This window comes from Podarcis pityusensis (assembly GCF_964106645.2).
Source record: "Podarcis pityusensis genome assembly, chromosome: 11".
NCBI classification, from domain to species: Eukaryota; Metazoa; Chordata; class Lepidosauria; order Squamata; family Lacertidae; genus Podarcis; species Podarcis pityusensis.
In genome coordinates, this window is record NC_138036.1 from 15,337,291 (window position 1) to 15,451,358 (window position 114,068).

At 44.1% G+C, this 114,068-nt stretch overlaps 3 protein-coding genes and 1 pseudogene across 9 annotated transcripts; all 4 read right to left on the reverse strand.

The window, feature by feature from the left end:
* Positions 1-7,876: 7,876 nt before the first annotated feature.
* On the reverse strand, positions 7,877-19,633 carry RAX (retina and anterior neural fold homeobox). Of its 3 annotated transcripts, none has more exons than XM_080973641.1 (3): positions 18,816-19,633; positions 15,547-15,764; positions 7,877-8,755 (listed from the first exon to the last, which is right to left on the reverse strand). In XM_080973641.1, exons 1-3 carry the CDS (start codon positions 19,111-19,113, stop codon positions 8,303-8,305), a joined length of 969 nt encoding a protein of 322 aa, XP_080829767.1. In that variant the 5' UTR covers positions 19,114-19,633; the 3' UTR covers positions 7,877-8,302. The 3 variants fall into 3 exon arrangements, with proteins under 3 accessions (XP_080829767.1, XP_080829766.1, XP_080829765.1); XM_080973640.1 differs by having other exon boundaries at positions 15,559-15,788; XM_080973639.1 differs by having other exon boundaries at positions 15,547-15,788.
* Positions 19,634-34,692: 15,059 nt separating this feature from the next.
* On the reverse strand, positions 34,693-62,994 carry CPLX4 (complexin 4). Of its 2 annotated transcripts, XM_080973693.1 has the most exons (4): positions 62,029-62,994; positions 56,523-56,610; positions 37,824-37,952; positions 34,693-35,323 (listed from the first exon to the last, which is right to left on the reverse strand). In XM_080973693.1, the coding sequence occupies exons 1-4, from the start codon at positions 62,193-62,195 to the stop codon at positions 35,096-35,098; spliced, it is 612 nt and encodes a 203-aa protein (XP_080829819.1). In that variant the 5' UTR covers positions 62,196-62,994; the 3' UTR covers positions 34,693-35,095. The 2 variants fall into 2 exon arrangements, with proteins under 2 accessions (XP_080829819.1, XP_080829820.1); XM_080973694.1 differs by lacking the exon at positions 37,824-37,952.
* A 5,373-nt stretch (positions 62,995-68,367) lies between these two features.
* On the reverse strand, positions 68,368-91,110 carry LMAN1 (lectin, mannose binding 1). 3 transcript variants are annotated; one of them, XM_080973543.1, is made up of 14 exons: positions 90,849-91,110; positions 86,382-86,536; positions 86,192-86,299; positions 84,298-84,359; positions 83,114-83,213; positions 82,076-82,199; positions 81,267-81,325; positions 80,161-80,293; positions 79,271-79,464; positions 79,100-79,170; positions 74,763-74,916; positions 73,323-73,444; positions 71,102-71,159; positions 68,368-68,681 (listed from the first exon to the last, which is right to left on the reverse strand). In XM_080973543.1, exons 1-13 carry the CDS (start codon positions 91,075-91,077, stop codon positions 71,123-71,125), a joined length of 1,548 nt encoding a protein of 515 aa, XP_080829669.1. In that variant the 5' UTR covers positions 91,078-91,110; the 3' UTR covers positions 68,368-68,681; positions 71,102-71,122. The 3 variants fall into 3 exon arrangements, with proteins under 3 accessions (XP_080829669.1, XP_080829668.1, XP_080829667.1); XM_080973542.1 differs by having other exon boundaries at positions 68,368-69,307; XM_080973541.1 differs by having other exon boundaries at positions 68,368-71,159.
* Positions 91,111-96,870: 5,760 nt separating this feature from the next.
* Positions 96,871-97,496, reverse strand: LOC308457904 (large ribosomal subunit protein eL22 pseudogene; annotated as a pseudogene). The gene is made up of 2 exons: positions 97,380-97,496; positions 96,871-97,309 (listed from the first exon to the last, which is right to left on the reverse strand). The product of its transcript is annotated as a large ribosomal subunit protein eL22 pseudogene (transcript).
* Positions 97,497-114,068: the final 16,572 nt, after the last annotated feature.

Here is a 114,068-nt window from a genome sequence, read left to right on the forward strand (position 1 = left end):
TTATAATGCGGATCTACGGTACTTAATTTTCACCTTCGGAAACAGTTGGGCAAACCGAAACGCGACTATCCTTCAAAATGTGCACTTCTCTGGGTTTTGTGACATAGTTTCCCAGCCAAATAATGTGTAAATAAATATGTAAATTAGGGGGAACTGCGAAGAAAAATTTGTGTAGCATTGTTGTTCGTTGGTGGCAACAATTTCAGTCTGTGGTGACCACCAGGGTGTGAGGTTGAGGCTTATATCTGATGCCAGCACTGACAGGCATTGAGGCTGTGCAGTAACAAGCATGTTATGATTCTGTAGTTGGGAGCGAGTAGGCGAAGCTAGTTTTATGTGCACACAATCCAAGGCCAAGGACCTGCTGTCATATAAAAGTAGTCTCCTCTCACGTGAAAGATGGGAGAGAAGTATTAGGTGGTCCAGTAGCAGGGATGCACAGAATGGAAGGGCCATGGGGTGTCGAATTTTGGCCTCCACTGAAATTTGAATGACCAAAGTTCACCCCTGGAGTGCACAATCCCATTCAGAGATGGGGAGAACATCTTGCATGCCTAGGAGGTCCTGCAGTCCTTTGTATGTGGGTTGCAATATTGTTGAGTACCAATGACAAGCTCAACTCCTGATAAATAACCAAGCAGCACTGGGAATCCCAGAGCCTAGGGCTCGCTGATCAGAAGGTTGGCGATTCGAATCCCCGCGACGGGGTGAGCTCCCATTGCTCGGTCCCTGCTCCTGCCAACCTAGCAGTTCGAAAACACATCAAAGTGCAAGTAGATAAATAGGTACCGCTCTGGCGGGAAGGTAAACGGCGTTTCCGTGCGCTGCTCTGGTTCGCCAGAAGCGGCTTAATCATGCTGGCCACATGACCTGGAAGCTGTATCCTGGCTCCCTCGGCCAGTAAAGCGAGATGAGCGCCGCAACCCCAGAGTCGTCCACGACTGGACCTAATGGTCAGGGGTCCCTTTACCCTTTACCTATATATGACCAACATTTGAGAGGAAGCTGGGGTGGTGGGTTGTAGCATAAATCTCATCTCTCCAGTATCTCCAAATGTTGGTTTATTTATATATTAGGCCAAGGGAGGGACAATGTTTATGCTGAAACCCATCGTCCCTTAAAGACCAGATCCTGCATTCAGGAGTGGCTCCCCTGAGTGCTTCTTGGTTATGCCGCAAGCCATCCAAACACGTTTGTTGTTTGCCGGCTGCTCCGGGCTTCTCCACTTGGTTACAAGAGAATGGAGAAGGCCGAAGGGCTCAGGAGGAGGAGGAAGGAGGAGGAGGAGAGAGGCTGTTTTCAAAATACAGTGATTCCCATTCTTCCCTGAGAAAGAAGGCTCTCAAGTCGGCAAATGGGAGCGCCATTGTGGGACCCCGGCCCTCCCCGCCAGCGAGGGATGTTGAGAAATAGCGGAGGTTAAAAAGCTCCCTGAAACGAGGCTGAACAAAAGATGACGAGCTTGTTTCTGACAGGCCCCTTAAAGATACGCACAGATTGTGAAAATATAATTAGAGGCCTTGCTTTGTCTGCCCACAATGAGTGGGAAATGTTGAAAGAAGCGGCCTCCTCACTCTTTATTGAACCATCCCCCCGCAGGAGACAATGAGGGGGCTTGTGAGCTTGCTCCTTCTCCTAATGAGAAACGTTAATTGCCACAATTTCCAGAGTGTGTAAAGCACCCTGTGCCCAAGGAAGCGGGTTGAGGGGGCGGGGGGGAGTCGAGAGGAGGGAGGGCCCCGGGAGGGGGTGTTTTATTTAAAAGCTTCTCAGCCCCATTAAATGTGGTAACAGAGATAATGGAAAATAAAATCGCTGTGTTTTCAAATTCTGCAGCTCCGACAATAGGAAAGAGTTAGCTGCAGATGTGCGATTGTCGGCCGATTCTCATCCTCAGAGCAAGTCGCCCTGGGAGGTGCCTCACATTTCTCCACTGTGGCTCTGCGCTTGCTTGCAAGATGGACAGCGGCTAAGAGGACTTCCTAAATTAAAGAAGTGGGAATGTGGTTTGTTTTAATTTTGTGGTAATTTTTAAAGGATCCTCACAGACCAAATGTAAACGTCCAACACTGATTTCCACCCCCCCCTCCCTGTACAGCATAAGAAGAGAACTCGTTTGGTTCAGACTAACTAGAAGCCCAAATACAGGGCATGAGCAATACTGGAGGTAGGATGCAGATGTCTTGGCTCCTAGCCATGGGGAATTTTTATTCAGTTCACATTTAAAGGTGACCTACCTGACTCACATGTTTGGTTAAAGCGTGCATAAAAATGGACATGTTCATGAAAGTAACTCCCAAAGTCGCATTACACCAGGGGAAAATGTGTATATTGCAAAAATGTGTATATTAGGCAGGACCGCATATGTTGTTGCTTCAGTTTTTTGCACACCGCTTGGTGGTATCCTTAATACATTAAACGATATAGAAATTACATAATCATACAAAAATACAATTTTTACATACAAAAAATAGGAAAAATCATACAGACACACACACCACAAACTTATGTAGAAATTTGGAGGACTGGACGTAAGATTGAAAAAATGAGAAATTGAGAGAAACAGAGATTTGCCCATATCTATCCTCCATGAGTTTGTCAAATGCCCTTTAAATGTGGCCAGTTATGAGGGGCATCCTTACCACTGCACAGAGTGAGGCCCTGGCCATTCATCATGAGACCACTCGCCATTCCCCCTTCTCGGGGGGCAAACCTGTATGTGCCGCAAGTACCGCTGCATGTGGTGGTGTGGCCGCCATTTTGAATCTTCTGCAAAGCCCTGGAACAGACAATGTTCTGGGGCATTGTAAGTGGGGAATGGCAATGCCTAGGGTTGGGAAATAGAGAGACAGGTAATATGTTGGGAGAATTCTGCAGAGTGGCCTTTATTTTCTGAGGAGGGAGGGTGTGTGTGAGAAAAATAAAAATCTCAGACACCTGGCTCAGCTCCACTTAGGCTCACAGGTTGTGGGCAACCTGGAATCTTGCCAACTCTTCTGGATCCCTCTTTGTTCTCGATTTATGTTCCTGGGAATAGGAGGAAGGAATGGAGACAACCATTGGGTCGCAGCGCAGTTGGAGTAAGCAGGCTGTGTGCACCAAGATGGTCTCTCCCACTAGGCAGAGTGAGGCAGCCTCCTTTTTGCGGCAGATTTAGGGAAAAGAAAGGAACGAACTGGCTGTTTCAAAGTTCTCTCTTTTCCATTTCTCAGCTGCCTCAAGCGAGAGAGATAAAGGCTGTGGAACCTTCTAATATTCCATGGTACCTCCACAAAGTATATTTTACTCTTGGAACCATCTGTTCATAGAAACATGGAGTTGCAAGAGACCCCAAGTGGCCTAGGACCCACGTACCTAGGGGACTGCCTCTCCTGGTATGCCCTGCGGAGGACCTTAAGGTCCACAAATAATAACATTGTGGAGGTCCCAGGTTGCAAGGTGGTTAGATTGGTCTCAGCTAAGGCCAGGGCCTTTTCAGTACTGGCCCCAACTTGGTGGAACGCTCTGTCACAAGAGACTAGGGCCCTGTGGGACTTGACATCTTTCCGCAGGGCCTGCAAGACAGAGCTGTTCCGCCTGGCCTTTGGTTTGGACTCAGTCTGACCCTTATGTTTCCCTCCCTTTATGGTCTTGATTTATCGGCTGCTTTTAAAATGAGGCTGCATTTTAAATTGCATTTTAACCTGTATTTTAAATTGGTCCCCCCCCCATCATGTTTTTTACTGTGATTTTATTGGTGTTAGCCGCCCTGAGCCTGGGTCTGGCTGGGAAGGGCGGGGTATAAATAAAATTTATTATTATTATTATTATTATTATTATTATTATTTAGTACAACCCCTACAATGCAGGAATTTCAACACGCACGCACACACACACACACACACACACACACATGCAGTTGGAAGGGATCCTGACGATCACCTAATCCAGGCATGGACAAACTTGGCCCTCCAGATGTTTTGGGACTACGATTCCCATCACCCCTGACCACTGGTCCTTCTAGCTAGGGATCATGAAAGTTGTAGTCCCAAAACATCTGGAGGGCCATGTTTGGCCATGCCTGACCTAATCCAAACCTCAGCTATGCAGGAATATGCAGCTGTCCCTTACTGGGAGCGCACCTGCAACCTTGGTGTTATCAGCACCATGCTCCAAACAGCTAAGCTACTATCCAGGCTGGTTCCCCATCCAATTTGAAACCACCCTGGACCCTGCTTAGCTTTGCAAACGTGCTAGCAGTTTTACTGCTGCCTCAATTGTCTTCAACACAAAGTTCCAGGTGCATTGTATATAGAAGAGATATTTTATTAAAATGCAAACGCCCGTGTATATATATATATATATATATATATATATATATACAATGTCCGTCAGCTGAACGGAACCTTCTTTAACTGAACAAGCTAATGGACAGCCTGGCTTTTAAGGTTCTATTCATCTTAAAGACACAGTAACATATCTCAGCATGGGTGGGTGGGTACCAAGGAAGCTGAAGAACAGGAGGAGGAGGAGGCATGAAAACTGATCTGTGTGCAAGGAAGAGTTGGGAAAAGTAAGGAGGGTGGAGGGAAAAGGAGAGTGGAATGGGTGCACCATGAGGTGCAAGAAAGAGGGTGCAGTGGAGGGTATGGGAATGGGCTTGAAGATGAAAGCAGCAGCATGAAAGGGCCTGAAAAATAGGAGCAGGGGGTGGCTTCATAACTGGACAGAAGTGGGAAAGGGTGCTTAGCAGTTGCAATGTGTGCAAAGAGGAGGATACAGGATGTTTTCATGGGGTGCTTTGTGTGCAAAGTGGGGGGAAGATGCAGAAAAGGAGGGAGAGGAGGCCTGGGCCTGGAGGTGAAGATGAAAACAGGGGTGCAAAGTGGAGCTGCAGAGATATAGAAGAAAGAAGTGGCTTCAGAAATGGGGTTGGGAAGGTGAAAAGTGAGTTTATTAGTTGCATGGGGTGGGAAGGAGAAGATCTTGGAGGTTTGTTAGAGGTGGGAGCAGGTGAGCAGGGGCACAGCCCCTAGCTCAGTGTTTCTCAACCTGTGGGTCCCCAGATGTTGTTGGACTACAACTCCCATCATGCCTAGCTAGCATGACCAGCGGTCAGGGATGATGGGAGTTGTAGTCCAACAACATCTGGGGACCCACAGGTTGAGAACCGCTGCTAGCTGGTGAACAAAATGGCAGATTAATGCGGAAACGAGGCAGAATGGACTTTTGAACATGGGAGGATGCGGGATTTTTTCTAGGGCAGGAGTAAAATACTGAAAATGGGGAAATGGCAGCTAGACTGGTGACTGGGAGCGGCCGCCGAGACCATATAACACCAGTCTTGAAAGACCTACACTGGCTCCCAGTACGTTTCCGAGCACAATTCAAAGTGTTGGTGCTGACCTTTAAAGCCCTAAACAGCCTCGGCCCAGTATACCTGAAGGAGCGTCTCCACCTCCATCGCTCTGCCCGGACACTGAGATCCAGCACTGAGGGCCTTCTGGCGGTTCCCTCACTGCGAGAAGCAAAGCTACAGGGAACCAGGCAGAGCGCCTTCTCGGTAGTGGCACCCACCCTGTGGAACAGCCTGCTACCAGATGTCAAATGAAAAATAACTACCAAACTTTTAGAAGACATCTGAAGGCAGCCCTGTTTAGGGAAGCTTTAATGTTTAATAGGTTATTGTATTTTAGTGTTCACACACAAAAATAAGATGCACAGTGTATTGTACACAGTGGGTGGAATTTAATGTCACACTATTAGAAATATGCCATCTGCTCAAGCATATCAGCTTGCTAGACAGAATTATTCTCCTCTCCTCCACATGTTCTGGGGTTTCTCTCAGCAACCCCGGAGCCAATTTGGGGGAGGCACAGGGGGCACTGAGGTGGAGGAGAGAAAGGAAAAGCTCTTTGCCCAAGCGGAAGCATGCACAGGGCTGTCAACGCCCATGCTTTTGAGGGAACACATGTGGCAGTGACATAGACAAAAACAAACTGCTTCATTCAACCCTAACTACCGTTCAATAATCCGGCACATGCTTCACTTGCAAGAGGTCTTCGGTACAGCCCTGGATGACTCCAGTTGACAGGAGCAGCTGATGGGAAGAACGTCTGCCTGAGATCTTGGAGAGCCAGTCAGAATACATAGTGCTGGGCTAGGCAGAAAACTGCTTAACCTGGGAGTCCCCCAAAAAGGGGCCGTCTTATACACTGGGGCATGTTATACAAGGAAAAATACGGTATCACAAACCACCTGCAGATGTCTCTTGATCCTGGCAATGAAATTAAGATGATTCTTCAGACAACAAATGCCTGGTAAAATATTACCTTCGTTAAAGATCAAAATAACTCCTTTGCATCAAGTCTCCCATGGCAGCTACGAAGGACCAGCTATTTCTTCAAGAATGACTGGTAGCATGTGCTGCCTAGGGCCCTGGCTTTACCAGCTGAGTCTTGGAGGAGTCCATTGGTGAGTTACTTGACAGTGCACTTCCCAGAACATGCTCCTTGGTTGAGGCCAGGTAGTGTTCTTTGCATACTGGGCGTGTGGCCTAGCGTGTGCCCCAGAATCCTTTGCAGTGCCCCAGAATCCTGCCATGACAAGGGTCAACTTGGGAAGTGTTTCCTGAATGCAAGGAGCATGAAAACTATGGATCCAAGTCCATGTCATGGTATCTCATGCTATAAACATAGACTAGGAACAAGCTAACAGAAAATCAGTACTCTAGCAGAACCATTGAGGTGGTCTAAGCACATGAGCCAAACCTCATGATCAAGGCAGAAACCAATGTCCCCTTCTCCCAGATGCAAGTCAACTTTGCCCTGTGGGAGAGGGACAAAATCCATCCAGACCTCAAGTAGCAATTATCTGCTCATCTTCAAGGTGCACTCATTCATCCAGTTTCCCAAAGAGAACATGCCTTTGGCCCTTTAGCGCAAGGGTGGGAAACAGAGTGCCTTCCATAGGGTATTGGACTACAGCTCCCATCATTCTTGACCATTGGCTGGGGGCAGATGGGAGTTAGAGCCCAGCAGCATTGGCAGGGCGCAGGGTTAGTTAAGTACAAATGCATCACATGCAACATCCCTTATGCGACCACCGAGCCAAGGAAATAAGTAACTATACAAACTTTGGAAGACATCTGAAGGCAGCCCTGTACTGTATAGGGATTTTTTTTTTTTTTTAAAGTTTAATTATATTTTTATATATGTTGGAAGCCGCCCAGAGTTGCTGGGGCAACCCAGTCAGATGGGTGGAGTATTATTATTATTGACATTTTAAAGTGAGGTTGATCAGAACAAATATTCACAGGTTATTTCCTTGTACCCAGGAACAGGTGAAACGAGCCACCATTGGCAGAACTGCAGCAGATACGCTCTATGCTTGTGATAACGTACTCTCTTGTTAATTATTCTGCTTTAAATGTGCATTTTATATTTGACTTCCTTTAGTAGTGTCTTCTTTTGAAATGTTTTAAGATTTTTTTTTGTTAACTTTGCTGCATTAAATGTGCACTCTGTAGCGGACCTCCTTCGCAATGGTTTATTTTGAAATCTTTCATATAACATTTTAGTTTCCTGCTAATGTTGCTTTGGGTGTATACTTTATATTTGACTTTATTCAGTCACGTTTTCTCCTGCATGGTTTTATTTGGTGTTTTAGTGTGCTGTAAACCGCTTTGAGTCCCCCCCCCTTTAAATATAAAACAGTATAGAAATGGAATGAATAATAATAATATGTGATGATCTGCTTACTGATTTAGCTTACAAAACCAAACTTTGATGGTCCAGAGGGATGCCGCAAACCACAGTCAACAGATTTAGAATTAACAAACCATAAGTAATAGATACAGAATTAACAACCCCAGCGTCCTGTCTGAAAATATGTGTGCTTTAATGTTACAAAACGTCCCTAGGAAGGATACAACATTTTCCTGCTTCTTCGTCACCTCTACTGTAATCCAGCCAATGAGTCGGGGATATTGGATGATTAGATCATTAAAAAAAGAAGAAATACAACAATCAAAGCAAAGCTAGAACCAAGCCCTAAATCTTGTGCCAAAGGTGGGGAAGAACACAAAGATTGCAGTGGCTAAATTGGAGGATTAAGGGGTTGGTTGGTCGGTAGGTAGGTAGGTGCAGAACGATTTTTGTTTAATGCTCAGGTCCTTTCTACACACAGAATGTGGGGGCACTCTTAACAGCAATAGTCTTTGCTTATCTGTCCAGAACACAAGATCTAAGGGATGAGACCACTTTCCAAAGGTGGAGCAAGGGGAGCCTTTCTCACAAACCACGCGAGCCAGAGATCTCCCTCCTCATATTGTCTGCCATGGTTTCCCAATGGACTGGATGTGCTCCTTCGCCTTCATCCTCAGCGCAGCAATACTGGTGTTGCGGGGGTCCACCTCTTCCAGTGGGAATTTGTCCACAAAGTTTGTCCCGCACTGGTAAGGCGGTGGAGGCCCCATGGCTCCTAGGGGTTGCAAGGTGTGTCCCATGGGGGGAGAGTTTAGGAAAGGGGGAGGGGTGTAGCTGCTGGGGAGGCTCTGTGGGGAAGCCACGAATCCTGGCAACGTCTGCAGGGGGCTGGTGTTGGGCATGGGTGGGTTCAGCCACGAGTCCAGGGGCAAGTTGCTGCCGATGGTCCCGATGGCAGAGGGCTGAGGTGAGCGGTTGAAGGAGAGGATGGGCGAATCCTGCAACTTCATGGATGTCACCTCCAGCTTCTCTTGACGACGCCACTTGGCTCTCCGGTTCTGAAACCAAACCTAAAGGGAAAAGGAAAAACCACATAAATACAAAGCAGGTACATACCCTCCAACATTTCTCAGATGAAAATAGAGACATCCTATTCTACATAAAAGAAGATCAAACCTCTCCATTCTTAAGGAAATCAGCCCTAAGTGTTCACTGGAAAGACACATCCTGAAGCTGAGGCTCCAGTACTTTGGCCACCTCGTGAGAAGAGAAGACTCCCTGGAAAAGACCCTGATGTTGGGAAAGATGGAGGGCACAAGGAGAAGGGGACGACAGAGGACGAGATGGTTGGGCAGTGTTCTCGAAGCTACCAGCATGAGTTTGACCAAACTGCGGGAGGCAGTGGAAGATAGGAGTGCCTGGCGTGCTCTGGTCCATGGGGTCACGAAGAGTCGGACACAACTAAACGACTAAACAACAGCATTCTACATAAGGAAGCTGCCCCTGCTTTTGATCTCCCTCACACAAAGACATCATACACACACCTTGAGCCAGTGACAATGTGTTCAAAATATGAGAATGCAAAGGAAAACACGGTTTTGCGTAAAATCCACATGTGCTAATTTATAGGCATAGATGCAGATTTGGAAACAATAAGCAAGGAATCACCCAAGGAGTCCCATCAGTGCAAACCTGGTGCAAGAACCTCTGCTTGTGCAATGGGGTTTTCTCTCTCTCCTCCCTCTCACCCCCCTGAATTTGTCTCTGGGGGGAATGGGGAGAACCCCAGAACAGGACACGGGGTGAGGACAGGAGGGGATCATTTCATCTGGCAAGCTGCAATGCTCATAGGATGCTCACCATAACAAATTACAACCCCTGTAATTTAAGTAGAAATACAATGCAGCTCAGGGACGTGGGTGGCGCTGTGGGTTAAACCACAGAGCCTAGGACTTGCCAATCAGAAGGTCGGCGGTTCGAATCCCCACGCCGGGGTGAGCTCCCGTTGCTCGGTCCCTGCTCCTGCCAACCTAGCAGTTCGAAAGCACGTCAAAGTGCAAGTAGATAAATAGGTACTGCTCTGGCAGGAAGGTAAACTGCGTTTCCGTGTGCTGCTCTGGTTTGCCAGAAGAGGCTTAGTCATGCTGGCCACATGACCCGAAAGCTGTACGCCGGCTCCCTCGGCCAATAAAGCGAGATGAGCGCCACAACCCAGAGTCGGCCATGACTGGACCTAATGGTCAGGGGTCCCTTTACCTATAAGGTAAAGCTCAGGGATACGGCTCAGGAAAGGCTGCGATGTGGTGAGCTGTGAGCCTATTCAGTCAACCATGCAGGTGCTAAACTGTTGATGAGCCCCATCTGCTCTCCCTCCTGCTGGTTCGTTAACCTGGACTTGGACCAGGCAGCCCTTGCAATAGAGGGGTCCTTCAGTGGGCAGCGAGGAGGTTCAGGCAGAGGAAACCAAAATTTATGAGGCAAAAATCCTGGCTATGTTCCCCAGTGGGGTCTGGGGAGCTCACTGCATCCCGCTGTGCCGCTCAAGCCCGTGTCTGCCAACTTGAAAGGCAGAGGGGTGTGTGAACTGGGAGTGTGTCCCTGCCATGGATGATCCTCCGTCTCCAGCATGATTTGTGGTTTGTTCCTCCATAATTCGGACACTTGGCATTAATCAAGAGGTGCTCTTGGACCGACATATGCTAATAGGCTGCAATCAGTCAGCTGCCAAAAGGACAGGGCTTGGCTTTTTGAAGGTATCCGAATGTTTTCTTTGAAGCTTGAGAATTCTTTCAACGGCTGGGAAAAGAAGGTGGAGTATAAGGTGATTTGTGCTTTCTTATGCTTTCTTATGGTTTTCAAATGGTCTCCTTTTTCCTGTCCTCCCCTATATAATGAAAAGGATGTGTGTAGCTCAGGAACAGGGAAACTCGGCCCTCCAGATGTTTTGGGGCTACAATTCCCATCATCCCTGACCACTGGTCCTGTTAGCTAGGGATGGTGGGAGTTGTAGTCCCAAAACATCTGGAGGGCCAAGTTTGCCTATGCCTGGTGTAGCTGAGGCTATGTTATTCTGTTTGTTACTTCGGAAAGAGGAACAATGGAAGATAGTAATTAACTCTCCCAGCACACCAGGTCCGGAACAACAATGCATATTGTGAAATGGATTGTTTATTTATAAGATGTAACCGAGGTGCTGTTTGTAAGGTGAAAAAAGTGGCCAGCTGGAAGAATGGTTTAACGGCAAGTGAAGGATGTAAACTGGACTCTAAATAAGAAATGATGCGGCTATGTTAGGAAATGGTGATGATCATATGTTTGGAACAGCAGTGGGAAACTTGATTTTAAGAAAATGTATTAAATTAATATAAATTGGTTTGATTTGTAATAATCTGGAAAATTAATTTTAAAAAATTGAAAAGTGTATATATAAACTTGGCCACCGCAGAGTCGGGTGTAGATGAAAATGCACATTCCATGCAATTTTCAATCATGAGTTTTCAGATATGTGAAAATATATCTCTTGTACAGTGGTACCTCAATTTACAGACACTTCAGGTTACAGACGCTTCAGGTTACAGACTCCGCTAACCCAGAAATAGTACCTCGGGGTAAGAACTTTGCTTCAGGATGAGAACAGAAATTGTGCTCCGGCGGTGTGGCGGCAGCGGGAGGCCCCATTAGCTAAAGTGGTGCTTCAGGTTAAGAACGGTTTCAGGGTAAGAATGAACCTCCGGAACGAATTAAGTTCTTAACTAGAGGTACCACTGTATATTAAATGAGACTTGTGAAACTGGCCTAGCTCATAAGTAAACAGCCAAATCACAGTTATTTGCCTTGAAGCCTAAATAATCACAAGGTGTTGCAGGACCCTGTTTTCATTTAAGTAAATGAGATCCCAAGGGTGCTTTAATAGTAGAATTTTGCCTTCCAACTGCCTTTCACTGAAAGTCAACCAGCACTATTTGATTGCCCAAAGAAAAAGAGCTTCTCTCTTGTATACTTTCTGAGTTTAGATGCCGGCCAAAATCCTTTAAAACCCATACCAAGCCCTGAGCTCCCTTAGTTAATTCAAAATTGATGGGTTAAAAAAGAAACCCCCTGCAGGCAATTTTGTCTCATGCTCCCCATCAAATAATTCCCCTTAGTCCATAAACCCAAATCTGCTCTCATTACCCACTAGAAGGGATAAAATTAAGTGCTGGTTTTTGGAGGCTGCTTTTTCCAAACACACACACTTTTGGAAGCCCTCCCAGATTTTTTCCTTCTTCTTTTTACAGATGACTAGTAAATATTTCAGGCTTCTCAAACATTTTCGTGATCCAGGGATTACAGATCATTCAGCTTTCATTAAGCCTGCGAAAAACCTCCCACTTACAATTAAGCAGGTGGGGTGGGGGAGAAATCTCCAACTTTCTTCTTTTCGGTGGGAACTGACGTTTCTGAGAAGCCGCGAAGGTGGAAACTCACAGATGCATGAGAACGCACCTCTTTGCAACAAACTCTACAACTGGTGGGATCCAGCTAAGGTTAAGTGCCGTACTTTTAAGTCCTTGATGGAAAAAAACATATCTCCATATGTATCCACCCACAATAGGATCTCGATGCGATAAGGAGGTAAATATTGCTACTTGACACTTCCCCTCAATTTCTGTGAAGTGGGTGTATCGAGGGGCTCTTGCTTTCTTCCGCAAAGTTCTTCAGCAATCATTCATAACCTCCTCTAAACAAATTAGGCTCTCACAATGCAATTCATTTAGCGAAAAACACGGGTACCGTAAAGAGCTTAGCTGGTTGCTGCACCGCAAATATATATGCTTTTGCTCCGCATTAACTTGCGCAGGACCCTGCCAGATTTAGAACTCTGGGAGATCAGGGTTCTAAATCTCACTGGGGGGATGTGAGGTGGGAGTTTGCTCAAGTACAGCAAACTCCCCTTCTCCAGAACTTCAGCCCCCAACATGTGGGAGGCTGCGCCAATGAGAACGTGGGGGAGCAGGCAAGGGGCTCCTCCCTTCTCCCCCCGCCCCGCAGAGCAGCTCCTTATGCATCACCACAAGAGAGGGGAAAAGATCTGCATAAAAGGTGCACGTGCTGCTCTAGATGCATTTAGAAATAATTGCTGGAATTTCAATAGAAGTATACAATGCATCTCACCGTAGTGCGGAAGCGACCGGTGCCTGCTCTGTCTGCTGTCTGGGGACTAACTATTGATGGGCAACTTCAAGGCCTTTCTTGGTCTCCCTTCTGAAAGATTTTCAAACTGAGCTTGGACTGAACAGCACTTCGGAGAAAAGGCTGCACAGTTGGACACATGGGACAGGATTCAACTCAATGGTTGCATGCACGGAATAAGGTCTGCTTGCTTGCACAAGTGGACATCCTGCTCTTCTGCTGTTATGTGTCCTCTTGCATGCTCCCTAAATCTGCTCCAGAGGGTTGGGATGGGGGGAACCCAGAACAGTATGTGGGGCTAGAAGTCTCAGTGCTCAAGCAGACCTTGTTCCATGCACACATGCCCCGCTTAGCACTGTGTTGAATAAAGAAGGGTCAGGAAGGAAGAATACACGAGAGTCCTATAGGCACCACAACGCATACATGGTGTTAAGGCATGTAGATGGGGCCGAACCAACTATTAGGTAGACTGAAGCGACTTTTTTGGATGACAAATGCTAAGAGGTGGAGAGGGACCACAAGATGTTGAAAGGCAGAGCTGTGTGTGACGCAGTGTTGTTGACATCCATCTGTCTCAGGAGATAATGGAGTGCGCTTCCAGGGGTGAAGTCAAACTGCTGCGTTAGCAGCACTGAAGTGGCCTGTTCAGGGCGCAAGGTTGGGCAGTGTGTATGGAGGTCCTGGGCTGCCCAGAAGTCAGAGCTCTCCTCTCAGCCTCACTGATGGGGTCCAAATGAAAGCAGAGCAATATGTTGGGCACAAGCTTGGCTGCAGGAGTTGCTGGAAGTGTGCCCCTATTATTATTATTATTATTATTATTATTATTATTATTATTATATTTGTAGACCACCTCTCATCTGTAGATCTCAGGGCAATTCATGACATGGGGCTCCTGCTTAGAAATGTGCTGCGAAGGACATTCTCTTGTCTACAGTGTTGCAGGAAAATTCAACCGCTGATCCAGTTAGCTTCTAGACATGTCAGGAAGGGGAGTACTGCCCTTTGTGTTTGAGCCAGGACAGAGTGAGTAGCTCCATGTGCACAAAAGGATGGGTTCACATCAGTTCTACCTCCACTTCAGCCAATGGGGTGGCCGAATGGGCTTCAGTTTACACCAAAGCCCTGATGAAACACTGACACCTCTTACCCCAGACGCTGGCCACCTGCCTTTAAGTCTATCATGAAACGGGAAAGGAGGCAGCTGTAGACCTTCTCACCCGCTAGCTTCCCAGTTCTGTTGCCTTCCCCCTTCCTTAGCTGCTGTGGCAAGCAGGTCTCCAGGTGCAGTGCCCGATTAAACCCTGAGGAGAGCCCCTAGGCAGTCGAAATCTCGGGGTGGGATAACATTCAACTAAGAAAGCTTGGTTCTAATTTTCTTTGAAGATCAAATCAATGTTGTTTCGATCTGTTTGTCACGGGGCCCTTAAAAGTTGCGGGGCTGATGGGCCAGTAGCTACTCTGCCTCTTTGGTAATCCAGCACTGTCCAGGTGTGCCGTTCAGCAGGTGAAGTAGTGGGACAAACAGACACAGACACACACCAGGACTGGGGACCAAGTGAGCTGACATCTACAGCTGCATTGGGAAATTTAAAGGGTTGTGTGACTTTAAATGGGAGGCAATCCTGCACTCCCATCCACAGCTTATCACCGAAAAGGGGAAGCAGGTAATAAAAGAAACCCTGCTCTCAGTTTTGCAGTGCTGCTAGAGGCTAGATGGAGCAATAAATTCAAATTCGGAAGCAAGAAAATGAACAAAAAGAGCTTGAAAAACCTGCCTGTCTGTGGGCATTGCTAGATGCTAAGGTGCCGATTACATAGGCTGTATTTCAAATGACATAATATTATTCCATATCCCTGGCCAGTGGTGGACCTACATTTTTGGAGGTCTTGAAGCTTGAACTGTTATGGGGAACCCTTTGCAACCAGCAACAAGGTCTGGGTAACCATTGTTACCTTCTTCAGTGGGGCTGTTCCATGACAGATCACCACTATTGACTTTGGGATTCACTCAAACATTGCAGGAAAGCTGGTTCTTGTTTAATGAATCCCTAACTTTCATGCAGAAGGTTGTAGCAGGAAGAACATGGAAAGAGGTGCCAATTGCACATGCTATTTCTGGAGCATTCAAAGAATTTGAAAATTAAGCCTAATTGTCACATACTTGGGAAACTAAAACTAACCTAAGGTGCTTATTTATTTATTTTTTTACTATAGTTTCTCCTTTCCTTTTCTGTCTCCCCCTCTCTTACCCCCAAATCTATGGTACCCTATAAATAAATAGGGAACTTCCAATATGTTTTAAAACACATACATCAATGTAAATGATATTTCAAATTGCACGAACTACCAAAACGACGACAAACCAACCAACACCTTTCTCCTGTGCTGGACATTGCATGATTAGGAGAATTCTTAGCCAGAGTATCTGAAACTAAACACTCATAATTAGAGAGAGATTGTGGTCTGAAGTGTTAAAAAAAGGCAGATTAAGGAAAATCCTTTACTACGTATGCAAAGTCTGAAATTATATCCGGGGTGGGGGAGACTTTTACTGGATTAGCAGGGAAAGGCTGCTTTTGACTGAGGTCTTCTAATGAAGATGAGAACCTGAGGATTAACTGTCCAAGATTTCACCATGTGGCTAGATGGAGAAGGAGGAGGAGGAAGAGAAGACCACCTGCCATTTTACCTGGACTCTGACTTCAGGTAGGTTGACCTTCATAGCCAGCTCCTCTCGGCTATAGACATCGGGATAGTGGGATTTCTCGAAGGCTCGCTCAAGTTCGTGCAGCTGGTAGGTGGTGAAGGTTGTCCGGTTCCTCCGGTGTTTCTTCTTGGGCTGGTCTTCATCGGACAGTTTGCCGTCGCTGTTGTTGCAAGTGGCCAGCTCTGGACTCAAGCACTCCTCTGAGCGTTTGGAGCAGTAGGGGTCTGGGGGGGGGGGAGAAGAAGGAGAGGTGAGGCAACCCACCAACAAATGGAGTCAGAGCTCATGGATTTAAGGCTGTAACCTTGTACACACTTACCGGGGAGTAAGTCCCATTGAAATCAGTAGAACTTACTTCTGAGTAGGCATGCAAAGGATTGGGCAGCCAAGCTGATTCACACCAGCATGTCTACCTGATGCTAAGCACATTTGAGTGAACGTAAGTATACCACTGATTTCAACACCATTTGCTTCCAAATTTAATAAATCCAGACTTCTTGTCTTGATTTGTTTTAAAATTTTGAGCTGGTTTCACAGAGAACTAATAGAGATAGATGATAGATAGATGATAGATAGATAGATTGATGATAGATAGATAGATCTCCTTTATCTTTTAAAAGACTTCAAGTGTTTTACAAGAAAGAAAATGTGTATTTCTATTAATCAGCACCATATAATCACATTACTTAATTAGTGATCTTGCTGTATCCTTCTGTGTGTTCCTCCTTTCTGTTGCCTTCAGTTTTGACTTTATTTCAAAATAAAATCCAGTGTTAAAAGCAACATCGATATTGCTACTGTTTCTGCCTTTTGCAGCCTTACCCTGGATCCTAAAACCTATTACCTATACGCAAATGCCATTGATTTCATTGCTTTGAAGTCTGTTAGCTCTGATCTGGACTGCAGCAATCCTGTGCAGGGCTGCTCAGAATTATGCTGAACTCAGCAGCTCTGTGCCCAGCCAAGGATACATGGTCTTGGTCATTTATATATTATTATGAGTTAATAATATTCTATCAAAATCTAAATGAATGGAAGCTGATCCACTCAACTGCTCTGCACAGCTTGAAGCTTCCCTTCCCCTTCGTCCCAGCACTGTACTATTCCCCTGGTAAAACAGAGGCCATTCCGAACCATTCTCTAATGGCTGTTTTTGGACCATCACTCATCTGCTTTGGAAAGGTCTGAGATTGCATCTTGCTGGCTTAGAGCAAAGTCTGCCTAAGCCAGCTTTCCCACCGCTTCCCATGGTGCTGAGCCAGATGCTCACAAGTGGGGCGTGATTCACATGACACAAGTGCAATGTAGCCTGGGGGAAGCAATTTGAATTTGATGTGCTGGTGGGACCAGAAAACGATGAGACCTACACTTCATCCAGTCTAGCGTCCTGTTCTCACAGCAGCCAACCAGATGCCTACGAGAAGCTTGCAAGTAAGGCAGGAGTGCAACAGCACTCTCCCCACTTGTGATTCCCAGGCAATTCAAAGGTATATAATCTCTGACTGTGGAGGAAAAACATAGCCGACAAGGCAAGTAGCCTTGTCCTCCCTAAATTTGTCCAGTCCCCTTTAAAGTCATGCAGGTTGGTGGACTTCGCTGCATCTTTTGGAAGTGCAACCTTAACTAGGCACTGAGTGAAGAAGAACTTTTAATGTTCCAAGATTTAGCTTCATTGGGTGTCCCCAAGTTCTAAGTAGAAAAACATCTCTGCGTCCACTTTCTTCATAACCTGCACAATTTTGCACACCTTTATCATGCCCCAACTCTTTGTCATAAAGGGAGTTGCTCCAGCCCCTGTGATCATTTTGCTTTGCCCCATGTCTGACTCTTTCCCAGCTCTACGAAACTCTTCTTGAGGTGTGGGGATCAGGACGGGACACAGTATTCTAAGGGTGGCCACACCGGCTAAGCTCTTCCTAACGTGAGCAGAGGTGGCAGCCCTCAGAGAGAGGAACTCCTGGATAAAATGGGCAGCTCAGAAGAGTATTGGTCCATTGGTTCTGTGCCATTTAATGGATCCATTTGGGAATAAGCTGGACAAGCGTGGCAACCCCAGATGAGATAAGAAAACAAGCTCGAAGAACTGGACAAGACCATGTTTCTCTGTCTCCTAAGCTCCAAAGCTATTCCCCCCCAAATGGAAACAGCACCCTTAGCACAGAAGCAACTCCCACTGAAATAATCTGAGCACTTGCCTTCAAGATGATGAGTTTAGGGTGAGAATCCCTCCCTGGGAAATCTGGTCCCCAACATACGTTGTTGTTTAGTCGTTTCCGACTCTTCGTGACCCCATGGACCAGAACATGCCAGGCACTCCTGTCTTCCACTGCCTCCCGCAACTTGGCCAAAATCATGTTCGTAGCAACATACGTACTTCAGTATAAAATGTCATTGTAATGGATGGCGCCTCAGCCGCATTAACAGCCCATGCAGGAAGCCTCACTAAGTTCAGTGGGACATGCGAATGTGTCCAGTGTCAGTGCGCTTGTCTTAATTTGCCATGCTGTGCTCTGGGAAATGTTCTCTTTCCTTCCTTGCATGCCAGAGTGCTTTTTCTAAAGTTGTACAATTTACAGAACACCCGGGGCACTGTTTGCTCAAGCAGCCAAAGACACACTCAGTAGGTTGCTCCTTTGAAAAGCATCACCATCCCCTGGCATCTGCAGGCAGAGCTGGGAGATCTGGAAGAAACGCCTCTCGGAAGCCCTGGAGAGTGGCTGCCAGTCAGTGTAGACAGACTGAGCTAGATGGGACCCATAGTCTGACTCTGTGTAAGGCAGCTCCCTGTGTCTGGGATTTTTAAAGAGTGGGGGTTTTTATTATTGTGTCTGAGGCGTCTCACAAAGATGCCTGATCTTTAAAACACTTTCCTCCTCTTCTTCCTCAGATATCCCCTCCAACACTTAACTGATTTTAAAGGCGCCCATTTTAAAAATGCGCCCCTCTCTTAATAATAATTTTATTATTTATACCCCACCCATCTGGCTGGGTTTCCCCAGCCACTCTGGGTGGCTTCCAGCACATAATACATCAGACATAATAAGACGTCAGTCATTAAATACTTCCCAAAATAATAATAATAATAATGAAGTTATTCGAACTTGCTTCTAAAGGGGGTTAATGGGGGTCTCCTTCAAATTGAAGCAAAGGAACCACACACTTTCACTGGTCCCAGAAGCTACAGGAGGACTGGGTTCCTCCAGTAAGTGGGAGACTATGACCTGACACCCCCCCCCAACCCCTCGCCTTACCTCCGAAGTGTTCTTCCGCGGGCCCTTCCTGGCCCTGGGCAGGCTGCTCAGCTGGCATTTTGGAGAAGCAATCCCTGGGGCTGCGCTTCTCTGCCTCCTTCATGGGCCTGCCTCCGCCACTGGCATCGTGGGCTTGGAAGGCACCCAAAAGAGGGTCCTCTTTGGTAAATCCCAGGATCGCTTCGATGCTGTGGAGCCTCGACGGGTTCCCTCCTCCGCTGGGGCTCCTCACCAAGTGCCCAGTCAGGGAGAAGCCGCCGTCGGTCATGTTCAGAAGGGAACCTTGCTGCAGGTGCATGGAGCTCTCCTGGCGGCAGGGCAGGGGGCTGGTGTGGGGAGGGGGGAGGGCGAGGAGGACAGCCCTCGATCCTCCCCTTCCAAAGACCTCCGGGGGCTCCCCTACGCCATGCGCGCTCCTTCCTTGCTCAGCCGTCCAACAAGAGCACGACGGAGATACCCTGCTTCTCCTTCTTCTTCTTCTCCTCCTTCCGACGGCTGGAAGGATTTGAGAGGCTCCTCAGGCGACCAACTCCCGTCGGGATCTGCTCGTGTCAGAGGGCAGCAGCGGGAGAAGGCGGCTTGCGAGTCCTCGCTGAGCCTAAGCGGCTCTCGGCCCCAGCCGCCCTTCCCGTCTCCTTCCAAGCTGACGGGGCCGGGTCGTCCTCGGACGGCCGAGGATCAGCGGCCAGGATTGGAGTGACCTTTCTCCGGGCAGAACAAGGAGCTCGCCCGCGCAGCGACGCCACCAGCCCTGCCTCGGAGAGGCGCAGCAGAGGTGCGTCCCGTCGGAGTCCCGCGGGCGCTGCTGCCTGCCTGCTCCCGTGCGCTCCGTCTCCCGGGGGCTTTGTGCGACTTGGGGGCCGGAGGCACCTGAATTAACGGGGGTGGGGGCTCTCCTTCGCCTCAGGCTCCTCCCCTCGACGGGAAGGGCGGCCCTTCGAGGAAACTGACCAGCGGGGAGGAAGCAGCCAGAGAGAAACGGTCGCCGTCGAGGGAGGCTGAGGAGTGGATGCGGTTTTGTTTTGGTTTTTTTGCTAGGGTTTCGGGGAGGTCTCGACTTCCGACGGGCTAACTCCGGTTGAAGAGAGAAAGAGGTTTTATTTTTGCTTTTAAAAAGGGCAGAAAACTTGTTTCAGAAGGTCCAGGCGGCTGCAGAGGGAGGGAGGAGCAGGGCAAAGTTTCCAGGAGGCATTTTGGAGCTCACGTAGGCACGTCTTAAAAACAAGTGGGTTTTAAAAGAGGGACAAATTCGCGGAGAGGAGCAGCGAAGGCTACTAGCCACGCTGACTATGCCCTGTTCCACAAACACACTTTTAGAAAATCTCCTCCTGCGAACGGGAACAAGAGGATTTCTTTGTCAAAGGAGGAGCTATCTGGGGCCTAGGGAATCTAGTCTGGGAGTCTTGTCAGATTAGGATCTGAATGTGCGGCGGGGGGAGGAGGAATCGTGGAAGGGGCGCAGCTTCTTCCTAATCTTGAAAGACTTTCCAAGAAGCCCACCCTTGAAATCCGTGGAGTTTAACGAAAGAATGGAGGTCGTTTTGCCAGAAAGGCGCTTGATGGTTTCACTGGTTTCTCTCTCTCTCTTCCCTCGCAGGCTGTTAATTAATTAAAGGCAATCAAAATTAGTTAATTGAAATAAATTGGGCAAGTCTCAGGAAGGGCTATCGGACAAAGACAGCGATTTAAGGAGCCGTCCAGGTCAGGGCTGTGGGGTTTTAATTCGATTTCACCCCGTTGGCTTCGGCGGAGTGTTTTTGGCTCCTGGGTGTGGGTCTAAAGGACGAGGAGTCGCTTGTTCTTTCTTTTTTGCAAGGACCTCGTTCCCAGCGCAGCATTGAAAGATGTTATGCAGAGAGGACTCAGGGATATGATATCGTTCCGGGGGGAAAACTCCGCTTAAAATCCTATTTAAAATCTAACCGCTTAATCCGCAGTTAAGGCATTAATCGATTTGCCGCGCCTATTAACCACTCGTTTTTCCTTCCCGGCTTTAAATAAATGAAATAAACTTATTTTCTTGCGACTGCCCAACCAGCTGGATTTTGTGTCTGTTGTTCTGTCCCGTTTCTGGCCCTACATTTCTAGCGCTGATCCGATGTGCTTAAAAAAAGTTCTGCAAACGGATCTGTTTCTGCGGTGGGCGCTGCCGTCGGTGAGTCTGAATGGCAGGATTCTGGACGCAGAAATACCATTTGATCGGAGTCAACCCGCTCTTACAACAAGTGCGGAATCAAGAAGGCAGCCACAGCCGCTGACTCTCCTGGGATTTATCAGCTGGGAGGGGAAAGGCACTCTGCACATGCTCAGAAACACGCACGCCTTTATTACTGATGGTCCATTTCCTGATCTTTTGTTGTCGTCGTCGTTATTGTTAGGCTTAAACTCACAAGTGTGTGCTTTTGGTTGAAATTAAGGATAAGGGCTGCCAACACGGATCTGAGTCGCTTCCTTCAGTTTCCTTCAGAATGAACCGCCACCCCTATTCCTATTCTCTTTACTCAGTATTTCCAAAATACAAAACCGTTGCAAATCAAGCATTTGGTCGCAGAAACTTCATTGCAGGTAGAAAACAGAGAACAAATAACAAGGACAATAAGAATATAACACACACACACACACTATATATATATATATATATGTATATATATATAGGATAAAATAATAAAATAAAATCGCACAACTGGAATAAGTAAGCAGATAAACCCACAATTTATTTATCACATATTAATATAACAAATGCAAACTGTTATGTTTCGAAGGATCTGTTCACGGAAACAAAGATATGCAGCAGCTTCAGAAAGATGTTAAATTGTGCGAAGGTATGTGTTTGAATATCAACATATGGGGATGAATTTAGATTTTACTTTTTGGGGGGGAATCAACGTGTGGAACAAGGGGAAGAGCAAATCTTAAAGAAAGAGACACTTAAAGTTTAGAATCTGGCCAATGTTAGCTCTGAAACCACTTTCTGCTATTACTACTGCTACTGCTACCAGCATGGCTACTAGTAGTCATAATACCACCCTGCAATACTGAAGCTCAGTCTGTAAACAAATGTTAAAAGCACAGACAGCTATCTGCCCTGAGGAGTCTACAGTTTAAATTTTGCCTCTAAGGCGGGGATTGAAGACCTTAGAAACATGGGCATAGCCAGGATTTTTGTTAGGAAGGTGGCAGCTTTTTTCAGGAAATCAAAATTGTTGAGCTTTTCTTGGGAAATCACGGGTAAAAAACACCCCGTAAATAGGACATTGCGGGTGGCAGGCTTCTGCTGGAGGGCGGGCAGAAACTCAGATAACTGAGTACTTTCAATGCTTTTCGATAATATTTGTGGATCGAGGGGGGGCAGCTGCCCCCTGTCCCACTTGGCTACTTAAAAATGAAGTTGACAGTGGGTGAAGCATAGGGATTAAGGGACAGACGTAGGCAAACACATACTTCCGTTTCCACTCCGTTTTGAGATTGGAGACTGGGATCTTTAAAAAGGCTTTAGGGGAAAGTGGGCTTCTAAGGAGGAAAGGTATTTTGAAGATAAGTAGTGGAGGTACTTGGAGTGGTAAGATTCAGGGTCTCTCTTTCTCTCTGTGTGTATTATTTAGGCAGTGTCTTCCTGTTGTAACAATTGATCAGCACATTGGTAGGCTGTTGTTCCAGAGGCCAAACGCTGTCCTGTGAAACTGCAATGCCCAGAAGTTGCTGGTACCTCACTGATGATGATGATGATGATGATGATAATGATAATAATAATAATAATAATAATAATAATAATAATAATAATAATAATTTATTTATACCCCGCCCATCTGGCTGGGTTTCCCCAGCCACTCTGGGCAGCTTCCAACATAATATTAAAATACAGTAATCTATTAAACATTAAAAGCTTCCCTAAACAAGGCTGCCTTCAGATGTCTTCTAAAAGTCTGGTAGTTGTTTTTCTCTTTGACATCTGGTGGGAGGACGTTCCACAGGGCGGGTGCCACTACCGAGAAGGCCCTCTGCCTGGTTCCCTTTAACTTGGTTTCTTGCGACGAGGGAACCACCAGAAGGCCCTCAGCGCTGGACCTCAGTGTCCGGGCAGAACGATGGGGGTGGAGACACTCCTTCGGGTATACTGGACCGACAGCCACTGTATCATTTTATCATCTTGCACAGTGTCTTAAGGAAACATAGCAGCCTGGATTGAGCTTGCAGCATCCAGAACAAACAGCTTCAGGCAGGAGCCAGCACCAGGTTCTTTGAGTTGCTGAGTTCTGAAGCTGCTGAGAAAATAATGGCAGCTCTGATTTGGTTTAAGGCAGCCTCCTATGTTCTCCTTTGAGAACAACACAAGAAGATCTGCATAAGGACTCAACTACACACCTATTTCACTCTGGGCTCATCCCTTGATGAATTCTACATGTGAAGAAGCCATCACAGATCAGATGGCTACTACATGTTACATTAAACACACATTTTGAAAAGTGTGTGTGGAATGGGTTATTTGCCGTCAAAGATGGTTTTTCAAAGGATGAACAAATGAAGAGCCATTATACAATGTACAATTTTATAACAAGGTATAAGTTTTAAAACATCACACATTACACAGTCATACCTCGGGTTACAGACGCTTCAGGTTGCATGTTTTTGGGCTGTGCACTGTGCCAAACCCGGAAGTACTGGAACAGGTTAATTTCGGGTTTCGGTGCTCGCGCATGCGCAGAAGCACTAAATCATGCTTTGCGCATGTGCAGAAGCACCAAATCGTGACCCACGCATGCGCAGATGCGGCGCTGCAGGTTGTGAACGCTGCGGGTTGCGAAAGTTCCTCTCACACGGATCACGTTAGCAATCTGAGCGTCCACTGTACTATTTGTTCAACTAGCCATGTCTACACTGACTGCCAGCAGGTATTTCTCACCACCTGCCACCTAAGTGAGACAGGGCCTTTTTAATTGTGGCACCTTAATTCCAGTCAGGAGAAGCCTAGGGCTTTGGGAGTTGGTGTTATCTTGTATGCTCAGGGAGTAGCACAGGTGGGATGCCTGTTAAAACGCCCCAGTCCAAATGACAAGGCATTAGGAACATTGCACCACTGTCACTAACAGAGTTCCTTGGGAAGACACATGCAATTTTAAGTGGCGCAATGACTCCCCTGCTGACTGCTTCGAGTGTGTTCTCTGCTGCCTCCACGATGCTGCTAACTTGTCTCCTTCCTCTTTCACCCAGTTCCCTTCTGTTTTGCCATCCCATAAACACACACACACAAAATGGGCTCGGTAAAAGGGTAACCTTCCCTGGCAGCATTAGGGAGTGCAGGGCAACGGGTAAAAAGAATTAACTCTGGGAAAACAAAAGACTATAAGCCCCTTAGCAGCATGCAGGCAAAAGCTTAGAGGAAACACAGCCAATCGTGGTTTGCCCTGCCTCTCTGGTCTGGGTCGCAGGTTGGTCTGCCTAGCTGCCTGCCACCAGCAACAGCCAAAGGAGCTGTCTTGCATCAGACCATCTAGGTCCATCTAATAGTCCATTATTCTGTTTGGCCAGGCAGATGCCAGTGGAGAGCTTATTTTGAAAGCCTTTCCTTGTTCTTTGTCCCAGATATACTGCCTCTGGACAGAGAAGTCCCATTGGCAAGAATGGTTACAGTCAGGTAGATTGAGGGCCACACTAATGCTGATGGAGAGGTTGTGAACCTGCCTGCCCTGCTTAAATATAAAATGGAGGACGGGGAGCAAAAGAGGATGGAGGAGACACACACATCACCTTCCTTTGCTGTGCTGTACAGTGGTACCTCAGGTTAAGAACTTAATTCGTTCCAGAGGTCCGTTCTTAACCTGAAACTGTTCTTAACCTGAGGTACCACTTTAGCTAATGAGGCCTCCTGCTGCTGCCACGCCGCCGGAGCACGATTTCTGTTCTCATCCTGAAGCAGAGTTCTTAATCCGAGGTACTATTTCTGGGTTAGCGGAGTTTGTAACATGAAGCGTATGTAACCTGAGGTACCACTGTATGCAGAAAGCAGGGTTGAAAGTGAGTTTAATGAACTCTATGGTTATCATTTTCTGTTTGTGTAATTTTGTACCAAAACCAATAAAATATAAATAACCATTAAAAAAACCCCCAAACTAGAACCTGAAGGCACTTTGGGATGAATAATAATAATATTTATATGCTGCCCATCTGACTGGATTGCCTCTGCAACTCTGAAGAGCTTCCAGCAAAATCTAAAACCACAATAAAACACCAAACATTAAAAACTTCCCAATACAGGGCTGTCTTCAGATGTCTTCTAAAAGTCATATCACTGTTTATTTCCTTAACATCTGATGGGAGGGTGTTCCACAGCGCTGGTGCCACTACCAAGAAGGCCCTCTGCCTGGTTCCCTGTAACCTCACTTCTCACAATGAGGGAACTGCCAGAATGATGGAGGTGGAGATGCTCCTTCAGGTATAAAGGGTCAAAGCCATTTAGAGCTTCCAAGGTCAGCACCAACACTTTGAATTGAGTTTGGAAATGTACTGGAAGCCAATGTAGATCTCTTAGGACCAGTGTTATATGGTCTCAGTGGCATTTCCCAATCACCAGTCCAGATGCCACATTCTGGATTAGTTGTAGTTTCTGAGTCACCCTCAAGGGCAGTCCCATGTAGAGTGCATTGCAGTAATCCAAGCGGGCGATAACCAGAGCATGTACCACTCTGGTGAGACAGTGTGCAGGCAGGTAGGGGTTCAGCCAATGTACCAGATGGAGCCCTGGACACAGAACTGACCTGCGCCTCCATGGACAGTTATGAGTCAAAAATGACTCCCAGGCTGCGCACCTGGTCCTTCAGAGGCACAGTTGCCCCATTCAGGATCAGGGATGAAGCTCAAAGAGATGGGGAGGGGGCTGGGAGGGCTAGTATCCAGGGCAAAGTGGGGCAGAGCCCTTTCCATGCTTTTACTACTGCTTTACTTAGGTGTTCACGGCATCTATGCAAGGGATGAGGATTGGAAGAAGACCAGAAGAAATTGACCAGAAGAAAGAGACCTCCTTGGCTCCTCCACCAAACCCCATCTTACCAGCCACCACTGTGAGAGGACTGCCCATGTTAATAAATGCACAGGAGCCCAGAAAGGAGGAAGAGTGTGAGGCTGCCAAGCCAACCTCTGTCTTTCGTGAACGAACCACCACAACTTATTTGTCAAATGCACTTGTCTCCTCTCCCCACCTGCTTCACTTCTCCCATGAGGGTGGGGTTTTTGAGTTTCACACAGTAAAGCTACATTAATGCAATCCTTCTTTACTTGTTTTCCAATTAGCCTAATTGAATTCAGATTGCTTAAAAGTGGGCACCCGAGACGTTTATCTTGATGGGATGACGGCTCTGAGCTCTAGCGATCCTATTAGCGGTAAGAAGAATGAAAATCCGGGGTTGTGTTGTTGTTCCTTTGGCAGTGGCAGCCGGCAGCTCCCATGTGATGGAACACCAGTAAGACCACCTTCTTCTTCTTCTTCTTCTTCTTCTTCTTCTTCTTCTTCTTCTTCTTCGCTCTGCTTGCTTCCTTTGATATGGCAGCCATCCCTGGCAGAGATACACCCGTGTGCACATATTACATATCATTGTGTGCAATAAAAGCCATGGCATTTTTCAGAGGGGCAAGTGGGGGCTAGGCCAGCACAGACTCTTCTGGATGCTATGCACTGCTGCTCTTCAGCTTTTGTGTGTGTGTGTGTGTGTGTGTGTGTGTGTGTGTTTGTAGAGGAACAAAATATCTACCTAAAATTTTGGACCCTATCTAAGGGAGTGGTTATGGGGGACCCAACACTTCAAAATGTACATCTATAACCCTTCTCTCATACACTACGAAAACCAAACCTTTATAACAAAGCATTGCAACCTTGGCTTTAGTCTTTTGCATTTGAAGGCAGTGTTCTAAGTGTATTGTACTTTGTAAACTTTTTTTTTTAAAAAAGACACCTCCAAAATAAATAAGGGAGAGTCTGAGAGAAACAAAAGTGGGCTTGCCAATTTTACAGCTGGCCATTGTAGCTGTGTAGCTGCTTGAGCTGCAGATGTCAGCAGCCGGTTGTGTTTATTCCACAGCTCCCTTAAAAAGCAGCTTGACATGCATGACTCAAGTAGGGGAAGGTTTCCCCATAGCTCAGGCACAGGCAAACTCGGCCCTCCAGATGTTTTGGGACTACAACTCCCATCATCCCTAGCTAACAGGACCAGTGGTCAGGGATGATGGGAATTGTAGTCTCAAAACATCTGGAGGGCCAAGTTTGCCTATGCCTGCCATAGCTTCAATTCCATGTCAAGAAACACTTTACTGGGTTTTCTGGAATTCTAGGTAAAGTCAGCTGTTAAAGGCACAGAAGCAGCTCCTGTTTGATTTCTACTAAGCTGGCGCTTGACTGTTTCGCAGTGACTTTTATGACGTGGCCCCCAATGCATGCCGATGACCATTCCCATGCTTGGGCCATGGACGTGTCACTCACTGAGTTCCTTGTCTGAGCAGAGATAGGAATGTGAGGTCCTTGTCTCCATTAGCACATTCTTCGTAATGGGGGGGGGGGGGGAGTTGCACAGGTTGAATTTCAGCCGGTCACATAGTATTCGGAGGAAGAGTGCCTTCCATAAAAACAATGAGGTCCTGTTTAGCACATCTTCATCAGTAAGGAGTGGGGCTATATAGCTAAAATATGACTTGGTGAGTTTCATTATGATGGAGCAACATGGTTTAGACTGACCCTGTTGATATATTGATGATGAGACACTGAACAACAGTTCTCTCTCTCTCTCTCTCTCTCTCTCTCTCTCTCTCTCCTCCCCTCTCCTCTCCTCTCCTCTCCTCTCCTCTCCTCTCCTCTCCTCTTGTAATGGTCCCTATAATTATATTTCAAACCTGTTAACTCCTATCAGCCTTAAATTTGATGGAATCTCATTAACCACTTGTTTGGTAATTCTGATTGTACTTTCTCCTTTGACCCCTTAAACCAGGAAAATGCTGATCCTATATGTGCTGACGAATTTAATTAGCTCCTCTAAACCACCAGATGCTTTCAATAAGATTTTCGAGATGTTCCTGTCACATTTTAATTCAAAGGTCAAGAGCTTTAGGTTTGTTTAGTGCCGTGTTTTTAGGTAAGGTACTTTGCTCAGTAAAGTACCGTAATGCAAAAGGTTGGAGATCCATCGCCAATGGCCAGCTTGCAGTCAAAGTCTGTGTGTGTTTGTTTAAAGGAATATAGAGCGATCGTCTCAGACCAGAGCTAAGAATAATTCTGTGTCTGTAAAGAATCATACTGAGTCTGCTTTGGTATATTGATTCTCTCCTTCTCATAAACAGAACTTTAATATTTCTTAATTAAGGAAAAGTAATTAAGGGTTTATAGCAGGGTGAAAAAGAAGACAGGGTTCTGCCCTTTAGTAGTTGTATAGAGAAGGGAGTATTAGCAATGGTAGCTTGCCGGTGAGTTACACAAATGATGCTTGTCGAATTATTCACTTCCTTAAAGGTGTAGGAATCATGTGTGCTTTTCAATCTAGTTTGCAGAGTTTAGAACAGCTCTGAAGTGTTTAGAACAATGCCCAACCCAAGTATCCTTCAGATTCTTGTTTGTTTTATTTTGCAAGGTACTTGTTGGTATTTTGTAGGACATCAGCAAACCAGTGCAATAAGAGTACAAGGAAGAAATGATGATAAAAAAAGAGAAACCATGTAGAGTGGATTATTGTACATCTCATTACATGCCGATACAATTGGTGGGAGGACCTGCTAGCAATCTCACAAGGTGGCACTCCTGCAGGTGCCCCCACAACCCTGCCACCACAGCAGCTGCACAACCCTGGTAAGCAAGACTTGGGCAGCAGGTGGCAAAATGGGCTGGGCCGCCACGAGGTGGCCCTGGTTATTTGGGGTAAGGATGTGGAACCTGTGGTTGATAGCCAATGGCAATGGAACATAGAACCTTATAATATTACAAATTGCCCATCCCTGATGTCATAGGAATAATCGAATTGTACAGTTGGATGGGGTCATGTGGCTCATTTAGCTCAACCCCTGTAGTGCAGGAATCTTTCACCTATGCGGGATTCGAACCCTCGACCCTGAGATTAAGAGTCTCCTACTCTATGGAGGTGTACCTGTTTTGCATGTAGAAGGTATCCAGTTCAATTTTCCTGGGACTAAGGAGGAGGAAGGTTGCAGGAGGTGGCAGCCCCTCGACTGGTTGCAGGCAGGTAGGGTCTACCTGAGGGCAGATTGAGATTGGCATTGCCATTGGCCCTAATAGATCAACTTTCACTGGGCATAATGCACTCTCTTATGTTCAAGATGACCTAAAACGACAGGGCAGCCTTTGCCAACCTGGTGCCCCCAGGAGCCGACTCCCAGTGCCCATGGGGGCTTTGGCCCCTGCAATAAAATATTTGAGGGGGCTGGGTCCCTGCAAAGTTGATGTGCATTGCCATTACAATGGTGTGCATGCACTGTGTCGTGTGATCGATTATGCACAGCAGGGCTCACCTGGGCTCACCTGCAATATTTCATTCAAGTTGGCACTTCTGCTGGTGCCCTTCAAGTCTTCAAGGAGACAGCTCTTGTCAGACCCACCCAGCATTGGCATGCTGCCCCCTAGAAGATTGCCTTGCAAGGAATGTGGCCCTCTGGAAAAAGCTTCTCCACTTGCGCTGTTATGGTATTGTTGAAAAAGAAGGTTTTTCCCCTATGTGCTCTCTCTGTTTCCCTCTCTCTGCAAAAGGTCCATACCCACAACTTCATTTTCATGGGAAAATATTGCCGGTGCTGCCATGAGGTGAATGATAAGATTTGTAAGGGATTAGTAAGGATTAGTCGATAATCAGAAACTCTTCCAGGCACCTTGTAGATTAGCAGGTCCTGCTTCTTTAATAAAAGAGTTTCAGGGATAATTATAGCATGATGCTACCTATTATAATAAATCTACTTGGCTGTGTGCACAACGGGGGGAAAACCCCTGCCGAATGCGGACAGGAATCAAATGGCGTTGGTTTCTCATGTGTCTTTCAGACATGTACCCAATGGCATAGTTGAGCAGGGATGAAGTTCCACCACTCTGTTCACAGAAGGGACGACGTCATCATCTCTAGGGGGTGCTATTTGCCAGTACTCTTGCATGCCAAACAAATAAGCTTTTATCAAAGAGAAACTCACCAGATAAGCTCAGCAAAGAAAGAGTTAAACTGCTAAGGGTTAAACTGCATGGAAGATGGAGCAAGCTTGTCTTCTCCTGCTCTGGAGGCTAGGACCCAAACCGATGACTTCAAGTTACAAGAAAGGACATTATGACTAAACATCAGCAAGAACTTTCTGACAGTAAGAGCTGTCCAACAGTGGAATGGACTCCTTTTCCAGGTTGTGGATTCCCTTCCTTGGATGTTTTTCAGCATCTGTCCTGGATGCTTTAGATGAGATTTCTGCATTTCAGGGGACCAGATGACCCCCAAGGTGCCTTCAAACTCTACAATTCTATAATTCACCACTCAAGTACAAAGATTCTGAGTTGGCCACCATGGCAAATAGGATTCTGTACAGTGGTACCTCGGGTTACATACGCTTCAGGTTACATACGCTTCAGGGTACACACTCCACTAAGCCAGAAATAGTGCTTCAGGTTAAGAACTTTGCTTCAGGATGAGAACAGAAATTGTGCGGCACGGCGGCAGCAGGAGGCCCCATTAGCTAAAGTGGTGCTTCAGGTTAAGAACAGTTTCAGGTTAAGAACGGACCTCCGGAATGAATTATGTACTTAACCCGAGGTACCACTGTACTGGATGTCTCCTGAGTCTGATCTAGGAGGGTTTTTATGTTCTGAAGCAGGTCACTTGTCCTTCCTTCCACCAGACTAGAAAGGCTTGAAGGTCTTCTGAAAGAGGCTTATGTCTGAACCGCGCTGGATTTGTGAAATAAACTTACCCCTTCCTTCCCACACGTGTCCATGCAGCCTCCACCTGATTTGGAGGACCAGCCATTTTCAACTTTTGCAAGTTGTTTTCTTTAAAAGCTGAGTAGCAGCATGTGGAAGGAACTGGACTTGTCACTATTTTGCAGGAGGGATTCAGCCCAAACTTTCCCTAGTGACTTGAGAATACAGAGTATATTGTTATGTCTTTGTGGGTGCTAGGCCCCTCTAATCCCTGGGTCCAACAGCTGTTAAAACCTAATCAAGCCTTCTGATCCCTGGATCCTGCAAGTGTTAAAATACAAGCCAGGCTAGTTTCATGATGAGGTAGTCACCTGGGTGTTGGGCCATAAAGAGAACAAAGGAAAGGGAGTTCTGTGTGAGATGGCAAATGGGTGGGGCCCCTCACACAACTTGCAGATAGTGAGAAGGACAATAGCCAGAGTTTAGAGCTGAAAGTGGGCGTGATGTGACCTAGAAGAAAAGCGCCAAGCAGGGAGGGAGAGTGTCAGGCTTCAGGGAATCTGATTCTCCTCACAGCTGGCAGCCAGAAATGGGAATTGGGAAAACAAGATGTTCTTACCATGGTATTTTATTCAATATTCACAGAGACGGAGGATGCCGCCTCTTAGATAATGGTGTCGCTCCGATTAAAGTCCCACCCCCTCTGTCCCTCCTATTACGGTATACACCATCCCTGTGTCAGCTGATTTGTGCTTTCTGCCTTTGAGCTTTCTGTTCTACTACTCTCAATGCACGCCTGGCCCGGGGGTGGTGGTCAGGAATTCTTTCTAAAGACACTGAGTCCGTCAGCTGTCTCTGCCTTGCTTCTCCCTGCTGCTCTCCCGATATTTCCCAGCTTCTCCCCTCTGCAGCCTCTGAACTATGACCTTCTGCAAACAACTGTTCTCCTCTTCTTGGGATGGTTCAGGAAGAGGGGGCGGGGGCGGTGCTATGTCAGACCTCTGATCAACCCCAAGGCTGCAGCTAAGGGAGAAACAAGATCCTTTTGGGGTGTTGATGTTGCGAACCCCTCCATTGCAAACTCAGGTTGTAGATATGTGCAAATAAACCATATACAGTGGTGCCTCGCAAGACGAAATTAATCCGTTCTGCGAGTCTCTTCGTCTTGCGGTTTTTTCGTCTTGTGAAGCACGGCTATTAGCGGCTTAGCGGCTATTAGCGGCTTAGTGGCTTAGCGGCTATTAACGGCTTAGAGGCTTAGCGGCTATTAACGGCTTAGCGGCTTTAAGAAAAAGGAAACAAACTCGCAAGAACTCGCAAGACGTTTCGTCTTGCAAACAAGCCCATAGGGAAATTTGTCTTGCGGAACGACTCAAAAAACGGAAAACTCTTTCGTCTTGCGTGTTTTTCGTCTTGCGAGGCATTCGTCTTGCGAGGTACCACTGTATCATAAAGACACCACAGTCTCTGCTGTGCCTCATTTCCAAAAGGAAACACGAATCCTGGGTAAGCGCACCAGTCGGAGACTGAGGTGGCATGCAATACAGTGGTACCTCGCAAGACGAATGCCTCGCAAGACGAAAAACGCGCAAGACGAAAGAGTTTTCCGTTTTTTGAGTCGTTCCGCAAGACAAATTTCCCTATGGGCTTGCTTCGCAAGACGAAACGTCTTGCGAGTTCTTGCGAGTTTGTTTCCTTTTTCTTAAAGCCGCTAAGCCGTTAATAGCCGCTAAGCCGCTAAGCCGTTAATAGCTGCTAAGCCGCTAATAGCTGCTAATAGCCGTGCTTCGCAAGACGAAAAAACCGCAAGACGAAGAGACTCGCGGAACGGATTAATTTCGTCTTGCGAGACACCACTGTACTATAATTGCATTAGGGAAACAGTGTACATTTAATCAATAATAACAACAAAATGCCCCAAAGCAGCTGGTAGGAGGAAGAAGTTTAATAACTACATTTCCCCCTCCCATACCCAGTATAAGGAATATCAGAAATATTATTCTGGCATAAGAGATACAGTATGGAAAATCTGCACATGGGTCAAATGTAGAAGTATATTTTCCCTGTACTTAGAAACAAGTAATCTCTGTGCCTGGAGTTGCAATATGAAAAAGAGCCACAGAGCTTTTTGCCCATACAGAGGCTGCTTTCAGATGGGAGTTACCCTGCCCCCACACTCTTAATACTGGTGCAGCCAGCAAAACTAAGTCCAAAATCTGAGGAAACATATTAGAAGGAAGAGGTGGCTAGGAATGGGGGAGAGATTCGGCTCAGTTCACATTTAAATGCGACATTCCTAATTTGCATTTTCCAAAACGATATGCACAACCAAAGCAAGGCATCCTTGGGAATTTGCACTTCCCTGAATTTTCCAGTGCAAGTAACGTGAACAAACATGCGTATGAGTCTGGCCATGCCATTTATTGAGAGGCAGTGTGAATCCAGTGGTTAGATCCGCCTTCCCCCAGCCTAGTGCCATCTTGTTGCTTTGGACTGCAATGGCCATGCTTGCTGGGGCTGATGGGAGTTGTAGTTCAAAACAAACTAGATTGTGGAAGGCTAGGTTAGAGTGCTGGATTATGGCGGTGGCGGAGACCCAAGTTCAAATCTCCACTCAGCTGCAAATTTCCCTGTAAGGTCTTGGGCCAATCACTATTCAGAAAGCGCTCCTGGAAATTTGGATGCGGCCTTAATATTTCATTTTGTATGCTAACACTTGACATATTTCTATTAAGCCTTCTGGGTACGTGTAAACATTCATGCAAGAAGTGGAAACCTCAATATTTGGGGGAACTCCAAAGTTGGAGAACTCATTCAGCAATACAGCAGCTCCGTTATGGTTTAAACTTTTTTATTATTAAGAGTAATCGATGAGAAAACCTTCTCTGCACTGGGCTGCTCTTAAAAGCACAGGGGGTGGAAAGAAAAAGATAGCAGCCACAGAATAAGCCTTAGCGAAGTTATAGTCATTTGGCTGAAAGTTGTAGGTGTCAGAAAAACCTTTAGTAGTTCTGTGATTTGATGCATTCTGAGTTGGTTAAATAATATGTCCTGTATTAAAGTGGCAGTGATAAAAGAGTTAATGTTCTGAAAAAACAACAACACTGGAGACTTTTTTCTTTTCTTTTTTAAAGAAAGGTTCTCTGCTTTCAAGCAAATATAAAATCTACATTATAAATAGGGTGAGAGGAGGTTTGGAAGGTGTAAGTAGGTTTTATCTTAAACATATTCTGCTTTTACTCTACTTTTACAGACATGTCCGGGATTCCAAGGGTGAAATCACCATCCGGGGAGACTTTTTTAAAAATCGGCAAAATGTATGGGTTTTTGCAAGCAGAACCAGGAAGTGTGTGTGCGAGTATCACGCTTTACTTTTCCCGATCTCTATGGACACACCTGCTCTCTGTAAAAAGACTTGCTTTGCAAGCAAAGCCAAGGAGTGTGCATGCGAGGATCACTCTTTACCTTTTCCTGTCTCTATGGTGTACCCACATGGTGCATGCTGGGATGGGGCAGATGGAACAGCAACCCTACTCTATGACATCACTGCCCCCACTGGAATACAATAGGAATATCTTCTGCTCAGCAAAGTCCTCATGTAGAATAGAAACACCCCAACTCTAATATTTTTTTATCTAGGAAAGTCTGCTCTAATAACCCAAGGTGTGAACTACCGCACTTCTCTTCAATCCTGCAAAGCAAAATAATTTTAAGCAGTTGAGAATACTTCCATTCACAAGTGACTCTTGCCACGTAATTCAGAACCTGACACCATGATGGGCGTTGGCAGGGACCTATATGAGCAAGTGTATTTGCAATTGCAAATACTAAAATCTAAAGAGAGGAGACTCTTGAGAGTCCCATGGACTGCAAGAAGATCAAACCTCTCCATTCTTAAGGAAATCAGCCCTGAGTGCTCACTGGAAGGACAGATCCTGAAGCTGAGGTTCCAATACTTTCGCCACCTCATGAGAAGGGAAGACTCCCTGGAAAAGACCCCGATGTTGGGAAAGATGGAGGGCACAAGGAGAAGGGGACGACAGAGGACAAGATGGTTGGATAGTGTTCTCGAAGCTACCAGCATGAGTTTGACCAAACTGTGGGAGGCAGTGGAAGACAGGAGTGCCTGGCGTGCTCTGGTCCAGGGGGTCACAAAGAGTCGGACACGACTAAACAACAACATTTGCAATTGCTGCTTTAGGTTTGGATATTTACCTGTGATGTTGGGGTCCTTCTGCCTCCACCATCATATGTCAGCACACATACCCTTATTATTTACCAGATTTTTTCTTTTTGGGGACACACACACACACATCTTTCCTCGTGGACGGGTAGAGAGTGAGTGGCAGCCACAGCCTTCCATTTCTATGGGGTATTTGTATACAGATCTTGCAAATGTCTCTATTTACATTACAGAACACTTCTCCCCAGCTGCCTGTTTAATATCAGTGAAGGTGGCTTGGGCCTTTTCTTTGATTTGATCCATGTCCATGTTCTGGATGTTCTGAAGTTGCCCGAGTATAGAATCCTTGTCTTCTTCCTCTACTTGATCTTCCGCCACCATTTTCTGGAGGTCTTCCGGCAAGCCCACGTCGTCCCCAGCCATCTGGATCTGATTCTCATCTAATTCACTCTGAGCAAGGAGGGAAAGGGAACAGGAAAGGAATATATGGTAAGTAAAAGAAGTGATGAGCATGTTCTGCAGGGAGAACTTAAATTTAAATTATCCCATCGAGTCAAATCTAAATCGTGCGCCAATAAAAACTTCCTGTAATGCTTGTAAGTTCAGACGGGGGAAAAAATAGCAATTGCTATAACTCTTTTATCTCCTGTTTTCTCATTGTGTCTGGTTCTGTGTTCAAATCCCTTGCAGATGACCACAGTGCCTGGAGACAAATAGTCTGGCTGCGTATCTACAGCAGGGACCAGAGGAGGAATGACAGCAAACCTGGACTCCTTCATCTGCCCCAGCTGCAATAAAACATGTCTCTCTTACACTGGTTTCCACAGCCGCGGCAGGCGCTGTAGCTCTCCAGTGGTTGGACCAGTGGAGAGACCTTTCCATTGTGTCTTGAGACAGACAGATGCCATCAAGGAAGAAGGACAAGGATTTTTGGATTCTTATATTTCACAAAAACATTGTAATATTTCTATGCCCAGTTAGCAATGCAGCCATTGCTGCAGTTGCAAAAACAAATATTCAGCCCCGTTCAGGGTGAGCAGGACTTCCCTCGCATACCTGTCAACTTTCAGATTTGAAAATAAGGGATCAGCAGCCTCAAAAATAAGGGATTAGCAGCCTCACCTGTCCCAGGGACAGTCTACGGGATATCTAACAACCTGGGATAGCAGTGGGAAGCATCAGGAAACGGTGCTGGAATAAGGGAATTTCCCACCAAAAAAGGGAAGGTTGACAGCTATGTTCCCCTGCCCTGTCGTGCAACTCTTTTTTCTGCACAATAAATTTGCTAATTCTGCTGTCGGGGCAGGGTAGGGTTTGGGGGCAGAAGTCCAGTGTCCCTGTCATTATAATCATAGGAGCCAACTTCTAGGGGCTGAGGTCCCTTCAGCCCCCCCATAAAATATTTGATGGGGATTACCATTCAAACGACATGCATGCCCCATGTATTGTGATCATAATACAGGGTGGGGCTCCCCCCATATTTTATTCAAGTTGGCATCCCTGATCAGAATGACTGAGAGCACCCTCTGGTGTAGCCATGTTAGCTTACCACATTTTCAAGTAATAAAAATAACAGGAGGGGGATCTAGAATATAAAAAATTTCAGCTGCAGCCCTGGGCAATTCATCTTCGGTCAGTTGCCTCTTTCCTTCCCATCCCAAAGCACTCCATGCATTAGAAGGCTTAAGTCTGTAAAATCCTTGCTCAAGCTATGGCAAAGGGTCTCTCTAACGGCCGTGAGGGAAAGAGGTGGAAGAAAACCCCTCTTCTCTCTCTCCTAGTTCCGGCACCTCTCCGGTGGCTGCCATTGCCATTCTAAGAGAACAAGGGAGGTGTTCATGGTGAGTTCCGGCACCTCTTTTTCTATGAAAAAAATAGCACTGGTAAACAAATGGTACTACAAATACTCTTCAACACACACACAGAAATGGCACAAACAAAATGAAAAAGAGCAATAAGAAAAAACGGCATGAAAATAAAACTGATTTGTTGGTAATAAAAATGGAAAGTGATGGGAGCCTGTGAGAAAAGGGACACCGCCTGGTTCACCATAAGTTTCCAAGCAGCCATGCTCCAGAGAGACAGAACTTACTAGAGAGCAACAAGCAGACACGAAGCAAAATGTTTTTCCATCAAGGTCCCTCCCCTAATGCACAGTGATTGGAGAGCCCTGGCAAAATAATTCCCTCTGATTAAAAGCTAAGAGCTATCCATCTTCCTGCCCTGCTCTCTCTCTCTCTCTCCCCCGCTCCTCACTTAAACAGCAACAGGCCATTCCCCTTATGGTCAGCTTAGTTTTGCTTTTAGATAGATAGATACACTGGTACTTCGGTTCTTGAACGTCTCCGTTGACAAACATTTCGGAACCCAAATGCTAAAAACCTGGAAGTAAATGCTTCTGTTTTCGAACGCGCCTCAGAAGTCGGACAGCTTTCTCTGTGTGTTTTTCAATTTTCTCAATTGAATTTTCAGGTACCCCTTTGCGCCTTGGTTTTCGAATGTTTCGGAACTTGAATAGTCTTCCAGAACGGATTACCTTCAAGAACCGAGGTACCACCGCAGATGATAGATTAGATAGATAGATAGATAGATAGATAGATAGATAGAGATAGATAGATGATAGATAGATGATAAATAGATACCGGTAGATATATAGATAGATAGAGGATAAGAAACACCTCTGCAGCATTTCATGTGTGCAAACGAGGCTTTGGAGGCCGAGAGGATGTTGCTACTCTTGACCTGGGACACCTTGCTAACATCCTGATTCAACCTTGGCATTCAAAACAATGACACCTCAAGGCACCCTGATTTGACTTGTGACTTGGATTGCATGCAGAGCCGCTGCACACTGTTACATTTAACTTACAGATATAAACAAGACCTTCAGGATAAGGATTTGTAGTGAGTCAACCACTGGCAGAAATGGGTGAAGGGAGAAATCCGTCACATGTGGCATGAACTGAGCCAGGATTTCCTGGCAGCAAAGCCTTGCGTCCTGACTGTTACAGGAACACCGATTAGCCATAAGGACCCTGAGACATGGAGTTGCTCTTTTCAGCCATTTGCCAAGTGAAAGCTGAAAGTGGGGGGAGATATAGTTTAATTGGCACTGAAATGTCTTCCCCCCTTGAGCTCCAGGTCTAACGAATGGTGGTAAGATGGCAGTGGCTCGTTCTGAACTCAGCCGCTTTTAAGTCCTACCAAGCCGCCAGCTTCACGGTGCTAAATTAGAAGCACCATGAGTCACTTTTTCTGACCAACTCTTTCATTCCAAGTCAGCCTTTACTATCCATTCATACATATTTTTTTCCACTACATCATATTCATGCCAGACTACATGCTTTTTTGTTACAGTCAGAAGGGTGAAATAATGAACAATAAAATTACCCAGAAATGTAAAATCTGGCCTACTCAATTGCCTTTTATTGTGTGTGCCAAAAGTGAACCTGTTCTCTCTTAAGAAAGCTAACAGGCATGGGTCATCTCCCTTTTCATTTGACAGATTCGTTGTTTCACCACCTGCTCGATAGGAACATACTTTCACACTATATAAACGAGGTTATATTCTCATAAGACACAGTTAATCATGGCAGTTACTCCAAACGCCCCAAGAAAGTCACAAACAGAGCACAGTTGGTATTGTGAATCCTTCCACCCTAATCACACCAAACTTGGAAAAGTGTCAGTTGCTGAGCAGGAAACTCCATCTACTCTCATGGGTTGGTTGGTTTGCTTCTTTTATAACAGGACGCGGGTGGCGCTGTGGGTTAAACCACAGAACCTAGGACTTGCCGATCAGAAGGTTGGCGGTTTGAATCCCCGTGACGGGGTGAGCTCCCGTTGCTCAGTCCCTGCTCCTGCCAACCTAGCAGTTTGAAAGCACAAAGTGCAAGTAGATAAATAGGCACTGCTCCAGTGGGAAGGTAAAAGGCGTTTCTGTGCGCTGCTCTGGTTCGCCAGAAGCGGCTTAGTCATGCTGGCCACATGACCCGGAAGCTATACGCCGGCTCCCTCGGCCAATAAAGCGAGATGAGCGGCGCAACCCCAGAGTCGGCCACGACTGGACCTAATGATCAGGGTCCCTTTACCTTTACCACTTTTCATCAAGCCAGTCCACAGTGATAGAAAACAAATCATTAATAGCAATACAGGCCCTCCAAGTGTCCCTATTTTCCAGGGACAGTCCTGGACTTACAGACGCCATCCCAGGTTCTGATTTGATCCTGGAATGTCCCACTTTTCCTTCAGATGCCCTTCTTTTCATTGGAGAAATATTGGAGGGTATGGAGTTATGTGACCTCCTAACCAAGGAGATAAGTAACTATACAACCTGTAGAAGACATCTGAAGGCAATGCTGTATGGGGATTTTGTTAATTTTTAATGCTTAATTATGTTTTCATTATGTTGGAAGCTGCCCAGAGTAGCTGGGGCAGGATGGGCAGGATGTAAATAGTCTTCTTCTTCTTCTTCTTCTTCTTCTTCTTCTTCTTCTTCTTCTCCTTCTTCTCCTTCTCCTCCTCCTCCTCCTCCTCCTCCTCCTCCTCCTCCTCCTTCCTAGACCCAGATGTGGATTCAGATGTATACCTTGTTACAATTCTCTGATCCATCTATTGTATGAAGCAATTAGCTATGCCGTTGCCTATACATATACACTTTCCTCATTTATTTCAGTGCAAACACCATAGTATCAGGTGACACGCTCGTTCCTGAATATTGTGGTTCGCAAATGCTAAAGCAGAACAATGCGCTGGACTTCTGTCTACCAAGAATAAATATGTGAGTAAATAACTGGTTAAGTAGCTGGCCAATCCATTCTGCTCCTGAAGGGTTGTGCCTATTCATGCACTGTGTGCACACTCATTCATTCATTCATTCATTTGCTCCTACTTTTATTCAGATGCACGATCCCATCTTACATTCTGAAACACCTCCTGCTGACAGCATTGATGCTTATTCCTGTTGGCCTTTAGCTGCTGTCAGCGTTCGTTCTGGAGATTTAATGAAGCATTAATGCTTATCTTTGATGGGTGAACTGTGTGTGTGTGTTTTTGTTTTTTTTTTAAAAACACACACAAATCCTGTACATAGAAAGCCTGGGTCCATCACAGCAAAAATCTAAACAAAATGGCCATTGTCTGAAGAAAGGACTGGTCCCATCAAGAAGGCATTACAGTAGATATATAGGAAACAATGCCATAGGAAACACAGCAAGTCCTATGCAAACTTACTTTAGAGTTAGCCCATTGAGACAAACTTCTGAATTAGCCTGCATAGGAATGGGTTGCATCTAGGGATGGGCAGATCTGTCAATTCCAGTTTCTCCCAGTCTGTCATTTTTCCACTCTTGAGTTCAGTTTTTTACATTTCCACATCAATTTCCTTTTTTCCTTTTTTAAAAAAGAGTTATTATGAAAATTCATCAGCATTTAACTGCGAATTTCTCCTAATATGAACATTTTTGCATGCAATTTTGTCCAAGATACAATTTTGTCCAAGTAAAGCACTTCCCCCTGAAAAATGCGTCCTTATATGTCATTTTCACTAACATATGCATTTCAATGCACAATTTGCTCTTGTTTATGCATTTTTGTACACATCATTTGGCACTGCAAAATTCAGAAACGTAAGAATTTAAGGGATGGCTGCGCTTCAGTTTGCATATTGTTCCATAAATTGGAAATTAGGTAGATTCACCTTTAAATATGAACCGAATCAAATTTCTCCCCACCCCACTCCCCTAGCTACCTGGCATCCTATTTTGAATGTCTTTCGGTGACTGAACTTCACTATTACCTGTCCTCTTTCTGTAACAATATGTTTTTTAAAAGAACAGTTGTCAGAACATATTGACCGGCCTGTGCTGCCTTCTCAGCACAAGGAATGTGGTTTGGGCCTTCAGTTAAAGATGTATCTTTTTCAGCAGGCAGTTAGAGGAGGAAGGACCCGGTTACTGTTGTTGTTGCTGCTGCTGTCAGTAATTATTTAGTGGTTTGTTACGTGTTTCTAATGAATTGTGTTACTTTAGGGGGCTTATCAATATAACTAAACAAACAAACCAAAACAGATGAGGATAAAAGAATGTCAGTTCCCCTTCCTTGAGCAAGTTTCCATTGGAAGATGATCCATAAATAATACAAACTAACAAGTAGCAATTCACTCATCCAAACAAATGTAAATGGCTGTTGTTCAGACCTTTTCAGCAAAAGATTTTTCTACACAATTATGGGTGGGAAATAAACTATCCTCCACCACCAGGTGGCACTGCAGGTACTGAACTGCTTTTCTTGCCTAACCATTCATTATGCTGGCCTGGCTAACACATATAGGTCAATTAAACAGATTCAGTAAGAAATAAAATCCTCTTGGGCCTGTATAAAGTCTCATATCTCTTTTCCGAAGAGCCCTAAGTAGACCCACATCCAGTTATTTCACCCCTGGCCTTCACCAAAAGGGAAATCTGTGATCCCCTCAGTCAGGGGTTCTGAAACCTCCTATCCCCAGAGCCCACGAGATGACTGGAAATTACTTGGGTTCACCAGTCACAAAATGGTGACAGAAGGAGGCAGAGTCTGGCATAATCAGCTGACAGTTACATCCTTCTCTATCTCTACCAATACCTAACCCACCTGTGGAAATTGCTAAGTTCTTTGCCAGAGGATTTTGCATGTGGCAAGGAGTCCCATAGCTCCGTTTTCCTTGTGCTAAAGAGGTATTGTGATTCCGCCTCCCCATTTTATTTGATGCTGCCAATTTTTTTTACTGACCCTGATGCTCTAAGTCAGGCATAGGCAGACTTGGCCCTCCAGATGTTTTGAGACTACAATTCCCATCATCCCTGACCACTGGTCCTGTTAGCTAGGGATGATTGGAGTTGTAGTCCCAAAACATCTGCATGGCCGAGTTTGTCTATGCCTGCTCTAAGTGAAGAAGACTTTCTCCTTCCTTACACCTACATGCCTTTCAAAGTACTAATACCCATCTCCTGCATTTTCTTATCCCATTCTCACTCAGCTTGTACACTACTCCCAACACCAATACCACAACCACTGCCCTTTTCTTTTACATTCGCTTCTTTGTCTTATAACACTTCCCCCTCCTTCTATCCCATTTCCTTCAGCACCTCCTTTGCCCCTTTCCCCTCAGAGGAGGGAGAACTTCCTTCCTCCCTCAGCCTTGAGACATTGGTGCCTCCCAACCACATTGGTCTAACCAATGCCTATAACAAGGCCTAGGGCTTGGTCAAGCAGGTGAGGGGTCACTGGTCAGAATGTGGTACTAAGACCCATCTGAAAATGGCCCAAGGCCCACAGATGAGTCCTGGCCCTCTGTTCAAGGAACATTGCCCTCATGTTTTTCAGGTTGCCAGGGGCCTTCCTCACCACATAGAACTGTAGAGGTGGGAGAGCCAACCCCTTGCAATGCAGGAATCTCTGAACCACGGCGCCGGATATGCTTAAGATGGCCCTGAGTAATAGTCCCACTCTATTCTGACTTGGGCTCCACAATTTAAGAAGGATATTGACAAGTTGGGATGCGGGCAGAAGAGGGTGACCTCTTCTGGAATCCTAGCCTTACGAAGAACGTTTGAAGAAGCTGGGTATGATTAGCCTGGGAAAGAGGACACTGAGAGGAGATATCATCAAATAGCTCAAGGGCTGTCACACAGAAGAGGGAACAAGCTTGTTTTCTCCTGCCAGTGTGATGTAGTGGTTAAGAGCGGTGGACTCGTAATCTGGTAATCGCTTCCCCGCTCCTCCACATGCAGCTGCTGGGTGACCTTGGGCTAGTCACACTTCTTTGAAGTCTCTCAGCCCCACTCACCTCACAGAGTGTTTGTTGTGGGGGAGGAAGGGAAGAAGAAGAAGAAGAAGAAGAAGAAGAAGAAGAAGAGTAGTTTGGATTTGATATCCCGCTTTATTACTACCCTAGGGAGTCTCAAAGCGGCTAACAATCTCCTTTTCCCTTCCTCCCCCAACAAACACTCTGTGAGGTGAGTGGGGCTGAGAGACTTCAGAGAAGTGTGACTGGCCCAAGGTCACCCAGCAGCTGCATGTGGAGGAGCGGGGAACCGAACCCGGTTCACCAGATTACGAGTCCACTGCTCTTAACCACTACACCACACTGGGAAAGGAGATTGTTAGCCGCTTTGAGACTCCTTAGGGTAGTGATAAAGCGGGATATCAAAACCAAACTCTTCTTCTTCTCTTCTTCTGCTCTGGAGGGTCAGACTTGAACCAAGGTATTCAAGTTACCCAGCCCCAGCCCACCTTCTGATGCAGCAGCAGAGGCAGTCTTGGGCATAAAAAGGTAAAGGGACCCCTGACCATTAAGTCCAGACGCGGACAACTCTGGGGTTGCGCTGCTCATCTCACTTTACTGGCCGAGGGAGCTGGCATTTGTCATGTGGCCAGCATGACTAAGCTGCTTCTGGTGAACCAGAGCAGCGCACGGAAACGCCGTTTACCTTCCCACCGGAGTGGTACCTATTTAGCTACTTGCACTTTGACGTGCTTTTGAACTGCTAGGTTGGTGGGAGCTGGGACCGAGCAACGGGAGCTCACCCCGTTGCGGGGATTCAAACCGCTAACCTTCTTGGGCATAGCTATGGGCAAACTGAGCAGATAGATGATTTTTCCTCCCTGTTTTATAATGAAGCTGAATGTTGACTGATTCAAGTCTGGCAATAGTAAGTACTTCTTCGCACAGTGCATAGACTATGGAATTTGCTCCAGCAAGAGGTAGTGATTGCCACCGTCTTGGATGACTTTAAAATAGGATTAGATAAATTCGTAGGGGATACAGAGATTGATAGCTGCTAGTCATTACAGACACTGTTCATTGACTGCAGAGGTTGGACATACACCTGATGTACACACATTTGCTTGCAAAATAGCCATGTAAACCCGGGAGGACATTTAGTGGGGAGAGTCCCTATATATATCAAATCCTGCACTAAGTGACTTTCTGTGCCCCTTTAGCATTCCAGCAATAGAGTTCCACTTATGAGCAAGCCATAGGACTCATGGATGAAAACATCTTTTCAATGACAAATCTACCCTGACAATCCTATTAATAGGATTAAGGTTCATTAAGGACATGTTTTGTCATATAAGTCTGCCCCAAATACCCTGGAGGTTTAAGTCTTGCATCGGAACCTGGGGCCTCTTACAGACTAAAATCTAAAGTACATCTTCTGAGAGCTACCTACATTTTTAAAAAACACCAGACATCACTTTAACCAGAGAGTACTATATCAGATTTATACCAGACTGCCCATCAAAATATATATTTTACATTTACATTCCTGCCCGTCTTCAAAGAAATTCAAGGAAGTGTAATGGGGGCTATTCCATTTTATCCCCCCAAAAAACTCTGAGAGGTAGGTTAGGCTGAGAGAGTTTCACAGCAAAACCGAAACTTGAACCCAGGTTTCCCTGGAATCAAATGGATTCTGGTGCCAGATTCTTCTGTAGCCCAGTTCTATTCGATTTGCTGCAGAATCAGTGGCAGCAAGGTCATTACCCTTGAGCTGAATGTTTGCCAGTTTAAGTAATAGTTGGTATTCCTCTCTCTTGCAAGCTGAGGCATGGCAAATGAGTAGAGGATTTCTGATTCTGCCTGGATGAAGCAAGCAAGTTGAGGTGAACCAGATTTCCTCCATATTTTTCTACATATTTTTTTAAAGTGCACGTTCACTACATTCACAGAACTAATGTCACTTCTAATTTGGCCCTGAGTCGCAAAGTCTGACACACAGTGAAGCAATCGCACTATTTCTTCACCATAGTTCTGTTTTTGCACATAGTTAACACACATGTTGTCAGGAGCTCAAATCTGCAACAGGACTGAAAGTGGTGTTTGGGGCTGTGTTTGTTTAGGCCAAGCCAAGAGGCGCCAGCTTGTAAGGATGACGGGGTGCACATGATGTCAGGATCTTGGGAGGAGCCAGTTCACCTCCACGCTTTTTGGACATTGGGGGGCCTGGCCCCCAGGGAGGGGGGCGTGGTGGCGGTGGGCCGCCCCGGGTGTCACCACTGAGAGGGGTGACAAAATGCCAGGTGGCACTCACCACGGGGCCTGCAGCACGACCGAGCCACACATCTCTCCTGGGAGTGACGCGGTGGCTTGGACGCCCGCAGGCTCGTGCGCACTGCCCCAAACGGTCCACCTGCCGCCTCCCCCTCAGCTGTAGGGTGGCTGAGTGGGAGGAGGCAGGAAGAATCCTTGGAGGCCCCGCAGAGTGTCCTGCCCCGGCTGGCCCTACCCCTGGGCACAGGGCACCCTAGGCGCCCAATCAGCTTGCTCCGCTGCTGCTGTCCCCCACCCCAAAAATGTTCGGGGGCAGCCTCAGCCCCCAGGAGTTGACACCCCTGCCCTCCAAGCTGGTACCCTCCAGATGTTTTTGACTACAGCTTCCATCAAAAGCCTGCCGGCCGGGGAAGCCTGGTTTAGGCAACAAGAAAAGACCAATCTTGTATTCTCAGATACAGTGGTACCTCGGGTTAAGAACTTAATTCGTTCTGGAGGTCCGTTCTTAACCTTAAACTGTTCTTAACCTGAGGTACCACTTTAGCTAATGGGGCCTCCCGCTGCCGCTGCGTGATTTCTGTTCTCATCCTGAAGCAAAGGTCTTAACCCTAGGTACTATTTCTAGTTTAGCGGAGTCTGTAACCTGAAGCGTCTGTAACCCGAGGTACCACTGTTGTCCATTTGCATCAACTGCAAAGTAGGGTCTTGATTTAACATTTTATTCTAAAGATTTGCAAGTTTCCGCTTTAAAAACAGTGTATAAAGAATTTTTTTTAAAGCACCTAGCAACAATCAATATACACTTTTAAAAAGCACAAAAGAAACTTTGATCAGAGAAACATGCCAAGCGCTAAAAAGGGGGGCAGGGAGGAGGAGAAAATGAATGAAGCTGGCAGCCTGCATGAAGTGTGGCAGGAGGGTCAAAGAGGAAGAAGAAAATATCTGGATTTGATCCTCACACTGCTGATTTTGTTACTAGGCTCCGTTGAAAGTGTCCCTTCCTAACTTGGGACCAGTTTACCTGAAGGATATGGCCACTTCAGTCTGTGGAACTTGCACTTGTAGAAGTCCCATGTAATGTTGGTTCCACATTTTCCATGATTCAGTCTTCCTCCTATGCTCTGAAACTCCCTGCTAATTGATCTGCCCTGAGTGCTTTAATAATAATAATATAATTTCATTTATATCCTGCCCTCCCCAGCCAAAGCCAGGCTCAGAGCAGCTAACAACAATAAAAACAGCACAGTTTACATAAAATCACAGTCAATTAATTGAAATACATTCTAAAATCAATTCAGAATCAAATTAATGGCAACCACTGGGCTAGAGTTCTATAAAGATTACAGAAGGAGAGAGGGGGTCAGACTGTGCCTTGGCCAAAGGCCTGGTGGAACAGCTCTGTCTTGCAGGCCCTGCAGAAAGATGTCAAGTCCCGCAGCGCCCTAGTCTCTTGTGACAGAGCGTTCCACCAGATCGGGGCCACGGCCGAAAAAGCCCTGGCACTGGTTGAGGCCAGCTTAACCTCCTGTGGCCCGGGATCTCCAAGATGTTTTTATTTGAAGACCGTAAGGTCCTCCGTGGGACATACCAGGAGAGGTTAGAGACTCTTGCATTGCAGGACTTTGACTAGATGCTCCTTGGTGTCTATTCTATGACATAGGTATATCAATATGCACCCCAATACATATATTTTCTCCTTAATACCAATTGCTGCAACCATTTTCTCCTGGTGGGACTCTATGACGGGAAATAAACCAGTTTGAATCCAGCCTACGCCACCTTGCCCTGCTGTACAGTAAATCTGCAGTCCTGCTAAGCTGTATCCTAATGATGCTGACCCAGAGGCCACATGAAAAAATTGAAGGAAAAGAGAGGGAGCAAACTATAGGTGCTCTCATGGGATCAGAGGCAACAAGGGAAAGTGAGAGAAGATGCTTTTAAAAAGCAGCAGGCTCTGGGTGGTTGTGTTGAACAAATCAAGATTACAGGTGACAATCCTGGGGAGATTCAGTTCATTTCACCTTTTAATGTAATTTGCACTTCTTCAAACAATACGCAGCCAAAATGCAGCCGTAGTTCAAAATCTGCCCTTCTTCAAATTCTGTTTATTTGTACAAATGCACGTACGCAAGGGGGAGTGTGCATTACAGTGCATACAATAATATGCAGTAATGCATTCTATTAAGGGAAACGGATGCAAACTTGAGCTTGAGATTGGAAAAAACGAGGAACCGAGAGAAACCAACATTGGCAAATGTGTCCATCCCTACTTACAGACAGGGGGATGTATCGAAAAATGGGGGGCACATCACCACACAATCTGTAAGCTTGTCCTTTGTCCTCATCAAGCACATCCACATAAAAGCAGAATTCATTGTGTCGGTGGGTTTGAAGAAATGTGCACCGGTCTTGTTTTGCATCCTACTTGTCCGTTACTTTATTTTAGCCTATAGAGCATGATTTGCGGTGGAAGTCGGATGCCAAAAGACTTCTCCGCCTCCATGCGCCCTGAGAAAAATGGTTCCCAACCCCCAAGGTCTGGCAAAGTGAACATTACGAGACCTGACAGCTCCTGCGAAGATTTTTTTCTTAACTTTTCTTTAAGTTGCGCCTTAACAAGGTGCCTGCGCATGGGCCCAAGTTTAACGCTTTCCCCCTGCTGTTCCATAGCCTCGGTGATTGTAACCCTAAGCAATTATGAATGAAGGACCCCGAGGATTCAATAATTGGTTACCTGAGGACATTTCTGAATGTGTCAGATTCCCTGTGGATTGTTAATGTCATTACCAAAGCTTAATTTATACAGAAACCAAAAGGCTGCAGAGAAAACTTCCGAGCACTTAATTGGGCCATCGCTTCAGATAAATACTTAATTCAATTATTATTATTTTTAAAAACCAAAACATGGTGCAGGAAAAATATCAGTACCAACATTTAACACTGCTATCCTGACATTGTAAAAGCTTGTTTCATTGATTATTTGGACAAGTGCATCTTGAACTGGATTTTGGCTTGATGCTGTTGGTCACTAAGGCAGGAAACAAGGGGGGGGGGGAGTAGACTGACAAGGGTTCAGCGTTATAATCTGGAACCAGAACATTGGTGCTACGACATGTTACAGGGTTTCAGCAAGACGTTGCAGGACATGTACTGATTGGAAGCTAAGCAGTATGACTGCCCTGAAAGTTTTCAGGCACAAATAGTATTAAAAGCAGGATCGCCAAATCATCTGCAGATGATTTGGTAATTACAGTACAGTGGTACCTCGGGTTAAGTACTTAATTCGTTCTGGAGGTCCGTTCTTAACCTGAAACTGTTCTTAACCTGAAGCATCACTTTAGCTAATGGGGCCTCCTGCTGCCGCTGCGCCACCAGAGCACGATTTCTGTTCTCATCCTGAAGCAAAGTTCTTAACCCGAGGTACTATTTCTGGGTTAGCGGAGTCTGTAACCTGAAGTGTATGTAACCTGAAGCGTATGTAACCCGAGGTAGCACTGTAAAAGTAAAGGGACGCCTGACCATTAGGTCCAGTCGTGACCGACTCTGGGGTTGCAGCTCTCATCTCGCTTTACTGGCCGAGGGAGCTGGCGTACAGCTTCCGGGTCATGTGGCCAGCATGACTAAGCCGCTTCTGGCGAACCAGAGCAGTGCATGGAAATGCCGTTTACCTTCCCGCCGGAGCAGTACCTATTTATCTACTTGCACTTTGACGTACTTTCGAATTGCTAGGTTGGCAGGAGCAGGGACCGAGCAACGGAAGCTCACCCCGTCGCGGGGATTCGAACCGCGACCTTCTGATCGGCAAGTCCTAGGCTCTGTGGTTTAACCCACAACACCACCCTCTCCCTAAACCCAATAGTATGGACAAGTGGCAGGGTTTAAATTGAATAAAAACAAAAGTAAATTATTAGTCAAAAATCTTAGAGAATCAGAAAAGATGGAACTCTCCCAGAGTTTGGATATAGAAAGCCACAAAAAAGTAAAGTATTTAGGAATATGGTTAACAAACAGGAATCTCAATATCTATAAAGAAAGGATGACTTTTCCTTTTTCGGAAGAATTGCAGCAATTAAAATGAATGCATTGCAAAAAATGTTGTTCCTCTTTCAAACAATACCGATAAAAAGTAATAGCATCTGCTTCAAAAAATGGCAAAAAGATATTTCAAAATTTATTTGGAGGGGGGAAAACCAAGAATAAAACATAAAATACTTACAGATATAAAAGAAAGAGGGGGCTTTTCTCCCTTCCAGATTTCAGAATTTATTATGAAGCAGCATGCCTTACTTGGATTCGGGATTGGATCAAATTGGAGAAAGAGGCGGCAATAGAACTGGAGGGACATGATAACAGATTTGGCAGGCATACATATTTGTGGTATGGAAAAACCAAAGTGCATAAAAAATTTCACAATCATATAATAAGAAAATCTTTAATAAAAGTTTGGGGAAAATATAAAGAGTTATTAGAAGAAAAAACTCCATGGTGGTTATCACCTATTGAAGTACTATCATTTAAAATGACAACAAAGAAAGAAATATGGCCAACATATAGAGATCTATTAATTGAACAGGAAGGAAAGCTAAAATTGAAGGATTATGAGGAGTTGAAGGAATACCTTCAAAGCTGGCTACAACATAGACAGATAAATGAAATCTTTAAGGAAGATAATAAGAAAGGATTTAGTTATACAATTTCTAGATTCCAAAGAGAGATAATAGATGACAATTTCAAATTACGTAATGTTTTTTAAGAAAGCTCAAAGTCTGTTATTGGAATGGGAAACGAAGGAGGAAGAAGTTAAGTCAGTAATGATTAAGTGGGCACAAGATGTGGGCATAATATACAAATTGAAGAGTGGGAAAAACTTTGGAAAGTAAATATGAAATTCACAGGTTGTATTTTATTGAAAGAGAATTACATGAAAATGATGTATAGATGGCATATAACACCAATTAAGCTGGCCAAAATGTATAGAACAGAATCAAATAACTGTTGGAGATGTAAAAATAAGGAGGGTACCTTTTATCATATGTGGTGGGAATGTAGTATCATCAAAAAAATTTGGGAGATGATATATAATGAACTGAAAAAAAATGTTTAAAATGACGTTTGTTAAAAAAAACAGAAGCATTTTTAATAGGTATTTCTGATCAAGGATGCTGAAAGAGAAATGGAAAATATTCATGTACGCAACAACAGCAGCAAGAATCCTAATAGCACGAAACTGGAAGACTGGAGAAATACCTTCGAAAGCACAGTGGCAGGAAAAATCGAAGAACTATGCAGAATTAGCTAGCGGATAAGCTACATGAAAAAGACAATAGTGATTTTTAAAAAGAATGGGAACCTTTCATCAACTATCTGCAGAAACAACTGAAAGAAATGGACTCGGTTGCAGGATTTGAATAAACATTCACAACTTTATTTAACAAAATGCATGAAGAATAACATTGTAATAACATTTTGACATTTATAAGGAATAGCAGATTTTATCATCTAATGTAACAAACCAGAGGGGTAACTGAAGGAAGTTAACGGGAAGGGGGGGGGGAACGTAGAATGTATGTTTGGAAATGATTTTGATATTTGTTGTTAGAAAAGAAAACTAATAAAAATTATATACAAAAGAAAAGAAAAGAAGTGGGATCGCATGTAACTGCCCCAATACCATCATGAGCACAAGCTGTCATGAATGCACAATAAACAAGATGTCTGGAGACGCTTCTTTTAGCTTTGGTGGCAGCGATGGTTGGGCTTATCTTGGAGGTCCAGGGCCACAGAGAAGTTAGGCTGGCCTCAACCAGAGCCAGGGCTTTTTCAGCTGTGGCTCCGATCTGGTGGAACACTCTGTCACAAGAGACCAGGGCCCTGCGGGACTTGACATCTTTCCGCAGGGCCTGCAAGACAGAGCTGTTCCGCCAGGCCTTTGGCCAGGGCACAGCCTGACTCCCTCCTTTGGCAATCCTCACGGAACTCTAGCCCAATGGTTGCCATTAATCTGATTTGAACTGATTTTAGAATGTTGTATCATTTTACTGTTGTTAGCTGCTCTGAGCCTGGCTTCGACTGGGTAGGGCGGGATATAAATAAAAATTTATTATTATCATTATCTGTGTTCGTTTCTTGGACTTCATTGTAACTCTAGCAATGCCACAAACGCATGACAAATGGGGATCTGCTCTTTCTGGTCTGCATATCTGGAAGACCAACCCCTTTTGATGCCTATCAGGTATAGAACATCGAGCTGCGCAGAGAGATACAAGTGATGAACAAAATCATCATGGGGTCTTAGCAGTGGTGGACATCCATTTTGGGGGGCCCTGAAGCTTGAATTGTTATGGGGACCCTCCGCAACCACTGACGAGCTCTGAGTAACCACTGTTATCTTCTTTAATGGGATTGTTTACAACATCTGTGCTACTGACTCTCAAAATTTAGGGTTGCTGAAATATATACAACAACAAAAAAAATCAATTTGAGTTGTGCGACTCAAATTGGGTCTACTACACCCATTTCCCCCCCAAAGCAATGTAGACTAAAGTCAGGGGACTGTAGCCCCGTGAAGTGCCGAGCAATTTCTGATCCAGATTCCTCTTGCCCCTCAGAGAAGTATAATTCCCAGAGTTCCCTAAGCCAGTTTGAGCCTGCAGTGTGGATATGCACGTTCACTGCGGTCAGAAGTAGGAAGATGAATTTGGTTTAATCCCCAATTAAACTAATGTATCCGTCCCCCTGATTCAAATGGCTCTGAATTTTGCTTGCATTACCACTGGATTAAACGGGAGCATTACAATGGGAAAGGGAATTTCAAAGTGCACCACACTCATTTGGCTGAGTGGTTTGAGGAACGGAGCATTTTAAACATTTGAAGAATGCCATGTTTTATATATGAAGCGTTTACTTTTCCATTTCCTTCACCTAAGGACAGCCCCAGTTTTCTTGCCCCAGGTAAATCAATTCCCTCTTTTGGCAATGCCTTAAGCAGGGGTAGGGAACATGCGGCTTTCCAGATGTTGATGAACTGCTACATCTCTCATCATTGGCCATGCAAGGCTGATGGCAATTGGAGTCCAGCATCTGGGGAGCCAGGGGTTCCCCATCCCTGCCTTAAAATGTTCAGGATGCCCAAGCGTTCCTGCCACTATTCATATCAGTTAGTAAACTGATCATAAGGACGGAATTATGATGTTCCATTTGCTCAAGTCCAAAATACACATGAGGCTAAATCTACGTTTGCCAAGCTAGAATCTCTCCAGATCTTTTGGCCTACAACGTCCATCAGCCCCAGTTGTGTGCACACTTGGTTTTCAGTTCTTTCCCACTCCCTCTCAACAGTCTGCCTGCTTTCTGCCTTAGTCCTCTCTGGGATGTATTTGGAAGTTTCCCACTTAGATTCCCCCCACTACACACACACACACACACACACACACACACACACACACACCGTATATGGAAGTGAGAGCTGGACCATAAAGAAGGCTGATCGCCGAAGAATTTATGCTTTTGAATTATGGTGCTGGAGGAGATTCTTGAGAGTCCCATGGACTGCAAGAAGATCAAACCTATCCATTCTTAAGGAAATCAGCCCTGAGTGCTCACTGGAAGGACAGATCGTGAAGCTGAGGCTCCAATACTTTGGCCACCTCATGAGAAGAGAAGACTCCCTGGAAAAGACCCTGATGCTGGGAAAGATGGAGGGCACAAGGAGAAGGGGACGACAGAGGACGAGATGGTTGGACAGTGTTCTCGAAGCTACCAGCATGAGTTTAACCAAGCTGCAGGAGGCAGGGGAAGACAGGAGTGCCTGGCGTGCTCTGGTCCATGGGGTCACGAAGGGTTGGAAACGACTAAACGACTAAACAACAACAAAATGTTGTGCTTCTGCAAACCTTGGGGTTACCCTGGATCAACCAGTGCCTCCCTGTTGCACACAAGTCTTGACAATCTGGCTCTATTTATTTCATTTTATTATTACATTTATGTCCCACCTTTTCCTCCAAGGAACCTAGGGTGGTGTACCTAGGGTGGTTCTCACCCACCCCATTATCCTCATGCAACAACCCTGTGAGGTAGGCTGTTCTGAGAGACAGTGGCTGGCCCAAGGCTGCCCAGTGATCTTTATGGCTGAGTGCAGATTCAAACCCAGGTCTCCCAAGTCCTGGTCCAACACTAACCGTTACACCACAATGATATGCCACTGTGCAATTCTTGACTTAATTCATGGCTCTTGCGCTTTCTCAACCCCTCTTTGCTCCTTTTGGTCTGTAAACAAAAGGATAGGGAACTGTAGCACTACGGCCATTGAACCAGCCCCACTGGCTTTCAAGCCTTCAGCAGGATATCTGGAAAGGAGAGGTTATGGGTGGGGTTCAAGTAGTGAGTGCCATCAGCAGAAGCCCTTTACCCCCATCTCTTCCCCTATGCCCCACCAAAATTGTCTTGGGCTGAGTCAGAGAATGTTTGGAACAGTGCACAGAGGGAGGAAAGGGCCATCGTTTTGTCTGGCAAACTGAAATGCTTGACCTGACGGAATGATGACCTTAGCACAGCATTGAATTCCTACTTGTGTGCGTACAATTCTATGCGCCTGGGCTCTCCATATTGACCACACAAGGCTGCCACTCCTGTGGATCTGCAGCTTTTGGAGTTAGTCCTAAAGAACATGCCCACCTGGAACAACATCATTATGAGAGTGTGGCTGGGCTGGACCCCACCACACACATACACACAATTGATGGTTTGGTCTGATCCTGACCAGGCATATCCTGTGCCAACCAGTGGCAAAGTGATACATGCTGAAGTGCAGATGCCCTTCATGACCGCTCCCATAGACGCACCTCCTTAACCATGCCCCTTCTAAGACGGCACAGCAAAAGTGAGCTTTTGACTAACGCAGACAATAAACAATGTTTCAATACCAAGCTACCGTTTTTCTCACCCCACTTTTCCCAATATGAACCCATCCAGACCCTTTGCTCTTCCTCTCAGGTTATCCTCCAGGTGCCCTCCCCACCAGGAAGTTTGAAGGATGGTGACAAGGTGAGGGCCTTTTCGGTTGTGGCTCCCCACTTGTTGAATGCTCTTCCCAGCAAGGTCTGCCTGGCGCCATCATTATCATCCTTTTCGCAACACTCTTCTCCCCAGGCATTTGATGGATTGTGGTTATTTTTCTGTCTATCGGTGGTAAGTTTTAGCTGCTGAAGTTTTGCTGCTGCTTTACAGGGCCTGTTTTATTGATTAGTGCATGACTTTTATTGCAATACATTTATGCTTTGTGCTCTTAGTTGTAAGTCAAGCATGAGACTCGTAATCTTAGGGTAATGGGTTCGAGTCCCAAATCGGGTGAAAGATTCCCGCATTGCAGGACTAGATGATCCTTGTGGTCGCTTCCAACTCTAGGATTCAAACTTCAAATTTAAGGCTTGTAGGCTCCTTATGTGGCAAGAGAAACCTTAGAGTAAAAACTGAAACCCATCAAATCTCACTGCTTGAATTGGAGCATGTGTAACAATACTCTCAAAATGTGAGCTGAACTACTAACACAGGATTTTTCTTGTAGCTTTATACTGCTGAACAGTAAACAAAATACAGGCAGAAAGTCACACAGCCTCTCTCTCTCTATACTTAGAAACTAAGTCCAGCTGTTAAAACCTAATAACCAAGATTTAGCCACCATGTCATTCGATTGCAGACTGTAGTCACGCAATGTTCTGGCCTGGTGATGAAAAACACTTCAGACTTATATAAAGCTTTAAACTTCCCGTTGAAAAGGCATTAGGCTCCCCAGGTAGCTTTGCCATTCACCTTACCTGCTTCCACTAATGTTCAGATACACACCTTTTAAGACATTCCCGTTTGTATGTTAGTGGGTGGCAGAACGTTAAATCTGCGTTAGACTTGGTTCAGGGTGTTATGGCACCCTGGCTGCGGAACTCCCTTCCACTGCAGACAGTTGTGTCATGTCGTCCCCCCCCCCCCCCCCCGGCTCCAATAACAGCCTTTCAGTGTCAGGTTAATACCTATTCTTTCCCTCGGGCCTCTGGAGGCGGCTGATGTATGGAACTGGTGTTTCTGCTGCTGAATTGTTGCTGTTTTTCAGGTGTGGTTTTATGGGTTTGGTCTGTTTTCTTTGAGATGTTGCATTTTAACGAAAGGTTGGATATACTGTGGATTTGGGGGGAGGCAAAGGGGGAGGCAAAGGCAAGTGGAAGGCTATTTGCAGTTGCTCTCCCCTCCCTTCACCCCCAAGGCATCAGCAGCACTGAAGATCTCAGTTTATATACATTGCCAAGAAAGAGGACAAAAGTGGGGCAGGGAATTCGCATTCAATTCGCATAGGCATCTTTAAATGTATACACATGCAAATGGAGAAGTAATTTAAATAGCACTATAGTGGAAAAGACTAGTGGGAAATACAGTGAGTGTGTTATCTGTGTGCCTGTACAACATGCTGCCAGGGTGCTCACTGCTAATGGGCAACTTAGGGGCCTCACCTGCTCTCCCTAAATAATGGTTCTTTATCTTTAAACCAGGCCTGGACTGAGCAGCCCTCCATCTTTGAACAGAGGACTGCCCTCTGAAAACTAGCCCTCTCTCCCTAAAAGGTGTCACTCGCTTTGTTTTTATATCCCAGGGTGCTGCTTAATGTACAGGAGAAGGGACACCGAAAAAGAAATCTTCAACCTGTTGCTGAAAACAGTCAGAGGGTTTCTGGTAAATCAGGTTGAAGAGGACAACAATTCTATCGTACTTTTCCACATATGTGTGTGTGTGTGTGTTATATAGGTATATATAATAATAATTTATTATTTATACCCCACCCATCTGGCTGGGTTTCCCCAGCCACTCTGTGCGGCTTCCAACAAAGATAAAAAATACATTAAAATGTCACACATTAAAAACATCCCTTCAGATGTCATGTATATGTATATGTATATGTATATGTATTTTCTCTCTCTCTCTCTCCACACAGATAAGTAGGCAAGAACACACACACATATATATCTTTAGGTTAATAGTTAAACAATCTATGTTGTTCCCTCTTGTACTGATTGCAACCCCAACAAGGGACATTTTACATTTTGTTTAAAAATGATGGGCTACTGCAGGGGTCAGCAAACTTTTTTATGAGGGGGCCGGTTCACCGTCCCTCAGACCTTGTGGTGGGCCGGACTGCACACACTGCGCGGCCATGGAAGAAGAGGCTGGCGGGCAGGTGGTGAGTCTGGGCCGCGCCTCAGCGCACAGGCGGCGAGGCTTCGGATTGGCTGGCACCAATCAAAGCCCAGCTCCCTTCCCCTGCAGGGCGGGGAGAAGCCAAGAAGAGGGAGGGAGGAGGTGGCGTCACAGTGTGTGTGAAGGGGTGGGGAATGGCAAAAAATGGTGCCTGAAAAAAATTGCAAAAAAAAATATGGCGCAGCACAAACGATCATGCTGACCCAAGCGGTGATTCCAGGACCATCCACGGGCCGGATCCAGAGGGCAATTAGGCCTGATCCGGCCCACAGACCTTAGTTTGCCAGCTCCTGGGCTACTGAGTCAGAGGGCAGAGGGAAAACATTAAAACAAAAGTTTGCTTTAAAAAACCCAAACCCCAAACACATCTGATCTTACCTTTGGGAGTCTGTACTTCTCTCGCAAATGGACCCTCAGGACGGCTCTCTCGGCCTTTTTTGTTGCAAAGGCTGCATCTCTTTCCATCCTGGAAACAGATATGGGAGGTTTTGTCATCATGGATGGCTAAGAAATTGGCAAGGAAGGCCGCACCACAGAAGAAGACATTGCGGAAAACCACACAAGCGCAAGATAAATATTCTAATAACATAATGAAGGAAATGATTACATGCACACCATGCACTTAAAGCACACCCCCCCCCCAAATCCCAAAGAATATTGTGAACTGTACTTTACTCCCAGCAACCAGCTCTCAACAATGAGTCCTCCGTCTTAGTCTTGGGCTGCATTACACACTAACCCATTTCTAGCCTTAACCATTTGGGCCCAGGGTACCTCAAGGACTGCCTAATCCCATATATCCCAGCCCAGTTACTGAGATCATAGAATCATAGAGTTGGAAACATGAGGGTCATCTAGTCCAACCCTCCTGCAATGCAGATAATCTTTTGCCTGACTTGGGGCTCGAACCCACAACCCTGAGATTAAGAGTCTCATGCCAACTGAGCTGTCTCAGACCTGGTCTTTGGAGGAGCCACTGTTACTGGTCTCCCATGGCTTGGATCCACCAGAAGCCATGTGTTTAGTACTGGGAGCCCAGTTTTGTAGAACTCCCATCCAGAGGAGGTCCAACATATCATCTATCTATCTATCTCACCCAGCAGGCATTTTAACTGAAGTTTGATTTCATAGTTTTAACTGATTTTTATTCTTTTTTGTACAGTGGTACCTCGGGTTACAGACCTTCAGGTTACAGACTCCGCTAACCCAGAAACAGTACTTCGGGTTAAGAACATTGCTTCAGGATAAGAACAGAAATCGCACAGCAGTGGCGTGGCAGCAGCGGGAGGCCCCATTAGCTAAACTGGTACCTCAGGTTAAGAACAGTTTCAGGTTAAGAATGGACCTCAAGGTTTCAAAGTACTGCAATTTTGAGACTATTTCATATAAATTGTAAAAATAAATAAGCAAGAACATAAGTGGAGCCCTTCCAGGTCAGACCAGGGGTATCCTGTTCTCACAGTGGCCAACTAGATGCCTCTGGGAAGTCCAGCAGCAGAGCGTGAAGGCAATAGCTCCCTCCAGCAACTAGTATTCAGTGAAATGAACATACATCAGCTATACTAGTAGTAGAAGAAGAAGAGTTTGGATCTGATATCCCACTTTATCACTACCCGAAGGAGTCTCAAAGCGGCTAACATTCTCCTTTCCCTTCCTCCCCCACAACAAACACTCTGTGAGGTGAGTGGGGCTGAGAGACTTCAGAGAAGTGTGACTAGCCCAAGGTCACCCAGCAGCTGCATGTGGAGGAGCGGAGATGCAAACCCGGTTCCCCAGATTACGAGTCTACCGCTCTTAACCACTACACCACACTAGTAGTTGGGCAGCATCTAAAGAGCTGTGCTGGACCAGACATTAGTTCCATCTACTGCAGCATCCTGCTTCCAGGACTGGCTTTAAGGAAGCCCCTAAGATAGGCAAGATGAAGAATGGTATTCTTAGCACCTACTGTCTCTGAACATGGATGTTCATAGGGACATGTGCATTGCTTTGGGCCTCTAGGAAGCACTTAGCTTAAAGCCATGCTTCTGAAACTGGGAATTGAAGGCCTTTGGATGGGTGTGGAAGGAAGGCAAAGTTCAAGGGGAGGTTGGAATGGTGCCTTCCTCAATCACCAGTCAAGGGGTGGCTTTTAGCAGAAGACTTCTACTGGATATGTAGCACCATACTGCATGATCATCCTGGAGAGATATGCAAAGATGGGAGTTCAGAAGGAAGCTGCTTCTTTGCAAATATGGCCTAATAGGCTTTACTGAAACCTGGTGGGGGAGACTCATAGCTGGAATGTAGAAATCGAGGGGCATAACCTATTAAAAAGGAATAGACCAGACAGAAAGAGAGGAGTAGTAGCATTATATGTAAAGGGTGTGTAGACATGTGAAGAGAACCATGACCTGGAGCATGGAAGGCTGATGGAGAGTATATGGGTAAAAATTGTAAGAGAGAGAAACAGCTGCGACCTTTCAGTGTGTCTGCTATAAACCTCTAAGCCAAACTGGATATTTGGAAGATGCTTTCCTACAGCAGATTGCCAAACATTCAAAAAGGAGAGATATAGTAGTCATGGGAGACTTCAACTACCCCAGTATCTGTTGGGGTATCTCTGCCAAGAATGTAAGGTCCAACAAATTCCTCTATTGCCTCGCTGACTATTTCATTTCCCAGAAAGTGGGAGGAGCAACAAGGGGATCTATCTTAGACCTGGTCCTCACCAACAGGAAGGAGCTGATCAATAAAGTAGAAGTACAGGGAACCTTGGGAGGAAGTGATTGTGTCCTCTTGGGTTTCATTATACAGAGGCGAGGGAAGGTTAAGCGTAGTTCAACATGCATTCTGAATTTTAAGAAAGCCGTTTTCAAAATGCTTAAAGAACTACCAAATGATCTCCCATGGTCAGAAATACTCAAAGAGAAGAGAATCCAAGATAGATGAAAGTTTCTTAAAGGTGAAGTACTGAAAGCACAAATCCAGACCATTCCCACAAGGAAGAAAAGTGGTAGGCCTCTAAGAAACCAGTGTGGCTGCATAAAGAGCTTACAGATGAACTGAGATTTAAGAAGGGCATGTATAAGAAATGGAAGAAAGGGGAAATGGCAAAGGAAGAGTATAGTCGTGTAGTCAACAGCTGTATGGACAAGGTCAGGCAGACCAAAGCTCAGAAGCTTACTGACAAGCTGGAACATGTGTGGAGGAGGGCGACAAAGATGATCAAGGGTCTAGGAAACGAGACATGTGAGGAACTGTTGAGGGAGTTGGGTATGTTTAGCATTGATAAGAGAAGACTGAGAGGAGATATGAAGGAGATTTTCAAATATCTAAAGGGCTATCCCATGGAGCAAGCTTGTTTTTTCCTAATTCAAAGGGTAGGATCCAAACCAATGGCTTACAAGTTACAAGAAAGGAGATTCCGACTAAACATCAGAAAGAACTTTCTGACAGTAGGAGCTGCTCAACAGTGAAACAGACTCCCTCGGAAGCTGGTGGACTCTCCTTCCTTAAGCGGAGATTGGACGGCCACCTGTCATGGACGCTTTAGTTGAGATTCCTGCATTGCAGGGGATTGGACTTGATGACCCTCAGGGTCACTTCAAACTCTACAATTCTCTACAAAACTCTACAATTCTATGATTCCCTCAAAGAATCCTGGAAACTATAGTTTTTTGAGGATGCTGGGAATTATAGCTCTGTATGGGGCTAAACTATAATTCCCATGATTCTTGGGGGATGGGGTGGAGCTATGTGTTTTCAAGGTATGGTGTAGATCAGGCTTCCTCAACCTTGGCCCTCCAGATGTTTTGAGACTACAATTCCCAGCATCCTTGACCACTGGTCCTGCTAGCTAGGGATCATGGGAGTTGTAGGCCAAAAACATCTGGATGGCCAAGGAAGCCTGGTGTAGATCATCAGTTTGATTCCCTGTCCCCAGTGCTGTCACTTTCATGGCTGAATAACGTCCATGGTTATTTGGTTGTGGGCTTTATCTCACATTTGTCCTTTGCAGACTTCTAGAATTTACAGTTTGGCAGCACTGCTGCATTCTGAGAGTCTGACGAAGTCGCAAATACAGGGAAACAGGGAAAACCGGAGAGGGAAAACCGTAGGGTCACAAGGCATTTAATCCAGCCTGATCCACTGATTCAGTGTGTGACCTTTGGCAAGTCATTTAACCTCTGTGAACTTCGGTCTATTCAGCTGTAAAACTGAGATATTACAAGGGGGGGGGGAACGTTGCGCCCATTACCAAGTTCTCTTGATGAGTAGGGCCTCTTCCAGATGACCTGGTTATTGAGCACTCATCCTGATTTGCTTGCACAAGGTTTGCGGGCGATGATGTCAGCTGCTTATTGAGCATTCATTCCGATTTGTTTGCGGGGAGGTTATACCATGTTGGATCAAGCAGGCGTCATCCCACACTTTGCTGGGCGTATCCCCATCACTTTGCTTACCCCAAAAAGTCTGATTGGTGGGGATGGTGGACGGGTTTGTTGCGCAAGAGCTCCAAAACAACTTCAATGGCACTACCTGAATTTGCTGGTATGTTATTGAATGCCACCTGGAAATGGTGACAGTCCAGAAGTGACCTTAATCACCCATTTCCATAGTGGCAGCTTCCCCCCCTTCTCTGTGTAAAAAGTTTCATTCCAGTCCTGAAATACGTGCAAATTTTGTTCTCGACCAAGAAACACCTTTGATGCAATTTTGCTTAAAAAGCAGTATTGAAAGGCGTCTTTCACCTATGCAAAGATTGTATTTGTTCCAGGTGTTAAAGGAGGGAAGGAGGTTGACCGCTCCCTGATGTACACTTTTTTTTTGCTAAGAACTGTCCAGCATAAAGAAGTTGCATTTCAGATTCCATACGTTTAGAAGTCCACCTCACAAAAATGGCAACTTCTAAATATAACCTGGTCTGCCTTAAATTCCATAGATCATTAACCTTTCACCCTTAATCATCTTAGATGTGGGATTTAGACAACCATTATGTAATTGATCATTAGCGAAATGATGCACTAGGGATTTGAAATTCAATTGTTTTTGGAGTTGCAATTGTGCTTGGCTTTAATGCTTTTATTACTGAAGCCCTTTCATTTTCCTTCACGTGAGCGTACAGGCAGATTATTGATATCACTGGTATATTTGACCGTGTTAACATTTCAAAGAGCTTTTCTACAACTTTAAAAATACCCAGCTTCATTTTAACAAGTCAAAACAGTTCCTTGTGTGTGCTGTATATTTGAAAGTTTGGGCAGAGGAAGGACAAATAAAAAGGCTTATGATTTTAAAATCAGTAGATTCTCCTCTAGGTAAAGAGAATTAAATTACAACAGACTATACTTTTCAATTTTTTTGCATAATTGTAATGACTCATCGCAGGAAAAAAAGCCAGGGATTATTTTAAGCACATTATATAGCACTTTCAGAGGAAGGCTCACATAACACTGAGCATTAATTCCCCCTGTCTTCATTTATTTTTAGGTGTGGGGGGGAATACAACTTCCCCTCCCATTCATTTAGTCTACAGAAATAAAATCAAAACTAACCAACCGAATGAGGCATTCTGTTGAACTGGTCAAAATGTTTCAGTGGATTGAGGGACATTGTGACGCACTAACCACAAAAAATATGGTTCTGTTCATAAAGCTATCATTATATGGGACGTCTCAAGATGTTTCTCTTTCCCCCTCTCTTAGTAATCTGGAGGAAGGGAATTAAAATGCCCTGGTCTAATTCTCAAGGAGACAGTGACATGAAAAATCAACAGAACTTCTTGAGAGTAAGTAGCAGAAAGACTTTACCCATATACGTCCCCTGTGGTTTTATTATCTTGTGCACAGACCGAGACAGAGTGGATCAGTTACAAGCTGATAATACAGGAATCTATACTCACTTTTCTTCTATCACTTGCTTTTGATATTCCTCATATTCTTCCCGGGTCATCCCTGCGGCTGCAGCTGGGTCAGCGGGGGCTGCCTCTTCCTTGGCTTCGTCACCCCCTCCACCAAGTCCCAAATTTTTCACTTGGTTGCTCAACATGCTTTTCATTAGGAAAGCCATGTTCTTCTTTTCTTTCGCCCCAAAACCGGCTCCCTTCCGAAATTTGAAAAACCAGCCAAGAGCAGAGAGACGCAACCTCGAAAGAAAAAAAGAGTAAACTATTCGGCAAATGGAATTTCTACAGCCTTGCACACAGATCTTGAAGGGCACGGAGCTACAGAAAACTCTACGCCGAAAACAGTTTGTCAGCCATAATCTGGATTAGCGCAGTGAACTCCTTAGTATCCAGAGGCAGATGGTTCAGATTACTCGGAGGAAAAAATCATTAGATGCAGCCACCTACTTTTTATATTAATACCTTAAGCCAATTGTCATTTTAGAAAAGAAAAAACACCCAAAAATTTGCCGACATTGAGACAATGGGAAGATGCCCGTTGTTTCAAGACCTTTGAGCGCAAAAGATGCCTGCGATTGATGGGAGATGCTTAGTTTAAATGGCGGAACCTGGTTGATTGCATGAGCATCCTGCGATACAGGTCAGCAAACCATGGACCAGAGAGATTTGTAGGGAAGGAGGGAGGGGGGAATAGGATTCGTCATTAAACGAGAATCAATCCTTTTATCCATTAATATTGTTTTATCCCATTGGGCACTGGATTTCAGCCTGGTCTGCTCTTTCAGATTCCTAAGTGGTTTGTGGTCCGCCATTGGAACATTGTGCCAAACTTCTATGGAAATCTTTCTCTGCCTGCCAGTCATTCATACTCCGGCATGTAGAATCAAGTATATAAGGAGGGAAATTAATGACACATATAATTAGATGTGAGTTATATTATTAGATGTCTATTATGTTTTATAGTTGCATCTGAGAGAAGTGGGTAGTAGATTACGAACATATTTAGACGGGCAGAGGAGTTTATTGCTGGGATGCCGGTATTGTGTACACAGTGGTACCTCGGGTTAAGTACTTAATCCGTTCCGGAGGTCCGGAAACTGTTCTTAACCTGAAGCACCACATTAGCTAATGGGGCCTCCTGCTGCCAGAGCACGATTTCTGTTCTCATCCTGAAGCAAAGTTCTTAACCCGAGGTACTATTTCTGGGTTAGCGGAGTCTGTAACCTGAAGCGTATGTAACCCGAAGTACCACTGTACTTTGACATTGTAGCTTAGTATAGAACCATAGAATCACAGAATTTCAGAGCTGGAAGGGACCCGAGGGTCATCTAGTCCAACCCCCTGCAATGAAGGAATCTCAGCTCAAGCATCCATGACTGATGGCCACCCAACCTCTGCTTACAAACCTCCAAGGAAGGAGAACCCACAACCTCCCGAGGGAGACTACTCCACTGTCAAGCAGCTCTTACTGTCAGAAAGTTATTCCTGATGTTTTCATTATGCATTATGTACTAGTGTGTAGTATGGTAATGTTACCTCTTTTTTTACTGCCTGTGGCAGCCATTTTGTCCTAACACTCACAGTATTTTTTTATCAAGATACCAGTACCAACACTTCATATATTTTTTACCAGAAAAAGAGCAAAGAATGAGAGAACTGTATATAACAACTGTTTTACTTTTTCGTATTGTCTGGCTATTGGGTTATGCCTTGAAATACTGTATATTATATTTATTAAGTTCTATGTTGTAAATTGCCCAGTGGTCTTTGGACGAAGGGTGGTACAAGCATATATAATTTTATTTCTACGCCACCTTTCCACAGTTCAAACCATACTTAAGACAGCATACAACATGAAAAAACACATAACCGCAACCTAACAAAAGTAGTTATAAACATCATAAAATACACAACCAAACCTAACAATTTCCAATCAGAAGATCTAAAATGAAGACACACAAAAAAACAACTCCCCCAACAACTTTTGTAGCTGGAGTCAGTCAGGGCTCTGCCCTCTCAGGCCTGGTGGAAATGGCCTGCAAGGCAGGGGTGGCGATATATAAATGTTGACAATAAATAATAAAATAAAACAATATGTAGAGATTAGCAAGTGTATATCACTGAGATGGTAAACCTCTGAGCTCCACTAATTTCAGACTATGATTTGCAGCTCATGTGACTGGGCCCTAATTTTTAAAATCACAAAATCCTGCCCAGAACACAGACAACGGGATGTCACAGAGGAGCAAATGTTATTTATGTGGAGTATTCAGTCTTTCATTCAAGGACTCCCTCTTTATAGTCTGAAGTAAAAAAATGTAAAAAAAGGTAGTCTGAAGTGGTATAGTCCAGACACAACTTTATCCCTTCAGCCAGAACTAAGCCTCTCTCAAATTTATACTCAAATATACATAACTAGCTGGAGAGCCAAAGTCACGCAGAAGCTGCAAATAGTTTAGCATTTACCTGGATTAGTGTCACAAGGAGGGTTCGGTAGACTGTCCTTGCATCCTATTTTTAGGCACCAATGTCTTTGATGGAGCACTTCTGAATCGAGCAAATGACGGTAACTTAATGGTGTTTGGAAACGCTTTGGAGCATTGGAGCCTAATTCACAGCAAATTTGTGTGTGGTGTGTAATAATAAAATTTAAGGTCTTATATATATATATAATAAATGTTCATAAATGTACCAACCAAGCACGTACATAGATCAGCAGAGGAAGACCAACCTGAAACCATTTTGACTCCCAAACTGACCAAATGTTTTCTCTGCAAGGAGGGAGGGAACCTTCCCATTGTCTCGGGAATTGGGAAATCACCATCTCAAAGGGTGACAGACTACCAGGAAAGGCAATCAGATAAGGCATTATCAGATAACCTGGCAGACAGGAAAAACAACAACATTCACATTTCTGTTGTAGACCGCCTTTTCTGTGATGTAGATATGATGTATCTGGGGGGTGGTCTTCAGCTCCAGGGCAGGGAATTTAAAATGTCTATATAAGGGCAGGCACACCTTGGCTCTGGGTCCTCCTCCTTTCCTGCATGTGAGGGGAGCACCCTGTTGCAACAGATCAATAAAGATCAGGCTTACTAGCTGCTTTGCTTCTCAATATTCTCTAGTTGGCCTCTGTTATTTTCTCCTACCAATAGGGAACTCACGTAAGGACTTTATACGGGCTCTTGGATACCCCATAAGGAAAAAAGGGCAGATTTTGTTTACAACAGGTGCATGGGGCAAATAGGCAAAAATAAATAGCAGAGTTTTGTTGAGAACAAATCAACTGGCAAATCAACCCAGTGTCTCTCCCTCCCCTGAGGCCATGACAGTTGCTGGTCACCAGAAGACCCAGATTTGTGCACTGACAACAGGTTGGTGGTGCGAAAGGAAAAGGGCAAGCTGCGAAGGAAACCTTTTTGATAATGCAGAATGAAAGAAACGAGGAAGAAGTGAAATTGTATAAGACAGGGATGGGAAGAGGCTGCGCGACTCCAACTACCATCAGCCACAACCAGCATGGCCAGCGATCAGGGATTATGAGAGATGTAGTAAGCAACATCTGGATGACCTCTGGTTCCCTATCCCTGATATAAAAGAGAGAAGCCGACCAAATAAAGAGATTAGGAAGCACTGGAAGTAGTTACCATATTGGCCAGAATATAAGCGACACATTTAAAAGTCAAGGGGACTCCTGGCTGCATGCTGGATTTTTGTAAGGTTGTGAATATAAGCCACACTTTAACTTTTCACAGATGGTCAGAATTGGGGGGGGGGGGGGCGGCTTTTATTCGGGCCAATACGGTAATACTACTACTATGCTCATAACACTGCTTCTTTCAATCTGTACCTCTTTAAGGGGGTGGATACCCATGATTTGAGTTACATTTTAATGCATGTCTAACAGGGATTTCTCTTAAAGGTTTTGCAGCACAGTCCACATAGTTTGGAGGAGTAGCGTGGCTTTGCTGTAACATGCTCTTTTTGAGGAGCACTACAGAACTGTGTCAACCGTTTCTGGGTATAGCTTTAATAACTGTTTGCGTTATTTCCATGTGAATGGGCCTCCGAACAGAGCCACCCATTTCGTTGGACATATGGGAGGAGTCATTCTTGGCTAATCCCTTAATCCACCTTAGTACCTTTCTAATTAAAGGACACCCTACTCCTTAAAAATAGTACAGGATGTTCAGTAAGCCAAGCTTATCACTTGTTAATCAGCAGACATGAACTTTCCTTTTGAAATAAGATAGCATCTTGGGCAAGGTTGTCCAAGATGGTTTTGATTTGCTTTATAGGAAATTTAAAAAGACTGATATGGCTTTCAGTCTTTCAAAAAAACCAACCCACTAGCCCAATAAGCTTTGCCTGGAGAGGTTGGCATGTAGAATAATACTGAGCTAGACACACTAGCCCAAAGCAACTTTAAATGTATATTATTTTTTCCACGTTTATAGCTCATTGCAGCTCTGAATGCTGCCACAGAGGAAGGGCACCGTGAATTTGCCAATCATTATTTTGAAAAAGACTGGAATATCACCTCCTGGAAAACCATGATGGGCAGGGCTGAAAGCAGATGTGAGCAGATGAATAGGTTTATCTTTAAGCACTAGGCCACATCCCAGACAGGAGAAAGGCAGTTTTCTGTGCTCTCTCTCACACACAGAATCATACAATCATGGAATTGGAAGGGATCCCAAGGGTCCAGTCAAAGTCCTACAATGCAAAAACCTCAACTAAAGCATCCATGACAGACGGCCATCCAACCTCTGCTAAAAAAACCTCAAAGGAAGGATAGTCCACAACTTCCTGAGGGAGTCCATTCCACTGTCAAACAGCTCTTCCTGTCAGAAAGTGCTTCCTACTGCAGAGTCAAAATCTCCTTTCTTGTAACTCGAAACCTTTGCTACAGGTCCAGAGCAGGCTTGCTCCATCTTCCATGGGACAGCCCTTAAGATATTTGAAGATGGCTATCGTATCTCCTCTCATGCACCACAACGTCTCTCCACGCAGGCAAGAGACATTGGCTTTGTACACATTAGTGGCTTAGAAATGCACTGAAGTCAAAAATGATGTGTGGTTGGTATCTAACAGAGTAAAATTGCGAAACTGTATAAAACTAGTTCGAATCTGTGTTGGAAACGCAAAGGGAAGGATACTTTTTAACCACATGTGGTGGACTTGTGCACAGGTAAAAGCTTTCTGGGAAATGATATATAATGAATTAAAGAAAATGTTTAAAAACAAAAAAGCCAGAAGCTTTTCTGTTAGGTATAATAGGTGAAGAGATATCAAAAGAGGACAAGAGACTTTTTATGTATGTAATGTCAGCAGCAAGAATGCTACTAGCCCAGAGATGGAAGGAAGAAAGAAGTACCAACAAGAGAAGAATGGCGGACAAAACTGATAGCGAACACAGAGACGGCGAAACTGATGGGGAAGATCAGAAACCCGGAAGATTAAGTATTTTTAAAAGACTGGAGTAAATTCTTAAAAGACCACTGTAAACAGTTAAAATCATTGGCAGGGATGTAATCACTTGTAATGTGGAATTATTTATGGCAACAATAGATACATAACAGATGACTAAAGGAAAAAGATGCAGAAAATTTCATATTAAATATGGAACCCATGGAGGGAGGGAAGGGGGAAGACACATCAAAATGCAGTACAGTGGTACCTCTGGTTGCGAACGGGATCCGTTCCAGAGGCCCGTTCACAACATGAAAAGCCCGCAACCTGAAGCACCGTATCTGCGCAGCATGATTTGGCGCTTGTGCGCATGTGCGAAGCGCAATTTAGCGTTACTGTGCATGCGTGAGCAGCGAAACCCGGAAGTAACCCTTTCCGGTACTTCCGGGTCGCCACGGGACGCAACCTGAAAAAATGTAACATGAAGCAAACGTAACATGAGGTATGACTGTACTTCATAAGAAAAGGATGGATATGGATTGGGGCTAATGCTGTGTGCACATCGCTTCTCAAACCAGTGGTGGGTGCAGACTAAATGGGAGAATGGACACAGCTGTGGTCAAGATTCTAAGGGCATCCCAGCCACGCAGAAGCAGTCAAGGCCAGGCAGTGAGAAGCAGGGCCTGGGAAGAGTTGCTAGGATATAAAAGGTATGGAGGCTGCATTCAGTCCGAAGGCTGAAGACTGCCATCCCCACCCACCCGGACTGAGTAATACTGGGGGGAAACTTGGGATATTTTACTTTGTATACAGATAAGTCTTCATATTATAGGTTGAATCACTTTAAAACAATCACCTTAAGCATCTTGTTCCTCCTTCCCGCTACCAGCGCAGCTTTGACAAATTACAAATGTCAACAAATCATTGCTAAAAATAGGTACTTTTATTCAAATTCATTTCCAATTTCCTTTAAGTGCTTGGATTTTGAGGACAACAGGACAGCTTTTTCTTTTAAGCATACAGGAGTTGACGATACAAAGTTATCTTCAGCAGTGTTTTTCCATTAAACAGTAGGTTTCACCCATAGAAGGTGGTCTGTACATAGTTAAGGACATTCTGCACTTGCTCGTTTGAATTTTATCCATCATCAGCACGATCATGTGTACCAGTGAACAACACAGCACCGGTTTGATGCAAAGTGCTTCTAAAACTGGATTCGTACGTTGTTCTCTTGCAGTCTAAAGGAATAGTATTTACACCAATTAGAAATGCTAACACAAGTAGCCTTTTGGAAAATGTGCTTACATTTGACCGCATACCAGAACAGAGAGTATAGCTGAGAATTATGAAAAAGTGGGAGTAGCTCGGTTTAGAATGTGTAGAATTGGCAGGGATCACATAGCAAATCTCTTCTTTTTGCTAGCACCAAGTCAAGATGCACCAGTTTGGAACACCACCTTTGAAAAGGGGTGTGTTTTGGCAGCCTTCTACTCCCATTCAAGACATAGGTCAAAATGCTGCAGTTTTCAGAAAAGCATTGCTCTGGTATTACTTCCCAGGCTACAGGTTACTTCAAGACCCAGTTTTATCCCACCCGGACACAAGATAACAATACCACTGGTTGCTTCAATATTTTAATTCTCAAACTGAATGCATCACAGCTGGGAAGTTTCACATTTTGTTGAAAGAAGATAAGAGATGTCGTCTACAAGCAGATTCTCGTTTCTCCAACGGTATTTCAGAAAGAAACATCTCACTGAAATCAGTTCTTTCAGCATAAAAAGCACTGAAAAGTCTTTCTGCAGTAGAAGACGTATCTTTCTTTGGTGCTGGTGGGAGCAAAACTTGAGCAGATGTTCCTTTTCTAATTAAAAAAAGAACAGTAGCTTTTACGTATTTCATTTAGTCCAAGGCACCTGTAAAAATACTTGCTGGTGTGAGTCTGAGCAAGTTAATTTGCCCTCTTGTATGATTTTGGTTATTTAAAAATGCTGCTGCTGCTGTTTTATTTGTCCTTATTTGCATATTATGAATTGAAGTTTTGAGCAGCAGGTCCTTCAACAAACAGTAAATAAAAGCCTGATGAGAAACATCTATAATTCAGCACATAATGTTACTGAAGTCATGGCAGGGAGGGAAGGGGGGAGACCACATTTGAGAAGGAGAAAACTATTGCATAGATTTGTTCAGTTTTTCCAAGCTGACAAGGGCAATATGCCTTTAACGTACGTAATACTGAACGTGGTAGACTGTTGCTGCCTTTTGAAAAATGTTCAGGGTGGATTCCAATACTGTCCTTCCGTTTGCAGAACTCCTGTGAACAGAAGTGAGTTTTTGCTGATTGTGTACTTCCTCTGCAATCCCCATTGCCTCTCCCCAGCCCCGCTCCAGATGGTTGTCAAATCCTCCAGCAAAGTCAGAGATGGTGTGAAGGGAAGGGGCATTTGGCAAAACTCACTCCCCTCACTCCTCCATTCACAGGGTCAAAAACCTTTCCACAAGCAAAAGAACAGCACTGGATACAATTCTTAAAGTCAAACATTGTTAGAAATCCTGATTTAAATTCTATTAAAGGCCTACAATTTCCACGGCCATTTGAATACAATTTGGAAGGCAACAAGAGCGAATTGTAAGATGTAAACAAGGCAAGAGTAAATCTGTATTTTCAGCTGGGGCGTGGGAATTCCCATGTAATGTGTTTACATGATAAGGCGGCGAGGCACCAAAAACTTTAAGCGGATTATAAACAACACCTGTACAGCAAAAGCAGGGATGATCAACAATGGGCCAGTTTGTAAGAAAACGGTTGATGTGCACTCACAATGTTCCCAGGTGAAGGTATTCAACGTTTTGGAGAACATTCTAAAGAGTTCACTGCAGGATCGGCATGGTTTTCAACACTGCTCAGTGATTTTTTTTTTTTAAAAGAAGACCACCACTATATCATATACTCTGAACTCAGATTAATTTTAAAAAGTCATGCAAGCTAAGGTCTCTTCCTTGAAGAGAGGTTAAAGAACACTTTTACAAAAGTATGGTCAGTTTCAGAAGAACTATACCAAAACATGCTTGAAAGGACTACAGTATTTGGCAGACTTGTTTTCTTCCGTTGTCGCCACACAAGAAAATTCCACCTTGTGTTGGTCCACTGAATCGTTGCTCTAAAGACCTTTTGATTAAATGTCTCTGCTGATCACTGTTATTGTGAATATTTTTGAAGGTGGGCTTGCAACATACCAGACTGAACTTGCCCAAGATATGAATGCTAGTTTTGCAACCTCTTTCCATAAAACAGAAGGGGAATGCAATTTTAAGGTTTCCCAACCCCAAATAAATCTGATATGTAACAAATGTTTTACAGCAGTTCTTCCTGCCCACCCAAAATCAGATAATGTAATAATCAGTGCGAGCAGGACCACAGTCCCAGTTCTCTGCCTGGGAAGTATCTTGACAGTAGAATTAAGGGGCATATTCCAACATCTCCTGGAAACGCAAGGACAGAACTGGTCTCATTTCTTCCTCAGCGTCATTGTCAATTTTACATTTTATCTGAAATTCAGCGTATTCAGTAAACACTCAATAATTTAAAATATTGAAGCATTTTAAACACTAAAGTTTCCCTCATCTGCAACTCCTGTAACGTTCTGCATTCACACACCAGATGCACACAGGCTGGCCATCAAAAGAACTTCTTGGCTGCAGCTTCTTGCTGAGTCCTGCACGCAAACAAAAAGGGGAGAGCAATTAGCAAAACCAAACGCAGGAAGCCTTTTGCTCATTTCAGCAAGGCAGTACCTCTTTCAGATCTAGGAACTTCAGATCTAGAATTCAGAGCAAGGGTGCAAACATCAGCCAGAGTGGTACAAGCACTAGTCTGGGCTCCCTTTCTTATGGGCTAAGACTAGAAGCAGAACGGGCATGAACCACCCCCCCAGCTGAATGTGAACCAACTGAGTCAACTCTTCAGACATGCAGGCCGAAGTGTGGTTAGGGCTGAGTTTTCAAAATTGTTTCAGGTTCTTTCAAATAATAATAAAAAAGCTTTGTGAAAGTGTGGCCATTTTAACCTACTTTATTTTGCACTAACTTTTTGGTCCTTTTAGGGACAAACTACCTACACCTGTATGTAGTGACTCTGTTGGAGAAGATCCTTGAAAGTAGGAACTTTGAAGCAAAGAAGGGATGTGTGGGTGGGTGGGTGGGGGAAGAGAATGGCGTTTAACTCTTCCTGTGCAAATCATTTCCCTCCTGAAACTCTCTGTCCTCCACCAGTTTGGAACTGTGGGTGGCTGGAGAAGTGGCTCCCAAAAGTTGCTCTTCTGCATTTCAAAGCAACTATTCCCCAAGGGCATGCTGCACAAATAGAGGAGACAACAAGACTATTGCCGTGCAGTGTGTTGTTTAGCCTGCAAAATCTTGTCCACTTCTGTTCTACAGAACTTGGCACTTCTAGCAAACATAATCTCTGTCACTTGTCCCCAGAATCAGGCCCGCAAAGCCATTTGAAGTGGCTTGCCAGCCTCCTCTCCATTGCTACAGCCAGCCAGGAGGAGTGTCTCTTTTTTTTCTCCTTATCCAAATTAGCAGAGAGATCACGCTTGCCATTAATTTGCATGGGGAGCAGAGGGAGCCCTACATCACTGCTGCCATGCAGTATGGTGAATGCAATACTCAAGCTGGGGGGCAGGGGAAGCCAGCCCTGCCCTAGGGCAAGAAAAAGGTGTAGGCAGTGCTAATCTTAAAAGCTGACATAAGAGAAAGGGCGATGCAATTGCTTCTTTGTCCCGCGGAAGTGTACTTTGAACTTTTGGGAACCCTTGATTAGAGAGGTATGTTATTGGGAGTTGCCAGGCTTCAGTTGCTAATGAGATGCTTAACCTAACAGCCTCAATACTGGACACGGGTGCATAGCTTTCCTACTGCAGAATTTAAGGTGGGGTGGCACAATTATCTTAGTTCATGCTAAACAACTACCAGACTTTTAGAAGACATCTGAGGGCAGCTCTGTTTAGGGAAGCTTTTAATGTTTAAGATTGTATTTTAATATTCTGTTGGAAGCCGCCCAGAGTGGCTGGGGAAACCCAGCCAGATGGGTGGGGTATAGATAATATATTATTAATTATTATTATTATTATTATTATTATTATTATTATTATTATGCTTTAGGATGCAGACTGGCTGAGGAAAAATAGCCCAGACTCCTGAAATATGGAAGACAATATAATGAAGTGGTTAAGATCCTGGAAATGATGGTCACAAGAGAGATGGAGGATCTATGCACAAACAAAGAAGAGACTCTTTCTCAGGAGTCCCACTCAGATTTCATCTCTGCAGAAAATTTCTAAGTATTTGTGTGCGATTCTGAGAACTGGAACTGGTTAAGAAAAACTGTTTTAAGTCAGAAATCCACCAGAGTGTGCCTTTAAACTCAAGCTCTGGAGAAGAACTGGGTACTTCACAGTGAGCTTCAGAGTTCTGAAAAGCAGCCAGAGATATCTCACTTTCAGAGTTTCACTGAGGCTCAACACAGCTTCAGGGTGGTTCTTACTGAGCTCAGAACTGGGAGGACAAGAGAGGGTGGCTCCCTGCGGTTGGGCAGGGGACCTGAGAAATTCCAAGCACCTCTGAAACTCTGACACTGCAAGCAAGACCTTGGGAGGGCAGGGTGGAAAGGGAGTTTTGGCTAGCTACCAAGTCACCCTGGCACCAATGACAGGGCAAAGCCTACCATTTATTTCATCTTGTTCAGACAAGGGAAGGTTTTTATACCTCCCTCTCTGCAGTTACTGATGCCTGCTTAGGAGAGACTGTTTTGCACTTTTGAGCCACTGAATCAATTCTATTCTGGCACGATGCATGCAAAACGCATTCCAACTTACCTATACATGATGTAACCGATGAACAGTAAAGTCTGGACTGCCACAAATATAAAGAAGTGTGTTGTTGATAAACATGATGGGAACTGTGGCAACTCTGGACATTTAGGTTTTTCATTTGATGGCTAGAAAGCAAGAGGGAAGAGAACAATTTCTCAGCAAATGCAATATGCAGTAGGGAAGGTTTCCCTTGTTCTTCCGTGTAAGAGAGTGCAAGGAATACTTGTGAATGTACCAGAGTGTTGGTATATTCACAGGAGGTAACCAAGCCTACCGACAGGCAGAGATTTTGGGCATCACTCTAGAACTTCAGGTTCCGGAGGGCCCTTTGGCAAGACCATTTTCTCACCACCTCTTCATGGCTATTGCTCCCAATGTTGCTGCTTTCCCTTCATCACCGTTACGCCATTGCTGGCCACAAAAGAGACCCAATAGTCAAGTGAGCAGGTGGGTGATTGATAATCCTCCTGCTCATTGCTGCTGTCAGTTCCCTCTGGGCCAGGGAGAAAGGGGAAAAAAGCAGGCAGAGAGGCAACCACGAGCAGCAGCAGCAGGGGCCAGGGCTTCTTGGCAGTGGGTCTCCTGTAGAGGAGTGAGCCTTGGTAGATGAGCTATCATGCCAACTCCATCCAAAAGAGTGGCAATACAGTGGTACCTCGGGTTAAGTACTTAATTCATTCTGGAGGTCCAATCTTAACCTGAAACTGTTCTTAATCTGAAGCACCACTTTAGCTAATGGGCCCTCCCATTGCCGCTGCTGCGCGATTTCTGTTCTCATCCTGAAGCAAAGTTCTTAACCCAAGGTACTATTTCTGGGTTAGTGGAGTCTGTAACCTGAAGCATCTGTAACCTGAGGTACCACTGTATAGGTTTTTACAGGCAAATGTTGACATTTGGATTTTAGTCTTTAATCTCAAAATGACTCAAGACAGCCCTACTATCAGAAAACAATAAATACCTCAAAATTACTTCAGAATAAAAGTTTAGCAATAAAACCAGTGACGCCTCAAGTCTCTCATGCTATGCATATTCTCTCTCTCTCTCTCTCTCTCTCTCTCACACACACACACACAGACACAGATCCACCCAAGAAGCATGCAAAAATGACTGGACAGGCAACAGGTGAAAAAAAGCAAATCCGCATCACCATCCCAAGCATGCTTACTTGGAAACCTAACTGAATGTCAATGGGAAGGAAGTGTGTGCAGAATTTCACATGCACAACCCTGGTCTGACAGCCTCCTCTGGAGCCTTGGGGGGCTTCTGAGCGGCTCTGAAGCTTTGGGGCCAATCAGCATTGTCACAGACAATCTAGGATCCAAGCACCTATGAGGTAGTGATCCTTGCCCAAGTCAAATGCCCAACCCTGGCACCTTGCCAGGCCTTAAAACACTCCCTTGGTAGCATGCAAGCAGACACAGTGCAGCAAAGAGACTGCAGTACCATGTTCCTCTGGACTAGATGTTCGATGTCCCTCTTTACTACATGGAGATGCTCCTTGATGTCATTGAAGTGCTGGGTTGTTTCATAGATTCCACCAGCAGAGGCAGCATGTTGACTGCCACTGACTAGCCTCAGTGTTTCTCCCACAGAGTTCCTGGAAAGAGACAAAAAAACCCAATCGTGATATTTCCCCTCCCAAACACAGGTTCGCCCTCCTTCCCAAAGGAAGTAACCAGCCGTAAGAGAGGACCAAAAGCTTCTCTAGCCTCCTTACAGCTGCAAAGCTAACAGAGGCAAACAACTCTCTTAGCACAGTTTGTTTGGTCCACTACTTGCGAGGGCCAAGGAAAAGAGAGACAAGCTAAGAGCAAGCACTCTATTCAAACAGTCCCTTTGTGTATCTCTGCTGCTTATTCCCATATATGGAACCAAGATACAGCAGATGGGAGTGAGCAGCCAAGGGTGAGATTCTACCACGACCATTGCTGCTGCCCAGTCCAAGGAAGGTGGGGTTAAAGCTCCCTTTTGATTGGGCTGTGTTTCAGGTAAGACAGCACAACTCACTGGCTGCTCAAGATTTCCCAAGTCAAGCTGCAGGTTTGAGTGTTTGCTGCTGTCCAGAGGTGCACACCTAGCTAGCCTTGTGTGTTGTCTGGGTGTGGAGAGCCAATCAGACACATGCCCCAAATCAAGGCATTTTAGAATAGGCGTCAGGAAAGCCCTTACACTAGCCCAACAGTTATATGCATTTCATAAGGGGTGGAGATTCTGTACGTATCCAGATGTTGTTTAGAGTCCAAGTCTGGCTCCCTGCACCCCAATTTTATTTGGAAATTATATCTACTCTCCTCAGGTGTAGTCCTATACACATCTGCCCAGAATTAGGTCCCACTGAGTTAAATGGCACTTACTCCCAGGTAAGTAGATTACAGCATTGATCAGCAGCACAGTTGACTGGATGGTATAAAAGTGCCCAAGTAAAGTAGAAGTAAAGTGAAATAAAAAATTTTAAAAGGAAAAATAAAGTAAGAAAACCCACCATTCTTTAGTAATGAATTCTAAAAAAAATTCTATTATTCTACTCTGCAGATGATGATGCAGCTTTGCAGTGTTTCAGTGTCAGACTTCAGCAATCTAGCTGTGTGCAATAAAATATTTTGTGGCTGTCGCAAGGCTTACAACTTTGTTCCAAAGACTGGTCTGAATCCAAGTCTCCCAAAGCTTTAAATGATGTCAAAACTCTAAGGAAGCTAAAATCTGTTTCAAGCAGCAGAATATGCTTTAGGGATAAGCAAAGATTTAAAGACATGGCCCGTGATTACCTTTTATACGACAAATTTCATTTCCCGCGTGCATCAATGCAATACACAGAATTATCTTGGAATAAATTCATTTTCTGCTCTTACAGAAAAGAAAATTAAAGCCACAAAAAGTGCAGATGCTGTAACTGGTGATATTAGACATCTAAACTGATTGGATAAGGGAGGCAGGCCTGTTTCTTAATCAATATGTTCATATAAGTTTCTTGTTGTGATGCCTCTTTCCAGTTGCAAAGAGGATTAGCATCTACAGCGACATATCATCATATGAATGATAATCCCTTTCATTGTTAACAGAATAATCAAAGTCTATGCCCCAAATTTGGTTCTATTAATTTACTTGAAACTTTACATTTGCTTGGACAAAAGATGATTTCACAGCAACTCTTTGTTCAGAGACTTACCCTGTAGCCTTTAGTAAAGCTCTTTATTCAGCCATATAATAACAGTGATTGCAACTTTACTTAAAAGAACCGATTCAAATCACTGCTTCGTGTAAATATTCAAACACATTGGAAAGCTCATCTTCATTTAAGTGTTGCTAAGCATAAACGCTTCATGTTTTAAGCAGGCATTGTTAAGATGCAACATTCACAGATATGAATGATTCATTGGTTACCAGTTGCATATGATTTAAATTTGCAAAACATGGAGCTGAACTGCCTCCTGGATCCCAGAACCTTGTTTAAGACAGGAGTTGGGAACTGGCCCATCAGATGTTGCCGGAATCACAATTCCTATTAGCCCCAGACAACATAGTCAAGGGCCAAAGGTTCCTCAACATTGGTTCAGGATTAGAATACTGTTTTAGGAGACCAAGGCTCAAAGCCATCAAAGTCACTGGATGAAACGTATCTCTTGGCCTCATTTACCCCCAACAACTGTTTAAAAGAAAACTGTTTACGTGCCACATGTGTATATTGTTCCAGAAAAATATAGACCGTTACATGTTTAGCAGGGAATTCCCAGGCTTAAGTAAGGTTTTTTGTTGTTGTTTTTAAAATAGATTATAATCAAGTAACTCATCTACTTGTCAAGTTACCAGAAATGCAAATGTTATGGATAAAAAATCCCAGTATACACTCGACACAGCGCACTTTATTTCAACAAGGCTCTGGTCAAAAAGGGAAGCGGACCAATTTCTTCTACATAAGCTAGAAGTCTTTTCTAATGAAGCGATTAGGAAACATACAAATCTTGACATGAAAATTACAAGGACAGTAAGTCTTTCCCCCTCTGGCGATGGCCACAAAGGCCAGGAAGCTGGGGGTTGGGGATACTGATTTGTTTTTGTTTTGTATCCGCAAGACATTCTTTAATCTCAAGCTGAAAATATTAAGATGATGTTACGCAAAAGCTTTCTTAATAAGTAGTCACTAAAAGGGCAGGCTTCTGATGTTAACAAGGAAATCTAATTTACTTGTCCGGCATAAAGATTTGCCAAGAATATTAAAATAAAAGCCGTCCCCAAGAAACAAGGGTGAAAATGGAAGTACATTCTATAATCTTTATTCTATAAAAGCTGACCTACTTAGGCACACTGAAGGAGCAGTCCTTGAACCATTAACAGTGATCAACGTTAACGGTTCAAAGCCGTTGCGCGAAGATTGCAAGAACATCTCCTACAAGGTATAGCCCTCTCTTGTTTTCAAACTGAACACAGGGGCGACACAAGCTCACAGGCATTCTGATGGGCAGAGCCCAGTAATGCAATTGTGAGGAAACAACTGTTTGGGCGGGTGCTTACTCTGTGTACAAGAACATGTGTTGACACTTGGTACATCTCCCTCTGGGAGTGAGAGGCAAGTGCCCGCTTCCTGGCAAAAGCTTTAGAAGAGGGGTAGCCAATGGGGAGTCCTCTAGGGTGTTCTAAACTACTAACTCCCATCATCCTTGACCATTAGCCATGCTACCGCTGCTTTAGAGTGCTCCATAGGTGGGACTTCATAGAGGGCACAAAGGCCACACTTTGTCCTGCACTCATTCACACGGTCCTCTCAACTATCAGCCCTAAAGCTCTCCTCTCGCGCCAATGAACCTTGCCACACAGCTACTCAAAACTCCACTGCCAGAACTGTTGGTTTTGCAGGCCTACCACCTGGAACCCTCTCCCATTTCATCATCATAAAGCAACCTCAGTTTACCCAAACACATGCTATTTTAGAGGGAAACTCTACAACCTTACTGAAACATATTTGCTCACATTTCAGAGTCCCCTAGAAGTCTGTAAATACATTGGGTGCTGCACAGTGTAAAATGCTTAAGCAGTGAACAGAGAGAAAAATGAATAGAAAGGAGCCCTACACAAATAAACAGAAGGTAACGAGGCTTCCTATTAGGCAGCTTGCCCAGTATAGTGCCCTCCAGATGATGTTAAACTACAACTCCCATCAGCCCCAGTCAGCATGGCCAATGGCCAGGGGTGATGGGAGCTGTAGCCCACAAAACATCTGGAGGGCATCAGGTTGGCTGCTACTCCTTTAAATAAATAAAAAATGAAGCCTAGAAAAACATTCTAAACCCTCTAAGAGAATGCAGTGGTTTTATAGAAGATGTTTATATTGCCTTGCTTTTCTGCAATTGGTTCAAAATTTCTCAATTCAGCTGGGGGGTGGGGACACAAGCAGGTCTGAATGGCAGAAATTCTTTTTTCTGTTGGCTTCTTGCAATAATGTGTCAATAATGTGTCAAAATAATATTGCAATAATGGATCGGTGGAGGTAGGGTTTGCCTTGGTGGCTTCTAATTTTCTACCTTCTCGGTAGTGTGATAAGTAAGTTAAACTATTATTGCGCACATTTCGTTTTGTTGTAATTAGTAATTTTCTTTGTTCTGCTATCATTCATGGTTGCAATGATAAAGGCTAAGTGAGCAAAGATAACACTTTTCTCAAGCGCATTATAAAGAGGAAGGAAATCCCAAGTCCCAACACTTCTGTATATGCACCAGGCAACATGAAACACAACTCAGAAACAAAGTGGGGGTGGGTTACGTCCTCTTTTGTGCATGCACTCTTACTTCATTTCGATGACTTGTCTCAGGACCTCCTCTTGAGTTCTTACAACATTATCAAGCTCCTGTTGGGGGACCTTAAGGAAACACAGAAAGAGACACAAACCCAATACAGTTAGTGAAGAACGGCAAAGAAGGGGACCTGAGATACATGCATGAACTGCGTGTTTTGCTTGCCTGGCCTGGCTGTGCTGGGCCACCACTTCCTCTTTTGGAAATCTCTTCTGCCACTGTAGAGACGTATCTCCTCTGCTCATCCAGAATCATGTCCAACTGCCTGTTGAGCTGCTTTATTTCAAGATGAATTCGATTCTGGCCTTCAAAGATTTGCCTAAGCTCACGATCACTCACAGTCTCGTAGAGATCATCCGCTTAAAAAACAAATAAGAAACAAACTGAAAGGACATTCTAGGTATACGTTATCAATGTTAGAATTCCTGCTCCGTGATTGCAGTCATGGGATTGTTGGCTTTCACATGAAGGTGTATGTTTTGACTCCACAAAGTGGGAAGTGATGGAGACAGGATGTTTGTGTTACTGTGTTCCGTGAAGTGGGACTATTGTCCTTTGTTCCTTTTCTCTTTGCTGTCTGATGCTAGAGAGAGAGAGAGGGAGCCATGTTGCAGTGCTCCGTGTGTGTTTATATGTAAATAATGTCAATGAAATGAATGTCAATGAAATCATGCCAGGAAATGAGCCTCATTTAGCTTGATTTGTCCAAACCCGGCTCATGGTTTGCTTCCCTCCAAACCATCAGCAGAACGCAAAGTTTGTTCTTGGTTTCCACTCGTTTTTGGCTTGGAGAGAAGGAAGTCATGAACCCAGGTTTGAATGACTGAAGCTACACTTGCTTGTTTCCTGGCAGAAGCACTGTGCAAATGAAGCAACCATTAGTGTAGCAGGGTGCACAACCATACCGCTCAATCATTAAAAATCATAGCTTATTTTTATTATGGTTTAAGATGTTACCATAGCAGATGTCTAACAGCAAATCAAGATGAATGCATCACAAGAAGGCAAATATTTGAAACCGAGTCATCCCTCTTCCCAGTTACCTGGCCACTTACTAGGCTGCCCTTGCATGTCAGGGTGCTCCTTCTGAAATTCCTCCTTCTTTTTGTCCAGCTCTTGCTGGAAATGCTGAAACTCTTCTTGATATTTCTCTTTGTCCTTTTCAGGAATTTCTGTATCAGGGGGAGGCTATAAAACCAATTTTAAGAGAAATTTGTTTAGGAGGCTATTCTGAATGTCTCCAGCAAATATCTTTGGTATTCTGCATCCAGACCTACCCCTACCATTAGCAGCCAGAAAAGTTAGCATTTGTTCACATGACTTTCTCCTAATGAACTAACAAATCGCTAATATACCACTTCCCTCTGGCCTGTTCTCACACACTAACAATCAAGCATGGACCAATATTTTTTAGATCATGTTGACCATGTTGACAGATGGTACAATAAGAAGACCACACCCCTCTAACCTGCATCCAATCAGTTCAAAGCAACAGCCACATCCAGTTCTGCATTGCATTCTCACCCACATTGCTCTGGGCAAGCAATTTCATCCCAACCACACAGGACCTTGTACATGCATTACAGCTGCTGAATTCAAGCAATCGTGGTTTTCCGACATCCCAATGTGTGTTTTTGGCTAGGCTTAATCAAGACACTGCAAAGTTTAAGGAAAGGACTTCATAACCAGCGTGCCATCACCTACTACCTGGAGCCCATCAAATTCATGAATGCAATATTCAAATATTGATGTCAATGACAGTTCCTCAATCATTAAGGCTTCAGGGCGTTCACCTTAAAGAACCTATGTGGAAGCAACGTTCAGCTAAATAACTCTACAGCAATTCTTTTCTCCTTATCCAAAGGCTAGGAATCATTGACTCAAAGTACAATTTAAGGTAATATATTAGAACTGAAGCACAAATTGACAGATAGCTTGCAGATGGGTGATGGCTGCCAAAACACCATTATATATAAAAAGAAGGAAGTTCCCCCAGTTGCAAGCCAAACATTCAACTTTTGTTTCATTTAAACACTCTTCAAACTGTGAGAGTGAAGTATTATCCAGTGCTGACATGAACAGGGGAAATCTCTTTTCTCACAAAGCCCCTGTCACACAAATACATCGAGGGAAGTAATTTTTATTGCCCAAGGATGCCTACCACGACTTTGCTAGGCTCCGTCAACTGGAAAGTCAGGAAAGACAAGACATCGTGGTCATCTGGGTAAAAAAAAAAATCCCAAACACAGCAAGTGATTAGCTCTGATTGTTCCAACACAGTAGAATGACATCCGTATAAAAGAAAGTTCGCCTCTGCACCTGGTCTACTGCGTGACCAGCAGTACCACACAGTAAGATTGCTGAGATGCATTGACAGATATGCATTGCAAGGCTGACCGTCAGCATCTGGGGCCCCAGAGAGCTGACTGTCGCAGACTCAAGCATCACGGCACTAAGAGACTTTGGGCCTCTATTTCCTCAAACAACAATCTCCCTGCTCCCAAAGCTCTTGGTGGTGAGGATCTTAAAGGACATCAGATTGAGCCTCCATGAAGTTAAAACCAGCACCCTCCTAGACTGGGCACAGTGCTATACAGAAGCGTTCTTACTGGAGCCAATGCTCTTGACTCTATCCCTCTCCATCAGGAAGAGAAACTCATAAAGGAGTCTCTGCCCAACCCCACCCACCAATAGCACTGGTATGTACAAGTGCCGTGAACCAGAAGCGATTTAACCAAAAGGAACGCATCTAGGGCAACGACTTGAACTTCTACATCCTTGTCTAATTCCTTTCTTCTGCAGACTTCCACAAAGCACATTAGCATCAGGTGCCAGTCATGGTTGCCGATTCTCTTGTTACTAAGCTGGCAGACATTTCACAATTTAGCAGTTATTAATTTACCCAAGGGAGAGGGGAAGTCTTTGCTAAAAAGGAAGGAGAGAAGGTATGTCTTGAGTACTAAAAATCACCTGCAAGGCCACCAGTTGCTGCAGAGATCCCAAAGTATCCATTTGAAGGAAGCACCATGTTTTCCACTTTGGCACAAAACTCATAGTCTTCTTTGTCTGGAGTAAATCCATTGTTGATCAATATCTTTTAAAGAGAGAGAGATGTAAAGATAGGAAGTTGCCTTATACAGTGTTTGGCCAATTCCCTGTCTAGCCCATATAGGTCTACTTCAACTAGCAGAGGCATTCTGAGGGTTTCTCACCATTCTGCCACCTGAGATTTCGTAGAGATGCTAAATGTATGTCAATTACAGTGGAATTCCTCTGTACCCACCCTCAAACATATGGTGAGGAACTCATTGTGATGCCCAAGGCCAACTAGCTTGCTCCTACATCTTAATCTGTGTAAATAATAATAATAATAATAATAATAATAATAATAATAAATTTTATTTATACCCCGCCCTTCCCAGCCAAGGCCGGGCTCAGGGTGGCTAACAACCAATAATAAAAACAAGTTGAATGAATACAACTTAAAAACAAGATTAAAATACAACATTAAAACATTAAAATGCAGCCTTAATCTGTGTAAATTATGCGATAAAATTGTAATTTAAAACACTATTTAACTTTCCATTAAGGGGCACCATCAAATGTGTTACTTCAAGCCTGTATTGCAGCCTATTTATTGAGAATTCCATTCTTTATACCTAAAGGCACAATGAATGATAATAATCCCTAGTTACCCTGCAGTCCTTACTATGAATGCAATCAATACAGTGCCACGTTTTTCCTATGCTGCACCCAACTTCTGTTTAGCTTTGAGAGGGGGGAAATGTTGTTCTGCAAGATGCAATAGGCCAAACTAGAAACAAATGGAATACAAACTCTGATTGTACAAACTACCTGGCCTCTCCTAACAAAGACACACACATCTTGCTTTCATTAATAATCTTTCCCAGCTTTTAAATCCCTAAGGAAGTATGCCTGCTCAGAGACTGCAACATTATAATATGCACACATAATGAGAGGAATATAATAAGAATTAAGAGTACATACAGTTAGCATCTTTTGGTAGTATGTGATCTTTGCTCGAACAGGGTAAGGTTTGTTACGAAAGTCTCTTTGACACGACGCCAGTGCTTGTGTGGAACCATCACTTTAAGAGGGAACAGACAAACTTTAAAACCAGAAATATGGTACAGTGGTACCTCGCAAGACGAATGCCTCGCAAGACGGAAAACTCGCAAAACGAAAGGGTTTTTGGTTTTTTTAGCTGCTTCGCAAGACGATTTTCCCTATGGGCTTGCTTCGCAAGACGGAAACGTCTTGCAAGTTTGTTTCCTTTTTCTTAACACCGTTAATACAGTTGCGACTTGACTTCGAGGAGCAACTCATAGCACGCGGTGTGGTAGCCTTTTTTGAGGTTTTTGAGGACTTTGGTGATTTTTGAAGCTTTTCCAAAGCTTTTCCGACACCGTGCTTCGCAAGACGAAAAAAACTGCAAGACGAAAAAACTCGCGGAACGAATTAATTTCGTCTTGCGAGGCACCACTGTAGAATACACACAGGTGTGCAGAGTTGACACCATGACTAGAATAAAGTTCAAGCAATCTAATCAAGAAATTAAATACCGGTACTTATCATAATTTCCATTAACGTACACTCTAAAGAAGAAACCACATGCAGCAAAAAACCCCTCTTTGCCAGGAACTGCAAGTAGTTTAAAAAACCACTTGCAGTTCCTGGCAAAGACTCAGAGAAGCCTAACTACTGTTAGCCATGATATGAAACCTGGCATCATCTTGATCTGTTTTTAAGGCATGAGGTTAAAAAAATAGTTCTATTCACCAATGCCTTTGGAGCTCAACTCTGCATATTTTTAGTGGGGTGGAGTTGAATTCGATTTGCTCCTTTATTATTATCATTGTCTTTTAGGTTGTTTTTACCCTTGCTTTCATATCTGTGTCTCAGTTGCTTTGAGTTCATTTTTCCTACTCATTAATAGTAATAATAAAAAACGACGATATCTGCATCAGCGCACATGCAACACTAAAACGCTTACAAAGAAACAACTGTATTTGGGGAATCCCAAATATACACCCAGCTTTCGCTCATTTTAGAACATGATGCAACCCTCTGTCATTGCACAGGATGAAATCAAAATGAAAGCAAACAAACATAATTTACTTCAAGAATTTTCATTTATAAGCCTTCCAAATATCTTTCCACAGAGAACTTACTTTTGATGGTCATAATGGAGCTTGCCATTGTTGCCAACAACAATCACCGCTGGGTTGTTTTTCTGAGGGGGAAACACATATCAAGATAAAAGTCTCTCTCAAAAGTGGTTTTTAAGACTAATCTAGAACTCATCTAACATGAAAGGTGAAGCTGCTTAGCAATGTATAGTAAAAAAACCTAGTACAATGCTTCTGTGAAGTTTGTGGTCCTGAATCACGCACTGGTCGTAATCTGAGGCATTATCAGAGTTTAAGAACACATTGTAGCCAGGAAAAAAAGCACTTGGGTTGTGAAGCAGGGCCAGTGAGGGGCCTATGAAGTGTTCAGAGAGCCAGTTAACACAACTTTTCAACTGTGTGGAGGAGGGTATTGTTTTCGTTTGTTATTATTGTATGTATTTTTGTGTTTTTAGACTGTAAACTGCCCCATGCTCTTCATATAATACAGAAATTTATTAAATAATAACACTTGATACAGACTATTCATATCTTATCAGAGAATAAACAACGCCAACTTGAAGCATTAGTATTCACGAATAAGAAGATTAACAGTAAAAGGCATTGTTCAGAAGTATGCAAAGAGCTAAGTAAAGCTAGACAGCTTAACACACAACAGGAAAAATCAAAGCCAAGGACTTTTAAGACTTGGTGCGATACCACTATCTCTAACAAAATAACTGAGAAGCAGTCAAAAAACCCCAACAAAGCCTACCAATGAAATAGCTCTTTATATTGGGCCACACCTGTTCAGCAAGACTTGCCAACATGAATAACTTTGGGTGGCTGAATGAGGCCCTTAAACTTTTAAGAAAAAGCAACTGATTTTTACACAAAAGTCTCTAGACTTCATGCAAAAGGAGCGCTAATTCAGAGATTAAGAGAAGCTGCTCTTCCTTCTCTACCCCCCACCATTAGTTACAGTTAGGTTTGATTTTTTTTTTTTGCCAACAACTTCAGTGTTATTGCATTTTCACATAAGACATGGAAGGGAAGAAGTCAAACTCATGAAGAACAGGTCTAAGCAACATAATCTAGCTTGTCATGAGGGCTACATGGAACCTCTGTATTTCAAAGGCAGCATACCTCTGAGTATCAGTTCCTGAAAAGCAACAGTGAAAGAAAGCTACTGCCTTTTCCCCATCTATGGGCTTATCAGAACTATCTGGTGACAAAGCCAGACGAGACAGACCCTTTTGCCTAATTCAGAAGGCACTTGCATCCATTCTAGCTCAACAGAGAATATGTACGAATGCATTCTCTTCCAATGTGTTCAAATGCAGAGCTACCCTTACATTATCCTGAAAGCATCTTGCACATACCCACTCGATCTGCATAGATGGGTGGGCATTATGCACTATAACAGTTTCCCCAGTGAACAAGTTTCCACTTTGGAAAGGGTCAAGGTTTTGGAAACGAAAGGGTCAAGGTTTTGTTTTAAAAACACAACAATGCAATTACAAAATAAATAAATAAATAAATCATTTTTTGTTTGCCCCAACATGCTATCCACTCTAACAATATATGATGGGATACCATGTAAATAGTTAAATGATCTTCAAGGAACCCAAGCATTTATTACCTCCCAATCCTTTGAACAACTGACCTGATACAGATGTTCATAGGATCCTGTGCTAAGATTCTACTACTGGCAACAAGAGACAGTTTATGAACCTGCTCTGCAAAATATATTTTAGGTGGCAATTCTATGGCAAGTCATTAAATTCAGTAGGATGTGCTTCCAAGTGCAAACTGGCTGTAAATTCACATGTTCTGCATCAACTATCTTAAGAAATGGGCATCTAGAGTCTACAGAACCTCATACAAAATAGGGCTACTACACACACTATTAGAGAACTTTATTTGCTGTGCATATTCTGTATGGCTTTCCACTAACCTTTGCATCGTTGTCAAATGAGTCAAAGAAGATGCCAACTCCATTCCAGTTATCTGCTGCTCCGAAAACAGGACCGTCTAAGCCTTGTTCTTCTGTAAACCAGACTGCCTATTTAGAGAAATTCAAATCTAAATTTTAGGCCTCGGGTTCATACAACCGATGTGTCTGCAAATGCAACCATTCTACCTACCAGTCCATCAGCTCCTACTCGTCCTCTCCCTGTCACTCGGAAAGTCACTTCAATTTCCCAGTATTCAAATATAGATTTGCTTTTTGTCCATACTGATCCCCTCTGACTTTTTAATGATGGAGTTATTCTTATCTGATCAGCGCTGGGTATAGCATCTGAAAGGAAAGTAAGAAACAGATTTTTAAAATCAAGTGTTTCAAAGAACAACTGCTGCAGAAAAACACACACCATTGGCTCCATTTGCAGAATTTATTTTTGACAACCGAAAATTACATGTGTTTTACCCCAGCCATATTCCAAAGAGCGAAGGGCAGCCTACATTGTGCACCACCAGTGCCCATAGTTTAGCCTCACAACCACCTGGTTAGACTGAGATGACTATGACCAAGCCAAGATTGAAATGGAGAACTATGACACTGATAATATTTAATGGTGAATGATCAAGTCAACACTACAGTGTTGCAGTGGAACGAGAAAATGAATCCTTAAACATGGTGCTCCCTCAACACAATGCCAATCTCAAAGTGTAAACTCAGTTGATGCTTGTAGTGGTGAATAAACTAAAGAACTGTGATTCTCATGGATGCGGTCTTCACATGTTGCAAATTTAAGATGTGGAAGGTTTTACTCTTGTCAGAAAATCTGAGAACACCTAGTTTGAAGTCAGGCACACATACTGCAAGACTCTGGCCTCAATATCCAGAATCTGGGCCATATGTGAAAATGTAGGATATTGGGCAAGTTTTAGAATTATGTAGTAGGAATGAAGTGGAATTACAAGTTAGGTTGGCTGATGAAGATAAGCTTGTGCGTAAGCCATGCACATCCACATGTAAATAGAAAAGTGAGATTTTTTTTTTAGGGAGGAGGGAATAGGAGTCACATATTTGTTTGCCCTAATAACCCTTCAACCTCTATGCTACACCATTGACTAAGAACATTTAGAAAACCTCATAAAACAGCATAACACTGTGACAGAGCAAATGATTTCTACAGAACTTAAAAAAGAGCAGGTTCATTTCTTATCTGTCACTGAGGCAACATCTGGCAGACAAAAGGAACATGGCCAGTTTACTTACACTGTGGAGACCCATCGTTTTGTTTCAATACTTGTGGCCCAAAGTCAAGGGAATCTAGACCCCAATGCAAAGCAAACTAGAAAGGTTTCAGCATGTGGTGAATCAGAACAGTGCTGTGAAGATCCTAAATGAGGGCATTTGGGGCACTGAGTATTGAAAAATAAAACAAAACCACAGCACACATGATCACAGTCCTGCTCTGTAAAAATACAACATGCACAAACATCCCTCCCCATTCCAATATTATATTCCACTATAGAAATAAGTACTTTGCAAAATATATTGCAATACACTAAGCAGCTCGTATTAGCTGTAGAACCATGTCCCGTTCTGCCCAAGAAGGTTTCAAGAAAACAGTGTGCAGATATTTTGTTTGTTTTCCCCAATTCATTAGTAACAAGGCTATTGTGTTAAGTGTGAGGGTTTCTTTATTGCTTATTCAATCAAATGATTGCAGTATCAGAAGTTATTTGCTTCGTGTTTCAAGTGCTGGTTTAATCAATGACAGAGCAGTCAACATTAGAACAAACTGCAGGCAGTGAGGCTGGTACATTAGAAATAAAGACAAAAAGAAGTCGCAGTATAATACATGGATTAAGACCAAATTAATCAAAACTCTTATCAGACTAAAGTTTTTGTTTTAATATATTTTATTAAAATGAAATAACTGTCAGAGGGGGTCAGAGAAACAGATGCTGCTGGACACAGAAAAAATTATAAGCAGGCCTCTCATTTCTGTCACTTGTGACACATCACCATAACTATACAATGGTTTCCCATATGGCATTTCTATAAATGCTTTGACTAAAACATAGAAAGCAGGAAACCACATGCAAAATTTCAGTTTAAAGTAATTTCACATGTTCAATAACATGTTCAATAAAAAGAACATGTTCATTCTTAAAGAGTATATTTAGACTATCCTTATGGCACCTGCATCATGTACTGAGTTAGCAAACTAATGACAAGTCACACATTGCAATCTGAATTTACAACCTCAAGACCAAACACGTTAGCTACGGAAAGTCCCTGAGTGGGATCAGGTTGCTAAAGCAGGCCGCTGACAGCAGGATCCCAAGATCCTAATATGTTAATTAGGACCTAGTAAGGAATAGCTGCCGCCCTCCAATCAGTAGTCACTATTACCAGCATGAGTAAAAATTATTTCTGTCCATTAGACACACTTATATGAGAAAAATCATTTAAACTGTAGGTATCTCACTGCAATAAAGTGGCACAGGGGGTAATGACATGAACAAACAAGCAACAGAAAGAGCACTGTGCTTGTCAGAACACATTTAAAGAAACCTATTACAGAGACATCTTTGTGGCTTACCTAAGCACCATATGGTGTGGTTTACCTCATGGGAATGAAAGATGCTACTAATCACCTACCGTGGAAAAGCACCACGACAGTGTAAACACTTCTGTAAAAAGAAATACGCTGCTCCATCAGCAAGCTATATATGCTAAAGTTTTTTAAGTAGAATGAACACATACAGTAATAGCATTCAGGGACAATAAAGTATTACAACTTGTGCCTACATGCTATAAAATTGGGACAGAGGTTAATAAAATAATGTCACAGTATGAAGGAGTGCAGGAAATAAAGGCTTGTGCTTTTCTTGAGGAAAATTAGAATAGATTTTCTGCTCAAGTCACATTCAACAAGTCTTTACTCTTGGTTACAAAGGATTGGGGGAAGGGGTGAGGAAAGGCCTGTACCAATAAGCCAATAATATAAAACAAAATGAGTAGGTGACAGGTATTCACCAACTGAAAGATGAGGTGGCAATGGTGTGTCTGTGCTAATAAAGCCACGACTCCCTGTCCAAACCTTGTAATTCCTTTAAAGAGAAGCCAAATCACAGTAGTGTTGCTATATAAATGATCAATAGCAATAGCAGCAGGCAGAAGCGTGTGCATGGTGCAGGAAGGAGAAAAGGCATGCATCTAGAGTGAATACTACTATGTAAGGCAGGAGTGAGGAAGCTGCAGCCAGATGTTGCTGGATCTCAACTAACTTTCCTGACCATTGGCCATGCTGCCTGAAGATGGAAAGAGTTGTAGTCCAACAACATCTGGAGGGCCACAGGTTCCCTGCATCCACTCCAATATGCAACAGGTTTGAAAACAGTGGCGCCAGACCTTTTATCCTCATTGCATTCACATCACAGAAGACCTGGTGCATGTCAAAAGTTTATGAAATTAGCCATGGCATGGGGAAAGCTTGACAGAGGTTTTTCCCCCTCATTCTCACATGGCACAAGAACTTTTAGAAACCCACTGAACGTGAATGTTGGAAGACTCAGGACAGGTTAAAAAAATGTATTTCTTCACGCGATGCATAGTTGGAACTATTGAACTTTTTCCTACAGGAGACAGCAATGGGCACCAACTTAGCTAGCTGCAAAAGACAGCTGGAAACACAGAGGATAACACTATCAATGGCTAGAGTCATGGTGGGTATGATCTGACTCCAGAGCAACTGATGTTTAGGGGCATCATTGTTTCTGGAGTCCCACTTCTGTCAGCACTTAACAGGCTACTATATATATATTTTGGATGGGCATAATTACAAGACCCACATAGAAGGCCAATAAATATCACCATCACTCTGAGCAGCGAGCATTGCTTTCGTTATAAGCTCTACAGAAGGAGTGTGTGTGCATACAGCAAGACTTAACCAAGCACTTAGGAGAACTCAGCTAAGGCTTCACAAGTTATTTGTGTTTCCCCCCTATTTTCTCCCAAATATGCGCTCCTGCGAAGTAGTGCCTTGGCCGAACAGACTACGTTTTCATTTAGCTTTCAGCATTTTGTACAACTATCTCAGCACCAAAGGTAGAGGACCACCGTCAACCTTTGGCCCACTTTACCTACTTCTGATAAGGAAGCAGCAGCAACACAAGGGAAAACCCCAAAATACCTGAGATGAAGGGAGAACAACACACAGCCTCCAGCCATATGCCTTGCTTTTCCCATCCTGCGCATGTGGAAGCTTCTCCTACCTGTACTATTAAGGGCGAGGGGAGAAAGTCCAGAAGGGCCACGTGGCAGACCTGACAGATAAGGAGGTCAGGAAGCAGACCTCAACGCCAGGGAGGCCTTTCTAGGTTTGCAGCTTCCCCCCGCCGGGGTCGTCGTAATATGTACATTTTTATTTTTCGTGAGGGCGGAGAATCTGCTGGACCTGCGAACCCCAGGCGCGCGTAGACAAACCGCGCATGTTCAGGCAGCCGCACTCTGCACAGGCTCAGGGGCACCCTCGCCTTTGCTGTTTGCTTGCGGCGCTTCCCTGAGCCGAAGCCCCGGGCCTGACGTGAAGCCGTCGGACCCCTGGCGCTCCCTCCCCTCCACCCGCGGAGCCCTGCCCGCCGGTACTTACTGCCCGTGTGCACCCAGAAAGGCACCGACCCGTCCCCCTGCACCAAGTGCGGCCCCTTGAAACTGTATTTGTACTCGAACCGCCGGTGAGGCGGCGCGGGGCCGGCAGCTCCGGCGTCTATCTGGCCGGAGGCGTCTGTGGCGGAGAAGAGGCTGCCGACGAGGCAGAACACGGCTGCTACAAGAAACCTCCCAGCCAGGCTCCCCTTCTGCACCCACACCGCCGCCATCTTGGCCCCAGCTGCGCGCAGACCCGGCTCGGCCAACAGGGCGCTACCTGATTGGCCGAGGCTCCCGGGGGGCGGGCGGGGCCAGAGCGCGCCCAGCGAGACGAAGAGCGCCGCGGCAGGGTGGGCGGGGCCCCGTTTTATCGCCCCGCCCCCTCCTGCGTAGTAACCAAGCCAGCCCCGCCCATAAGGCGAGGAGAGGGGTGCGAGGGCTTTGTGGACCCACGTGGTTTGAGCAGAGTCACCGCCCACTCGCTACCCTCGCTTTAAAAGCCCAAATAAAAAAATTCCTTCCTGTAGCACCTTAAAGACCAACTAAGTTAGTTCTTGGTATAAGCTTTCGTGTGCATGCACACTTCTTCAGATACCAAGTGTGCATGCAGACGAAAGCTTATACCAAGAACTAACTTAGTTGGTCTTTAAGGTGCTACAGGAAGGAATTTTTTTATTTCGACTATGGCAGACCAACACGGCTACCCATCTGTAACTTTAAAAGCCCAGCAACCGCCTCGTTATTTTCTGGCGCGCGCTTTTCGCTTACGTGGGTCTTCTTGTCTCTCCGCCGCCCCCTCAAATATCTGTGACGTCTCCTATTTGTGGCAGAAGCAACTTAAGGAAGGGTCTAACCCTAATCCTAACATAACATAATCATTCTATACATGGCAGTCAATTGCCTTTCACTTTTTCAGGATGCCTTAGAATCGATCCTAAATAAAAAGAAATTAAGGGGTGAGCAGTTAACACAAGCAAGGGTGGTGCTGTGGGTTAAACCATAGAGCCTAGGACTTGCTGATCAGAAGGTTGGCATTTCGAATCCCCGCGACAGGGTGAGCTCCTGTTGCTCGGTCCCTGCTCCTGCCAACCTAGCAGTTCGAAAGCATGTCAAAGTGCAAGTAGATAAATAGGTACCACTCCGGCGGGAAGGTAAACGGCGTTTCCGTGCGCTGCTCTGGTTCGCCAGAAGCGGCTTAGTCATGCTGGCCACACGACCCGGAAGCTGTATGCCGGCTCCCTCAGCCAGTAAAGCGAGATGAGTGCTGCAACCCCAGAGTCGGCCACGACTGGACCTAATGGTCAGGGGTCCCTTTAACTTTACCTAGTTAACGCAAGCAACACAGCGTTTTGCTACCCGAATTATTGACGTGAGGAGTTCATAGTGAAGCGCGTATAAATTGATTTTAAAATGACACGTCGATTGTCTGCAAAATCTATGTGGTTCATATTTTGCTTCCCGCCCCCCGGACCCAAATTAAAATTCTCTCCAAAATTCTCGCCAAGGCCTATAAAAACCTCCAGATTTGGAGACACCCCCCCCCCCCCCTGAATCTGATAACACTACTGGGCTCCGCTGCACTCACTCTCAGGGGTGGAATATTTTCCCTACCTGTGAAGTTAATTCTTTCAACTTTCTCAGGAGCTCAGCCACCCAATTCCATGTCTCATCCTGCTATGGCTCACCTTTGCAAAAGAAAGAAAGAAAAAGATTTCAACACCAAAGGAATGAACGTTTCCCTCCACATTAGGAATAACGAGTGTGATCTGCAGCAAAAGGTTGCAGTGTGGAGTGCAGCATTGCTTGTCAGAGTTCCAGCCAGCCCTAACCCACCACTCCTTTTTAGGATGTTTTCATCTCAATATCTTTTTTATACTTCTGCAAACCTTGGGAGTTTTCCCAAGCCTGGAAATACCTCCCTCTTGTGCATGGATCTTGCCATTTTGGCTACACAAGGATAAGCACTCAGAAAATGAGTGATATTAGCATATCATTTTAGGAAATGTTTGAAGAAATATTGGTTGAAAGGGTCATTGGCAACACGAAATCTAAATTCACCCAGGTATAAGGGCAAGGAGAGAAAAGTATCTAACAGGGCAATCCTATACCTGTTTACTTAGTAGTAAGCTGCCTGGAGTCCTATCAGGATAAAACGTGGGGTATTTTTATTATTATTATTATTATTATTATTATTATTATTATTATCATCCAGTTATGTGGGTATAGGATTGCAGCATTAAGCTCATCATCACACTTTGTCTATTGTGCTATTGTCCACCACAATGTTCTCGTTCTCTGCCCTCCCACAATCTGTTATAGAATTAAGATTTCTTGAAAAATGGGACATATTCACAGAAATAAAAACTTCCTGTTCTGAACCTGAAGGTCATCTCTGTGGCTGCTGGCTCCAATTCTAGAAAATAAATCCCAGACTTTCTTTCAGGAATTGTTTTAATCCTGATCAAGTAGGTTTTAATCAAGGGCTGCCTTCTGTCAGACAACAAAAGGGAAGATCCCAAAATGCAATCTGACATGTGGGTGGTGGGTGGGAGGGATGACAGCCTCCTACTGAGATGCTGTGTTTATTACACACCAAACGCTTTTGATACTATTCCCAGGGGAAATTCATTAGTAGCCTCTGGGCATATTGAGGTCCAGAGAGAGCGAAGCAGATAGACTGTGATCCTTCAATTGAACATGACACACAATGCAAGGTATCTTTGAACCACCATGTTTCTCAGACAAGCAATAATCTAGTTGAAAGATATCTTGCATGATTTCCATTAATATTTTGTAGCACTTTATTTGGGCGTGTTTTCTCTCTCCAAACATTGTTGTGATGGAATGTGTTTTCTGTGCTGTCATTACCTTGCATGTTAAGAGCTGATATTATCTATTGTCAGGCTACATGAAGCTCACTGGGTAATAACAGTTCAGTTACCTATTCCTCAGCCCAGCCTACCCCACAGATTTGTTGTGAAAATATTTTTAGAGGGACCTTGAGTGTCCTCAAGAAGGCAGGAGACAAAAATAATAAATACTGGTAAATGTTGTGTCAGGTCTATGTGTCTATATATAAGAAAAGCCCTGCGGGATCAGATCAATGGTCCGTATAGTTCAGTGTTATTTGTGTCTGTGTGGATATATACTTATGTCACTTATTTCTTCAAATTTATATACCGCTTGAATACAGAAAACCTCAAAACACTTTACAAAAAGATAAATCAAGAATAAATCACAACCATACCTTAAAACACTGACACAAGTTAAAATACTAAAACAGAATAAAAATACCTCAACTTTCTAAGCAACTGGGTAGACTCACCTAAACAAGAATGCTTTTAGCAGGCACCGAAAAGAGTACAGGGAAGGCACCTACTTGATCTCAATAGGCAAGGAGTTCCAAAGTACAAGTTTTGTCACAATGCCATACTAAGTGATCAAATTTTTACAGATTTGGAATAGGTATTATGTGGCACCTGTAGCAGGGCCAATTCTGCTGATGAAAGCAGTTGAGTGGGCATATTTAGAGTAAGACGATCCTGTAGGTAAATTGGTCCCAAGCTGTTGAGGGCTTAATATACTAATAGTAATACATTGAATTTGGCCCGGTATCTGCCCTTCAGCATATGCTCTATGGATGAATTACAAAACAAAAGTAAAACACAATATTAAAATAAAATGTAAACTAGAAAATACTGGTATTTCAAAAACACTAAAATGCAGTATTTTTTTATTTTTTTTTAAATCTCCTTTCTGCCAGGGGAAAATACACCCAATTTGCCGCTCAGTTTACAAGATAAAAAAAGAGCTAAGACAAGATTTGCTCCTCTTCCAGTTACTTTGCTGCTGTTCTGAACTGAGTCATTGTTGGGCTTAGGTGTGTCATCACAGTGGGGTTTATGGTTTAGCTTTAGGGCAAGTCTTGGTTACAGTTCATGGTCTGTCCAAAGAGAGGTAAACCACTAGCGTGAACTTACTCCCAAAGAAACTGAACCCCAAGTGATGAAATCCCTGGCGTCTTGCAACACTTGGAGGTTGGGTGGCGTGTAGCAATATATTACGTTTCCAGAGCGAAGGATACCTATGCAAATACTTTGGCCAGCACAAGAAACCTGCATAAAAATAGGGCTGCCATATTTTGAAGAGCAAAAAAGAGGACGCTATGATGGCCATTCAAAGCAAATAAATGCAATTTGTCTCAAATTTTACCCCTGAAAAAGACCATGTGTCCTGGAAAAAGAGGACACATGGCAACCCCAAGACAAGCAAGAAAGCAAGAAAGAAAAAGAAATTTACCTTGTTTCTAATTCTGCAGCTGACTAATCAAATTAAGGCTGGAAGGCAGCCTAGACACACACACACACACAGAGGGAGAGAGAGAGAGAGAGAGAGAGAGAGAGAGAGAGAGAGAGAGACAGACAGACAGACAGACAGACAAACCCCTTGGAAGTACAAGGATAAAGTGTGATGGAAAGCAACAAAGGCGAGCCAGCCATGGCCCAGTGTCAGAGCAAACAATAAAGAGAAAGTAGCTGGCACTGGGAGGGAACTGTGGGCTTGTAAATGTGGGGCTGATTTTAAAATGGGTGAATAATTCTCTTGAAGAAGGAATTTCAGTAGGTGAAGCTCTCATGTTTCAGGGATGGGGGAAGGAGTACCCTTTGCTTCACCAGTGGCGCAGGGGAAGGTCTGGCTAGGAACTGTCCCATTCTTCACCGCCTAAAGTCATTCAGTCTAGGTCAGGGTTGCGGAACCTGTGGCACTGAGGTTGTTGGGACTCCATCAGCCCCAGCCAGCATGGCCAGTGGTCAGGAATGAAGGAAGCTGCAGTCTGGAGGGCCAGAGGTTCTCCATCCCTGCCTTAGCACATCTTTTTTGCACCTTGTGCAGGATTTCATGGAGCCTCTGCTCATTAAAAGGGTGGTTGGCCACTCCACTTTTAAAGACCTAGTGGCCAGAAATATTTTCACTGCTGTTGTTAGATCACTAGTAGGCTCTTTGAAATTCCAAGGCAAATTAGCTTTCCACATTCAAAGCTGGCGATCCTTAACTCTTAACATTTAATTGTAGGATTAGGCTGCTTACTTTTGAATGGAGAGCCCCTGATATATTTCCAAAAATAACATTTAACCAAACAGGGGATAGAAATAAAATGGTCCAAGTCACGTTTCTCCTGAAGTCGGTGTGATTTCTGCTAGTTCATAATACAAAACATTTGCAGAAGAAGTTGAAGAAGAAGAAATTTTGAAATGGCTACTAGAGAGGGCGCTTTCTGTGATTTTACCCTGATGGTGGAATTTGCCTGATGCCATCTTTGTCACCCTTCAGGCACTAGGCAAAGTCTGCTCAGTGGCTGGTAATGCTATGTTTCTGATTAATATAAATTGTTTTTTACTTTTTGAAACTTGCTTTTATACCTGGGTCTGTAAGCCTCCTCAGTTAAGTAGAATTTGCTTAAATGGCTTTTAACAAGTTTCCCACCTTTTTTAATTCTACGACTGTTTCTTTAGGGGATTTTGAAGACAACTATGTAGGTATTGTTTGCTCAAACATGTATCTACAACAGCCCACCTCTCCAGGTGAGTTATTTAATTGCAGTACAATAAAGATGAAGTGCCTTCTACTGTACAAAAGCATCTGACATATTCACCCAAAGGAGCTGCTTCCTCAGCATAGGTGGTTGGCTTCAAGGCTGCTTGAAGCATATATTATCAACATGGTTGGAATCACAGAACTGGAAGGAAAATGGAGGTCATCTTGTTCAGCCTTCACTAGCTTGTGCTGGTTGGGGCTGATGAGAGTTATAGTCCAAAACATCTGGAAGGAATCAGGTTGACAAAGGCTGATCTAGTTCCACCCTGCTCAGTGTGTGACCTGCAATGCAGGTGAAAGTACAGCATTCCTCCCAAGTGATGACCATTTAGCCATTTTGACCCTTATGGATCTGTGAGATGTGCCACTCACTGGATTTCTCAAGGAAGTAATACTTCTTGATTGATTGTTTGTTTGTTTGTTATAACAACTTTCACCGCATTTTATTCAAGGAAAAGTGAATGTACAAAATATTGCCAGATTCCTTTGCATTTAATCTTCCTCCTCATCCTCCTCTTCATCCTGGTTGATCTGGAAATATCGCAACTCGTAGCTCTCCTTGCTGTTGGTGACCATGCGGAGCCAGTCGTGCAAGTTCTTCTTCAGGTATTTCTTGGTGAGGTACTTCAGGTACCTCTTGGAAAAAGGGACCTCTGAGGTGACTGTGATTTTGCTTTTGCTTCTCTCGATGGTCACCACACACCCCACCAAGGTTCCCAGCTTTTCCATTCACTTTGATCCGCTCCTACAGGAACTGCTCAATGCTGGCAGCATCCATGATGCCATCTTCTACTGGATGGGTACAGTCTAGGGTGAACATCACAACCTGCTTTTTTTTTTTTTTTTGCCACCCTTCATCATGAGCTTCTTTGCAGACACCAAAGAAGCAATGAGGGGGAAAGAGAGAAAAGGGAGGCGGCCGCACGCATGTCCCTACTTCGACGACATCCTCCCATCCCTCAAGGAAGTAATACTGACCATTCACTGAGCTGTGTCCAAAGGCAACATGTTTGCTCTGGAGATTCCTTCCAACTTCCCCTTTCCCAATCCCCATAACTCCCACAATAAAATAGGTACCAGGATTCCAAAGGACCAGAAAAGATTATTCATGTACGTGACAACAATGTACTGCTAGCCGTGAGATGGAAGAAAGAGACAACCCTGACCAGAGAAGAATGGCAAACCAAGTTGATGGACTATGCCGAAATGGCAAAATTAACTGGGAAGCTCAGAAATCAAGAAGACAAGAACTTTAAAAAAGAATGGGAAAAGTTCATAATTTATATACAAGATCATTGTAAGCAGGTTAAAACATTGGCAGGCTTTAACCACACTTGTAATGTAACAGAATGTATGGATAATTTAGAAAGATTTAGAAAGATTGGAGAAGTATTCATATGCAGTTGAAAATATTATCAACAGGACCCGTGAAAGGGGAAGTCAGGAGATTCAGAGTAATCTTGATATTTGGATTCTGAATTGGTTTTTGCTGTATGTTTATATTTATGAAAATCCAATAAAAATTATTTACAAAAAAAATTAACTCCCACAATAAAATTATGCATTTTGCATCCCAATTTTCAAAAATACATTACCCCACCGCTGCCACCTTAATTTACAGATCTTCATCTTTGGTGGTATGATGGAGACCTGGTGTGTTCTCTTCAGTACACCAGAGCAGATATCTTGATTTAGATCACAGTGTTAATTGCAGAAAACAAACGGACAATGAATCCAGTGCCATAATTAATTTACCCGATATTTACTTAGTTAATTTGTTCAGGACAGATTAACTGTGGGTTGGAGAAGCTGAACAAGGAAAGTGAGTGACAGACGCAGTCTTGTGGTGGACGGCCTCTCATTGGGAAAGTTCATCTTCATTCTGAAAGAGACGCCTTCAGGGATCATGTATTTTGAATTCCCTGTGAATTTAGTGTCATCTTAGCTTGACCAGCTCTGGAAGAACATATTAACCTCCTCTTGTGATTTTTAGAAAACCATTCTAATTTAGCAAGTAATTAAGGGTCACATGTAGGATAAAGAGCTAGATAATCTTGGATTACGCACAGGAAGCTTTGTTTCCAAGGCAACCTCAGCGGAGGGGGGTGTTAATGCCGAGGTCAGTCAGTTAATGAACTGGGAATGGTGACTGCCTCCAAAACATGTTCGAGGCATGGAAATGGAAATAACAATTACATGACCATTTAACGATTTGATAATGGAAAACAAAAGATTACAAAGCTGGTTGCCACAGAGGAACATTGGTGACAGAAGTCCAAGGGGAGAGATCTGCTGAGCTAGGTCAAGGGAGGCTGAAACAAGTGACGCTGGGCAAAAGCTTTTATTTTTTAACTCAAGTCGCTTCATTCGTCATCCACAGATTTTGTGACAGTCTCAGTATGTGAGCGGGAATTACCTGCGTAACTGTTTCCCAACCCCTTAACCTGTAGTGTTATATCTTGTGTCTCCTAAGGATAGGCCTGTTGGCCAAGGTTGCTCTCAAGCAACTGGTTTTGGAACTAGAGCCCTTTCACACCATACATTTAAAGACTATGATGCCACTTTAAACAGTCATGGCTTCCCCTAAAGAATTATGGGAGCTGTAGTATGATGATGATAATACCCCGCCCATCTGGCTGGGCTTCCCCGCCACTCTGTTAAGGGTGCTGAGAGTTGTTAGGAGACCCCTATTCCTATCATAGAGCTACAATTCCCAGAGTGGGTTAAAGAACAAGCCCTCTTTCTAGGGTACTATGGGAATTGTAGCTCTTGAGAGGGAAATAGGGGTCTCTGGGCAATTCTCTGCACTCCTAGCAAAGCACATCTCCCAGGAGTCTTTGTTATTGTTGTTTAGTCATTTAGTTGTGTCCGACTCTTCATGACCCCATGGACCAGAGCACGACAGGCACTCCTGTCTTCCACTGCCTCCTGCAGTTTGGTCAAACTCATGTTGGTAGCTTCGAGAACCCTGTCCAACCATCTCATCCTCTGTCGTCCCCTTCTCCTTGGGCCCTCCATCTTTCCCAGCATCAGGGTCTTTTCCAGGGAGTCGTCTCTTCTCATGAGGTGGCCAAAGTATTGGAGCCTCAGCTTCACAATCTGTCCTTCCAGTGAGCTCTCAGGGCTGATTTCCTTAAGAATGGATAGGTTTGATCTTGCAGTCCATGGGACTCTCAAGAGTCTCCTCCAGCACCATAATTCAAAAGCATCACTTCTTCGGCGATCAGCCTTCTTTATGGTCCAGCTCTCACTTCCATACATCATTACTGGCAGGAGTTTTTAGGGGAAGCCCAAAGAAATGGCATAATGGTGTTTTAAACCTATGGTGTGATGGGTGCCACTGTTGGCTTTCAAACCAGTCTAATCAAAAGGATCATGGGGTACAGCTTTTCCTGTGCTGTATTACATTAGTCTGCATATTTTAATGCCCCCCAAATACACATGTGCATGAAACCTTTTCCTGACCCTGTACATACAAAACTAGCATGCCAGGAGCAAGGACCATTTTTTATTTTTATTTGCCCAGGGAGGTGTTTCCCTGCCCTGCCATAAAGGACCATTCAAACAGTGTCCACAAACACACACAGAGCACATGCTACCTGCAAACCTGTGTGGTATACAGTGGTACCTCGGGTTACATACTTTTCAGGTTACATACGCGTCAGGTTACAGACTCCACTAACCCAGAAATAGTGCTTCAGGTTAAGAACTTTGCTTCAGGATGAGAACAGAAATTGTGCTCCAGCAGTGCGGCAGCAGCAGGAGGCCCCATTAGCTAAAGTGGTGCTTCAGGTTAAGAACAGTTTCAGGTTAAGTAGGGACCTCCGAAACGGATTAAGTACTTAACCCAAGGTACCACTGTATATAGTTCAGAAAAAGCTTTACCGTGTGATCCTAATTGTGTAAACTGGCCCTTGGACCTAACATCTTTGCTTTATCACAGATGGCTCTGGGTAAATAGACTTTCAGCTTCATCTGTAAAACTGACCTGCCTCACAAAGGTGTAAAGAGAAGGACTGCAAAGCATTTAAAAACATAACTAAATTGGAACTGAAACAATTGAATGATTGTATGTGTGTGTGAGAGAGATTTTTTCCAGACCAATTGTTCCTAATTTTAATTGCTGACCAAAGGAGGGGCGGGGGAGAGAGAAAAAAGAATTCATATTATTCTAATTTAAAGGGTCTACCCCCACATTTGCAGATACTGATATTGTTAGAAAGCTGACTTGTTCTTAAGGGAGGAAAAAGAGAACGTGTTGAATTTGGCAAGTTAATACATTCTGCATACTGTAATATTATTTTGACGTTAATGCTGCAGGATGCATTCATATTTTGATGTGACTGTTTTTGAATACACCAATATTTTAAGGTTAATAAAAGAAGACGTATCCAGGAAAGTAAAATCTCAACATTTGAGATTTTGACAGTGTTGGACTTAAAAAAAAATTAAAAAAAATCTGGATACAGTGGTACCTTGGTTTACAAACCGTTTTGGATTACAACCATGTCAAACCCGGAAGTGTGTGTCCCTTTTTTTTGGATCATAACCCCTTTTTTTTGGAGGCTGCATTGGCGAAAGCACAACTTGGGTTACAACCTGTTTTGGTTTACAACTGGACCTCCGGAACGGATTATGATTGTAAACCAAGGTACCACTGTATACTGTTTATTTCAATGTGGCTGGTCCCAGCAGTACAACGAAGCAGGTTCTTTGTCCTGAGTTACTTGCCTCCTACTGACGCTTGTCTGGAAATACCTGTGTAGGCAGGACACAGGCAGTTTAACACGGATGAGGGCAGTGGAAGTTGCCACAGCTGAACACACCCTGAAAATGCCATGTAGCCAAGTTTACCCCAATTCAGCACACAATGACCTATTGAGGCCCTGTGTCCTACTTTACAGAGGACAACATTCTGTCAGAGAACAGTCCTCCACTGGAAGGCTCCCTCTATTGAAGGGCTGTCCTGTCCACACCTGGTTTAAAGAAACACAAGAAGGGAGAGCAAGAGTCTTGAAATCAGCCATCAACATTTAGCTCTCAGACAGCAGACTCCCTCCCACAGATCATCAGGCAATCGTCTTCTCCGCTATGGTTAGATCATAGAATTGTAGATGTATTTCTATTTAAATGATACATATAGAGATGTAAATTAGCATATGCTAATTGTTATGTACTGAAGTTCTCACCCTGGGCCAGCAGGGGGATACTGTAGATAGTTCAGGTCCACATATGCAAATAAGGGATCGAAAGTGACATTCAGTGATTGGATAGTTACAGAAAATGGTTACTGTTGCATTCTAGTGGAGCTCTATATAAGCAGGCTGGCTGAACCCTTCAGTTCAGTTCTGTTCTGGCCTGTGAATAAACAAGGGCTGTTTGAAGAATTGCTGTGTCGTCTGATATGTTCACCCACAACTTAACACTAATCTTATGCAACCCAGCACCTGCACTCAGCATCTTTCGGCATCTCCTAGGCTCTTAGCAGGGCCCACCACTGATCCCTGGCCTGGCCCCCCTTTGTATCTGTTCCTCAGCCTCATGCTCTGAGTATATCCTGGATCACATTGCGAAGAAAGGGTTTTTCAGCACATTGTGCAAGGTTCCTTTGATCAACTATGGAAAAGGTAAAGAAGCATAACAACTCACCTGGATTCAAAACCTGGTGAGCATTCTTGGGCAAATTACTTTCTCTCAGCCTCAATTACCCATGGAAAATGGGAACATTAAAAACTCACCTCATGAGACTGTTGTTGTGAGGCAAAATAATACATCAAAGTTGCTAGATAGGTTTCTGCCTGAAGCAGAGTTATTTACTATTATTTATTCATTTCAGTGGTACCTCGGGTTAAGAACTTAATTTCCAGAGGTCCATTCTTAACCTGAAACTGTTCTTAACCTGAGGTAAACACTTTAGCTCACAGGGCCTGCCGCTGCACTGCCACTGCACGATTTCTGTTCTCATCCTGAAGCAAAGTTCTTAATCTGAGGTACTATTTCTGGGTTAGAGGAGTCTGTAACCTGAAGTGTCTGTAACCTGAAGCGTCTGTAACCTGAGGTACCACTGTACACTTGTTAGTCGTTTTTTATCCAGAGGTCTCCAAACCATTGAAAAACAAACATAAATACATTATACCAGTATATATACCCAGTGGTTCCCAATGGGTGGTCTGCGGACCCCCGGGGACCTGCATAACCCACCCGGGGGGGGTCTGTGGCACCATTAATGGAACAAAAACCGATACAGATACAGGCGATGACCATTTTGTATGTGTCCAATTAACGCGTGACCACCGGCACGTGGGTCCTTTTAGACCCGGAATAGGACGGAATGGGGTGGAATACGGGCAGAGCAGAACGGGGGCGTAACAGGACGTGCTTATGCACCCTCTGCTGGTGTGTGCGGGGGCCAGGTACAGAACCCCCACACAAAATGCTCGCTGCCTGTATATCAACATTTTCAAAAGTAGGGGGTCCATGGCTTGGATTTTGAAAAACAGGCAGCCCACAGTACTTAGCTAATTGGAAACCACTGCATGATACTACTAACAGATTCACACAGCTGCACACAGTATCTGAAAACAGCTTCGTAAACCCTAGAGGTTTATATCCAATGCTGCACCATTGAGGTTCCATTGGCAAAATGAGGCTTCTCCCTGCACACCCTCAAAAATTCACTTCAAGGGGTTGGAGGAGAAATTTCTGTCGCACACACAAAAGTCCTTGTTCCAGTGAAGCAGCAGCGCTGGATACAGCCCTGAAGGTAGAATCACAGATCAGCAGCCCGCAAGACACGTCAGGCTTGTAAATGCAAAACGAGTACATTAGAGTGCTAACATATCAGAGAATGTTCAACTGAATTGCAGTGAAGGGAAAGACGGGCAGTGTTGCTCATCTAAGTATAATTTAATTATGTTACCCAGCACTTAAAGAGAGAACACTGACTCTTAAGCGAATTAATTTCATTTAATTGGACTATATTGCATGCCAGCATAATTCACTGGTGATTTCATCACATTGTCACATATCCCCAGTCTCCTGTCCTTGTGTACAACCTAACATGTACATTACATTCGGAGAAAGGCAGACCTTGTGGCTTCTATATATGCAACAATTGTCAAGGAAGTTGGTGAAAACTTTCCTGAATTCAAAGCCGTGGCTAAAATGGTCCCGAGGATAAAGCTGACCAAGTCAAAATCTCACAAGGTGTGATTTAAAGAGCATCCACAAAGGAAAAGGATGCTACCAAAATGTGATGCAAAAACAAACAAATAAAACCTATGAAAAGTGTGCAGAAAATGTATTTGTTGGTAGTAAACAACTCCCCTCCCTCATTTGGAGCTATACATCCTTCCTTCTTGGGGATATTTTGCTCTCAAGTACAAATACATATCCGTCCTCTACATTTTCTTCTTGCAGCTGCCAGACTAGAAGCACAGGCAAAAACAAGCAGTTGCTAGACAAAAGTATCGTGCAACTGCCAATCCACTGTGTGTCTCAGCATAGCTCCTGCTGAACAAACAGTTTTAACTCCCTTATAATCTGCAATTGTGTCTCGCTCTGTTTATTGTCTCCACTTAGACTCTAATAAGAACAATAAAAAGGTGCACTTGGTTTCCGTCGGTAATCGTCCGACCTTTTTGTTTGGTTAATAAGCAATTGGTCCTGTAGTTTAGCTATTTGGTGATCAGATTATGTTATCGCAGAACTGCAAATTGAAATACAACAGTAACAGAACAATAGTATTGGAGAACATAAATGATTAGGCTTAAAGGCGGCTTTCATACCTCATATTTTATCTTCTCCGATTGGTTGCAAACAATGTTTTTTACATGTGTTTTCAAAGGGGGGGGGGAAGGTTTTCAAAAGCAAAATATCAAAATGACACTCACCTAGCAAAACAGGAAAATGATTACATGCTCTTCCCCACCCCCTAATATTGGCTATTTTAAACCAAATTAGGCTGCAATCCTATACACACATCTGCAAGTCCATTGAACTGAATAGGACTTGCTTCAGTGTGAGCTGACAAGCACAGGACTGCACTATAAGTTTATGGTTGCCGTATTTGTAGAGCCAGTTATTCTAACATGGGCAGGAGAGTTAATTCCACAGTAGCACTGGCAAAGCCTCATGGTCTTCCAGTCTTAGACCCAGAGACACCTGCACCAGTGGGTAAAAAGGTTGAAGTCTTTTCTGCTAGTGTCTGGGGGCTAAGAGCCAGGTTGGATCAGTGTGGTCAGTGCTTTTTTTCTGGGGGGACACAGGGGTACGTATACCCCTAAACATTTTGTGAATCTTTGTACTTTTGTCCATTTACTGTATTTAGTTACAGGGAACCAGGCAGAGGGCCTTCTCGGTAGTGGCGCCCACCCTGTGGAAGGCCCTCCCACCAGATGTCAAAGAGAAAAATAACTACCAAACTTTTAGAAGACATCTGAAGGCAGCCCTTAGGGAACCTTCTAATGTTTAATAGGTTATTGTATTTTAGTGTTCTGTTGGAAGCCGCCCAGAGTGGCTGGGGAAACCCAGTCAGATGGGCGGGGTATAAATAATAAATTATTATTATTATTATTATTATTCCCAATTTGAACTATTAAATGGTGATTTTCTTGAGTAAAAATGAGAGTACCCCTAAACTTTTTTTTTTAAAGAAAAAAAGCACTGAGTTTGGTACACACAAAACCTGCTCATGGATAAGATCAGGCCAGATAAACCAAGGCTAGAAACAGACGGATGTCTGCCAACCAAGAATCAATGACTAGCAGGCAATAGGACAGGTGAGAAAGACTGCAGCAGGGATATTTTGCTTGTGCTCAGGATAATGCCCAAGCATTGGTTTGATTTGTAAGGTCTAAACCACTGAGCCTCTTGGGCTTGTCGATCAAAAGGTCGGTGGTTTGAGTTCCCATGACGGAGTGAGCTCCCGTTGCTCTGTTCCAACTCCTGCCAACCTAGCAGTTCGAAAGCGCACCAGTGTAAGTAGATAAATAGGTACCACTGCGGTGGCAAGGTAAATAGTGTTTCCGTGCGCTCTGGTTTCCGTCACGGTGTTCCGTTGCACCAGAAGCGGTTTAGTCATGCTGACCACGACTCAGAAAGCTGTCTGTGGACAAATGCCGGTTTCCTCAGCCTGAAAGCAAGATGAGCACCACAACCCCATAGTTGCCTTTGACTGGACTTTACTGTCCAGGGGTCCTTTACCTTTACCTCTACAGTGGTGGGGAACCTGGGGTTCTTCAGGGGTTGTTGGACTCCAACCTCCATCAATCCCAGCCTCTGTGGCTTATATAAAGCCCCTACTTTATCACCACTTATGTCATTGCATGTTCCTGACTTTTGAACTCTCCTTGCCTTTCAGAGTCAATTCAAGGATTCATGCCAACTTCTGGACTGATAGCATCAAGCTATTCTATTTGTTTTGACAGTGAATGGAATTGCTCCTGTTTTCTGTTATTCAAATACCTGCCACAGGGAAGCCTGAGCAGACTGGCAACTGCGAGGGTAGGGAGGAGGAATTTTTTGCTCCCTATAAACCAGAGGCAGAGGACTTTATACCCGGGGTCCAAATGCAGCCCTCCAGATCTTGGGACTCTCACCTGGCCACTGCCCCTCCCTGGCCTTGCTTGGCTGGGATGTGTGCTTGAACTCTGATAAGAAGAAGAAGAAGAAGAAGAAGAAGAAGAAGAAGAAGAAGAAGAAGAAGAAGAAGAAGAAGAATTCCCCATCGCTTACATAAATAAAAAACACCACCCTTAAGCTTGCATTTGCATTTCAAGAAGCTCCCATGGGTACCAGTGGAGACGTCCTTTGAAACGCAAATAGCAGCTTCAGAGGGGTATTTCTTGCCAGGACCATGTCAGGGAAAGAAGGAGTTAAACTCTCCCTCCTTGCCCTGAGCAGAGGCTCTCCAGGCTTCCCTGCGCAGCTGCTATTTATGCAATGAAAAACATACACATCAATTGCATCTGCTGCAATTAATGCCAAGTCTAGTTGGCCCTCAGCCAGGATGGAATGCAGAGGAAGGCTGAGGATGGAGACTCAGAGAAGGCGGGATGTTACCTGGAGCCAGGAAAAAGGCCAGGAGTCTTGGCGTGGGAGGAAGGATGAACTCTCCATGCAAATCCCAAGGCTGCTAGGACATCTGTTGTTCTCAGGGTGCCTTCAGGCAGCATCCCTCCTACTCGGAAAGGTATCCCTCTCATGACAAGGAAAGTCAACAGTAGTAAAAATATCAGAACACTTCGGCACAGAAACATTTACACTGTATGTAATTCCATCTGACGTATGTTTTCCTTCCTGGTTCCTGATCAGATTACCCCACCTGGTGGCCTAAAATGTAACACAAACTGTCACTCCTTAATAAAAGAAGTGAGGGTTGTTGGCAGGGAAGGGAGATGGGAATTAGAGAGTTGCAGTCAGAGCAACTCACTCAGATGGTCGAGGAGACAGATTTTATATGTTAAAAAATCCCTTTGAACCTAATTGGATTCTGAAAAATACGTCTCCAAGAACATTTTTTTTAAAAAAGGTTATTTAGCTGGACATAGGTTAAAGAACATGCCACTAAAAATCGCATGACCTGCACACAACAGCACAGGCAATGTCTCTCCGATCACCACTGAGCTTTCTGGAGGCATCTTTCAAGATGGATGACAACCACATTCCCACTCAGGAGGTCCACTGCTTATTGCTCTTTATTAGTTGCACTGAACTATCTGGACTGCTGCCAGTCTGGCTTTGCTGTTGGAACAGCAAATAAAATAACCAAGAAAAACCCACAACAGAAATGATTGGGAACAATCTGCACAAGTGCCACCAAAATGAATGGGAGCTTTTGTGCAAATTCAAGTGGTTTCAATGGGGAATGCCCAAAACTTACTCCATTTCTCTATTATCAATACCTGTAGCTTTTTATTAAGAACAAATAAACTTTGATTTTCTGTGAATGCTTAGATCGTGATCCAATCTGTTCCAAAGCATATCTTAACTTATTTTAAGAGAGAGAGAGATCGTTCACTTTAGAGTACATATTATTAAACATTACATTTATTTTTTTTAAAAAAAGAGAGCAGTAAACCTGTTGCACTGGTTTCAGGAATGACTTTCTCCTTGTCACTCACCCTTTTAAATCAATTCTAATATTGACTGGGTGACCCACTACCTCTGGGTCAAAATGAACAACTGACTTTGTTGATGATTATTTCAAGCAGGATTTGAGCCAAGCCAGCTTGGACATCTTGCAGTCCCTTTGACCACTGGTGGCTGGAGGGTTTAGAATCTTATGAAGCAAGTGACCTGGAAGTGAACCGTGCAAAACCGTAGAAGCACCCCGGGCTTTGAACTTTGGCTTTCACAATGCATCCTTGAGAAATAACCCAAGTGACCCGCCATGTTTTCCTCTTCTTCTCTCACTACCCTTCCAATACTGTATTTGAAAGATGAAAACACATGAACTTTTTAAATACAATGGTCACATTCAGATGATAACTTCCTGTGCTTTTGGTTAGGTGTTGTATTACCTGTCTTGGAGAACAGGAAGCGTTCCAGAGAGCGGCAAACCTTGTACTGATACCACAGTTATCCTGCTTGCTTTGTGAATTGGCACGATCTTTGAGTGGTGATCTTTCACAATAGGTCAAAAATGGGCACCTGAAAGTCCTGAAGCAGCTTCTCAATCTAACCAAACACATAACCAGGTCAGTGGTGAACATTTTGAACTATAATCAATAACACTTCATTTCATTTACTTATTTATCTACTTCTAAAGTGGAGGGATATTTTAAAACTGCATTTTCCACCAGAGCACTGAAGTGTTGCCGTCTACTGTACCACGTCCTTCTACTGTATATGCAGATGAATTGTTAAATAAAAAACAAATCATAACTCCACAATCAACACAATCAAGACTGACTTTACTGCCATTTAAATTATTACTTGGTTTATTTGTTTAACTTGATGAGAATGTTTATAACTTGCCAAATCATAGGAAATATCACAGTGATGTACAAGAAAGCCATCAAAACATTGTTGTTGTTTAGGCACTTAGTCATGTCCGACTCTTCATGACCCCATGGACGAATGACCAACATTGAATCATGATAATTTCTCTAAGGATGCTTGGCAAAACAAACATGTTCTCAGCAGGCAACGAAATTTTAAAAATTGTAGGTGTCCATCTTGCTGTAATAGGAATAGTGTTCCAAAAGAGTGGAAGTCTTAGTTCATGAAGAAACTGGATAAATATGAGATAACACTGGGATAGTCAGAAGGACTTTTCCAGATCATTGCAGCGTACGAGAAGCACAATAGTCCGTCGGACATTTTGTTCCTAGGCATTTTAGAGCTTTATATACTGACAATAATTCCTTGAACTGAGCTCAGAAATATACTGGCAGACAGTTTAGGCCAGTCAGCGCTGCTTCATGTGGTTTTTAATGCTGCTTTGAGTGTTTAGATATTATTTTTAATGTATTTCCATCCTCCTAAGGCAGGGAAGTGGAACCTCAGGCTGTTGGGTTGGGGTTAAAATGTGGCTTTCCTGGACCTCTCTGGCCTGAGGGATTCATACACCCTCCCCAGGCCCAACTTGCTTTACATCCTCTTCAAGTGTTTTTGCAAGGCTGGAATGTGTTACTGAACTTTGATAATGCTTCTTGCTGCCTTGATGGTGGATAGAGAGGGAAGTGTGAGTGCGATGAAACTAACCTACGGAACAAAAGTAATGTTCACATTTACTGTGCTATCCCCTTTTGCTTCTGGCATGTGGCCCTCAAAACATTGCCCAGAAGGGAAAGTGGCACTTGGGCTGAAAGGAGGTCCCCTACCTTGCCCTAGAGTAGCCCATTCCTGCTTTTGACAGCCAGCCAGCCAAAGAATTCCTTTTTCCTTTCATTGGTGGTTTGTGTGAGGGCTGTTTGGCGACTTCAAGCCTGTTGCTGCCTCCATTTGCTTTTGTAGTTACTGCATTAGATTAACCCCTATTTACATCAGTTAATTGCAATTTGTTCATTAGGAAGTTTCTGTCATGCCTGCCCACCCCCCACCCCATTCTTCCCGACTGCAGTTAGGAGGATATCCTCAATTTTCATGACAATAAGAAAGGAAAAGCAAAAGCATGAAATTCAAAGGAATCTGGAGACAACTAGCTTTCAGTTTTAGACTATGAATAGAGGAGGGTTACAAGTTACACAATAAACATTTAGCCAGTCTCTGGCTGTTTGCCAGCATGCTTTCCTCTGCCAAGCCTCTGACATATAAGAAAGCATTCTTTAAATGGGTATTTCTTCTAAGCAAAAGTCAAATCAATCTCACTTTGTTTACAGTGGGTAGAGATTGATATAGATAAAAGCTATTTTACTAAAGTAGCCAGGACCTAATGCACTGATTACTATGTTTCTGGTTATTATGGCTTTGGACATTAGCTCAGTTGGTAGAGCATGAGACTCTTAATCTCACAGTAACGAGTTCGAGCCCCAGGTTGGGCAAAAAATTCCTGCGTTGCAGGGGGTTGGACTAGATGACCCTCTTGGTCCCTTCCAACTCTATAATTCTACAAGTCTATTATTTATTCATTTATTTCCCTTAGAATAAAACGCCTCAAGTGAGACTTACTTCAGAGTAGATGTGTCTAGATGTATTCTTAGCCCACCTCACCTCAAGGGCTTGTGGGCATTTGGCAACATTCAGATGAAATCCTCAATAAAATGCAAATCATAAAACACAAGAATTCAAATGATCTGTTACTCTTGCTCAACTTTGGCTGTTGAAAGGCCAGCACAAAAAGAAACAGCTGCATACATCGGTACTTAACCTAAACGTGTGACAAAATATTTTTTTTTATCAAGGGAAATTCTTATATTTGCTCCTTAAATTAAGGCTGCTACAAAAACAGTTTTGCACTGCAGTTAATTAGAGCAAGCTGTTAAAAAAACAAAACACCATCCCTTTTTAATTTTTTTAAGTCTTGCAGAACTTCAGGAAAATGTGCTGGCTCATACTTCAGAGCAAGCCTTTCACCATCAACAGATCTTTGCCTCAGCCAAGGAATTTGAGAGGTTGCTAACATGTCACAAAGCTGCCTTAAGGGGGTTAAGACTTACAGACCCCACATGCCAGAATAACACATGGGAGGGGGTCATTTATTAGGCTAGCCCTGCCCTCCCCATGCTGACACCCTCAGCCACTTGCCCAGTCAGGACAAGAAGGAGCTCAACACACATTTTTCAAAAATTATTTATTTACTTAACAAAATGTATCTACCACTTTCCCAGCAATATGCCTACCAAAGAATATTTAAACCATAAGCAAACGATCCACAGTACCAGACCCTCTAAGTGTCCTTATTTTCTAGGAACAGCCCCAGATTTACAGAAGCCGTCCTAATTTCTCAGATGATCCTGGAATATCCCACTTTTCTTTAGGCCGTCCCTATTTTCACTGGAGAAATGCTGGAGGGTATGGAGTTACGTAACCCCTGAGCCAAGGAGATAAGTAACTCTACAACCTTCTGAAGGCATTTGAAGGCAGCCCTGTAAAAGGAAGTTTTTTTTAAAAAAAAAACTGTTTAATGTTTTATTATGTTTTTATACATGTTGGAAGCTGCCCAGAATGGCTGGGGAAACCCAGTCAGATGGGTGGAGTAAAAGTAAAATAAAATAAAATAAAAATGGAATAGGAAGTCCCTATTTTCATCAGAGAAATGTACCAAATAAAGGTTCAAAGCCATTTAGCCCCCTCTCATCCTTCTTCCTATGCAACTTCTGTGATGCTTCTCTCAGAACTGTGGGAAATCGCAGCTCAAAACTGAAAAACAAGCTTCTAGCCCTTATGTCTGCAGAAAGAAAGCGAGAGCAAAGTGAAGGCAGCAGCACAGAAGCGACATTGTTGCTATTTCAGGTAAATCTCCTTCTTAAGGCTTTCGAGGAGAGCAAACAACGCCTTTGTGATCTCCTCCTGCGAGCAAAGATGGGAGGTTCAAAGTGTCTCTACTGCATAAAGCCCTTTACTTTGCCCTGCGTCTCTTGTCTGAAGTTGCCTCAAGTGCCTGGCGCGCTCCTTCATGGAACAACAACATACAGTGAATAATCAAATCCGGCAAGTTTCATACAGGGTTTTGAGGCTGTTGCTTGTCTTCGCCGTGTTGCCCTTAAATCAAAACTGGCTGGGCCGGATCCCTTACCAAATCCAGCTGCCCCAAAAGCGATGTCGTGAAAACATCTTCCCCTTCAAGTAACCCCGGTCGCCTTTCTTTCCTCACACAAATAAATAAACACACACACACACACACATCCTCCTTGCTTTGCTTGGTCCCTCAAAAAGATTTCTGTCCTTTTTATATTTCCTCCCCTGTTTCAGTTAAACCCTCATTAACTCCACTCACGCTGTCTCGCTCTGTTTGCCAATGCTTAAGTAGCACTTTAATAAAAAATTAAAAATCCCCCACTCCTTCTTCTCCTCCTTCTCCTTCCTTTTTTTTTTTAAAAAGCAACCAATTAGCACCTCATCAGCTTCAATTAGAGGAGACAAAAGCAGTGTAAAGATAACTCAATGAGAGGGGGTGGCATAGCATCATGTAATCGCTTAAGACAGCATTGGCCATTCAATGCTCTAAGAGACCAGGGCCTATTCACCCTTCTTTCTTCCCTTTTGGGGGAATTTAGGACTATTTTGATGGGAAGACAGGCCTCCCAGAAGTCTCATAGTCCCTCATTCAGAGGCTACCTGTTTACAGCTCACAGAGCAGAAGGGCCTAAACAATCCTATATTGTACGCTCAGTGCTTCCTTAAACCTAGGCCTCCATAAAAGCCTGTTTTCAGTGGCCGGGACTACTAAGTTAAAGGCCGGCTTTATCCTCATTAAGTGTTCTCCTTGTACTGTCTTCTAATTACAGGGGAAGGGCAACAATGTATTTTTTCCCCCAATGAGAGTTCTTTGGAGCAGTTAATTTGGTGACTGTACTAAATGCCTTTAAACATTAATTAGTGTGGAAGGAACCCTAATTTCCTCCGCAGCTTTCCTGTCCATTTAACTCCCCCTTGTTTTCACATAGGCTTGGATGAGCCTCCATAATGAAATTACCTCATTAATGCCTTTATTCTCGCACAGTAACTCATTCAAGATCGCCCATTTAAGTTTTAATTTGACGCTGTCAAAAGCAAAAGCAAAAAAACAAAAAAGCAGCCTTCATGGTTTGATTACTGCATTTTTTAAAAAATAAAAAAAAGCCTCTCGCCTGCCCAAATGAGTGGACAGATTTAAATTATTAAGATGGCAAGTAGTGAGTTATAATTGGATACAAGCAGCACTTCAGAGAATATTAAAAGCTTTCAAAGGCTGGCCTACGTAGTCTGTTGACTATTAACTGCATCCACTGAGTTACTGTGGGGTTTCTTCTACCCCAGAACGGACAGCAGCACAGCACCTGATCCTCTGCAAAGCAAATAGCTGGTCTTAATAAACAAAGCTTAAATAGGGTTGCAATTAAATCAACAAGGCCTGCGCTCCTTGATGATGAGTGCAACAGACCTTCCTTTTGTCTTCCCCTCCCTGCAACTCCCTGTTAACCTGAGGTGGCCTGAGACAAATGGAAATATGCGGTGACTTCCCTCAGAACCAACAGTGAAATAATTCCTAGATTATTTAATCAAAAATGAGTAACCTGTAGCCCCAATCCTATCTGAGAAGTAAACCCGACTGAGGCCAGACAGGACTTACTTCTAAGTAAAAGTGCATAGAACAGCAGCTTTATGCAAACACACATAATACTAGGTGATAATAATAAACTATAAATGCTGTCGCAGCATATAATCTGTGGAAATACTGGTGAGGTGCTTCCAGTGCTGGGACATACACCAGGAGAAAAGGCCCATCGAGTGCCAAAATAATATATTTAGCATTCATGTTGTGCTTTCTGAATGATCAAAATCCTTACGACACCTCTGCGAGGTAGTTCAGCGTTCTCCCCCCTCACCTTGCAGGAAAGTTGAGAGAGAGCGAGAGAGAGCGAGAGAGCCTTGCTTTAATGGCACTTAGTGAATTTGTGGCAGAGGTGAGGACCAGCTCAGGACCAAACAAGATTCCTGCCTTTCTCTATGGTGGCCTATGACCGGAATTTCCCCAGACATGTCCAGGATTCAAACGGTAAAATTAGCGTCTGAGGGGAAATTTAAAAATCAGCAAAATGTCCGAGTATTCGGCAACAGAACTTTTGTGTCCAGATTTTTCTTCTTGAAATATGGCAGCCCTACTTTATCCCTTGTGCATGTGATTTTAAAATAAAATAAAATGGTGTGAATACAGAGAACTAAACTGGGACCATGGGAAAGGGAGAAGGAGCACCCCCCCAAAAAAACCCCACAGTACAGATGTGAACTGGGACCACCTGAGCTGGCTACTTCTATAGGGAAGAAAACTTCCACTGGCGGCGAAGGGAAATTCCCTCTCATTGCAAATAGGCAGCATGGCGAGTGGAAGAGGACTGATCTGGCTTGTTCTCTCTCCCCACACCACCAGCTATTTAAGTTTTTTTGGAAAAATCAAGTATGCAAAGGGTAAAGTAGGGCCACCATACGTCTGGAATTCCCCAGACATAGCCGGATTCGGCTCTCATAAACAGCACCTGGG

Bases quoted from the DNA above. Each gene is read 5' to 3' on its own strand.
- CPLX4 (XM_080973693.1), bottom strand. From the start codon at position 62,195: ATGGCTTTCCTAATGAAAAGCATGTTGAGCAACCAAGTGAAAAATTTG. The intron at 37,953-56,522 runs GTAAGATCAGAT...CCCCACTTTCAG, and splicing joins AGAAGTACAGACTCCCAAAG to CTTTCACTTGGCAAATGGCT. The intron at 35,324-37,823 runs GTGACGGATTTC...CTCCTTGCTCAG, and splicing joins TGGCTCAGTTCATGCCACAT to AGTGAATTAGATGAGAATCA.
- LMAN1 (XM_080973543.1), bottom strand. From the start codon at position 91,077: ATGGCGGCGGTGTGGGTGCAGAAGGGGAGCCTGGCTGGGAGGTTTCTT. The intron at 82,200-83,113 runs GTATGTACTCTT...TCTCTTTAAAAG, and splicing joins ACTACCAAAAGATGCTAACT to ATATTGATCAACAATGGATT. The intron at 71,160-73,322 runs GTAAGTTGGAAT...GTTTGCGTGCAG, and splicing joins ATCGGTTACATCATGTATAG to GACTCAGCAAGAAGCTGCAG.
- RAX (XM_080973639.1), bottom strand. From the start codon at position 19,113: ATGCACCTGCAGCAAGGTTCCCTTCTGAACATGACCGACGGCGGCTTC. The intron at 15,789-18,815 runs GTAAGGCGAGGG...CCCCCCCCCCAG, and splicing joins CGCGGAAGAACACTTCGGAG to ACCCCTACTGCTCCAAACGC. The intron at 8,756-15,546 runs GTAAAATGGCAG...TTTTCCCTTTAG, and splicing joins TACCTGAAGTCAGAGTCCAG to GTTTGGTTTCAGAACCGGAG.